The sequence below is a fragment of the Phocoena sinus genome, chromosome 3 (genome assembly GCF_008692025.1).
Source record: "Phocoena sinus isolate mPhoSin1 chromosome 3, mPhoSin1.pri, whole genome shotgun sequence".
In the NCBI taxonomy this organism is placed as follows: Eukaryota; Metazoa; Chordata; class Mammalia; order Artiodactyla; family Phocoenidae; genus Phocoena; species Phocoena sinus.
Window position 1 is genome coordinate 92876040 of NC_045765.1, and position 144179 is coordinate 93020218.

Sequence of the window (144179 nt, forward strand, 5' to 3'; positions counted from 1 at the left end):
GAACTAAGATCCTGCATGCCATGCAGTGGGGAAAAATAATAAAATGAAATGAAATAAAATAAAATAGAATAAAGGCTTCAAAATTATTCCAAGTGGGTGCTAGAGGAGTACATAACAGAAAACAAGTAATACTACAAGGAAAAAGGAAAGCAAAGAAAAATAATATGTGATGAACTCTTACCATATCATCTTATGTATTCCCCCAACAGCCTGTGAGTTCGATATCATTATTCTCATTTCACAGATGAGAAACTAAGGCTAAAAAGTTAAGTGATGACCAAGCATACATAGCTCGAAAGTGGCAAGTCAAGAGTTAATGACAAGTCTGACCTTTTTGCCTCTTTCTCTGGCCTCAGGTGGGTGCCATCTATGTTTTGAATCATGAGTACTGGTTTCACAGCTGGGAGAGAAGGGGGAATTCTATCATAGGCAGAGGAAACAGTATGAACAAATAGATACTCATATACATGGGACATTCAGGAAAATTAGAGTTGTCAACAATTGTTGTAGCACAGTTTCACCACCACTTCCATTGCCAGGTTGGGTAGGCAGAATGGAGAACCTGCCAGTGGTCTGGAGCAAGACTTGGGGTAGAAGTTAGAATCACTCACTAAACAGTTAGCCATGAGAGTATGTGTGTTACTAGAGGTATTCTAGATCAAGATGGAGCTATCTGCTGTCCCATTCTCAAAACTAACCACTATTCTAACTTCTAAAATTTAGTTTCTGAAGTTTATACTAATAGAATCATGCAGTTTTATTATTTGATGTCTGGTTTCATTCAGTCAGCATATTTGTGAGATACATCCACACTGTGTATATAGCTATAGAATCTGTTCACTTTCACTGCCGAATGGCGTTCTATTTTATGACTATGCCACACACTATTTATTCATTTTTATTATTATTTTATTGGTAAGAACATTTAACAAGAGATCCACTCTCTTAACCAATTTTAAGTGGACAGTGTAGTATTGTTGACTATAAGTACAACGTTGTACAGCAGATCTCTAGAGCTTATTCATCTTACTTAACTGAAACTTTATGCCTGTCGATTAATAACTCCCGTTTCCCCACTGGTAACTACCATTCCAACCTTTGACTTTATGAATTCTACTACTTAAGAAGCTTCATATAGGTGGAATCACTTCTATACCTGATTTATGTCATTTAGCATAATGTCCTCAAAATCCATCCATGTTGTCACATACTGCAGAATCTCCTTCTCTTTTTAAGGTTGAATAGTATTCATATATATATATATATACCCACACACCATATTTTCTTTCTTTGGAATGACCTAAGGAAAAGCTGGCATGCATTCAGGGGCAGCCTTGGTATGGGAGGCTGGGTTTGCAGCACACAAGGTCACCAGGGCACTGCTTCCACTGTGTACTCTGATTCCCTACCTGAAGCTGCAGGCCCTAGATGTGGAGCAGTGTATATGTCAGACAGGCTTGGCATGAAGGAATTAAATATAGCATAGATGAGCAGGGATAAATATAGGAGGAAATACTAAAGGGTTGGTTAATTCAACGAATTATCTTAAAGAACCTTATCAGTTGTCCTTCAACAGGTGTAAGTGTAAATGTCTATAAGGTAGGGAGAACCGTCCAGTGTTTCCCATATGGCCTGACTGCCATGATGTTTAGTATAGGTTTCTATGTACTTTATATTGCTCCTTGCATATTGGGAGAGTATATTACTCAGTTTTCCCATTTTTAAGAGTCAAACTGGCTTCTGAAAAAAGATAGGAAGTGGAGAGAAATTTCTTTGTTTAATTGAAAAAATATCCTGAGGTTCATGATTTCAGGCATGACTACATCCAGGGACTCAAAAACAAAGTGGATCTCAGTCCTTCTCTCTCAATCTCTCTCTCTCTCTTAAGTTTGTGTATTTATTCCCAACAGCATATATTGAGGTAGTGTAACATACTGGTAGTAAACACAGGTTCTACACCCAGACTGCGTAGGTTGAAATTCAGCTTTACCATTGGCTGTAAAACTTAGGGCAAGACAGTTAGCTTCATTTACCTCATCTCTAGAGTGGGGATGAAAAATGTCAACCCTGTCTCTAAGAGCTATTGTAGGACTAAATGATTAAATGCATGGTTAATTAATACACAGTAATTGCTCAACAATTCTTGATTCTAACCATACCTTGATTCTCTTTTTCTTTGCATTAACTTCAATCTCAGATAAGCTCTCCTCAGACAGGCTCTCCACAAATGGTAACAAAATTGCTATCATCAGCTCAAGATTTTTATTATTAGGTTTAAATCTGTTGTAAAGGAAGTTTTGTACCCCGATTGCAACATATAGCTCAGAAATTATCTTCCTGTCTTCTATTGTGTAGTTATCCATGACCCAAGCACTGTGGCTAGGCTAATGTGATTCTCTGACTGGATCACATAATCACTCCTGGATCAAATTGGTGGCACCAGTCCCAACCTAACAATGTGGATTGACAATAGAAGACAGGCAATGCCCTAAAAAAAAAAAAAAAAAGCTGATGCTTTTATTATAAGACAGGAGAATGTGCTGTTCTGGCTAAGCTAAAACAACAAATGTCCAAGAGCAGAGGGAATGCTGTAGGCTTCCTTGAGCAGCTCATCCAGGTATTAATCAGAGGCTTGTTAATGGAGGGGCAAAAAATGGGGAAGTAGGGATGGAAGCTGTGATGAAAATGAATGTTGTGATTAGCTGAATGGGTACAGCAATATACTCTTTGAAATTTCCACTGTAGTGGATTATTCCTTGGGCCTGTATGGTATGTATGTGGAAGTGATCTTCTATAAATTGTCTTTTAGAACATGTTTGGTGAGTTAATTGTTCTAAGATGGTAAGTGTTGGACAAGTGGATATGAGGATTTAAAACTGTGAGCAGTGACAGCTGGAAGCATGAGGAGAAAAGGGCTCAATGGTAAGATATCAGTGCTAGGCAATTTTTCTTAAGTCATATGACAATGACAGGGGATTAGAGTTCAGTAAAGAGAATGAAGTCTGGAATTTTGGTGAGTGCATCTACCAAGACTGTGATGTGATCTTTGGAAAGATGCAAGTATTTTATGAAATCCATGGTGATGGTTTTTCAGAGGGGCTAGGGACTTGGAGTGAATGAAGAACGTCTTCCAGGATTTCCTGATCCCAAAGAAGTACATGACTGGGTGGTGCAATAGTGTAGGGCATTGTGTTGGAAGAGGGAGCATGTGAAATTTCTACGAGCAACATTGCAGGAGGACACAATTAAGATTCATGTTTATGTTTCCTCATTTGAAACATGGGGCAAGGTGTTTTTGTCTAGTTTAGGACCTGATCGGGGCTGTGTCTGGCTCACTACCAGACACTTAAAGGTATCATCTCCACTTGTTGTTTCTGCCTAATTATCTCAGTTATTGCCAATTGTGGCCAACTAGTGGACTCATGGTTTGGGCCAGCTTCTCAGTCAGTGCTCTCTTGTGGTCCTCCTGATCTAAGCCATAAGCATGGGTCAGTTTCAGATCACCTGCTGCTAGAAGAACCTTAATTCTATATCCATACTGTCCAAAAGAGATGTGCTAACTTGTTCTATTAGGGTAGGTTGGATACTTCAAACACAGACTAGGAGATGGCCAGAAACCCCCCCATAATTCCCCAAAGGAGAACTGCCAGGTTATCTAAATAAAATTAACCATTCATCTATGCCTCATTAGCAAGAGAATAAAAATGTTGCTTTTGTAGATTCCATATTTATTTATTAAAAAATATTTATTGAGCACTTACTATGTGTCAGGAAACTCTTTAATAGCTGGGAATGTTTCTGTAAATGTAGCAGATAAAAATCACCGCCCTCATCTAGTGTACATGCTAGTAAGATAAGACAGACAGTAAACAAAATAAGCAAAACACAGGAAGAAAATGCCAAAATATCTGAGATTTGCTTTAAAATACAGTAGAAAAAAAGTAGTTGGAGTATAGGTTAAATAAAATTGGTAAAATATTGATAATTATTGAAGCTTGGTATTGGGAACATGGCATTCATTATACCATTCACACATGTGTGCATGCACACACACAATTGTTCATTTGTGATAAATGCTATATAAAAAAGTAAAGCAGAATAGGAGAATGAGTATTCGGGGTACAATTATAAACAGAGTGGTCAGGGAAGGCCTGCTGAAAGGTGAATTTGAACAAAGATCATAAGGATAGGGTTACACATTTACTCACTACACTCAGATGTATGACAATGAGGCCTTTGCATTTTCTATAGCTTATCTGATCCTTCTTGTGAGACCCTACCATTTTGGGAAGCAAGGAAGAAAAAAATTTAAATTTAATGCAACCCAGGAAAATCTCACCCTAATCTACTTGTTGCCTCAAATGTGTAGGATGAGGCACACTGATAAGGCAATGTAGAGACACAAACTTCTACCATCTATAGTGAATGCAACCTTGTCACTTAATTATAACAGGTCTAAGGCACCCAAGTATATTCTAAGTATGCAAGTCTGTACATTTTTATGTCTAACCCAAGTTTATAATTTTTACTTTCTCATCTTTCTTGGACAACTTCCCTCCCCCTTACCCCCTCAAATGCTCCCTAGTTTTTCCTTAAGGAGACACTAACTAGACCACAGGTTTAACAATTCATTCATTTTCTTATTTTATTTTCTTATTAAAATGTTAGTATCAAGAAGAGGGGTTTGATTGCCCAGGCCATCAGGAGTAGGGTCTATACAGTGTAACATCAGTTACAGTCTGTCCTACTTTTGGTCAAACTCCTGTGCTTATCATCATAAGAATGGAAACATTCTGCAGCTGCATCATCCTTATCTGTTTTTCTCAGTGTCTTGATGACCTCACAATTCTCTCTGAATTCAGGGACTTCACACATTCTGCTTTTTATAACCTACATTACTACAATTCCATTCTCCAATATAAGGTGTTTTCCCTCTGATCAATTCTACTCAACGCCAGGAATTTGAACAATCCAGATCGTCAGATTCTCTCCCTCAGCGCTGGCCCCCAACCCCATCATCCCCTCCAGAAGCCGACTTAACCTCTCTCCTTTTTCTGATTCTTTGAATCCTCCCTTTCGAAAAACCCTAGGCAAGTTTTTTTTTTTTTTAATGTATCATGAATAGTGGATTAAAAAGAAATGAAATTGTAATTTGTAACGGACATAGACTGTATCAAAATGCACTGCAAGTAATAAAAGTAAGTTTTTTATGCAAAACTGTTGTTTCTGTAACATATATATATACTAAATATTATACATATATGTGAACTGTGTCATAACACAATGTTTCCTATTATGGTTAGTGGTGCTTTGAAAGTCTGGTAGCTATCAGGCCTAGCTTTTGATATGTTAAATGTGAGTAAAAAAAAAGATTGGGAAAACCTTTTCACCCTCCAGGTTTGCAAGACAATTATCTTCCTAAAGAGGTCAGGAAAGTCAGCTTTTGAGTCTAAAGCTCATCTGTGTCTTTTTTGGTATAGCATCCTTTGTGTAATAGCCTTGGGCTCCTTTTGTGTAATAAGCCTCAAACCCAGGGGGAGGAAGGCTGCAAAGAAGCACTAAGTTGTATCAGTATAATATTATAAAATAAAATATCACCCTATTAAACATGCCAATTATAAGTCTTGGGTTTCCATATGGATTTGCAATTGCTTAAGTAAGAAAGGCAGTTTTGGGAATTCCAAGGCGGTCCATTGGTTAGGACTCCATGCTGGTCGGGGAACTAAGATCCCACAAGCTGCTCAGCATGGCCAAAAAAGAAAAAAGGCAGTTTTTCTTAGTGACCCCAAGACATATTTGAGGAGATGAAGCAGTGACGGCTTGCAGATCCCTTAGACAGCTGTGGGAGGAGCTGCTGATACCTGCAGGACAAGTAGTTTCTCTTTTTTTTTGTTTTGTTTTGTTTTGTTTTTTGCGGTATGTGGGCCTCTCACTGTTGTGGCCTCTCCTGTTGCAGAGCACAGGCTCCGCAGGCTCAGCGGCCATGGCTCACAGGCCCAGCCGCTCCGCGGCATGTGGGATCCTCCCAGACTGGGGCACAAACCCGTGTCCCCGGCACCAGCAGGCGGACTCTCAACCACTGCGCTACCAGGGAAGCCCCAGTTTCTCTTTTTAAGCCAAGTGGGTATGTATAACTACTGTGGTCAGCATTCCCCTCCCTCATATCTGAGCTTCAACAGATGCACTTATCCCATTAGAATGTAAGGATTTTTGTTGACTGCTCTATCATTAGTAATCAGAATAGCATTTAGCATACAGTGTGGGCTCAAAAAATATTTGTTGAAAAAATTGCTGATTTAAAGTGTATTTTTTGCATATATCTTTTAAAAGACTATGTTCCTAGAATCAACGGTTAGCAGCAAAATATCCATTGTCTCCACACAGGGACTGGGAATTAGGCTTGCCTGGGCTGCAGACCACTGGGCATGAGCATGACTATGGTGACTAAATTACCTGCAAAGGTCCAGAATAGAGAAAGCCAACTCACAGTCCCAAATTCAAGATTTAAGGGCCAGAACTTACACATAAATGCCAAGGTTAGGAAGTAGAAGAGATGGAGTGAGGGATCACAATATGTATAAGAAATGGACCAGAACCAAGGAAGTAGAGGCCAGAATGGTTTCTGCAAACACCAATGGGTAGTTTCTTTTATAGCCTACAGGTAAGTGGCATGGTGAGTAACACTGCTTAAGAGATGCAAGGTTGAAAGAGAAAATGGAGGATGATGAAATAAGATTAAAGAAATAAGATATGTAGGTATGGTTTGGGGCAATAAAAGAAAAAATAGTGAGGGCCTGAATAAAGCAGAGGGAAAAATAGATTTTAGATACTCTTCTGATTAGAATTTTCAAGACTCGGTGACCTGCACAATACAGGGAATATAGCCAAAATTTTATAATAACTACAAATGGAGTAAAACCTTTAAAAATTGTGAATCGGGCTTCCCTGGTGGCGCAGTGGTTAAGAATCTGCCTACCAATGCAGGGGACATGGGTTCAAGCCCTGGGCCAGGAAGATCCCACATGCCATGGAACAACTAAGCCCGTTCACCACAGCTACTGAGCCTGTGCTCTAGAACCCGTGAGCCACAACTGTTGAAGCCCGCGTGCCACAACTACTGGAGCCCGCGCGCCTAGAGCCTGTGCTCCGCAACAAGAGAAGCCACCACAAGGAGAAGCCTGCGCACCATAACAAAGAGTAGCCCCTGCTCACCACAACTAGAGAAAGCCTGCGTGCCGCAATGAAGACCCAATGCAGCCAAAAATAAATAAATAAATTTTAAAAAAAAAATTGTGAATCACTATATTTGTACATCTGTAACTTACATAATATCGTACAACTGTACTTCAATTAAAAAAAAACTTGGTGACCAATTGTTAGTATGATATAAAGGAAGAATAACAATGATTAAGGTAATTTACTTGGGAAACTGGGAAGGTAATGACTGTATAAAAAGAGATGGAGACTCTGTGAGGGAGCAGTTTTGTTCCTCCATAAACTCAGTACCTTTATGAGTTTAATTTTGAACATGATGAATTTGAAGTGCCTGTAGAAAATTCAAGTTGAGAGGTCAAAAAGACCTTTGGAAATTTTCATCTAGATCTCAAAAAAACGGTTAGAGTTGGCCAAAATAATCTTGAGAAGGAAGAACAGAGCTGAAGGTATCAGGCTCCCTGACTTTAGACTATACTACAAAGCTATAGTAATCAAGACAATATGGTACTGGCACAAAAACAGAAATATAGATCAATGGAACAGGATAGAAAGCCCAGAGATAAAGCCACTCACATATGGTCAACTAATCTATGACAAAGGAGGCAAGGATATTCAATGCAGAAAAGACAGTCTCTTCAATAAGTGGTGCTGGGAAAACTGGACAGCTACGTGTAAAAGAATGAAATTAGAACACACCCTAACACCATATACAAAAATAAGCTCAAAATGGATTAAAGACCTAAATGTAAGACTGGAAACCATAAAAATCCTAGAAGAGAACACAGGCAGACACACTTTGATATATATCATAGCAATATTTTTTTTGACCTGTCTCCTAAGGCAAAGGAAACAAAAGCAAAAATAAATAAATGGGACCTAATTAAACTTAAAAGCTCCTGCTCAGCAAAGGAAACCACTGACAAAATGAAAAGTCAACCTACTGAATGGGAGAAAATACTTGCAAATGAACTGAGTGATAAGGGGTTAACATCCAAAATATATAAACAGCTCATACAACTCAATAACAAAAAAAAAACCCAATTAAAAAATGGGCAGAAGATTTGATAGACATTTTTCTGAAGAAGATACATAGATGGCCAACAGGTACATGAAAAGGCCAACAGGTACATCAACATCACTAATGATCAGACAAATGCAAATCAAAACCACAATGAGGTATCACCTCACACAAGTCAGAATTGCCATCATCAAAAAGTCTACAAATAGGGGCTTCCCTGGTGGCGCAGTGGTTGAGAGTCTGCCTGCCAATGCAGGGGGCACGGGTTTGATCCCTGGTTGGGGAACTAAGATCCTGCATGCTACGTGGCACAGTCAAAAAAAGTCTACAAATAATAAATGCTGGAGAGGGTGTGGAGAAAAGGGAACCCTCCTACACTGTTGGTGGGAATGTAAATTGGTGCAGCCACTATGGAGAACAGTATGGAGGTTCCTTAAAAAGATAAAAATAGAACTATCATATGATCCAGCAATCCCACTACTAGACATATATACAGAAAAGACAAAATCTCTCATTTGAAAAGATACATGCACCTCAGTGTTCATAGCAGCACTATTTACAATAGCCAAGACATGGAAGCAACCTAAGTGTCCATCAACAGACGAATGGACAAAGAAGACGTGGTATGTATTTATACATATATAATGGAATATTACTCAGCCATAAAAAACGAAATTTTGCCATTTGCAGCAACATGGACAGACCTAGAGACTATCACACTGAGTGAAGTAAGTCAGATGGAGAAAGATAAATCTTATATGATACCGCTTACATGTAGAATTTAAGAAAGAATACAAATGAATTTATTTACAGCACAGAAGCAGACTCACAGACATGGAAAACAAATTTGTGTTTACCAAATGGGATAGTGGTGGGGGGTGGGATAGGCGGGGGGGAGGGATAACTTAGAAGTATGGGATTAATACATGCATACCACTATATATAAAATAGATAACCAACAAGAATTTACTGTAGAGCACAGGTAACTACATTCAATTTCTTGTAATAGACTATAATGAAAAAGAATCTGAAAAATATATATATATGTGTGTGTGTGTGTGTGTGTGTATAACTGAATTGTTTTGCTGTATACCTGAAACTGATACAATATTGTAAATCACCTATACTTCAATTTTAAAAAATGAGAGAGTTAGTTAGACAATTACTAAGGACCCCTCATGTCTAAGAAAGGCAACCAATGTATAAACAATTCATCAGCAATGAGTTTAGATAGCGTGAAGCACCTGTTACTGAAGCAAGTGTTTTTAAAGCAGAATTACAGGATTTTGCCTCTGAAATATATATAAGCTATAGAATTCTTGAAAGCAGTCTATGACTGCCCTCTTCTGTTAATTATATGGTGAAGATAACAAACCAAATACACAGTGCTTTATTTTTAACTAATTTATAAGATTCCTACCATCCCTCCTGACAAATACTCAGAAATGAGGAAATATGTTAAAATACTACATTCATGTGGGTTTGATTGTAAAATTTTACAGTGAATGAGAAAGCTCATGGCTATCATTGCATTAAGAAATTTACCCAAGAAAATAATATGCAACAAGTTAGGCATCATGAATTCATGTCATTAAATATGTGTAATACTTACAAAGCATAAAAACGTTTTTATGCCAAAAAAGGAGCAGAGTTGATCTAGTCACAAGTTTGCCTCTGAAAAGGCAGCAAAGAAATTTCTATTTTATATATGCTTGCCAAATCTCAAAGTTCAAGGATGTATCCCACGTATCTTTAATGTCTCCTGACAACTAATTGTGCTGTTTAGATATTTGATTTAAATTTCCTTCGTTTTTATCTTGTGTTATTTATTTGTTTTTTTGTTTTGGTTGTTGCTATCATTTTATTCCAAGCATCAGAAATCAGCATTTTAAAACTGCAATGAATTATCTTACTTCTACATTCAAAATACAACTATTTTATTCATTCAACAACTTTTAAAAAAATTGAGGTATAACTCACATATCATAAAATTCACTCTTTCAAAGTGTACAATTCAGTGGTTTTTAGCCACAAGAGACAGCGACTATTTATTGAAGGCCTACTATGTACTAGGTTTCTGTTCAATTTGATATTCATGTACTAGAAGTCAGAATTTTCTAATTACAATATGAACATTTCATAGCTATGCCAGATAAACCAGGCAATGTTGGAATAATCATTGGTTCCTGACCAGAGATGAATTTAGCCAATGTGAAAAATAGAATAAGCTTCCAAAGTTAAAAACAATACAATGTGCAGAGTCAAGAACTGTTTCCCCTTTGCATAGCCTGGTCTGCTCGTGAGCATAGACTAAATCTCTGGTATTAGCTGAACAGATGAGGAATGATTTGTCACCAGGTAGAACAGGAGATCATAGAATTTTAGAACAGGGTGATGCCTTAGAGACAATTTATATCCTATATCTCCACTGTACAGATCAGGAAAGCAAAGACCATAAGAGAGTTAGTGTTCAGCTCAATTCTTACCTAATGCTTTCAGATTCTTACCTAATGCTTGTTCCTCTAGAATAGTTTGCAAACTATATTTCTCAGGGACCCAGGATTCTTGGAGAAACCTACAGGGCTTCTAGGATGATGGAGGGGTGGCTAAGTAGAAGAGCCTCTGCATCTCTCCCTAACTTACTCTAACAGCTTTGACTTCATAAGATTCTAAGCAAGCTTTTGTTTTAAAATAGCTTCACTGCTAAAAAAAAACACATTTAAAATTTTTGGCATTTGCTAAACTACTCCACAGTGTCCAGAGGAGGTACATACCTAGTACTGCACACACAGTTTAAATATCCTGCCTAGAAAATTGCTCAACACCACCTAAACACTAAACTGGTTTCTTAGTACATGGTATATGTTTTAGGAATTGCTCTTTTTTCATGCAAGATTTTTTAAAATATATTGTCCATGTTTGAAAGCCCCCTGAAGAAAGCATTTTTCATTTACTGACCTCAAGTTCAGGTTCTGAAATTACAGAGAAAAAAAAAAAACAACAAAAAACCCACACACGGGTAGATGACTATATTTGTTAACTGAATGCAAATCTATCCACATTCAAAAATGTATTTCTGACTATAGTTTCTGTAATATTAATCTGAATTGAAAATAGAATAGCATCTTCCCTAGAGTACTTCATTTTTAAAAGCAAAGTATTTATAAAGTGTTTGAAGTCAAATTATGCCTAAAGAAGTAATAAAGATGCTTTGCTAAAAAGTCTATTCAAATACATATTCTAGTACTAGCACAGTTCTACTACTAGGATAGCAAGTATTTGTTTATTTCCTAAGGCAACTGGCCTTCAAGGTGTATGAAAGGCTGACTTGGCACCTGGAGTACCCAACATGTGTACTAAGTGTCACCAAAATGTGTTGGAGTAAAAAGAGTGGGGTGTAGACACTCATTAGATCAAAGCTCTTTGAAAGTCATCTCAATAAATTTACTTCTGTAGAAACTTTAATGCTTTCTTGGGTCACTCACTATATTCTAGGGTTGCCATTACTAAGTGCCACAGACTGGGTGGCTTAGACAAAAGAAATTTATTTTCTCAGCGTTCTGTGATGCTAGAAGCCTGAGATCAGGGTGTCAGCAGGGTAGACTTCTGAAGCCTCTCTCCTAGGCTTGCTGATGGCCGTCTTCTCCCCAACTCTTCACGTGGTCTTGCCTCTGTACCTGTTTCCAAATTTCTTCTTATAAGGACACCAGTTATATTGGAGTAGGGCCTACCCTAATGATCTCATTTTAACTGAATTACCTCTTTAAAGACCTTATCTCCAAATGCAGTCACATTCTGAGGTCCTGGCGGTTATGACTTCAATAAATGAATTTTGAGAAGACACAATTCAGTCCACAGTGCTCACCATGCAGCAATAAATGCTGCTGGTAAATGTTTAATAAGTGGCTCTCCAAAAACAAAATGCCCTGAATTTTAGCATTTACTTATTTCTTTGGCAATAAGTCTCCTATTTCAGCCAATGTCAGGCTACCAATGTGATTCCTCTGAGTGCAGAGTTGGGAAGAGATAGGCGGCAGCACAGCATTTTATAGTATATCTACCACAGAAATAATGCAGATGTAAAAAACTTAACAGAGGTCAGGAGTCAGCAAACTTTTCTGTATATGGCCAGGTACTAAGTGTTTTCGATTTGCTCAACTCTGTGTCGTAGCAAGAAAGCAGCCATAAACAATATGTAAATAGAAGGGCATGGCTATGTTCCAATGAAACTTCAGTTTGCAGTTGGCCTTTGCCCAGTGATAAGAAGTTGGGGACATCTAGCATTCTCATTGTTTCTTCAGCAGCTTTCAACCAGCCTTCATGAAGGTCCATTTCCCCCATCAAGTTCTCCTGCTCCAGTTGCTGGCTCCCTCTGAACCTTCTCGGGCTAGATCAATAGGGCAGCCATGAAAGTGCACTTCGTCGATCTCCCTTCAAGATATAACTTTGCCATTCAGCTGCCATGAATGCCAATAAGCTAACTGCCTCCATCTGCAGCAATTTTAAGATATGCTACAGACTTCCAGTTGAGGCCATCTCTTCCCTAGCAGCCCTCAGCCAGTGACTGAGCATGTGATGGTACTAGGGTCGAGCCATTTCTGCTTACTGTAGGATTTCCATGACAGGCAATATTTGCTCCAGAGCTCCACATTGTGTTAACTGAGCTTTTGTCTTATCTGTAGCACAATCTGAAGATGTTTCCCATTCCTGCCTTCTCCCTCTTTTTCTTTTTTACAGTAGACTTCTTGCACTCCTAACTTCATGTAATCTTCTATTTCTTGGAACACCCAGAGTGACACAGTGGGTAAAAGGAGTAGTCCAGGAAGGAAGGCAGTAAGATAGGGGTTGGGCTAGATCAGAACTGTCACACTATCAATGAACCTAGTTCCATATGGTGTTTGGGGCACAGATAGTCCCTGGCAGAATGTGGTGGGCTGATTACTAAAACTCTCACCAGTTATGACTTGGAAGATCATTCTGATATGGAGGAATGCCCTGGCTGGGGAAAAATGCAGGCAGTTCAAAACTTTGTGTGTGTGTATGGAACAATGGATACAGGCTATTATTGGCTAGCCATTATTAACTTGCATTGAGGCCTACAGGAAGTTAATAAAAAACCTGAAAGCAGTTAACAAACAAGTGAAAACTCATTGCCAGATGGCTTCTTTAGTAGCTTCCAAAGAAGGCCTTATCTCTGGAAAAACGGAAAATTGAACACCGAACTTAGAACTTAATCGTCAAGATGCTTTAAAGGTCATTAAAGCCAAGGATAGATAACTTGTTGGAAAACTTGGTACCCTGACACACAGAATGGGGACAGCTGGGTGGATGCCCCCAAAGATTCTGGGTCCTGAGACTCCTCTGAACACTCGGAGCCTGCAGAGGTCACCCACCTTCCTTATTAAAAGCTAGCACTCCCCCTAAGCAGAAAAGCCACTGCAGTGAGTGCTTCTGAGCAAGACAACAGAAGCCCTCTCAAAAAACTACCCCGCCTCCTCTCAGGGCTGCCACACCAACAACTGGTGGCAAATCACAGCATAACCCACATGGGAATGTGCTAGGTCTGATCTATACCCCAAAGAAACGGCAAGAATTAGTCAGCATACACTGGCAGGAAACAGGGGAGTATTTGGGACTGGATTTTGAGGGTGCTTGATCAAGAGAGCTAGAAGGTGAGACTGCATAAGGGTGAACTTATTGAGTTGGAGCCATTTTTGGAATATGGGATTTAATACCTTGACACTAGGGGATGGTGCCAACTTCCTGTTAGGATGGTTCCTAAAAGTCTGCACAAAGTAATAGTCTGTGCTGAGATGCTGAAATGCTCGAATCACAGACAGTGGAGAGTGGGATTAAAAAGATGAGAGAAATGGGCAGGCTGGACTGAATATATTATGGGAGGCCAGAAGCCCACAGGGAAGATTATGTTCCATGGGAGGGGCCAGAGGGTACACACTTCACCAAGGTCATCAGGAGTGCCCTGCTAAGAGAGATAACTACCCTAAGAAGCTCAGTGACAGCTCACCTCTGAGGGTCAAGGCTCACAGTAGGAGATGCTATCACAGGCTTGGTGTATTAAATTGAAATGGAAATGATGGGGCCTAGAAGCATAGTAGATCCAGGAGGCAGAACTTAATGCCAGAAATCAGGACAGTCACAATTATCATAATGACTAGCAAAACTGGGCTGACAGTTAAGGGAGCTTGACCTGGAACTAGCTGAGATGTTTTATAGAACCCAGTGTTACAAGGAGAAAAACTGATGGGCAGGCAACAAGAGTACTGCCTACCATTCATAACCAAAGAAAGCAAGACTGGATGAGGAGACTGAGGGTAGTTACTACAATAAGAGAATGTCATGATCTCTTACCCAGTTGCCAGATCTGAGCCAACCCAGAACGTGCTGACTGTAGAAGTGGCCAGGTCCTGGAGGAAAGTACCCCACAACACTACGGCAAGTGTATATTGTAATAATTCTTCTAGTCCTTCCCTAAAGGCATCTAGGCCATTTTCTCAGATGACTGCATACCATACTGAGAAACAGGGAATATCCAGACAGTTCATGGAAAATCAGACACAGGGTCTGAGTTGACATTGATACTTAGACATCTGGAGTATCATCATCTTGGCCTCCCCATTAAGGGTAGAAACATTCAGAGGCCAGGTAATAAATGTAGTCCTGGCTAAATCCTGGCTCACAGTGGGTACTGGGTCCATCAAAACAGCTAGTGGTCATTTCCTCAGTCCCTGAAGGTTACAATTGTGATTGACACACTTGGCAGTTGGAGTAATCCCCACACTGGGTTTTAGCTCCTGAAGTAAGAGCTATCATAGTGGGGAAGGCCAAGCAGAAGTCTGGGAAACTTATACCCAGCCCACTTCAGACAAAATAAACCAAAAGCAACATATATTTTAGGTGAGGATGGTGGAGATCAGTGCCACTCAAAACTCACAAGGGTCGTCTGTGATGGTTAATTTTATGTGTCAACTTGAGTGGGTCACAGGGTGCCAAATATTTGGTTAAACATTCTGGGTGTGTTTATGAGGGTGTTTCTGAATGAGATTAACATTTGAATTGTTTGACTGAGCAAAATGCCCTCCCCAGTGTGGGTGAGCCTTATGCAATCTGTTGAAGGCCTGAATAGAGCAAAAAGGCTGAGTAAGGGAGAATTTGCTCTCTCTGCCAGACTGTCTTTGAACTGGGACATCAGTCTTCTCCTGCCTTCAGACTCAGACTCTAACTAGAACTTACACCATCAGCGCTCCTGGTTCTCAGGTCTTGGGACTTGGACTGGAACTATACCACGGGCTCTCCTGGGTCTTCAGCTTGCCAACTGCAGATCTTGGGACACCTCAGGCTATACAATTGCGTGACCCAATTCCTTACAATAAATCTCTATTTATAGATATCCTATTGTTTCTGTTTCTCTGGAGATTCCTGACTAATATGGTCCCTATCATATCTCTATTTGTTTTTAATAAATTTATTTATTTTTGGCTACGTTGGGTCTTTGTTGCTGTGTGCGGGCTTTCTCTAGTTGCGGCGAGTGGGGCTACTCTTCGTTGCGGTGCACGGGCTTCTCATTGCGGTGGCTTCTCTTGCTGCAGAGCACGGGCTCTAGGCGCACGGGCTTCAGTAGGTGTGGCTCGCGGGCTCTAGAGCACAGGCTCAGTAGTTGTGGTGCACGGGCTTTGTTGCTCTGCGGCATGTGGAATCTTCCCGGACCAGGGCTCTCAAACCCGTGTACCCTGCATTGGCAGGTGGATTCTTAACCACTGTGCCAGCAGGGAAGTCCCTATCATCTATTTAATTCACCTGTCTGTCTCCCACAAAAACTGGATGAATCTTGGAGAATGACCATAGACAACAGCAAGCCCAACCAAGTAGCAGCCCTAATTGTAGGTGGCTGCCTTGAATTGTCTTTACTCAAGCATATTAACATGGCTTCAGGTATACAGCATGTGAAAAAGCAAACTGAGCACAGAATGTTCTGAATGTTTATGCTATTTTCCTGTTTTTGTTTTTGTTGTTGTTTTTACAGTTGTTTCATCCACACCTCACTTATCTGAATATTTTTAGTCAGTTGCCTTTGGTTTTTAAAAAGCATTCCACAAAAATTTCATGGAAAGAACCGTTTGCCTTCTTAGTTCATCAGTTTACATAATTTTTTCAATTACATAATTGCAATAACAAGTATAAGTAGCAAAAATAGGCTTAAGAACAAAAACATAATCTCTTAAAATGCACAACTCAACTTATAGGAGCAGAAATGTATGTGGTACTAGAGTAGTTTACCACCTGTAAGCATTTAGAAATTCAGCATTCCAGTGACAGCAGTGTGTTTTACAGATAGAAAGGAGAGGATCTGTTATTCATTCCAAGGAGTTAGAGTAGATTTAAAGATTAAGTGGAGCTCAGTTATGAGTGTTTACATTCAGAAAGGACAGGATTCTCATCTCTTTTTCCCTCCCCCCATGTGTGTGGGAGGAGCATGGAGGATAGTGGTAGGGGAATGTACTTTTGCTCTTTTTCAAGGCTAAAAAGATCTAATCTTATCATTTGCCTGCTTCCAAACCACCATCAGTCCCCAATGCCTTCCAGAAAAATAAACTCCTTAAAAGTAGTGTATCAGGCCCATCACCGGCTCAGAGTCCCTATCATTTCAGGCATATTTCTACCTCATGCCATTTCCCCCCACCAACCTCCCTGTCATGCCAAACCAGAGAAGATCATGCTTTTTCACTTACTCATGACTTTGCTGCTCAGTCTAGAATGACTTTTTTCCTTCTTTTTAGGGTGACTTACATAATTTACTGTCCAAACTGGTACACATTTGAGAGTGAAAGGGGACATTAATCAGATGGGACATTGAGAAAACAGGTATGAACTGGGGTAGCCCTATGCAGACAGGTCTATGGTTCCCCTACTCATTATGGGCCCACCAATTGCTTCATTAATGTGATCTCAGTGCCCAACACTCAGCTTGTGCTCCAAAAAGCTTAGGTGAAATTGATTATATATTCTGTAACCTTCTCCTATTGCTGTTTTTATTTCCCTCTCCAACCTTGTTCACCACTAATACATACAGAAACTTGATGTGAATGACAAAATGTGCCCTTTCTTCCTGGAAGCAAAATCCAGACTACACAGTGTGTGGACACAGGCTGGATTTCAGCCACCGCTTTCCCCTCATGTGGACACTTCTGTGTGTACTGAAAAAAATTACTCAATGTGTCTCCAACTATTTAGACTGCATAAAAATTAAGTGGTTGTGGAAGATACTGAAACACTCCACTAAAATATATGTCAGATGACACTTGAAATCGGATGAGAAAAGACACAAAGTGAATTTGTAGTAGGAGTAGGAAAGTATCAAACATCTGAAATTTTATGTAGAGTGAACATGAGAGCACTGTGACCATCTACTGGGGAGTAATAAATTTGCTTTACATAGAAGAAGTTTTTTACAAGAGGAACATGGGCCATAATATTATGTAGGGAAAGTGTATTAAAAATATCACCCTTGGGCTTCCCTGGTGGCGCAGTGGTTGAGAGTCCGCCTGCCGATGCAGGGGACACGGGTTCGTGCCCCGGTCCGGGAAGATCCCACATGCCGCAGAGCGGCTGGGCCCGTGAGCCATGGCCGCTGAGCCTGCGCGTCCGGAGCCTGTGCTCCACAACGGGAGAGGCCGCAACAGTGAGAGGCCCGCGTACCGCAAAAAAAAAAAAAAAAAAAAAAAAAAAATCACCCTAAGAAAAAGAAAAGCTGATATTCTTACCAGTCAGAAACAGGCTATGATAACCATATATATAAAATGTCCATTTCATTTTAAGAAATCCTTCTTAATAAACAAGCATTCAGTACTTTTTCGGTTGTTCAACACTTTCGCAGCATAGTGCATACATTTAAAGATATTAGGCACTTAAACAAAGACATCTTCAAACTTCTTTACCCTTTTTAGATCTAGAACACCAAATATTTTAATCTTTAAACTGCCTTATTAAAGGAAATTCTCTGGTGGTCCAGTGGTTAGGACTCCACACTTTCACTGCTGAGGGCCTGGGTTCAGTCCCTAGTTCCCTGACTAGATCCCACAAGCCACACGGCAGGACCAAAAAAAAAAAAAAGTAATTAAATAATTTTTTAAATGGACTCAATTTAAAATTCTAAACTTCATCAGGTTCTTTTTGAAAAATCTAAATAATTAAGGTACATGTTTAAGAAATCAAATAGTTTTATAAGGCGAACAATGAAAAAGAATAGCCTGGGGCTCATCTCCCTTCCTTCCATCTCTCGGCCCTCTTTCCAAAAAGAAATCACTTCAACTATTTAAAGCTATTTCTTCTGTTAGCAAGCTCCACTTTTCTAAATAATGCATATTAACATATATACATATAATTTACATATTTTAAATATCTCCTGACTTGTTAAGAGAGAGTTGGATTTTGTCAGTTAGGATGCCTCAATTTCTAGTAATCCCAATCCCACCTGGTTTAAGAAATTAAGAAATGCACTGATTTCCACAATTAGAAGCCCAGAGTTTGCAATGAACCTGAGTCAGCTTCATGCAGTGGCTCTAGCTCCAGTTCTCTGTCATTTCCTCAGTTCTATTCTCCTCTGGGTGACATCCCATCTTTAGACTGCTTCTCCTGTGAGGGCAAAGACCTATAACACCTCCTGGTTTCACACTGACACACCCAAAATCCAGAGGAAGAAAGAGGTTCATTCTCTGATCTTTCACATTGGAATAAGGAAATCTCATTTTTTCTGAATTCCTAGACAGCTTTATACTACAAACTGGGTCACAGCTCATTCCTGAATTATCCCCTATGGCCTAAGGAATGTCATGAATTTTTTGGCTTACACCTGCCCGCCTATAAATTTATTAGAGTAGCACGGGGTATTGGATTACATGAGTTAATTAGGATTAATCAGGCCCACTTCTAAAGCTAAAGTACATGGCCACTATGCAGGGGGGAAAGGTGGAAGGGATGCTGAATGGCAATGCTGACTTCCACTGTGGGCATCTAACACTCACACACCCCTCCCACCCCAACCACACTGAGAGAATTACATCATCATATTTATCTAAAACAGTAACAGTGTTAACTTTAACATGATCATGGAAAAGATGGCCATAGGGTACTAAGATTTTATTTCCTTTCTGTAGAACTTTTACACTTTACCTGTAACTTTTTAATTGCTTTTTTAAAAAAATCCTACAAAATTTACTTTCCACATATCCTTTACTTTTCCAAATGTTTCACTGTAGCAGTCTATCAAGGAGCTCACCTTCTTGGTAAGAAGGGGAAGAAGCAATGGGGAAGTAAGACAAGTAAAATGAAGTCATTGTAAATCATGATCATTACTATGAAGAAAACAAAGTAACTAGAGAAGTCACTGAGGAAGCCCCCTTTAGAGTATGTTGTTTAGAAGACCTCTGTAAGGAAGTGACATCTGGCCTGCGACCCAAAGGATAACGAATAGCCTGCATGAGAAGAGCTGAAAGAAGCATTCCACACCTAGAAACAACCAAAGCGAAAGCCAGTGAGTGGAAAACAATTTGTAAGGCATGAGGATAGAAAGAAGGCCAAGTAGCTGGAACATAATGAGTAAGGGGGAGAATGATGGGGGTAAGACTTTGGAGAGCTAGGCTGAATTGAGATCATGCAGGCTCTTGGAAGACCATGGAAAGGAGTTTGGCTTTTTCTGAAAGGGTGTTAAACAGTAGAGTGATATGATTTGCTTTATGTTTTTAAAAGACCCCTCTGGTTTCTATGTTGAGAGTGGATGGAAGGTAGGGGGCAAGGTAAGGCAGAAATGGAAGTATGAAAATCAAGCAGGGTACTACCGCCACTCTCTTCCTCATAGCAATTCTACTGGACTGTACTTTTTGTCCTATAAGTGCAGTTTTTAAAAAAGAGGGTTTTTTTTAATGTCTTTATTGGAGTATAATTGCTTTACAATGGTGTGTTAGTTTCTGCTTTATAACAAAGTGAATCAGCTATAAATATACATATATCCCCATATCTCCTCCTTCTTGCATCTCCCTCCCACCCTCCCTCTCCCACCCTCCCTCTCCCACCCCTCTAGGTGGTCACAAAGCACCGAGCTGATCTCCCTGTGCTATGCGGCTGCTGCCCACTATTTTATGTTTGGTAGTGTATATAAGTCCATGCCACTCTCTCACTTTGTCCCAGCTTACCCTTCCCCCTCCCCGTGTCCTCAAGTCCATTCTCTACATCTGCACCTTTATTCCCGTCCTGCCCCTAGGTTCTTCAGAACTTTTTTTTTTTTAGATTCCATATATATGTGTTAGCATACAGTATTTATTTTTCTCTTTCTGACTTACTTCACTCTGTATGACAGCCTCTAGGTCCATCCACCTCACTACAAATAACTCAATTTCGTTTCTCTTTAAGGCTGTGTAATATTCCATTGCATATATGTGCCACATCTTCTTTATCCATTCATCTGTCGATGGACACTTAGGTTGCTTCCATGTCCTGGCTATTGTAAACAGAGCTGCAATGAACATTGAGGTACATGACTCTTTTTGAATTATGGTTTTGAACAGTTTTGAAAATGTCTAATCAGCTTTATTTAATAATGTATTGTCACTTTAAATTAAATGTTAATTTTAACTATGAAGACCCATAGGACATCAAACTTAAACAAGGTACTCACATTTATTTTTCCTTCCGTTCAAATATGTCTATTTGTCTTGGCTAATTATTTCAGATGAATCACGTAGGCTCACTTCCTCTGAAAGTTTTGCTAGTGATACATATGAATTGATAGTTTCATGTAATTTTTACTTACATTTCTCTAATTAAAGTGATATTAACTGAACAGAGGAAAAATAGGTGATCCATAGTTACAAATAATACTAAGAACCCATAGAATCAAATTGATTTCTATTTTTAAAAAAAATAAAGCATTTATGCTTTATTATAATTGTTATACCAAGTCTCCAAATACTTCAAATTTCAGGTTGAAAAATTAAAATCTATGGAGAAGCTTCTAGCTAAATAAGCATTCTTACTTCCTGAAATTCGTCTTAACACAAAAATTAGTATAAATGCAAACAATTTTTAAAAATTAGTATGTGAGTGCTCATGCTACTGAAATCACATTAGATTCCTTGCTGTTCCATAAACATAATAAGCCCACTCTAGTCTATGGCTTTCTCTCACTATTCTACATGGTGGAATGTCCCTGCCCTTGCCCCTGAAATATATCTGCAAGTCTCTCTTTACTTTATTCAGGTGTTGGCTCACATATCTATTACCTTTTCAGGGAAGCTCTCTGTGATTCTGTTTAAAATACCATCCCTATCTCTCTCTCTACATATATATATATATGTGTGTGTGTGTATATGTATATATATATATATATATATATATATATATATATATTTCATTTCTTTTCTTCATAGCACTTACCACTATTAGGTATAACATATGTTTATTTTCTGGCTCCCCTCACAGGAATATAAGCCCCAAACAATGCAGGGACTACTTTTGGTTGTTGTTGATTGCTGTATCTCAAACACTTAAAACAAAAAGCACAATACACAAATGTTCAACACATACTTGTTGACTAATAGTGTGTCCTTTTCAAATTAAGACCTATATTCTTAACATTAACTGAGTCTAGGCTGTCTTAAACTCATGATTCAACTATATCCTTTTCAAATGAAGACTTTCTTTGCTCCTGTATTATGAATCTCAAGGTTAGGATCTGGGGCCACTATTCTTTCTCCAAGAATATATGCTCTCTTGAAGCTAATGTTATCAGCTCTACCACTGATCAGTCCTCTGTAGCTGTCCATTCTGGTTACTCTCTTATTTATTATCAACTTTAGTTCCTGGTTTACTATCATATTTTCCCTTTTCAAGACTATATACAGAGCTTCCCTGGTGGCGCAGTGGTTGAGAATCTACCTGCTAATGCAGGGGACACGGGTTCGAGCCTTGGTCTGGGTGGATCCCACATGGTGCGGAGCAACTAGGCCTGTGAGCCACAACTACTGAGCCTGCGCGTCTGGAGCCTGTGCTCCGCAACAAGAGAGGCCACCATAGTGAGAGGCCCGTGCAGCACGATGAACAGTGGCCCCTGCTTGCCACAACTAGAGAAAGCCCTCGCACAGAAACAAAGACGCAACACAGCAAAAATAAATTAATAAACTCCTACCCCCAACATCTTCTTAAAAAAAAAAAAAAGACTATATACAGTCATTCCCAGTGACTTTCAAAAATATATGTAGATGGCCCATCCGACAGCACAGTCTCTTAATTCTTTTCTTTTCTAAAAAATTTATTATTTTTGGCTGCACTGGGTCTTCGTTGCTGCGTGTGGGCTTTCTCTAGTTGCGGTGAGCAGGCTTCTCATTGCGGTGGCTTCTCTTGTTGCGGAGCACGGGCTCTAGACGCACGGGCTTCAGTAGTTGTGGCTCACGGGCTTCAGCAGTTGTGGCACACGGGCTTAGTTGCTCTGCGGTATGTGGGATCTTCCCGGACCAGGGCTTGAACCAGTGTCCCCTGCATTGGCAGGCGGATTCTTAACCACTGCACCACCAGGGAAGCCCTTAATTCTTTTCTGTTTCACTGTTTATTTGTTTTTTTGGTTTGGCTGTTTATCCCTAGCACGTCTTTTTGGTTTTCTTGTTTTCCATCTCTCTGCTTACATTATCTTCCATGATGTCTACTTTATCCATTAGAGCCTTTAGGATACTAATAATAATTGTTTTAAATTCCCAGTCTGATAATTCCAATATTCTTGCCATGTCTGGGTCTGATGCTTTCTCTTTCTCTTCAAATTATGTTTTTTGCCTCTTGATATAACTGGTAATTTTTTTTATTGATAGCTAGATAGGCTGTATCGGGTAAAAGAAACTGCTGGAAATGGTCTTCAGCAACGCAGCAGTGATGTGTGGGGACAGAGGAAGCATTCTCTAGTCCTATGATTAGGTCTCAGTCTTTTAGTGAGCCTATGCCTATGGACTGTGTACTTCACAAGTGTTCCTCAGTTTTCTTTCTGCCCTCTTGGGTGGGACAGGATGGCTAGAGTGGGCTGGAGTTGGGTATTTCCCTTCCCCTAGGTCAGTTAGGCTCTGATAATATCCCAGCAGATTGGGCTCTGGTTAACTAGTTCCCCCCCGAGAGCAGGCTTTCTTTAGAACAGAGTGCTCTTAGATATTTCCAAATGGGTCCTTTTCCCTTCCTCCTGCTAGAAGCCCAAGAAGATTTTTTGTCAGATATTTACTGTGGGAACCTAGTCGAACTCCTGGAGGTAAACCTTATGATTTTGTCCTCCCTACCCGCCCATGACTGAGTCCCCTGAAGTTTTTAACTCTTAGAGTTGTCTGCACTGGGCTTCCAGCAATTCATGATTTTCTTACCCTGGACTGGTTCCCACAGTAGTTTATGCTCACCTCTGCTTAGGTAAACTGTGACTCCCAATATTCTCCTGTCTCTCCAATCTCGGGAACAGAGGTTTGTCCTCTGTCCTCCCCCATCTTACGGATCCAAAAAGAGTTGTTGATTTTTCACTCAGTTAGGATGGAGCGTGTAAGCTCCTTACACGCCGAACCAGAAACAACTTAATTCTCTAACTTTATCACCTTCGAAGACTATTACACAACCTAAACTCATATCTTAGACTAACCCCAGACCACGTAAGCCCTAATAACTGCACTACCTGTGAAATGTCAATTCTGGGCATCTTATTCAGTCCACCATCACTTTAGGTTGGCAATAAGTGTTTGGCCTCTTAGAGATGTCCAGTCCATTGACCCCCACCTCCCACCCTCACCCCACTACTTTTTAATTATCTGTATTTACTCCCACATTTACCCAGCTTGCATTTCATGGTTCATCATTATATTCATTCCTTTTTAAGCACAATCACCAACTCTCTCTGTTGAACTCACTTAACAAAATCCCAGACCTGCTTGAACTCAGTTTGGTTCCTTGTGCAGAGAACCAAGCAACTTAATAAAGAAACAATACAATTAGCTGACTGATTTTTTTTGAAATTCATGACCACACACTGCAAATGAATACTCAAGACAACCTGGCAGTCGTACTATGCTTCCCTAGGAAGTTCATGTTCACATTCCCTGAGGTAAAAATGTCTTATTTTTTTCCTGCTTTGTTAAACTCCTTCACTCTACCCATTTTCAGCTGGTGATCCTACTCCATAATTCATTGTGAATACAGAAACCATCAGAGAGGATTTACTTCATTTTCATTCTAACAAATATTCACACCTCTCTGCATCTGTACTCACCTTCTCAGCCTCTTTTCTGTAAAAAATTGAGAGTGTCATTTTTCCTATCATGGGCAATTCTAACTCTTAACACCTATAGTTTCTTTTCTTCTCAGTATTTTGCTTCTTCAGTTACTCCATTTGTCTACTGCACTTCATCAAATTTTCATTCTCTGCTTATTATTCATGCAACATACATTAGTTATTATTCTGCCCACATACATTAGTATTTCCTACTTAAAAATCCTCTGACTTCCTTCATCTATCACTACACCTCTCTGAACTTTTCACAGCAAAGGTTACACATAAACACATTTACACACATATATATATACAATTTTTATAAGAAAATGATATTGAACATTTATAACAAAAAATAGCATTCTCTCCCCCACCCCTCTCCACTCCCAACTATCTTCAGCATTTTTAGCTCTTTGATATGTCTCCACATTTCCAAATAATATGTTTGTATTGCTTTTTATCAATTAACGTATTTAGATACTAATGAACAGCAAATGAGGACCTCAACTCAAATGTTGTTACTTTAACATCCCCAGTTTATCTTGATTCCATCTTGTCTACATCTCTAAAGCTACTCCTCTAATCCTAACAGGCCATTATACACTAAAGTAGGTCCCTAAGTGGAGAGCTAGAGAGTGGAGAGCCACTCTTGCTACTACTATTATCCATTTTCTACACAGCAGCTAGAACAATCTTATGGAAGGCAAATCAGATTATGCAATTCTCTGGTGTAAAAACTTCCAATGGCATCCTGCTGTGTTTGGAATTAAACCCCAAATGCTTTCCATAGCCCTCAAGGCTCTAGATCAAAGGAGGTTCCTTGGCCATCTCTTCAATCTCACGTCAACCCAGCTTCCCCCTCGCTATGCTTCAGCTATATTTGTCGCCTTCAGTTCTTCACATGTCACAAACCCTTTCATACCTTAGGGTCTTTGCACTTGTTCTCCTTACTACTCTTCTTGTGGTTCTTGCCACAGTAGGCTCTACCTCACTCTTCCAGTTACAGCTCAAAGAGGCCTCCTCTGACCACCCCACTGCTCTTCCCATCTAAGTATGTCTCTCTCTACTCTCTCTGACATTACACTATCTCTCCTTTATAGAGCCCATCCCAGCTTGTAAGCTTATTTCATTAACCTCTCTTCTCCTCCTTCCCCAAACTAGAATGTCAATTCCAAGTAAGAAAAACCCTTGTCCATCTTAACACTATTTTGAATGTAACTAGCCCTAGGATAGGTATATAAAGCCCATACAAGAAATACTTGGATTAATTCTGCAATCTGTGGACTAAATATAAATTTAACTAGCTCGCTAAAGTATACATTGTACCCAGCAGGAGTGGGATAGTAAATAATGGCCCTTGAAATCTCATAAGGCATAAGTTAACTGACCACATTCCTAGTCAGTTATTAGAAAATCTGTCTATATCCAGTTTGGATTCTCTTGTACAGGGTCCTCCAGGGCCACTCTTGACAAGGCACACTAAGGTTCTTCATTTCGGGAAAGGATACCCACTTCTACCTGGTGCAGATTCTTTTGTACTGGAAAACAGGAGGTGCTTGAGGGGTTGAGATAGTCTGTGGTCTGAGTCTACTTTGGGATTTTATGGCATGCAACTGCTGTACTGTGGAGGAGAGCCTGCTAATTTTCTTTTAGGCAGACTCCTTTTCCATTTAGCTAATGCTGAAGACTTTAGTGGGTCTGGTTTCTCCTTAAGTTGTCAATCTGGACTTGTTTCTTAGCAAAAGTTGAGACTCTGTCCATCCCCGTTGTTCTCTGCTTTAGCCTCAAAGCAAACAAGAGAAAAAGTAGGCAAGGCAGTTTGCAGTTTGCCATTTAGTAATATTCCCAGACACATAACTGCATTCCAATCCTAGTGGCTATTGATAAACAATGTGAAGGATCATCACACTTTTGTGAAGCATGAGAGGGGATGGGAAGTGGAAAATGTTTTGGAAGGAGCTGAGGAATTAGAGTCCTTAATATCATTTGTTCTTCCTTGAGAGTCCTATTCCTATTACTAAAATTTCACTTTCTGGTATTCAATGTCAAAACTTTAGTGTTAGAAACAGGTGGCAAAAAAAAAATTATGTTGCCATTCAATGAGCCCCTTGAGTAATCTCTTGATCTAGTTGTACATTCTCAGCCCAAAGGCAAATTGGCTTCCAATAATTGCTAAATCAAATTTGCTAAATTTCGCACAACCCGTTCCAATCTACTTTCACCCAGGAACTCTGTTCAGAATTCCTCTCTTTTCCAACATACTTTTCAAAACTCCACACATAGAAACCAATGCACTCAATATTTTTTATATTTGGCTACCAAGATCTCTGGGCCCTACCTCAGTGACTACATTAGTCTGAGTTCTGAGACAATATTGGAGAAAGCCTGGGTAAAAGATTCACTATTGCACAACAGAAGCTAACAGGTTCCCATCTTAAGGTAGGAAGGTCTTTATTACCCACAGCCCCACCTCGATTCAGTCAGTTTTAGTTTCTCTGAGCTTTGTTATTTGCGTTCCCATTCATAGTCAAACTAGAGCAGGACACTTTCAGTTGCAATTGGCTGATCCACTTAGGCAAAGACATGAAATTTTATTATAAGAATAAATTATGATAAATAATTCAAAGATAGGGAGCAGACTACCCTTCTCAAGGGACTGAGCTCAGGAACTGGAAAGCTATCAGGAACCAAGGCAGCTATTATACATGTGTCTGATATGTCAGCACTTCATGAAAACAGACTGGATTCAAACTGCCCAGGTTTTATTTTAGCTTCCAAAAAGAAAGAGAGAAAGAAAAGAAAAATATTTTAGCTTCAGCGCTTCAGCACGTATTTTTAGTCAAGCTTCTCAGTTTCCTTACCTGTAGATAACAGTACCAATCTCATAGTTATAACATTTATAACACCAAGTGATACAGTAAATAATCTGAGATTATTCTTGTTTTTGCAACACAACTCTGACTTTCCATGTGCTGCTTCCAAACAAAGTACCCTGGCCTAACTTTATGTTTCTCAGGAAAAGATCAGCTGTCTGATGAACTTTCCAATTTTAAATTATCAGAACAATCTGATTGGTCCAGATAGGGTTCAGTTGTTCATCCTGGCTAAAGCTAGGACAGTGTTCCTATGAAACCTTTCGCAAACCTAAATGAGGTAAAGCAAAGAAGCAATTACCTTAGGACACATCTTGCTAATGGATGCACAAAATAAATGGAGATAAAGCATTGATGCTCACAGACACAGTTCAAAGCATGATGGCTTGATGCTGAGAGGCTGAGTGTAGTTCCCAGGGAAGGAGCTTGGAAGTGCCACTCTTGCTGCTCAGGGCGCATGCCACCTGGTACAATGGCTCACTGCAAAACAAATGCTGAATGCTATTTTCGCTTTTCATCTTATTTTGTAAAAGCAAAAGTCCTCTTCAGATTTCTTTTGTTTAGTGAAAACAGGTACTAAGGTATGTTTTTCATAAAAGTGAAGTGGCATAAAGTGAACTTTTGAAAAGGGGATACCTATACATATATAGCTGCTGAGGCCCACCCTAAATGTCTCTGGATATTCCTCAGTGGTAGGGGATCATGAATCAAGGCTGAATTTTTTTTTTAAGAATTTTTTTATACTTCTCCCAACTCACTGATCTTCTATTCTTCCATAATCACAAACATAAGGTCCCAATTTAAGAACTTGCCCAAAGTCATACGGTAATAATGGATGAAGGTGTGGTTCAAAACTAGGTCTGACTGCAAATCCAAAATTTACTTTCACTATACAATGCACTAGAGTTGTTTTTATCTGTTGAGAACATGTTATGTAGCCAACGCTTTATTTAACCAAGTCCTTAAGATACAAGATTTCAAGTAGTTCAAAATTAGGTTTCCTGATTTTTTTCATAATTTTTAATTTTTAAAAATTGGGGTACGGCATATGTAAAGTTCACAGAATTTAAATGTCCAGCTTGATGAACTTTTTCATATGTATGCATTCATATAACAACCAATGAGATCAAGATCCAAAACATTTCCATCATTTCATAAGGCTCCCTTTTGCCCCTTCTAAGTCAATACCCATGCCCAGAGAGGTAACTACTATCTTGACTTCTATCATCATGAATTACTTTTTTCTTGATTTCATATAAATGGAATAATATTGGGTTGGCCAAAAAGTTTGTTTGAGTTTTTTCCATCACATCTTATGGAAAAACCCAAACAAACTTTTTGGCCTACCCAATTACAATATGAATTGGGTTTTGTCTATTTCACTCAGCAAATATCTATGAGATCCATCCATATTATGTGTAGCAGTTTGTTCATTTTTATCGCTGGGTAATATTCCACTGTAAGAATATATTTCACTTTGTTCCTATTTGAGGCCATAATGAATCAAACTACTATGGATATTTGTATACAAGACTTTTAGAAGACACCTGCACTCAATTTCTTGGATATACACTCAGGAGAGAAACTGCTGAATTACAGGCCTAAATTCAGCTGTAATGGATACTGTCTATCCATTTCCCAAAGTGACTGCAATCAATGTATACCCCCACCAGCAATAAGAGTTTCAGTTGCACTAAATTTTTTAAACTAGGAAAATAATGTAACCAGTCTATTGTGCTAGTCACACTTCGTAGTTCTACAAATTTATTTTGAGGCTCTTTTGTTGCTGGTTATAGCAAGGGCTGAAGTTGTTAGGTGGAGCTAAGTTGTTAGGTAGATCCTCATTCATTAGCACTCTTACTAAACTGTAAGCCCCACCCGTTAAGACTTTACTAAAAAATACTACTCAGGGCTTCCCTGGTGGCGCAGTGGTTGGGAGTCCACCTGCCGATGATGCAGGGGACGCGGGTTCATGCCCCGGTCTAGGAGGATCCTGCATCCTGCATGCCCATGCCCATGGGCCTTGGCCGCTGAGCCTGCGCGTCTGGAGCCTGTGCTCCGCAACGGGAGAGGCCACAGCAGTGAGAGGCCCGCGTACTGCAAAAAAAAAAAAAAAAACTACTACTTAGCTTGCCATCCTATTTTATAGCAGGGTTTCTCAACAATGACATTATTGTCATTTTGGGCCAGATAATTCTTTGATGTTGGGGGTTGTCCAGTGCATTGTAGTATCTTTAGCAGTATCCCTGGCCTTTAACCCACTGTATGTCAGCAGCTCCAACCCCTTTCCCATTCATTGTGACTACCAAAAATGTTTCCATATTTTGTCAAATGTCCTGAGAGGCAAAATCTCCCGTTAATAACCACCGTTTTCAAAATAAGTGACCTGGCCTCTCTCTACTTCATCTAAACTAAATGTTGAGTCAATGCAGTGTTAACATGATGATGTCCATAGTTTTTAAATGTCAGTGGCACGTTAGAATCATCATTTAAAAAGCGTTTAAAGAATGCATATGCCCAGGCCCCTTCTCAGAACAATGGAATGGAATCCCTTGAAGTAGGGCTTCAGCATTTTTATCGTGAAGTTCCTCAGGTATTTCTAAATTTTGGCACAGTTCAGAACTACTTTCTTAACAGATTACTTTTCCCATGAATATATGCTTTAAAACAGATTTCTACCAAAAACTTTTCAAACATTAGTAGAGCATGAGGCATGTATTTGGGGAGTAGAAGGCTCACAGAAACTCTCAAATCACAGCAATTAAATGGCCACCTATAGCCCATAACTATAAACAGTGGTTATCTAGTATTCAGTTCCTGATTGAAAAAAAAAAATTCTATTTTTTCCCCAAATTACTTTGAAATGTTCATGTATTTTCTTTTTGAATGATTATTATGTGGTAATCTTTCCAGCTAATTCTTGTAGTTAACTCATATTCACTCTCTCTCTCATAATGACATTTTCCATTGTCTTTGAAACACTCTAAATCTTTCACCTAAATAAAAATCCACAAAAGCCAGCAAAAAAAAAAAATTCATATTCCCTCCCAAGTCAAAGTTAAATCACCTAAATGAGAAATTTAGACTCAGATTCCACTTTTTCATTTATCACATTCTACTCCAGTCTGGCTTCTAGCCCTATTATTCCAACCAAATAGTTCTTGCTAAGGTAACTGATGACCATCATGTTACTTAATCCAGTGGCTATTATTCAGGCCTTATTTCACCATAGCACTGGACACTATTCACCACTCCTTCCTTGAAGCACTCAGACCTTTGTCCTCTATTGCACAACACCCTTCTGACATCGCAACTCCTTATCCAGCTAATCTTCCTCTACCTAGCCAAAAATTAATTGAAGTTCTTCACTGTACAGTCCTAGGCTGTCTTCCAAGCCTATTTCACATACACTAAAGATTTTAATTTCCTCCTACACACTTAACAGTTTTTATTTTCAGTCTAGATCTCCCTTCTCAGGTCCAGACTTCTATCCAAAAGCTTCTTGGGTGACTCCATGACATGAGAAACTCTAAACTAAATTCTAAACTAAATCTATCATCTTCACACCTACCCATTTCCAAACATATTACCATTCAGTTCCATTCCATTGTATGTACAGCTTCCCTCCTTCTCCTAACCCTGAATCCAACTGCATCAACAAATCCTATGGACATTTCCTTCCAAATATACTCTCTCTACTTCCATACTACTACCCTGGTTCATTAAAGTTATTTCTAATCTTTTAGCCTCCTAATTCAAGAATTTTGTGTTGACTTTGGCCCACCTTTAATCCATTTTTGGAATTTACAGTTAAAATTTTCAATTTGTAAATCTCATCATTACCACCCAATTTAAGATCTGTCAAAGGTTTCCCTTTATTCTAGGCAAAGAACCTACTTCTTTACCTGGCCTTTGGGCCCTGAATGGTCTGGCCACCATGCAGCTTCATCATCCTCAGTTGTTGCTCCAGCAGTACTGTACTTCTTTTAGTCCCTTATAGAGTGACAATGTAACTTATCATCCAACCAGAACACTTCTGAAAGTAAAAAAAAGCCTATCCTTGGCAAACTGGGATGTAAGTTGATATTATCTCTCTGGCCCCCGAATTTTTGCCATGTTGTTACCGTTTACTTGTTACGAAGCTCTTCACTTCCCTTTTATCTAATCCACATTAAATTCTTAGTTCTCATGGTTTGCAAGGCAGAAATGGAGACACAGATGTAGCGTACAAATGTATGGACACCAAAGGGGGAAAGCGGGGGGTGGGGGGTGCGGTGGGATGAATTGGGAGATTGGGATTGACATGTATACACTGATGTGGATAAAATAGATAATAAGAACCTGCTGTATAAAAAAAATAAAATTCAAAAAAAAATTCTCAGTTCTCAGATGTCACTTCCTTTAGGGAGACTTTTGGGACTAGGGTTCTGAACTATGAATTCTCACGGCACTGTTTCTTCATACCATTTTTCTCAGTTATGATTTCCAAGTGTGACTGTTTCATGCACTAGACTTTAACTCTTGAAAGTGTCTGTGTTTGCTCTATTATAACCCTCCCTGCCCCACCCCTGTAGAATGCCTGGTATGCAATGTATTGAATAAATGTGGATATAATGCAATGGGAAACAGAGTCTGCTCAAGGAGCTCACAATGTAATACGGAAACAAATGCTTTATTACAATATAACGATATGCTGTATTTGCAGAATACAAAATTTCCTAAAAGGGAAATGAGAGAGATACATGACATGTCTCGTAGGGTTTTGGCACAATTTGTCAGTGTACTCAACAGCTATTGATTTACTTACATCTAAAATAAAATGATTCATAAGACAGATGGACTATATCCATTTACAGTGATACTGATAACATTCCCAAAGACCTGGAGAAATGTATGGCTGGAGTGTCAAGTGTCTGCTAGGAATGATGAGATGCAATGCTGGAATCATACTGTGAACGAAGTAATTAAAATATTATGTATGCAAATATATGTGGTACACTTAAACATATGTATTTGAAGCAGGGGAGTGATATCACTAGATTTCAAATCTGAAGGAAGCCTATAGGGTGACCTGGAGGGAAAGATGTAGGGAATAGAACCTAAGTAAACAAAGTAGTGGGGATTAAGGAGAAAGGCTGAAGACAACATACATGAGGTAAAATGGACAGTAAACAAAGGATTTGGGGGAGAGGAAGGAATGATACAGCATCAAGGCACCAATCTGATATTTTGAGGTTAGCTACTTAAACAACACTTTTCCCCATCTGCACACTTAATTTTTAAGTGAAATCTTTGTATCCACTTCAATACCTATTAGATTTTATACACAGTTGCTTCTTAGTATCATCTCTAAGAGCTTTACATCTGAAATTTTACTTACTATGATTTAAGAATTTATCAGTAAAAATCTCCAAATACAGTGGCCATAAACAAGGTGGATGAGCTGTTGGTGGTTATCAGAACAATCTAGTTTTTCCAAACACTGCTTAGAACCTAGAAATTGTGCATTTCAGAAAGGGAGTGTTCAGCATGTGTAATTAGGAAAAACTTTCCAAGGTGACTGACTCCTGTCCCTGCCCAACACTGGGAACCACAGCTACTCTCCTATAATTTTTAAGATCAAGAAAATAGAAAATGTACAGTAAATTTTCACTATAAGGTGACTTGGGATTTCATGGGTTCTGTTTATAGCAGACTTTGTAAATTTAAGTATCATATTTGGAGGACTCCTTCTCTGTTTGGCAAAAACCCGGGAAATGATGTCATAAATTGAGATTCTAGAGTATTTTAATACTGTCCTGATCGTTTTAGCAGTTTTTTGTATACAAATCCTCTAGGCAACAAGAACATAATTATGGAATTAAAATACTATCTTGGCATCCAAAATGTTAACAGAAAAGCAAGAGTTGTTACTGTCTTTATGCTGCACATCTCACAATTCTGGGTAAGCGGTTTTCAATCTATTCCCACCTAAGGATACCCATTGGTAACTAGTCCTAGTAGAGCATGTCAGAATTAAGAACCTATAAAGTGCTGTCCCAGATTTTGTAAAAGTAATATTCTTTCCAAAGAATATGAAATTTCCCAAATGGAAAATCAGATAGTAATAAAGACCTCCTGGTTGATGTTAATTTTCAGGGATTTTTGCTATTCATGTGTTCAGATTATCTACTGTTTGTCTATTGTTTTCAGTAGACGTTTCAAAAAGTAGACATACAGTTTGTTTAAACGAAGTAAAACTGAGAATTTAACTATGCAGATAAAATATGGTCAAAAAATATTTTTGTCTTATTTATCAACTGACTTTTAGAAAACTGAACTGGTAAGATTTTTCAATTTTCCACTTACCTTGTATTTCTCCACAGTCTCAATAGTCATTCTAAAATCCTGTGAAGTCATAAAGTATATTATAATTTTACCAGAAATATAAGTCTCCAAGGTTCAATATATTATTACAAATTTGGCAAGGTTTTTTTTTTGTCTGCAAAACAAGTGTCTCAAAATTATACATAGCATATCACATCCAAACAGCAACTCAGTTTAAAAAGGTGCTTTCAAAAAACATATAAAACAGATTAAGTCAATACAGTAATCATTTTTTGGTGAGGAAACAAAATGCAATATGGTTATAATTGAAGACTTTATTATCTGAATCACACTTCTGATTACAAAATTCTTTACCTGCCATGTTTTCCTCGGGTTTTTATTTTTTACTTACCACTCTAGTAATCCAAGAAATAAATTAGTCCGAGGAACAGGAAGTTCCTATTATCAAGGCACCTTATCATAATTTTATAAAGCACAGTATTAAAAATTAGCACTTAGTTTCTAAGGACTTCAGAGATGAATATTTGAAAGATCTTTTTATTCCTCACAACCCAGAATTATAGCTATTTAATAACTAGGATTAAAAAAGAGGCTGAGCATAGATCATTTTGCAAACTATGGTGGTGTTTCATTTTGTTTCACTATTCATTGACCACAGACATACTCATTTTTTTCGAGAGACTGTGTCTACCTGTTTGCCTTCCCCTACTCCCCAAGGGTGAGTATACCTTTCCATATAATAAATACATATTTGGTGTTATGTTTGGAGATCTTTTTGAGGGCTCGGAACAAACTGTTTAAACAGACAGTAGACTAAAACTTGAATATTTCCCACATGTGAAAATAATTATTTTGGGAATGAAGCTACCGCATTCAAACTCATTTGACTTGGAAGGCAGTCCTTTACATCAGATCAAATAACTGAAGAATGGGATTAGAAAGTTTCAGAAATTATCATTAACCTGGGCTGACTCAAGACTGATCTGTGGACGAGAAAAATAATGAAGTGTAAAATAATTCTTACTTAAAAAAATGGTTTAAAGGAGAGAAGCGGAACACTCCCGTGCTTGAAAAGATAGTGTTTCTTTGGACAGATCTAAAAGGTTGTAACTGAGGCCCGCAGTTACAGTTATGAAAGAAACCGTCAACTAAGTTGCAGTACGCTAACCTGCGACAGTTACTAACGTCTCTCGCGTTGCACTTTTTATAGTGATTTGGCACCGCACCCTCCACCAGCCCTTCAGGAAGCGACCTGGAAACGTTCTACACGTTTTATTCCTGAACCGGGCACGGGCTACCCACAAATGAGTCAAGAAGGGTCACAGGGTGTCAACAACTCGGTCTCTGTTTTCTCTCCGCCTCCTCAGGTGCCCGGCTCGCACCTCCCTTAGGGAGCCTTTGTCTCAGGTCGCCTAAGCGTATGAGGCGGCGGGAGGTGACCACAGTGGCCCAACAGTTGGGTTCCCAGGCTGCCTGGTGTGACGCAGCATTCCCTCCCCGCCTCTCCAGACAGGCGCTCAGACCCGGCGCGGGGCCGAGGCCTGAGCTACCGACCCCACGTTCGACCCCGCCCCCTCGGCTTATCCAACACAGCCCTTCCGCGGCTCCCCAAGCCCCATCAGTCAATATCTCCCCACCCCTCTGTTTCCCTAGTTCCTTCTCGGGCTCTCGGTTGTGACGTCCTTACGCAACCGTCCCGAGTGACACTAGCGTCCATACCCGCAAGGAGCGAGCCCGCAGCTCCCACTTGCCGGAATTCAACTCCGGGCCGCTAAGGGAGGGAACCCGAGCAAGGCTCAACGGCCCACCACGGTAGCCAGAGTCCGGCAGCCTCTGCGCGGCCGGCGTGCGCGTTCCCACCAGTGCGCGTGCGCGCGCTCGCCCTCCGCCCCGACACAGCACCAATCGTCTTCTTCCTACGCCCCACGACTCCAAAACGTAGCCCTTCCCACTGTCCGCGCGCCAGTTGGTGGAGTTCGGCGTGCGCGCGCCCGCTTGCCCGCCTCGCGCCCAGTGGGGAAAGGGGTGAGCCGAGAAGCTTACGTTGCGCGGGAGGCGGAGGCAACGGCTACCTCTGTGGCGGCGGCGGCGGCGGCGGCGGCGGCGGAGGCGCCTACGACGGAGACGGTTGCGCTAGCTCTCTCGGCGTCATGGCGGCTGCCGGGAGCCGATAAGCGGCGGGAGCGGGGGCGCGCGCGCGGCCGCGGTGAAGACGACGACTCGTTACTTCTTGCTTTTGCTGACCTCGCCGTTGGTGCTTTAATAATGAATTGATTGTTGGATCCGCTCCGCAGGGGATAGCGCGTTGGAGCCGCGGGCCGGGGCTTCCCCTTCTCCTCCGCGTTCTTCCCCTTCCCTCTCGCCCTCACGGACTCCTGCTTACCCCGAAACCCCCGGAGCCCGAGGACTCTTGGCGGCGGAGACCGCGGGCCCGGGCACAGGGGAGGCCGCCGATCGAGTGGGCTCTCTCCGCCCCGCGAAGCCTGCACGCCCGCCGGTAAGAAGGGGGTCGGCGGGCGGGTCTGGATGTGGCGGGGAGGACGGGAGCTGGCCAGGCGGAGGGCGGGGGCGGCGCGGTGCCCGGGCGGCGGCCCAGCGGCCGGGCGCCGGGCATAGGCCGGGGCAGTCTGAGAGGGCCGGCGGCGGCGGATGGACTCGCCGCTCAGGGGGCGTGTGAGTGGCGAGAGCAGGCCGGCGCCGAAGACCGCATCCTCTCTCCGGACGGGTGTGCAGCTGGCGGTCGAGACCGGGCTTCCTCGGCCTGGGGCAGGCCGGGCCGCGAGGGGAAAGCTGCGAGAAGCTAGCTGTGCGCTTGGCCGGTGCGTGGGTCCCGCCGCCACCCGGGCTCCCAGCACGTGGGGAGCGGCGGGGAGGGGGAGGGGGCAGCAGCCCGGGCGAGCCCAGGAGGGCGCGGGGTGGGTCTGTAGGAAGTTTGAGGCGGGAAGGGAGACTCCGGGACCGAGATGGAGGCCCTGGGAGGGATGGGAGTGGGGGGGTGCGTCCGGGTGGCAGGCTGATTGGAGCGAAGCTGCGACGGACGGGGGATGAAGGTTTCCAGCCTCCTTTCGAGAACCGCTTGAAAACTTAGCAGGAGGAAAGCAACTGATAAAAGACGGGGCAAAGAAAAGGCGAATTGAAGAGGTTTAACGATTTAGGGAAGAATCATTGTTAAGACGAGTGAAAGGCAGGAGAGAGCTGCGGGTGCTTGGAGCTTCAGAACTTACGGTTGTAAGAAGGGGCTCAGAAAGAGGACTTAACTCTGAGAAGGAAAATGAGGAGAAAGGAAGTTACAAAGTACAGAGAAAGCCATTTTGAGGGGCGAAAGGGAGGTGAAAAGGAAAGAACGAAAAGAGGAGTGAACTTTCTCAATGAAGAGAGACTTTCGGGAGAGGCAGTTTGTTAGAGTACCTAGATTTTAAAGATCTAATTGTTTAATAGTTAATCTCTTTGGCTAGTTGGAATTAATATTTAACATTAGGAATAAATGTTGCGTGAAATAATTTTTAGATAACAATTCTTGCTAAGTCTACTGGACTGTAGTTTCTGGAATATTAAAATCCCGATCTAGATGCAGAGTTTGCTATGATTAAGTTGGCAGCAGCCTATTTCCCCCCTCTTTTTTTGTGGAATGGAAATAATCGTAGGAGTAAATTCTCTTTGCTGAGGTCGGAGGACAGCTCTGCTCTCAGTCGTCTGTCTCGGTACTTTCTGGCTGGGGAAGGATCTGACGTCTCCTTCCCCCGCTTCTTCCTCTCCCTCCCCTGCCAGAGATCTCCTTTGTTTATTAGTGGGTGGCTTGTAGGTGACTCTCCAGTGTTGTGCTGATATGTTGAAAGGTGGAAATGTTGTATCTTGGTCCATGATTTCTGCCCCAAACCCCCTACTTAAAAGATCATAGTGTATATTCTGTTACCTTTTTCCCCCGGAGGAATCTCTGCATGTCCAAACTGGATATATATACTGTATTATTTAAACTTAAAACTGCGCTATCGGTTTACCTGTGAAAGGACACATTTATTTTGACCTGTACATTTTTTTGGGCTAAGATTATATGATACACTTTTACTCTCCTGTTCTCATGTGAGCATTTTCAACACTTCCCCTCGCTCTGGTATACGAAGTCCTTCGTGATAGGAATTAGTGCTTGGTTAAGGTAACCTTTTTCCCCCTTATTTCATTTATTTGGCCAAGTATCTAATAAGACTATTTTCTATTCTTGGAACGTATGTATATGTTATATACTACCATTTTGCTTTAGTTTTTTGTCTATAATGTGTGGTATATACACACGGTTGCAATTAGTCTAAAAGCTCTATCACTCCACAAATATTTTAATTTTTTCTGTCAAAAATAAGCAGCGGTGTGCTAAATTCTAGTAAGTAGTCAAGAATGTAGTTAATAGAAGCCTAGGTATTTTGAGAAAAAGACCCCTACCCCTTCCTTACCACCTCTAATCTAGTTGGCCTAGATAGATTTCTGTAAGTTCCAAATAGACTTATTTATCTTTTTGTCTACAGGAAATTTTCTCACTTTCTTAATTTTTTTTTTTAGGTGAGTGAAAGGGTCCCAGGAAACCTGTGAATGTTGAAGAAAATTCATCTGTGAATTTTTGATATTCAAAGAGGAGTCAGTATTTATATTCATCTTTTAAACTGGGAAGATTTATATTTTATTTTAAAACTTCTTGATATTTACAATGAATGGACACAGTGATGAAGAAAGTGTTAGAAACAGTAGTGGAGAGTCAAGGTAAGTACTTTATTATCAAGTTTTTATTATGAAAACAGTTGAAAATTTATGTGACTCTTTTTAGTTTTTTTAATAGGCAGAGTTTTCAGATTCAGATTCACTGTTAGCTCTCCAAACATTAAAAAGTTTCTAATAAATAAAGCTTTGTTGAAAATACAGAATTTAATTATTTTTTTCCATTGAGATGCACAAAGAGAAATTTAAATATAGAAAGTTTGGGATACTTAAATCTCTTTGGAGGTCTATATTGTTTGGGTTAATAATTGAAACTAGAGCAAGTAAAGGAAGACATTTAAATTGATTTGACTGTTACTGCACTCTCCAAATAAAGGCAATAAGAATTTCTTTACTCATTTTTTTCTGGCATTTTGGCATTCTATACCTGTGCTGTCCAGTGTAGTAGTCAGTAGCCACATGTGGCTATTTAAATTTAAATTAGTTAAAATTACAAAATATTCAAAATTCAGTACTTAGTCACATTAGACACATTTCAGGTGCTGAATAGTCACATGTAGCTAGTGGCTACCGTGATGAATAGAGAAAAATTGAAAACATTTCTATCATGGCAAAAGTTCTTTTGGACACTGCTGATCTGGACATTTGTTAGAGTATTGCTGCAACACTTTTTTCCCCCATTACCTTTTCAAATTTGAGTTTTAATTATATATGACTGAGTTAAGAGTTCTTACGTGGGCCATGTCTTTGCAAAGAAGATATGGTTTATGGGAGTAAGCCATGTTAAGCTATTTTAATGTGTAAGAAACCTCTTCAAATACAAAGACTTTTAAATTCTTCTGTAGCCCCCCAGTTTTAAGTTACCAGCCACGTTAATAATGCAATCCCATGTAGCTACATATGCTTATCATATATGCTTATCATATAGAGAGGTCAGGAATATGGACACTGGGGTCAGACTGCCTGATTACTTACCCAGTTGTACTTATTAGCTGTGTGAATTAGGGCAAGTTTTTTAACCTCTGAGACTTAGATTTTTGTATTTATAAAATGGGGATTATAGTATTATTTATCTTATTTATAAGTTGAGGATTAAATGAAATGCTACCTGTAAAGGTCTTAAAATAGTTCCTGCTATAATGAGCACTCTATATTATTATAATTAGCATCATATTTTATATAACATAGAACATTACATAACTGAAACATTAATTACAGTGATGGAGAAATGTGAAGGACAAGGAACAGGAAAGTTTTGGCAGTTAAGAGGGCTTCAGGAAAATGTTGGATAGAAAATGAAGCAGTGGGATATGTATTTGACCTGAGGCTTGGGATTTTCTGGTTATGCTAGGTATACTTTATCAGTTTCACGGGCAGACTGTTTGGATAACAAGAACATCATAGAAAACAAGGAGTAGTTATGGGAAGCAGAATGATTTAGTAGAACAAGTATTGGTCTAGGAGTTACAAAACCTGAGTTGACCTGTCTCTGCACTAACTCGTTCTCTGAATGACTTCTGAACTGTAAAATAAGGAGAGTTGAATTAAATGATTTTGAAGTTTCATCCTACTACTTAATATACAAAGTATTTAACAACAGAGTTTAACTGGAAACGCCAAAGTTGAAGGGCTAAACTAGAAGACCTTTGAATTTCAGCTTTGATTCCAATCTCTACAGGTATATTGACTGGAGTAAGTTAATAGGAGAGTCACATTGTCCACATTCTCTTGTTCATTGGTGAACAATGAAATGGTTAATAGGTAGAAATATCTAGGGGAAACGCAGGAGCCTAACTACCCACGAAATAGGAAATAAGACTCTTGAGAGTAAATCTTCTGGTTGAGCATGTAGAGAGATCACATGCTGTTATATTCTGACCCCTTACCTTTTCCAGTAATCTTTTACGTATTTTGCTGCCATATGTAAAGCAAAGGGGGAGTCTTAAATCAAATTTGATATAGTAGAGATGAAAAAAAATTAAACCCTGTGAAATCAAATTTACTTGAATCTTTTACAATGCATACTCATTTTAAATAAATGCAATGTATATTCTCTAATTATTCTGAGTCATTATTTCTACCATATAGGTTTTATGTACTTCTTAGAATTGTGGCTGTCAGGTTATCTAGTTCTTGCAACTGCCTTGGTGTTTATCTGAAGAAGGGAGACCTGCTTCTGTTTTCCTTTCATTTTCTTCCTTTCGTCTGTTATGCTGTCCTTTTCCTTTGCTCTACCATAGTTACTAAGCCTCAGTGCCCCCATACCAGAAGCTTTCATAACAAGGCAGTACAGAGAAGGGAGATTGTGCCTAGTTAAAAGAGTGAGGTGAACTTTATAGATACAGGGATTTTCTTGCAAAAACCAAAAGTCACCATAACTATGAATATTAATATAGAGTGATGAGGGGACAGATATGCTTTTTTTTAAAAAATAAAGCACACATCTTTTTTTTAATTAATTTTTTTTTTTTTTTTTTTTTGGCTGTGTTGAGTCTTTGTTGGCTTTCTCTAGTTGCAGCAAGCGGGGGCTACTCTTTCTTGCAGTGCGTAGGCTTCTCACAGCGGTGGCTTCTCTTGTTGCGGAGCACGGGCTCCAGGCGCCCGGGCTTCAGTAGTTGTGCCACGTGGGCTCAGTAGTTGTGGCTAGCTTGCTCTAGAGTGCGGGCTCAGTAGTTGTGGTGCACAGGCTTAGTTGCTCCGTGGCATACGGGATCTTCCTGGGCCAGGGATTGAACCCATGTCCCCTGCATTGGCAGGTGGATTCTTAACCACTGGGCCCCCGGGGAAGCCCTATGCTTGTTTTTAAAATTGATATATGCTGTAGAATTTGATTGTTATTGGCTAGAATTTTTACATGTATTTTTGCTTCAGATTTCCTCTTTTTCCTTCATGGAAATTTATGAAATGAAGTAGAATTAAGCAAGAAGTCATTTGGCATTTTTAGTTGGTATGATTAGCTTTCTACTCAAAAGTGTCTGTTTTGCTTCTTTTGATGTGAAAACCTTTCCATAACCATTGACAGAAAGGAAGAAGAATACACAGGAGAATGTCTCTTTGGCTATGTTATAACTGACAATTTTGAAACTTATTTACTAAGAAATGTGTGTCAGGATGCACCTGTACCTCAGTTTCAAGTTAGCACAAAGTTTATTATATAACTGAAGTTAAGCTTTCTGAAGATACTATTGGAAGATTTCAAAGCATCAGTTCCCAGCTCTCTAGATTTCTGTTGTTAATTGTAATGAAGTTTTTCAAAGCCTGGTTAGACATTTTTTATTTTAAAGTTAACTTGAATGATGATTTGCTCCAGAAATAGATTTGTGGGTAAAGACCATAAATACATGGTTACATTTTACTAATTTTTGTACGATTGATAAATGCTTAATACTCAGAAGTAATTTCTCTGCTTGCCTGTAGATTAAATTTTCAATAATGTAAATTTGAGAATTTATTTTAATTGTTTAGTCTATATAGTATGCTTATGAAAAATTATCACAGAGTGAAGGAAATTTTGGTGATGTGTTATAACAGTCTTACCTACTTAGAATTGATCTAGAGCTGGCAACTGAGCTATATTGACCTGATTCTAAAAGAATTTTTTTTTTTTAATTATTTATTTATTTATTTGGCTGCATTGGGTCTTAGTTGCGGTACGTGGGATCTTCATTGCGGCGCGAGGGCTTCTCTGGTTGTGACATGTGGGCTCTAGAGTGCATGGACTCAGTAGTTCTGGCACAGGCTCTCTAGTTGTGGTGCACGGGCTCAGTAGTTGTGGCACACAGGCTTAGTTGCCCTGCAGCATGTGGGACCCTAATTCCCTGACACGTATCGAACCCATGTCCCCTGCACTGGAAGGTGGACTGTTAACCACTGGACCACCAGGGAAGTCCCTAAAAGAATTCTTTTCCTTGTTATATTATAGCTTTTTATAGCATTAACAGTGCTTGACCTAATATACTTATAAATATGTTTTAAATATATATGTGTGTAAATTTTATATTTACTTAGAGGAGCTCTGTTGCAATTAAATTTCCTTGGCTTACTGAAAATATTTTAATTGTTTTAAGCTTCAAAAATCTTTGGGTCTCAACTTTTGAAGTGTTTTGAGTAGGCAGTGAGTAGGAAATATGATCAATGGAAATGTTCTAAATGAAAATCTCATTTTTAGAAATTCAGAGTCACTTAAACACTTTTTAAAGGCTTTGAGAAAAAAGCCAGATAGTCGAAATGACCTGTTAAATTTAAGGAACACCAAGTCAAAGTTAATTTGAAGACAGGGCTGCATATTTCACCATATATCTGTTAGTATCCTACCAAAGACTTCTTTGATATACCATTTTTGGAAACATTGCTTTTATGTATACACATACCAGCAAGATTTCTTGCCATCAAAATCAGTTTCTTTTAATAAATGAATTTGAACATTTTTTAAAGGCAATAGAATGGTATTTCCTGAGCTTACTTTGATGTTATCTCAGAGTTTTCTAAATTAATTAATTAATTTTTATTTTTGGCTGCATTGGGTCTTCGTTGCTGTGCACGGGCTTTCTCTAGTTGCGGTGAGTGGGCGCTACTCTTCATTGTGGTGCGCGGGCTTCTCATTGCAGTGTCTTCTCTTGTTGTGGAGCACAGGCTATAGGCGTGCGGGCTTCAGTAGTTGTGGCGCATGGGCTCAGTAGTTGTGGCGCGTGGGCTCTAGAGTGCAGGCTCAACAGTTGTGGTGCACGGGCTTAGTTGCTCCGTGGCACGTGGGATCTTCCCAGACCAGGGATCGAACCCATGTCCTGTGCGTTGGCAGGCGGATTCTTAACCACTGCGCCACCAGGGAAGTCCTCAGAGTGTTTTTTAAAAGGTTCAATTCTTAAATTTCAAAAGTTGAATGTGAAGAAGCATTTTAAGGAAGACAGGAAAATGTGAAATCACAAAGCCAGAATGGCTAGAAATCATTGAGTTAAAGAAACTGGTTTTTAAAATTAACTGTGATGTCATTCATTAATTGTAGGAAAGTATGACTGTTTTACATCTCATTTTTTTGTTAATCCCTATTTCTTGATTCAGTATGTACTTCATCTTTTCCTACTAGTTTTTTCTTTCCTCAAATATCTTGTACATGCTACTGAATCTCAGATCATTTATTAAGATCATTTTTTATGCTTTGAAAACTCAATAAACTGTTAATCAGGAGCTTTGGTAATAGGTTACTCTCTCCAAACTGAATTCACAGAATTAAAATTTTCCCGGGACTTCTGAAAATTGTGGTTAATCTAGATTACTGCAATGTATTTAGACTAATTTTTAATTGGTAAAGATAAGAGAATTGTATGTGATTTGACTTTTAAAGACATTATTTTTATCTTCACAGGCGTGAGATAATGGGGCAAATATTAATGTGTAGTTGCCCCTTTATTATACTGGTTAAGTCATTGCTTATTTAAGATATTGATGACTTGCGGGTTATAGCTGGTACAGTTCTGTGTTTAAAAATACAAGTATTTGTGGCGAAGACATAAAGTTTGGTGGAGAAAACTTTTTTTTGTATTTTTTATGAAAAATTTTAAAACATAGAAGTAGAAAAGTTATAGCTCCAGTTGTGGTACTTGGTGTAGCAGCATTGGCATCACCTGGGAGCTTGTTTGTAATGTTCAACCTTGGACCTCACCCCAGACCTCCTGACTCAGAAACTTCTTTCTAACAAGATTCCCAAGTGATATGTATTCATAATAAATTCATATGCATTATATATGAAGCTGTTTGCATGGAGTCATTCACCACCTTGCTACTTGTTGTTATTGATGTTATTATACATGCTTTTTATTTTCTGGGAACCCCCCAGAGAACTGTGTCATAGGCCATGCAAGCAAGAACTTGGGTACGTTTCATTTCTCAGTAATAATGGCAACCAGTAATTATTGAGCTCTTACTCTGACTGAGCCATGGTGTACATGGTGCATTACATTAATTTATTGTAGCTATTCCTTCCAAAATTCCTGTGATGTGTTTAGTACTATGTTTACCATTCTCCAGAAGGGGAAACCAGATTTATAGCCTTTTTAAACGTCTTAAAAAATACCGAACAACTATTAACCAAATTTCAGATTTTACTTGGATTTTATTGTTTTTCCATTAATGCCCTCTTTCTATTCCAGGATTCAGTCCAGGGTACCATGTTGCATTCAGTTGTTAACTCTCCCCAGTGTCCTCTGATCTGTGAGAGTTTCTAAGTCTTTCCTTAATTTCTTTAACAGTCTTGAGAAGTACTGGCGAGGTATCCTATAAAACATCCCCCAATTTGGATTTGTCTGATTTTTTTTGCTAGGATAAACTAGGGTTATCAGTTACCAGTTTTTAGAAAGAGTATCACAGAGATGAAGTGCTCTACTGGTCACATCATATGGGGAGCAGAATATCCACTTGACATTACTGATGATGTTAACCTTTATCATTTGACCAAGGTAGTATTTGCCAGGTTTCTCCACTATAAAGTTACTGTTTTTCTCTTTCCATAGTGTATTCTTTGGAAGTAAGTCACTATGTCTAGCCCACTCTCAAGGGATGTGAGTGGTGGCATGGGTGGGAATTAAGTTCTGTCTCCTGCTGGGAGGGAGTAACTACATAATATTAAATGGAATTCTTCTATAAAGAAATAATTTCTCCCTCATTAATTCTGTCATTCACTTATATAAGCACGGACTTATTATGTATATTTTATTCTTTGGGTTATAATCCAGTAGGTTAATTTTATTGTTCAAATTGTTTTAGCCTTGCCCATTGGGAACGCTTTCAAGTTGGCTTCTGTGTTCTTTTTACACCCTCCCATTCTTTTGCCCTAGAATCAACCATTTCTCCAAAGAGCCCTGGCTGGTTTCTTTTATTGGAGAAAAGGGTAATTAGAAACCAAGATTTGGGTGCTGGGTTGCTACTCAGGTGTCACTGCTTTGAAGTCCTCTCAGTAGACAGAGCAGACAGAGTTATATCAATCTATAGATGTTTATATATACTAAACCATGTGTATCTATAGTTGTTTCTGTGTCTGTCCATCTGTGTGCATTTTTAAAAATTTTATTTATTTGTTTGTTTATTTTTGGCTGCGTTGGGTCCTCGTTGCTGCACGCGGGCTCTCTAGCTGCGGTGAGCAGGGGCTACTCTTCGTTGTGGTGCGCAGGCTTCTCATTGTGGTGCACGGGCTCTAGGCACGCGGGCTTCAGTAGTTGCGGGGCATAGGCTCAGTAGTTGTGGCTCGTGGGCTCTATAGCACAGGCTCAGTAGTTATGGCTCACGGGCTTAGTTGCTCCATGGCATGTGGGATCTTCCCAGACCAGGGCTCGAACCCATGTCCCCTGCATTGGCAGGCAGATTCTTAACCACTGTGCCACCAGGGAAGCCCCCATCTGTGTGCATATTAGGGTAAACATGAATTAGTACTGTTGTCTCCAATTCTAATCCTATACTACAGGATTCATCCTAATCTTCCTTTCTTGTACCTTCATAACTTCCATCTCTAATAGAGAGAAACTTGGCTCCCACCATCTGCCATCCACCATGCATGTACTCCAACCTCAGTATACAAGTAAAGTAGTTTCAGAATTTTTAGACTATACTCCCAGAAGAAACAGATTTACCAACTAAAATACAGTGTCTATGTACAGTGTACAGTTCCTATTATATTTAGCCTTATGGTTTCTAGTCAGAACATTGATTTCCAAAGTTACTTGAGGTAGCTTTCTTCCCCTCATCCCCTTCAGTGTGGTTATGTCATAAGTTTGTAATAGTTAGATTCATATATCAGTTTGCATTCTATCCTGGGATCCTTAGTCTCATGGGTTTATGTTGTAAACTTGCATATATTACATTTACTCTGTGATATAGTTTCATGGGTTTTGACAAATGCATAGAATCATTTATCCTCCACCCCAGTACTGTACAGAATGATTCATTTACCCTAAAAGTTGCCCTCTGTGTCCCAGATCTACTGAATCAGAATTTTCATTTTAACAAAATTCCCACAGAAATGAATAGGCATATTAAATTTATATGAATATATATGAAACTATTTACCTGGAGTCATTCAGTATCTTGCCATGTTTTGAAATTATAAATTAAGTTGCAGAAAGATTATTTTGATCTAGAGGTGATAATGGAATAGCCAAGTTTAAGTACACAATCAAGTGACTGTGCTCAAACTCATGGGGTCGTATAGGCATTCAGGTGAGGTGAAAGAAAATGGAATTGGGCAAATTACTGGAGTGAGGTAATGGGCTATATGGGAAGTCTTCATGGAGTTTTTGAACTTTTGTAATCTTAATGATCAGAAATGATGTGGTTTGGAAAGAAAAGAAGAACAAATGGTGTATATTGAGAAACATGATGGAGAGGAAGGTTTTCACAGGATTCATAGTCCCCCAGTAAAAGAAGTACAAGTTCCCTAGTGCAGAGAATGTGTTGGACATCTTAGTTTCGCAGTTCTTTACCCTGAGGTTTGTTTAGTGTCATACTGAAATTTTGGATGGTTTAGTCCCAGGTGGAGGAAGGAGGAAAAAAGGAAGCATAGCTGAATAAACACTACGTGTATTAAGAGATACCCATGGGAGAGTATATTACCCATGTGAATGGACTGGTCAGACCCACTGGTTTCAGAGAGAGACTCTAGGAATCTCTTGTACCAGAATCAAGTTCTTGTGTATTAATGACTGAGAAAATTGCTGTTTATAATTAGGAGTATATTATCTGTCATTGTGATGAGGTGACTGCTAAGAATTCAACTTTAAATAAATGTTAAACTGAATTTGAAAGTTGCTTTGGTGTGGATAGATTGAGATTTCAGTTATTGAGGTTAAAATACAGAGACACACAAAGTTCTGGCTAAACAGTACTGGCTTATGGGATCCACTGTCTACAGTATCTATCAGAGCTGTGGCATAAGGCACAAAAATAGTGGGGAGCACTTTTCTCAATGAAAACCATTTTCATTAGCTGTTTCACATCTCACTGCTTTTAGAAATACAGTTCTCTGTCCTCAGATAGTTATTTAGATGATTGAGCAACTACTGTGTAATGAATATCATAAGATGCTAAAATTTGAGATTATTCTCTAAAACTTAAAATCAAGAAAGAGACCTAAACCTTTAATGTCTGAGTATCAGGTGGGTATGGTAAATACAGAGAGATACAGTCTGCAGCAGTTCAAAGGTAGGAGACAAGGAAATTTGATCATAAGACAGATGGTTAATCTCTGTATCAAACCCAATATCAGAATGAAATTTTGTGCTTTTTTTTGTTTTTGAGAGATCATTTAAAACCTCTGGTAGCCTTAAATTTTACTCATGTTAAAAGTCCTTGTAATGTGGCTTTTATGGTGGTGAGGTGTTTTGACAGGCTTAGGCAAAAAGCAAAGAATAATTTTTTATACTGAGGAAAAATGATGTTAGAAGGCAATACATTATGAAGAGTTTATATGTAAACTCTTACATATAAGAGTTTATATGTAAAGGATTGGGGCCATTGGAAAAGAGTGGAGTTAGTCTAAATTCCCTCAAAGAAGGCTGTTCTTGTTTTTGTGCTTGAGGTAGATTATAATATGATGATTGCCATCTGATGCAAATACTATAGTATTTCCAGTTCTAAATTACTAAATCCTGAATTACATTAATAAAAGGAAGAACTTTGATCTGAAAGGAAATCTTATAAGAAAAGAATTACAGTTAGGGGTACATGAGAGCTGAAAATGTAAATAATCTCCTTATTCCAGTTTTAGCATGTATTTTATACCAAAGGTTTGACCTAGTGTGCAGTAGTTTATCTCAGTCATACTGTACTACATTGATCATTTCACTTTTTTTTTCACTAAATGACACGGTAGATGCAGGTTCTTATGTGCAGCACACTGTCATGGGTATCTGCAGACTGTGATGAATACCAAATTACAAATAATTTTGTTAGAAAGTAAAATATATAGCGCTGGGAACTTTGTTTTCTTGTGAGAGTATTCATTAAAGTAATTTAAAAGCATATAAGTATTTTAAAAACCTTTTTAAAAACGCAAATTAATCAAATGATTAATCTTTTAAAGATTGAACTTTTAAATGTAGACATTTATTTTATTCTTTGTGCTAATTTTAAAATTATGGATAATTTCAAACATATGCAAAAGTAGTGACAATAATAAAGTGAACCCTCGTGTATATGTCATCTAGTTTCAACATATTTCATCTCATGGTCAATCTAGTTTAATCTGTAAATCCTACCTACTACTCCTCCCCTCAATTACTTTGTGGATTGTTTTGAAACATAATACAATTTCTACATGTGTTAGACTTCCGCATGATAGGTAATACTAATGGGGAAAAAATATAAACGTTAAGTTTTGCCTACTTGTTATAATTATAAATAATAGAATTAGAGGGTTTTATCATGTCATTGATATTATAACAAATTTCATACATGTTTTATGAAACTTGTTAAGTAACTTTGAAGTGTATGTATACATAGTCCTTATTTCTCATCTGATTCCCTGAATGCTTATTAGAGAAACTTTTGAGTTTACTGCCTTTACCTCAGATTCAGCATGACTAAACCCAGTCATCTTTGAAATTAGTCTTGCTAAATGTTACCTTTCTTAGCATCTATTTCTAGCAGTTTTATTCTCATTTATTCAGTTAGAGACTTTAAGAATAATACTGTACTTTAAGAAGAGTTTATGATAGAATTTTGCATTGGATTGGTAATTTAGAATGCTAAAAGGAGCTGTTGTGTGTGTTCTTTAGTTCCTAACAAAGGCAGTAACTGGTTTTCAGACCCATGAGGATGAATACTTTCCAGATTTTCTCAAACCTTTGATAGTTATTTTATAGCCTGTAGTGAAAGATAAGGATAACAAATTTTAATACAGTGTAATTTTATAGAATTTGAAGGTGATCTGATCTTAGTTATCATCTAGCTGAACCCTTCTCATTTTCTAAGTGACTGCTTCTATGCTAATATATTTTAAATAGTGATTTGCAACACCTTAGAGGACCATAACTGAATTTTTTTTAATGAAAGAGAATAATGTAAACTAATAGTGTTCCTTTTGTAGAGTATTACTTCATCAAACTTTTGTTACATGTGTGCATGTGTATACTACATCATGGTATAAAATGTATTTATTATTTAAGTCATCCAAAAAGTTTAAAAGCCATTGCCTTTGACCACTAATTTGTATTTTTTTTTAATCGTAAGTACTCAGTACCTGCTAATTTCCATATTGTTTCTCTAGCCCTGTTGAAGTGGATAATGGTCTATAAAAATAACTAAAGGCCCCAAGTTAATGAATTCCAGGATATAGTTAGAAGAGAGATACATGTATAAGCATAATTTGTAATATTGTGAAGGAATTATTAGTAACATATGAGCAAAATATTGTGAACACATGGGCTGGAACAATGACCTGTCCCTAGAGAAATTGGAGAAAGTTACATGAAGGATAGGATATTTTTGAGTAATCTTAAAGAGTGAGAAGTTTTATCAGTTGCCTCAGAGAAGAAGTGTTTTCTAGAGGGAAAGTGTGGGGAATACACCAATACCCAGCTCTAAAATTACTCCCTCCATGAAGGCTTGTGCCTAATTTCATTTGCCCTACCTCCGGTTCCTCAATCAACAACAGATCCATCCTTATGTCTTTTTTTCCTTTTTTTTAATCATCATCCTTATATCTTTGATTCTCACAAGTTTTACTTTTCCCATGGCATTTTGTCCCTGCTAGAAACTCTTGTTCAATACTTGTTAGTTGAAGAGATGAGCAAACAAATTCAAATTACATATATATAAAACTTGTTATTTCAAAAGTGTTTATTGCAAAAACATTATTATAGCATATCAGTTAGAGAACCAATTAAGGTGCCATATATACTAGAGTCCTCAAAACACAGGGTCTCAAAAATAGTTACTTCTTTTCATTATCAGCTAAGTGAGCTCTACCTCTTGAGGTTATCCAGGTACTCTGGCTAGTAGGACAGCTTTGTTATCTGTAACATGTGGCTTCTATTGCTCCAGTGGTTGCCATCTTCAGTCAACAGGAAGAAAATGGGAATGGGGAGGATTTAAGGCAAGCCAGTTAATGTTTAAGGTGAAGATGTAGAAATTTCACATCACTCCTAGCCATAATCCATTGGCCAAAACCTGTTCACATGGCCACACCTAGCTGAAAGAGATGCTGGGAAATCTAATCTTTAGCTGGGTTGGCATGTGCCATTTAAAACTGGAGTGCCAGTTATGTAATACCAAAGGGCAAGCACAGTGGATACTGGGTGAGTGGGGAGGGGCAAGTAGACAACATTCATATGGCACAACATCAAGGGATATTAAAAATAAATCACTCCTATCATACTAAGAAATTAGTGGCTTTCATTTTTCTGAATTTTCTTTCAATTCTTCATAATATTAGTGTTTGTTTTCTTCACTTAGCCTTCTCTGAACCTCAGTTTGTTTATTTATTGTATGAAAATGAAAGGATTAGATGAGAACCCAGTGTTTGGCACATAGCACCAGTTAGTAATCACCATGTCTTCCTTTTTTTATTAGTTTGTTTGGAAATTGTTAGTATTTCTACAGGTTTTATGCATAGACATTTTATATATTTATACTTATGACAGTCCAAAGAACACCTAACACAAATTTTGAAGTAATGATTCTGATCTTGAACTCAGGAGAAAAAAATCAGTTTTTAAAATTCTAATAGCTATTAATATTGAGCTCCTAGTATATGTCAGATAATATGCTTTACATTTTTTTAAATCTTCACAGTAATCCTTAAGTATGTTTATTATTTCCATGTGGTAGAAACCTGAGGCTTATCTAATGGGTGTAAATATATACATATAATGAGACAAAAGGGCTAGGAGGCGAGGAGAAAATAAGTCAGTTGAATTTCAGAACACCATCAAGTTAGTCCCGAATTTCCCCACAAATGTCTGTCAAAAAATTCTTTCAAAACCTCCCTCAAAGAAGTCCTTTTGAATGGCATTGACAATTAAGCAGTAGTTAAGGAGGAAGGGAGCAAGGCGTAAAGTGAGAATTTAGTGCAATATGCTTGTTCTTTAGAACAGTAAATACAGTTCTTTGATTGCAAATACAGTTCTATTTATTGTAATATAATAAGTTACTACTGTAATTGTCAGGCACACAAGCCTCTATTATAATAAAAATCAGTTTACCTTTTATCAATGTATCCTATAACTTCTCTTCCCCTCCTCCTCTCCAGAGTCTAATTCATCTAAATTCTACCAGTTTAAAAAAAGGAAAGAAAAATTACGGAAATGTGATATATTAGAAAGAAAATCTTTACATATTAGGAAGTAAAGAAGTAAACAAATGGATATGTTTTTAAAATGAAATCGTCGATTTAAGCCTTTGATAAATTAAAGGTAGTCTAACTTACGTATGATGTTTAAATACACAGTGGTTTTTTCTTCTTCGTTAGTGCTACTGTTTTGAGATGTTCCTTTCATTCCTCCTCAGTACTTCTACACCCACTTCAGTATTACTTTCTTTTGACTTTTCAATCTATTCCAAGATTTATCAGGGCCAGTTTCTTCTGTTGGCGATCTAGTGGTAAGGAAAGCAGCTGTCCGTTGCTACCACTTTCTTAGAAGGTCATTATTTTATTCATTCTTTCTATATGTTCCATTGCAGGCTAGTTTCCAATTCCTGTGATAAAAAAGCATGTTTTTCCTGTAACATAGAAGAATCTTTGTTTATTCACTTGAGAGTACATTATTTTCAAGTACTCAGTATAGGTAGTAGTGTTTTCTTTAGTTCAAAGGACTGATAAGAGTGGAAAGTTGAGTATAGAGAAAGGAGGTCTTGCAATTCTGTCATAGGCTGGGCTGAGCTAACATAGACTCTCACTCTGAAGCACTTCCTACCCACAAACACGTGAAAATGCTAAATAATATAGAGCAAAGGAAAAAAAAGTAGATGTGCAGCTGAACTTTAGAGAAAACTTTGATGTGCCAGGAACAGAACGGAACTCAAAGTCAGAGCAGTAAGCTCTGAGCAAACAGGACAACGTAGGATATTTGGAAGGGGCCCTCTGGACAGGGTGCTGGGATTGGGACTGGAACTTAGTATTTGACTACAGAATTAAGTCTCCTTAAAGCTGGGACCTTAGAAGGGTTGTCTTCTCTGAAAACAGTTTATGAAGTCTCCCTATATGTGCCTTCAAGGACATTTTTTGGTGGTGAGGATAAAATGGAATTCGTTTTACCAAAATATTTTGAAAGCTATAAAGAGATATTAAAAATTTTGTCTTAATTGGAGTATAAATGAGAAAAGGAGCCATAAGGGCCAAACAGATAACATAAATGAATGAAGCTGTCCAGGTATAAAACATTTGTTTAGGGGAGGCGACTGGTGAATTGGAGGTCATATCCTTCATCAGAAGGAACCAGTGCTACTTAGATATAGACAATTGTGACCATGTGGGAAGTGGACCTGGTGTTTTCAGATCGTCTGATTCTTCAAAATAAAAAAAAAGGAAGAAAAAATTTCTTCTTAAAATTATTTTCTCCAAAACAGTTTTAAGTTAGATGACTTGGAGGAAGAAAAAACCCAAAAGAGAAAAGTAGAGGCAGAGAAGCCAGGAGTAAGAACAAGAAAATTTCTGTGGAAGATTTAGGCTTATGGTGTTTTTGAATAAAAGTAATGAGGAGGTAGTATTAGCCATTTATTAATTCATAAATATATTTTCAGAATATGTCAGGTAGAGTGCTAGAAAGTAGGGATACAGTTGTTAAGTAAAACACCCCTGTGCTCATACTAGTTTATGTTAAGCATACACTAAGTGCCAGATACCATGCTAGATGTCTAATGTAGTCTGGGGGAAGAGGTCTAGAACTAGGGAAGAAGGTGGGATGAAGATTAACAAGTTTTCCAGGTAGGGAGAATTGCTTTATACCAAGGCTGTGAGGTGAGAAAGCATGGCAAATTCAAGGGCTAAAGGAGGTTAGTGAGACTAGGGTGCAGAATAGAGACATTTAAGATAAATTGGAGAGGTAGGCAGAGATCAGATTTTAGTCATTTTATCCCAAGAACAAAAGTGAGTCATTAAAACTCCTCAAGGTACTAGCTTCACCAGGGGCTAAGAGATGGGGCCAAGGCATATGTAATTGAAAACTTGGAGAGGGTTGGTCATCTTGATGTTTGTTAGAATTTGAAAAGCATTTCTCAGAGCCAATCCATACATACAGAATCATAACATTTTAGTTATGTGGAACTCATGAGGAAGTAAACCATTGATGATAGCTGCACTAAAGCTCCTAAAAACTTAACTTGAATAAAACAATTTAAAAATGGATTTAATGTCTTACTGAACAGAATATTAATTTTTCATGGTCACTCAGGTTATTAAGAACATTCACTTACCATAACCTTGGGAATATTGGAAAAGAATATTGGCTTTTATACTAAAAGAATCTTGCAAATGTGAATTTTGAGTACTTTTCCTACTGTCAGACAGCTGGAAATTTTGAAGGCAAATCAGAAGGGCCAAAAAAGGGAGCATCTCCTAGCTGAGTCAGCCCGGTTGAGTAGCCTTCTGGGAAGTACAACCCAACATTTCTGCTTATGTTTCATTTGTCAGAACTTTTAGCTAATAGCCATACTTTAGCTGCAAGGAGTTTTTGCTGTACACTTTTTTATACTTTGTAGACCATAACATTGGGATTTCTGTTACTAAGGAAAAGAAGACATGCTGAGTTGGGTGACCAGCAGTTTCTGAGGCAGCTTTTGTATACAGCTGGTCTTTAATTTCCCTTCCTTAGTGTTTTTATCTTTCCATATCTCTTAAGGAAAAGTTTTATGCAGTTCTTATATTTTTACCTATTCAGCTTGGCCATTTTATTGGCTGAATATTAGATATTTTATTTTTCATGCCACTGAATGTTTACTTACTTGCCTGTTTCATATGCATTTGACATCTGCAGCTTTAAAATTTCCTCATCTTTGTACCTTTTACTACTTGAATATGAGATACCACAATATTGAATATTAGTGACACAATCTTGTGGTACTGGAAAAAGTTATTTTTGTTTATTAACATTTCAATTTTGAATTAATTTCAAATTACAGAAAAGTTGTAAGAATTTCAAATTACAGAAAAGTTGCAAGAATAGTTCCTGTAATATGCTTCTGCCTGGATGCACTGATTTAGCTTTTTGCCACATTTCCCTTTTATTCTTTCTTTTTATACATATATGTTTATATACATGATATTTATGTATTTATTTTTCCTGAATAATTTGAGAGTAGGTTGCAAAAGTCATATCCATTTATGCTTTTAAAACTTCAGTATATATATTTTTAAGAACCAAGGATTTCCCTTATATAAGCCCTGTATAGTTATTATATTCAGGAAAATTTACGTTAATATAATACTTTAATCTTTATTCTGTATTCCAGTTTGGTCAATCATCCCAGTCATCTTTCAGTACAGGGTTCAGTCTAAAATTGGATTTGGCTGTCATGTCTCTTTAATCTCCTTTAATCTGAAACAATTCCTCTTTCTTTGTCTTTCATGACATTAGCATTTTGAAGGCTATAGGCTAGTTATTTTATAGAATATATTTCTCAGTTTAGGTTTGTCTTATGTTTACTTATGATTTGATGCAATTTATACATCCCCTGCACTCTGCATCCCCTGGCTGGAGGACTGTGTGAGTGATGATATGTCTTTCACAAAGGTATCAAATCTGGAGGCTCATAATGTCTGTCTGTCCCTATTGGTGATATTAGTTTTGATCACCAGGACAGGGTGATATCTGGTTTTTCCACTGTAGTTTCTAATTTATCCATTAATACAGCTAATGAGCAATTTGTGAGAAGATACTTTGAGACTGTGTAAATATCTTACTCATCAAACTCCCCCCTAGATTTAGCATCTTTTGATGATTTTTGCCTGAACCAGTGTTTTCTATGATGATTGCAAAATGGTAATTTTCTAACACTGCCACTCTGTCCACATTTACCAGTTGGCATTCAGAATTCTTTCAGCCTGTCATCTGCCATCTGTCTGTCTGTCTTTCTACCTACCTACCTATCATAAGCATGGACTTGAGGATTCCTGTTTTATTTACTAGGTAATAATCCTTTACTGTCTGTTTTTTTTTTTTTTTTTTTTTTTTTTTTTTTTTTTTTTTACTTTTTTTTTTTTTTTTTTTTTTTTACTGTCTGTTTTGATGCTCAAATCAGATTGAGCTGATGGAAGCCCCTTCAAGTTGGCTCCCATATCTTGTTTTTTCTTCTTTTCTCTTTAGTATTTTGCTTTTTGGCACAGCAAGCTTGTTTAGGTTCATCTGGTGCCTTCCCTGTCCCATCCTTAGAATCTGCCATTTCTCAAAGGACTTCTAGTTTACTTAAGTGTGGATTTGTATTTAGGAATCAAGACCTGGGTGCTAGGTGATTGTAAATTTAAAATTTCACAGGGGATATATTTACATTGGTTGATAAATAGCAAATAAGAAGATACACTGCCATAAATACAAAAAAGATATGCAGAGGGTCATTTTTTTGTATCATTGTTTGTGGTATCAAAAGACTGGTTCATCTTTGAGGGACAGGTTGAAACTATGGTGTATCTACAAAATGGAGTATATGCAGTTGCATAAAGGAAAGGGGACTGTATCCCTACACTGCTATGGAATGACCTCCAGGATACAATGTGTGTATAATATGACATTTATATAAGATTGTAAATATGTTAATGATCATTTGTGAAAAGGGAATATAAATATACTCTTACTCATAATTTGCTTATATTGAAAAAGGGAAAATAAGTGAAAAACTTAAAAAAATAATTTCTGAAGGGGGAGAGAGGTCATGGTGTAGAGGAGACAAGGATGGAAGCTGGATTTTGATAACTTTGGTAGCTCAGGTTGGATCCAAGTAAATAATAAAGCAAGATTAGATCAAAGTGAATAAAAAGCAGTTCCTAAAAATGAAAAAAAAGCAAATGACCCTAATTAAACAAAATTAGTGACCATACAGAAATTTGGTGATCAAAACTAATATCACTAATAAAATATCACTATTTTAGTTGGCTTCAAAGCAGTAATTTGATAGTAGGGGTGAGTATTCCTGAAGGCCAAGAAGAATTGTGAAGAAATCTTAACTTTTAGTTAAGACGTCTCAACTAAAAGTTAAGACATCTTAACTTTTAGTTAACATTGTTAATCAATGTTATTGCTATTTTGAAACTGTTATGTATATTCTAAGATAAAGCAAATAAATAATTTTATTAGTGTCATTTGGAACCAAGAAACTCAACCCAAGTGATGGTATAAATATAAAATCAGAGAAGTAAAAAACCTACAAATTTGACTTGGAATTACAGTGTAAATTCTTAATTCATTGTCTCTAAAAATACACGTATCCCAGCTCATCTTATTAAAAAAAGAATCTTAAAAACAATGACCAATCCAGTAGTAATAGGCTCACCTAGTACTCAGACTGCAATTTAATTTCCAGCTTAAACAGAAGCAGGGCTTTTTGATGAAATGCCTGAGTTACAGTCTGAGGCAAGAAATATATAAGATGAGCGTGGTTCATCTCATCAGACCAGAAAGTGAGGAAGCTATCAAAGACGACTTGAGGTCTTGTGAAAAGGATTCAGGAAGTAGTAAAGGGTTTCCTGTTCGCTAAAGAGGGGTCAATTTGGGCATTAACAATGATAATGGATTGTTAAAACTCATCAAATAACTTCAAATCCATGAGTTCATAATGAGACTTAGAAAATTACTGGTCTACTTACTTTGAAAGGATGCTAGCATTTTGAAAGCTGGAAAAGAAGGAAAAGAAATGTAAGTGCATTTCCTGTATGAACTGTACCTCAAAGTTAACAAATATGGTGAGGGAAATTTTCTCCTTATAGAAGAAGTATTCCACCTACTAGTGAAGAAATGATATACTGGGTAAATAAAGAATGATATAATATCACCATTTTACTGCCTCTAAATAAATAGTGGATGAATTCCCTGTAGGGGTTATGAGGAACTGTATCATGGAAGGATAAGGCTGGAAATAACCTGTACACACAGATCAAACAACCTCATACAAAAAGAGACAACCAAACATTGTTTTTTCTAATAGAAGTCCACAACAACTCTTAAAATACATTCTTGCCAAGAAGTACTGAATTTAAATCTGAGCCTCTAGATCGAACAGTTTACAAGGAATACAAGGGACAGAAAAATCTGTGAAATAATACCACAGAGATGCAGTCAGTAAAATCTGGAAAGCAGGAAATGTCTGCAGGAAAAACTGCCTAACTTATTCTACAAAATAAATTGCAAGGGGGAAAAAAAAAGGAGAGGGAACTGTCAGGTTAATGAAAGAGACTTAAATATGTGATTCAGTTGCAGTATATGAACTGTGTTTGGATTTCCAGTCCATGAAGAAACGAAATCAACTAAAGAGATAAACTAAACTGGATATTTAATACTATTTAATAATAATATCATATTTAACATTAAGGAATAAGTGATTTTGTTTTAAAAATGATACTCATTTTGTGGATGTTTAAAAATAGGAGTTTTTTTGTTGTTTGTTTTTACATATGAGTACTAAAGTATTTATGGATGAAATTTTAACATGTTTGAGATTGTGTGTTTGTGGGAAGCTGGATTATTTGAAACAAGATTGGTATGAGTTGTTAATTGCGAAGCTGGTTGTTAGATAAATGGTAATTCTTTATATTACTCTCATTTATATTTGAAATTGAGCATAGAAACAAGCTTGAAAAGAAACATTAATTGCTATTTTATGTTTAAATGTTGTATTTCTACTTAATTTACCCTAAGAAAACTATAATTTTATCAAAGTACCCATAAATATGATGGTGGGTTTTTTTTTTTTTTGGTAAATTGAGAAAGATGAGGAAAAGAATTCAGTGTTTTTAATAATCTACCACCTTATTACTGTTGGGCTAGTGAGGTTTAATATAAGTAATAACTCTTAAGTGGTATACAGATACTTATGTTGTATTAAAAAATAAGTGCTATTGATTACTACCTAAATAAATAAAATGTTAATTGGAGCTTAGAAATATTTTTTATAGTCAAACTCGATTTGTGAATTTTATGTAAGACGTTGTATCCATATATATCTTTGATTTGTTTGCTTATGACATTTATCCACCCACCAAACATATATTGAGCCCTTCATTTAGTGCTCAGCATACAAAGAACAAGTAAGAATTCCAGGAACATATGGTAGAATACCAAAGGTAGGATACCAAAAAACAAAAGAAAACAGAAAACTACAGTGATTATTATATGATGTGTGTACGGGCAAGATAGTAATAGGTACAGGATGCTGTGGGAATGCTGAGGTAAGCCTGATTTAATGTTCAGATGATTTAATGTTGGAGTCAAGAGAGATTTGAGGGAGAAGTACCCATGAAGTGAGGCTCAAGTAGAAATTATATAGTGGGGGAAAAAAAGGGAAGTAATTATGCAAAAGCAGGAAGTGGGAAGAGAAACTAGCTCTCAGAGAATTACAAGTAGTTTGCTATCACTAAAACTAAGGGTTTATGTGGGAAAGTGGCTGGAGATAGGTTGGCAGAACAAATTCCTGCACCTCATAGGTGTTTGACCTTTGTTACAGAAACACTGAAAACTTCTCAAGTTAGGCCATGTTTAATTTTTATTCTAGAAAGAGCATTATGAGCAGTGGCTGTCTAGAAAGAGCATATGCAGCAGTGGGCTGAAATAGAATTACTTCATTAGGGAGAGGCTTTTCACCTATTTTCGCTCAGAATTTTATGTCTGAATATAGATTCCCCCCCCGCCCCCGAACCTATATATATTTTCTCTCAATTGTTAGGATTTCCTTTTAAAATAAATTATGTAAAGCATTTACATGGTTCAGAAACTGACAACTCATTTCAATCCTTGTTCCCTCTACTTTCTTCTTCCCCTCCCTTTGTAGGTAACCATTTTTAATTTAATTGTTTTATGCTGCCATTATTGCTTTTTTCAGAAGCATAAGCAACTATGTGTAAACATTTCCCCCTTCATATACAAAGGAAGCATACTATAAACACTTTTGTATCTTGCTCTTTTTACCTAACTATATCCTGTAGTTCATTCTATGGAAGTATGTAAAACATTCCTTACTAATTCTTTGTCTATTCTTAATCCTGCTATAAACAACTAAATAAAATAAATACTTTATACTTTTAATACGTAAGGTGAAGACATTCTAATAATAAACATATGCCTTTAGAGTAGTCTAGGCTCAGGCTGTTAGCTTATCTCCAGCCAACTTTTGCCTAGAGTATGAAAGGAAGATTCCTACATTCACTTAAGAATTTTGATTTATTAACAAGGAATTTTGACTAGCTACTTCATGACTAATCAAGATATAATTAACAATATAGGCTCATGATAGTTCCCAAATTCAGTCATCCGTCCATTTACTTTTCAGGTATTTACTGAGCGCCCACCTGTGTAAGGTATGCTGGGAAAAATAAACATTACCCTCAAGAAGCTTGTAAGCAGTTAAAATGATACCCCTCTGCTTAATTCTTCTTTCCTGAGGGATTAGTTCATCTTCACTTTCTTTAAATGTTCCCCGATTACTGTACCTAACTTGTTTGTATCTTCAGTGTTGTGCATACTCCTAGTTCAGTTATCTTAAATATGCCCAGAGTGGTATTTATTGGTTGACATGACTGTCTCCATAACAGGTTAGAAGTTCTTTTAATGGTAAGGACTTTGTCTCATCTCAGTCTTCCCAGTGCCTAACGAATGAAAGTTCTCAGTAAGGTTTATTGAATAAATGAAAAACGTCTCTTGCCTAGTGGGTTAAAGGAAAAATAAAATTGTGTCAGGAAAAATATCTTCTCTGATATTCTTGTTGAAATTTCAAGGGATCCAAGTAAAATACAGTATGGTAAATTTTGTTTTTGTTTTTTAATTAAAAGACACTATGCTGTTCTTGAACCAGGTGTCTAGAGAGTAGAAATTGTGATAGAAATGTAGAAAAACATATTCCACTAGATTCCCAGATTTTAAAAATAGGCATATGTTTGTTCACACCTTAAGCATTTTAATTTATATCTAACTTTTGGAATCAAAAGTCTTCTTGAAAACTTTTATGTCTGTGTTTCCATGTAGAAACTTCTCGCTCTGGAAAAGGAGAAATTACTTTTAGAAAGGGATTACCTTTTGATATTGCAGGATTTTCTTAGAGTAATACCTCCATCTGGTGGTATTTCTGAAAATTACAGCAAGAGAACATGAAGCTTGAGTTTTGCTGTGTGTTGGTATATATTATATTACCGGTTGTTTCTCATGAAGCCAGATGAAATTACATCAAAAGCTGAGTCTACCATGTATTTCAAAAATTTAATGCCCTGGTTTTCAACAATTCAAATGGAAACACCAAGTGAACAAATGGCCTATTGGATAATAGTAATTTATACAATCATTTATTTAGTACAGACCATCTCTAGACTACTTTGGACTGAGAATGAGATATTCTCATTGAACTATTAATTGCTTTCACATGTGTGTGTATAGAGGCTAGGAAAGATTTGAGAATTTTCTATTTCAGATTTATTACTAAGGAACCATAAAAGATTCAATAATTTTCTCAGAGAAGCAATTACTGATCTTATTTTTTAGTAAATTGTATTTTATCATAGTTTAGTGGTAATAATTTACATTCCCTTGAGATGATAGAACATAAAATGTAAACTTGAAAACAAGTTGAAACTGTAAATTAATTTGTTTTCTACCTTTTGCTATAAGAATTTTTAACACATTTAACCTTTTCTTCACAGAATTCATTCTTTATGTTTACTACATCAAATAGCCTTTTAAAGATAGGGACTGCGGCTTAAACTTTTTGTTTTTCCAACTTTCTAGCCCAGGATTCTGTACTTGGTAGGTTTTGTTCATTATCTTGGAGGAAGATTGTGATCTGATTGCTTGTGTTTTATCCCAAACTGTACTAAATCTATCTAGTATGTCAGTTATTACCAGAGATTAACATTAATTCCTTTTCTATTTGTTTGGTTATAGACAGTTGACATATGAACTAAACAAGGTTTAATGATCTGGGGCTTTTTGCTGAGTTAAGAAAAACTAAATTTTTTAATGAATTTTGTTTGAAATCTGTGTATTTTCTAATTGTAGCCAGTCGGATGATGATTCTGGGTCAGCGTCAGGCTCTGGATCTGGTTCAAGTTCTGGAAGCAGTAGTGATGGAAGCAGTAGCCAGTCAGGTAGCAGTGACTCTGATTCTGGATCCGAATCGGGCAGTCAGTCAGAGTCTGAGTCAGACAATTCCCGAGAAAATAAAGTTCAAGCAAAACCACCGAAAGTTGATGGAGCTGAGGTAATAAATAAACTATCCAATGAAATGTAGATTTCTTGTATTACTTTGGGAAAATTTATAGCTTTAGTTTAGAGCATTCTTAATCTAGCTTTTAGAAAATGTTGATTTCAAATATTAAAATACACTTTAAGTGATTCTCAAGCTTGTGGTTCAGTATCTGTGGACTGATTGGCTTGGAAGAGAAGCAGTCTGTAACTATATGAACACATACAAAACTTTGTAACTATACAAAACTTTGTAACATATAAAAATGAACACATACAAAACTTTCTCTTTTTGAGGCAGAAATTGTTGCATAAACATTGATTGTCTCATGGATAAAAATGTAAGGCTTTGTGAGGTCTTTTTGTTAATCTTACAGTGTGATCTCTACTTTCAAGATCTTCAGAGGAGATACTTTATTGCTAATAGGAGACTTTAATAGAACTCTGCTTCCTTGAAGATACATGGTAGAATCGGCTAAGGGCCGTTCTGTTTAAAAAAGGCTATTACAAGATTTACTAAAACTTGTCTATACCTCAGAATAGTATACAGTAGTGTTACTTAGAATACCAGTCATGATAAGATGCTTGGGCCAGAATATACATACAGCTTCCTTCATTCAGGAAGTCTTGCTACCAAAAACAAACAAAAACAAAAAGTCAGTTGAACTAAAACTGTGCTTAGTTGATTTGCATTCTGACTCAAGCTCTTCATCTTCACCTCACACCAATTAAAAAAAATAGCAGCTGCACTTTGAGTAGCACTGGTGTCATATATTATCACATCTTCTTTGAAAATAATAGTCTTAATACCAAAGAACATATTGATTGATTGTCTGTGAAACTCAAAACACCATAAATTATTTATATGCAACTAAAGCTCAGCATTTTATTTTAATTATATTGCAGTAATATTGTATTATGTATAATGTGAGTAAGAAAAATAGTCTTAATTTATTATTTGGAGGCAGTGAAAATGTTGGTACTACTTTTCAATAAATTAAACCTTTTCCAGTTTTCTCAAAACTTTGTTCTTCACTTGTTTATATTTCTATTATAGTTTTGGAAATCTAGCCCTAGTATTCTGGCTGTTCAGAGATCTGCAATGCTCAAGAAGCAGCAGCAGCAGCAGCAACATCAAACTTCATCTAATAGTGGATCAGAAGAGGTGAGTTTTCATTGTGAAAACTCTTATCTGAAAAGTAGACATGATATGTAATCATTTAGGTAGCTATTTATGAAATTACTAGAAACAGGAAGGGTTTTAAAAGGATAGAAAAATAACTAAATTTAAATATGTGTATCAATAGCCTTGAAATGTAGACATATTTTTATCCAAATTTCCTCTTGTTTCTAAAGCAAACAACAGAAATTTGTGTGCATTTGCTCATCACAGCAAAACTAGAATAAAGTAAATATGAATACTAGGAAAATACACACACATGTATGCACTCATATATGAAGAAATACCATACTGTTAGGTCATATTTGTACAGAACATTAATAAGAGAATTCTCAACATGTTTTTAAAAGAATAGGCTGCAACTGTAAACAATGTAGTTCCTGTGTGCACATGAGCACACATGCAGGTATGTTTGCACAAAGACATTCAGGAAGAACTGTAGGTTTCCCCAACTATCCGAAAGTAGAGTGTTCCTTTCCTCATCCAAATGGTGCAAAGCAAAGAAGCTATTTCCTTAGGACACATCTTGCTAACTGTTGTGCAGAATAAACGGAGATAAAGCACAGATGCTCAGACACAGTTCAGAATTATGGCAGCTAGTGCTGAGATGCAGAGTGTAGTTCCCAGGGAAGGAGCTTGGAGGTGCTGTTCTCGCTGCTCCGCGTCCTTGCTGCCTCTATAACAGCTCTCTGCAAAACAAATGCTGAACACTGTTTTTGCTTTTTGCCGGTTTTTGTAAAAGTAAAAATTCTCTTTGGATTTTTTTTCAGTTAGTGAAAACAGGTACCAATGAAGGTTTTTTGTAAAAGTGAAGTGGTAGAAATTGAACTTTCAAAGAGTGGGGGATATTTGTATATCAAAAACTGCCTGATGAGGAAGAAAAATATTAAATGAAAATTTGACATACCAACAATTAGGATTCCTTTTTGAGGCCATACTAGGCAACAGTAATAGTCTCCAGAGCCAGTGGATTATAAGATTTTATACAAAATGCTGGCATTGTGATGTTTACCTAATTGCACTAGCTGTTACATATTTGCAATAAAAATGTTATTAATTACTTTATGTGCTAATTATTGGTATAAACATAACATGGAAAAAAAGCCTTTATTATTAAAGTGAATGTTAATAAAAAGTAATAAAAGTAGTAAAGTAATAAAAAGTTAATAAAAGTAATAAAAATGTATTATGGTTAAATTCTAATCATTAATAACATTAACTTTATATATTTTTCTCTACAGGATTCTTCTAGCAGTGAAGATTCTGATGACTCATCGAGTGAGGTCAAAAGGAAAAAACATAAAGAGTATGCCGTTTTGTTCAACTGATTACTTTTATATCAAGAAAATCCTAATGATTTTGTATTTCTTCCTTTATGAACAATTGTTGCCAAAAGTGAACTTCTTGGTTCATGGCATTTTATTAGGTTAATTTAAACCATTAATTTTTAACTTTTATCTTTCTGTGACAACCTGAGTTTTTTGTACCATTTATCTCCTATAACCCCTCTCCCCTATATATTTTTAAACTTCAAAGATCTTCTTAGTCACAATATCAGAAAATCTTGATAACTTGAGAAACCTATATAGGAGTGTAGGGACCAACAGATGATAGATTTTAGGTGATTCTGATGTTAATAGCTATCCTTACTATTTATCTGCACATGAAATTTATTTCTTCTGTAGAACTCATTTAGAAACTCACTGTAATTTCTTAAAGATCCTGACCCAGGAAGTGTTAAGAGTACCTCAGATCTCAGTTCCGATATTTTAGATGGTCTGAGTTTTTTTTCCTCTCGTTTCTCATTGTTCCATTGTCTTGTCTCTTATTTTTCTCTTTGTCTTGGGTATTCTGCACTTTCACTTTGATGCATCCAGCTTTGGATTTGTTATTTATTTATCCCACTTTATGCACTTTATTTTATGTTTCTTTAATGTGAAGATTCATGAGTTTTACTAGTTTCTGAAAATTCAGTCATTGTATCTCTAGGCATTTTCTCTTTCCCATTCTGTAAATCTTCTCTGTTACTACAGTTAATAGATATATATTGTATCTGTCTTACTGGATCATATCTATTGTATATATTTGTTGGATCATTCATCCTATCCATGAATCTAACTGTATCATGTTTTCTATCCTTTTATTGCTATGCTACATTCTGGCTGATTTCTTCATATCTGTCTTCTGTTTTACTAAGTGTATTTTCAACTACTGTGTCTCATCAACTGTAACTCTTCCACTGAGTTAGTAATTTCTGAACTTAGTATGGGTGCAAGCAAAGAATATTTTAAAACAAAAGTAATTTGGGATGATGGATAGATTTGGTTGGATATAAAAATCATAATATTTATTATAAAAACGGAGACTTTCATATATCCTGGCTATTGCTATTGTCTAATGTGCAAACGCTGAAAAAAAATCTCAAGATAAAAAAATTAGCTTCTCTATTATGTTTTTTATCATAAACCAAAGTTTATCATGTGTGCTTGCTTTTGTAACCCTTAACACAGTCATAATTGATGCAAGCCATGCAGAGCAATGGAGTAGCACAGCAGCTGTGAGACAGGATGTAGTGTATATGTAAGAACTTAATGTGTATCTTTCATTTGAAGTTTATATTATAGCAGAATATTAACAATACATCCAATATTTTTTTTCTTTACATGTTAATTGGAATTAAATAGACTAAAAATAGTAATAAAGTTAAGGTAATAATTGAATGTTGGTTAAGATGGAATTTTTTGTTTGTTTTTGCATTTTCTGATACCTTATTTTAAGCTTCTTAATGAATGTGTTGTATTTTAAAAATCAGTTTTGAAGAGTATGTTTTTAAAAGTCACAATCTCCAGAAAATTAAAGGGATTAGAATCTCTTTTTGAAATGGCAAGTATAACAATTATACAAGGTTTTCAAAATTAAACACTGTGACTTCAAATTAACATACTGTGTTTTCATCTATACTAATAGTCAAAATAGATCCACTTAATTTGCCTTTCATTGAGGTATAACTAAATAATTAACAGAAAACTATGGAGTTGGAGAAATCTATGAAGAATATTTTCTAGCATTTTTCTTATTCTATAGACATTTGAGTATTTTTATAATGGTGAAAGCAATATTTTTGATATCAGCTGGAATGTAATTTAGCCTGATTATTTTTATATCTTATCAGACATAATTTGCAATATGATAAGTATGAATAACATCCTTTATATATTTTACATACAGTGAAGATTGGCAGATGTCTGGGTCAGGATCTCCATCTCAGTCTGGTTCAGATTCAGAATCTGAAGAAGAAAGAGATAAAAGTAGTTGTGATGAAACAGAATCTGATTATGAGCCAAAAAACAAAGTTAAAAGTAGAAAACCTCAGAATAGGTAAGTATAGTATGTTCTTGGTTTGATTCTGAAAATTGTTGGTTATAGAAGGTATTCGTTCTTTTTCTCACAGTTTCTCAAATCTTGTTTTTATGCCAGTATTTCTGTAAAACACCTCTCTCCCCTGGTCTTCACTAGATCTAAGTCAAAAAATGGAAAAAAGATTATTGGACAAAAAAAGAGACAGATTGATTCATCTGAGGAGGAGGAGGAGGATGAAGAAGACTATGATAATGATAAAAGAAGCTCTCGTCGACAAGCAACTGTCAATATTAGCTATAAGGAAGACGAAGAAATGAAAACAGATTCTGATGACCTACTTGAAGTCTGTGGAGAGGATGTTCCTCAACCCGAGGAAGAGGAATTTGAAACAATAGAACGGTTTATGGATTGTCGGATTGGGAGAAAAGGAGGTATTTTTTTTAAAAACATTTATTTTTTGGTTGTTTCAGTAATATTTACTAGAGTAAAGTATTTCTTGAAGATTTTTCAACTTTGAAAGCCAAGAGGGTGGATTTTTTTCTTATTTGCTATAAAATATACTTTGCTTAGCCTGAATATTTTCTTCCCAGGAAGTATCCATTTGATCTCATCATACGTTGCGGATATTAGGGAATTTTTAACCTGTGCGTTTGAGTTTTCCTGTTACCATGCCTAAATAAATGGTTGTTTTTAAAGTATTTTCAATTTGACATATGGTTTGGTTTAAAACTTCTTTCTTCTATCTCAAATATGTAAGTTACTTTTTAATTACCTTGACGTGCATTTTTTTCCTTTCAGTTTTTTTAAGACATAATTGACAATGCAGCACTGTATAAGTCTCAAGGTGGGCAGTATAATTACTTGACTTACACATATTGTGAAATGATCACCATAATAAGTTTTGTTAACATCTGTCATCTCAATATAGATAGAATTTTTAATAAAATTTCCCTTGTAATGAGAACTTTTAGAATCTACTCTCTTAGCAGCTTTCAGGTATACCATACAGGAGTGCTTATTATAGTCATTATGTTGTACATTACTTACCCAGTACTTATTTATCTTATAATTGGAAGTTTGTACTTTTTGACCACCTTCATCATACTTGCCCTACCTCTGGTAACTATGAATCTGATCTCTCATTTTATGAATTCTTCCCTTTTCTCCCTCCCTTTTCCATATATGTGTGATCACACAGCATGTCTTTCTTTGACTTATTTCATTTAGCGTGATGCCTTCAAGGTCCATCCATGTTGTCACAAATAGCAGATTTCCTCCTTTTATATGGCTGAATAGTATTCCATTGTATATGTACATGTATATGTATATGTATGTATCACGTTTTTTTTAATCCAGTTATTTGTCAATGGACACTTACACTCTTTCCAAAGTGTCTTAGCTATTATAAGTAATGCTACAGTGAACATGGGGGTGCAGATGTCTTTTCCACATAGTGATTTTGGAAATGTAGTTTTTAAAGATGATTTTTAGTTATTTTAATTTCCAATTATTAATGTTTCAGTCATCAGTTATCATATATTGCTGTATGATCTCATGTGAGCTGCTGTCTTTTTGACCTTTTATTTCTAATTTTAAAACCGAGGGGATTAAATTAGATAATCTTTCTGTTCTAGAATTCAGAGTTTCTTTTATAAATGTGTAATATAATTTCCCATAAATTCTTACACCCTGTTTTTTATTTAGAAGAGCATATATTTTTCTATTTATATTCTTGAATTTTTGAGTTGAAATGCTTCTATAACAGAATTATATGGAATGTATTGTGCTTTTTTTTTCAGCTACTGGTGCTACTACAACCATCTATGCAGTTGAAGCAGATGGTGACCCAAATGCAGGATTTGAAAAAAACAAGGAACCAGGAGAGATCCAGTATTTAATTAAATGGAAAGGATGGTCACATATCCACAATACTTGGGAGACAGAAGAAACCCTTAAGCAGCAGAATGTTAGAGGAATGAAAAAATTAGATAATTATAAGAAAAAAGATCAGGAAACAAAAAGATGGTATGTTTTATCTTAGAGTTAAAAATTAATGATGCTTAACTTTATTTCTTTTTCAGTTTCTTCATTATTCAAACTGATTCACATGATGAGTGGCAAAATGGGAGATTTTGTGCTACAGATGGTGTTTGGGGGATGGGTTATTGGGGGAGATTTTTAAGTCTGTTCTTGGATTAATAATCTTTCAGGTTGAAAAATGCTTCTCCAGAAGATGTGGAATATTATAATTGCCAGCAAGAACTTACAGATGATCTCCATAAGCAGTATCAAATAGTGGAGCGAATAATTGGTTAGTAATAAATGATTCTAATTAAACATTTATCTTTCCATGCTTGAAGTCATCTGAAAAAAATCTTAAATTTACTGCTTACACATCAAATACAGTAGCTTGCTCTTACTGTAATAGTAGGGGCTTCCCTGGTGGTGCAGTGGTTGAGAGTCCGCCTGCCCATGCAGGGGACACGGGTTCGTGTGCTGGTCCGGGAAGATCCCACATGCCGTGGAGTGGCTGGGCCCGTGAGCCATGGCCACTGAGCCTGCACAACGGGAGGGGCCACAACAGTGAGAGGCCCGCGTACCACAAAAAAAAAAAAAAATAATAATAGAGCATCGTAAATCAGATGGCTTATTTTTACTTGTATAGTTTTTAACCAAGAATTATTCCTTGGATAAGATACAGTGTAAAAAGTAAAATAAATACCTGATTTATCTCACAGCTCATTCAAATCAAAAGTCAGCTGCTGGCTATCCTGATTATTATTGCAAATGGCAGGGCCTTCCATACTCAGAGTGCAGCTGGGAAGATGGAGCTCTCATTTCCAAAAAGTTTCAGGCGTGCATAGATGAGTATTTCAGCAGGAATCAGTCAAAAACTACTCCTTTTAAAGACTGCAAAGTAAGTATTGTTTGCCGTTTTTAATTATTGAAAATATATTTATGCATCATAAATATTACAAGCCTACATAGAGAGTTGGATCCTGATTTCACATAGGCTAAAGGAGAGAACTGCTTGGATGGTAGGTCTTACAGGAAATGATGTTCCTGTAATTGCTATTCCATCTTACATGTGGCACTGTCTTTTAGCCTTGTTGAGTGAATCTGTATCAGAGAGATAATAAATTGGTGGTGGTAGTTGTGGGGAGTGGGTTAGGGAGATCAAAAAGGGAAAATTCCTTGGAAACTAGATGTATATGCTTGATTTAAAAGGTAGTGAAGGACTTCCCTGGTGGCACAGTGGTTAAGAATCCGCCTGCCAATGCAGGGGACACAGGTTCGAGCCCTGGACCAGGAAGATCCCACATGCCACGGAGCAGCTAAGCCCATGCGCCACAACTACTGAGCCTGTGCTCTAGAGCCCGCAAACCACAACTACTGAGCCCACCTGCCACAACTACTGAAGTCTGTGTGCCTAGAGCCCGCGCTCCACAACAAGAGAAGCCACCGCAATGAGAAGCCCATGCACCGCAATGAAGAGTAGCCCCCGCTTGCCACAAGTAGAGAAAGCCCACACACAGCAATGAAGACCCAATGCAGCTATAAATAAATAAATTTATTTATTTATTTATTTATTTATTAAAAAGTAGTGAATATTTTCCGTAATGGTAGGAAAAGAGGGATGTCCCCATAAGAAAGTATCCAGGACTACCTTGCCTAATATAATATCTTTGTACTTAAAATTACTATTAGTAATAGTTTGGGGTCTGTACTACTAGAATTTGTTTTCTTATTACAAGATGGAATTAAATTCATAATGGTAATTTAGAAATCAGAAATCAAATGGGAAGTTAAACCAGTTTTATGGTTTATTTCTAGGTCAGTGCTAGAGCAATGGTTAAATGAATGAGTTTAATATAGCTTTTGCTTGTGAAATATGTGAGACCCAAGTATTTCAGTAAGAACTTATCTATCATTTTATTCACAAAAGAGAGCAAAATATTTTACTGTACATTGTTACAGTAATAGAAAACAGTCTTCTTTGACTGAATCCTCAGATATATTTTGAGTCATGGAATTTCTGGGCTTGATGATTTGAAATGAAATTTTTAAATTTATGGTAAAAGATTAAAAGATCTTCATCTTTTAATATGATTTCTTATGTTTAAGAATTCTTCATACTAACATTTATTTCTACTAAAGGTTTTAAAACAAAGGCCAAGATTTGTAGCCCTGAAGAAGCAGCCATCCTATATTGGAGGACATGAGGGATTAGAATTAAGAGATTATCAACTGAATGGTTTAAATTGGCTTGCTCACTCTTGGTGCAAGTAAGTATATTTTGAATTGTCTATTGTAGAGGGTAAAAATTTTACAAATACAGGGTTTGGAAAAGTTTTCTACCAACGTAAAGAATAAGACCCTTTGGTGTTTATATGCAGGTCTTTGAATTTCCAATTATATAAACAGTACTTATTACATATTAAGAAGGAAGAACCTTTTGATCATTGCAGTATTTAAGTAAGTTTTTATTGAAATTGAAATCAGAATATGTATACGTTCTGTTTCACAGTAGTCCTGGACTATTTCTCCTCCAGTTATTTTTAATATCCATTTAGGCCTCTATTTTTTTTTCCTCTCTCCCATGTCCCCTACTCTGTTCTTGGCAATAGAGGTGACTGAGGTGCAATTTTTTTAAAAAACTACCATAGCTGTAGTTTTATCTGGGCTCTACCACTTGTGATGGGTTGTGTTCTTGTCTACATATCTGATTATAGGTAATGCTGTTAATCTTTTAGCTGCTTCTGGTCTAAAGTGATAAACTCTTCTCTTACACTATTAAAATGGCCTTGACATTTATTATTTATAGTTAATATAAGTGGCATATTATACATAATACTATCAGATTAATCTTATTTAACTTCATATAAACTTGTACATGGATTATGTAAAAAGGTTTCTTGTAAATTTGAATCTTTATTGCATACATGATTTTTGTTTTTAACTTTGTAGAGGAAATAGTTGCATACTCGCTGATGAAATGGGCCTTGGAAAAACAATACAGACGATCTCATTTCTAAACTATTTGTTTCATGAACACCAATTATATGGACCTTTTCTATTAGTAGTACCACTCTCCACTCTCACTTCCTGGCAAAGGGAGATTCAAACATGGGCTTCTCAAATGAATGCTGTGGTTTATTTAGGTGACATCAACAGCAGAAACATGGTAAGTTGTTTTGTCAGAAATTTAGAAATTTAGACAAACTTGTCTTTGAGGACACATCTTGATTTGTCTTTATAAAGTCTTAGTTTCTAGCATTAAGCTTGCCACACAGTAAGATTCAATACGTGTTTGATTGGCTTAATAAAAATTAATTTTTGGTTTAGTGTTACTTTATATATATTTTTTCCTGCCTTATTGAAAGTTTCAAATATACATGAAAGCCTACAGAAGAGTATAATAAATTACCATGTGCATAGGTCCAACTTCACAATTTTAACTCTTGCCAGTTTTGTTTCATCTGTACCTCTACATGGTACTTTCCCCCCAGTTATTGTGAAGCAAACCCAGACATAATATTTCATCCTCAAAAAAAAAAAAATCACTTGTGTTTCGTCAAATGAGAACTTCCTTCAGTAAAAAGTGTATATTAAAAATGTGTCTTTTTTTATAGAAGGTTTTGATATGCTGGAGTATTTATATTTTATTTATGATAAGTAAGATCAATGTAGCTTGTTGGACTATATAAAGAATAGTTAAAATTATTTTATTACCTAAACATATAGACATAGTTTTTTGTGTATTTTGAATGGATTTTATTTTAGATATTCAAGTAACAGTATACTTTTTTTTACTGTTTGTCTTAAAATTGTCTTTGAAATTTCTTGATAGATAAGAACTCATGAATGGATGCATCCCCAGACCAAACGGTTAAAGTTTAATATACTGTTAACAACTTATGAAATCTTATTGAAGGATAAGGTGTGTATTATCTGTGTTTCTCTGTTTGGTATACATCAGTTTTTCCTTTACCATATGTTGTGGATAGGATGAGAAGATAACTTAAATCAAGGGTCAGCAAATTAAAGCCTGTGAGTCAAATCTGGCTTATCTGTTTATTTTTTTTATGATCCTTGAAGTAAGAATGATTTTTACATTTTTAAAGTGTTGTAAAAACAAGCCAAAGAATATGAAACTAGTTTAGTGTAGTGTCTGTTGATTTGTGAAGTCTTTAAAGAGGAGGAAGATACTTAACAGGATTACGCTACCACTGGGTAAATGCTTTATACCTATTATTTAATTCTTCATAATTATTTTATAATATATTGCTGTCCCTATTGTGAAGAAAAGTCAAGTCTCAAGGAAGTTAATGAACTTGCCTAAGGTCATACAACTATTAAGTAGCAGAATCAGGTTTGTCTCTGTTTTAAGTCAGACACCCACGTTTATATTATTGGAGATATACAATTCATAAAAATTATACAGTAAATTATAACTACACTTGGAGTAAGACACTGTTCCAAATTTATTTTCTCCAAATTAACATTAATAGAGGTTTCTACTGGGCTTAGGCTTAAAAATCTTCTGTAAAATTTTTAAATGATACTATAGTTTTATTTTCAATATGTAAGCTGGTAAAAAAAACTTTCATTTTATTATATTATACTTTGTTTTTCTAATGGCTCAATTAGTCATGGAAGGAACTTTATTTTGCATGTTGAGTTACTTGATTTGAAGATTCCAATAAATCTTAGAATAATACATAATTTTTATCTGAATATTAGATATAGGTTTGTTTTAAATTTGCCCCATTTTAATGTTTCTCTCGAAATATTAACTATGTTTTTCTGTTCATTTTAAGGCATTCCTTGGAGGCCTAAATTGGGCATTTATAGGTGTAGATGAAGCACATCGATTAAAGAATGATGATTCTCTTCTGTATAAAACTTTAATAGATTTTAAGTCCAATCACCGTCTCCTTATCACTGGAACTCCTCTGCAAAACTCCCTCAAAGAGCTCTGGTCTTTGCTACATTTCATTATGCCAGAAAAGTAAGATAAATTGAGATACACAATGTTACTGTTAGTTTTGTATGCTAAGTTTAGCAGGAAAATAATTAGTGTAGGTAATAAGGTCAGAAGGAGGTTTTATTGTCCCAAACATTGGACCAGGGATTATTAAGAAGAAAAGAAATGGAAATGGGATGGAATATTTCATGTTTGAAATAATACTTTAATTTTCCAATTTTGTAAATAAGCTTGAGCCACATATAATAAATTATAACAGTTGATTTTGCCTGGGTTCAAAATATACCTTGCTTAAAAAATGGAAATAGTATCATTCTTAGTACTTAACAGTAGCAGTAACAACAGTAACAAGGTGCTCTTAGAAAATTCCATTTTCTAAATGAGGGAAACCAGAATAAGTAAGGGTAAACAACTCGTCCAAGTTCACATACATATTTTCTTTGAATAGATTCAGAACTTTCTTTGAGAAATATTTTACTGATAATTACTCCCGTATTTGAAAATATTTCATCTTTATTTAACTCAAGGAAAGTCTAAAATTATTTATAAAACAACTCCTTATATTTTACCTCTATATAGATATACAATAGATTTCTTGGAAAGATAGTTATTAGAAGTGATTAATTTTAGCTAATTTTTTTTTTTTCTAAAAATCTGTACTTTGTTTACATCTGACTATCCTGAAAAATCTCAAATGCAATTTGACTTCTTTTAGTGATTCTTCCATTTGCTTAAATTTTTAAGGTTTTCTTCCTGGGAAGATTTTGAAGAAGAACATGGCAAAGGCAGAGAATATGGTTATGCAAGCCTCCACAAGGAGCTTGAGCCATTTCTGTTACGCAGGGTTAAGAAAGATGTGGAAAAATCTCTTCCTGCCAAGGTTGAGCAGATTTTAAGAATGGAAATGAGTGCTTTACAGAAACAATACTACAAGTAAGCTGTAAACAGAGCACATGTTCTGAACATTTAATTGTATATAATCCCTGTCCTTGTCTCATCCAGGTGCCCCCCAGCCCCATTTGGGTCTTAGAGCAGTAACAATTCTTGAATTTTAGAATGGGTTTATTCATTGGAATATTGATTGAGGCAGAGAGATTTAATGGCATGTCCAAGATCATGGGTGACATAAGACTAAATTCATCTTATAACACATCATTAATTGTTTTTCTCTATTTCGTACTGTTACATTATGGAGGGTTTCTTTTTAAGTGTTAGGATTGCCATGATACCAAGGCATTATTTTGTAATTATGATGATTATATAATTGACAGATAGAAGTGGAAGCCAGAAAAACAAACTTAGAACAAAATTTTAGGCCTCCGCTGCTTTTCGAAGAATGTTAATAATCATATTTTGTATAAATTATGTATGTTGGATCTATATAGTAACACTTCAAAGAATCAAAAAGAAATATGTGTCCTAATATCTGTTTAAACATTTAATTGCATAAAATGCACTGCTACATGCATCTGAATTCTCAGAAACATATTTTATGATAAATCTGTGTCATCCACTTAAAAAATACATTTATTATATAAATTTCACATTTTTATTATGGAAAATTTCAAACATATGCAGAATAGGGTAATACATTAAACTCCATCGCTCAGCTTGGTTTTCAGCTCATAGCCAGTCTTATTTTATCTCTAGCCACCCCCACTTCCCCTATTTTCTGTCATTTTGAGGCAAATCAGATGTAATTGTTTCAAGTCCCTTCAAAGACTAACTTTGTAAAAAGGAAGAAAATAAAAGATATTAGTCAAGTTAGATCATGATGAGAGGAAATGTTATGTATAATTTGCAGTAATAAAGTAATCACTTACCATTTTTCTAAGTCGCATGTGTATTGTGTAACTGTAATTTAGAGAAGGCAGTGGGGCTAAACCAGATATCCTCATGACGTATTAGGTACCCAGTGTAATTTGTAGGAAGGTTAAGATAGATAATACAGTTGACCATTTTAAAAATACATTTTTGGGGTAAGGGATTAATATACTATATTCACTATGTTATGTTAAGCCTTTACTTTGTGTAGTTAATGGTTCGGATAACAAATTATGTGTTCTCATGAGTCTTATGAATGAGGTTCAGTAGTCTTGTGAACAGAGTTTGGTCCATTGTATATGCAGTTGAACTTCTTAATAGTGCAGTTTTGCTTTGGTACTTAATTGATTTTTTATGGTTTTAGAATTCATCCTGATAATTGTTCTGCTACATCATTTTCATAATCATTTTTCTAAACAGATGGATATTAACTAGGAATTACAAAGCCCTCAGCAAAGGTTCCAAGGGCAGTACCTCAGGCTTTTTGAATATTATGATGGAGCTAAAGAAATGTTGTAACCATTGCTACCTCATTAAACCACCAGATAATAATGAATTCTATAATAAACAGGAGGCCTTACAAGTAAGAATTTAAAAATTTTATAACTTTGTGGTAAAGCAAAATTCTAGAAAGGTTTATTTCAGTTTTAACTGAAAATGGCACAGTGCTTTAATATATTGGCTAGAAGTTCTCTTTGGTTAATGGTATATTTAAATAATGGTGCTGCTTATTTTTTAGTCTTTATAAAAAGATTTTAAAATTATAATTTATCCATTTAATCATTTTGATCATTTTTCTAAAAACAGATCTCTCTAACCATGGGCTGTCGCACTTTATCCAGCAAAAACCCCTTAGTGTATTTTTCATTGTGGAAAAAATTCACTAATAGTGATTGTGCTGAATTCGTGACATGGCAAATGGTAGTCTTAAGAAGGGCATCTGGACCTTAGATCTTACCTTTCCTATCACTTCTGGAAGACAAATGAAGAGTGTGAAGAAGGCACAATTGTCATCCAGCTATAGTAGTGCTTTGAAGTGCTATCAGTGACTTATATATATAAATTAGAATACATTTTCGCACTCTTTCAAGACCTTTGATTACTTAGTTGTTGCTTCTTTCAGTGTATTGTTTTTCAGCTAAGATTTTTGGAGAAATGGTGTAATAACTGGCAAATAGAGTGAAACAGTGCTTTTGTTTTTTTATCTCCAGAAAATACAGCAAAAACCTAGGTGCTAAATGGCAAGGAAAATTTAGCTCAAGTCATAGAGCAAATTGATAAAGCTTCTAGAAAATTTCAAAAACTGAAATAAACTATTTCCAACATTATGAAAATTTAAAATCTCAATTTAAAATAATTAAAGAAACAGGTGTTGTGGGGCATTTATTTAATTTGATATAGTTCTTTTAATGCGTCATAACAGTTGTAATTTATTGTTTCCTTGTAGCACTTAATCCGTAGTAGCGGAAAATTAATTCTTCTTGACAAACTGTTAATTCGCCTAAGAGAGCGAGGCAATAGAGTTCTTATTTTTTCTCAAATGGTGCGGATGTTAGATATACTTGCAGAATATTTGAAGTATCGTCAATTCCCCTTTCAAGTAAGCATTTCATTTTGTCTTTTTGGTTGATTTAAATTTCATCTAATTCCTGGGCGTGTTCTACAAAATTACCTTTGAAATTCTTTTGTAAATGAAGAATAGATTTTATATAAATCATACTCTGTTTAAGAAAATAGATCTGTTAAAAAAATTTTTGTCATTCTTTTTGTTTTTCTTCTTGACCTTATAGCAAAGCAGTCTTTCTTTTAAGTTTGTATTCCTCTCCTGTGTTCAAATCCTAAGGGGCAGCCTTATGTATTAGGCTTTAGTCTTAGGAAGGATAAGAGAGAGCAGTTCTTGTGAATGTTGCCAGGACTGTTGCAGATTCTGAAGATTATGAGCTCATAGTTATTCTAATGCATAGTTTGCTGAGTAAAACTTACATGACTTTAGAAAATATACCAAAGACCAAAATGGGCTTATATTCTGTCTATTCAATATTTATTTTGAAATTCATTCAATATAATTACAGCTAATATGAATGAGTGTTTAATATCAGAGTCAGTCTTAGCACTTTACTTTAGTCCTTAGAGCAATTTTATGAACAGTACCTGGAACATACCGAACACATAGCATATACAGCTAATAAATGATGTATATTTAGTACAGGCAGTAAAATAGAAGTAGAATTATAATGATGAACCTCAATACACATAATCCCTGCTCTGTTGGAGCTTACAATCTGGTGTGGGAGATAGCCATTAAGTAGGTAATTACAAATGTAATGTTATAACTCTGGTAAGTGCTATGAAGAGCAGGTGTTGGGTGATATAAACTTGATTGAGATACATGTAGTCATTTAGGGGAAAAAGTAGAAAGAATGAAAGGTTTTACTAATTGTAATTTTTAGTGAAAAAGAAACATAATACTTTAAAAACTTTTTTGATTTTGGACATTCTTGTTTAGGTAATATTTAGTAAACACTCAATATGTCAGACACTGTGCTAAGTGTTTTACTATGTTCTCTAACTGAATCCTCTGTATGAAGGAAGTACACTACTTCCTATGTCCATTTAGTGAGAAGGAAACTTACAAGGAGAAAAAGGCAAATTACTTGCCCAAGGCACCCATGAATACTCAGTATACTCAAATGTGGGCTATTCATCTAGAGCCATGGTGCCCGAAATTAGTGATTCTCATACTTTAAAAACAGAGGGCTTTTGTTGGATCCCTCTCTCACAGTTTTTGATTCAGTAGGTCTGAAATGGGTCTCAGTAATTTGCGTTTCTAAGTTCTCAGGTGACGTCAGTGTGTTGGTCCATAACCACACTGGACTGTTTTTTAAACTGTGGGCTGTAACCCATTAATGGATCTGGGAATCAGTTTAATGGGTTGTACCAACTTTTTTTTTTTTTAATCATAAAATAGTGAGGGTATATCACAGTACATTGTGTCATGAGACTTGCTTTGGGCATATAGCTGTATACTTCATTCACGTGTAAAATGTATTCTTACGGTGGGTCTCAGGTAAAATGACAGCCAGTGCTATTATTTACTCTTAGCGAAAGTAGTTCCAGTGGTTAAGAGCACAGATTCTGGAGACAGAATTCCTGGGCGTTGCTTTCCTACCTATAAGTACCTTCTAGTGTTAGCAAAAGCGATGCTGCATTTTCATACTTAATTTCATAATTGAATTTAATCCCTTTTTAAAGTTTTGATTCTGTTACAATGCAGTATTTTAATGTTTTATTCCAGAGATTAGATGGATCAATAAAAGGAGAGCTGAGGAAGCAAGCTCTAGATCATTTTAATGCTGAAGGATCAGAGGTATGAATGCTTTCAAAATTGTAAATAAATTTTTTAGTCATTATTTTAGTCATACATAACTTGTAGTTTTTTATTGGTGGTAGCCAGTTTCGATTTGCAAGTGAGCTTTTTAAATCAGTATTCTATGTTAAATCTGAGGAATTTTACCCTTTCGTATCAATACTATTACAATATAGGACAGTTAGATTTGCTTCAAAATAAATTAGCCCACTTTGATTTAGAATTCTTTTTGAATTGTTTATTATTCCCATATATATATATTTGTATTTTGGAGTCTTGTTGATTGGTTTTGCTAGATGTTTATATACTTTATTAGTAATTTTTAAAACTACCTTTCAGTTTTATTGGTAAAATACTTTTTAAATTCAGAAATTCAATTGTAAAATTCTCACATTGATTATTCACAGTCCCAGTTTAGAAAAATTTTTAATTGTGCCTATTTGTAATTCCTTACAGGATTTCTGTTTTTTGCTTTCCACAAGAGCTGGAGGTTTAGGAATTAACTTAGCTTCAGCTGACACTGTTGTTATATTTGATTCTGATTGGAATCCACAAAATGATCTTCAGGCACAGGCTAGAGCTCATCGAATTGGGCAAAAGAAACAGGTATTTTTTAATTCTCCTTATTTTACTCTTTTATTTTTATTTTTTTAAAGTTTTTTAAAAATAAATTTATTTTATTTATTTACTTTTGGCTGTGTTGGGTCTTCGTTGCTGCACACAGGCTTTCTTTAGTTGTGGCAAGTGGGGGCTACACTTCATTGCAGTGTGCGGGCTTCTCATTGCGGTGGCTTCTCTTGCTGCGGAGCACAGGCTCTAGGCACACGGGCTTCAGTAGTTGTGGCTCGCAGGCTCTAGAGCACAGGCTCGGTAGTTGTGATGCACGGTCTTAGTTGCTCCGTGGCATGTGGGATCTTCCCAGACCAGTGATTAAACCCGTTTCCCCTGCGGTGGCAGGTGGATTCTAGCACCATCAGAGAAGCCCTATTTTACTCTTTTAGAATCTTTTTTATGATCAGTGTTTAGAAGTGATTTTGGTTTATCCTTCTGGTAAGATTGTTGGAACAGTCATATTGCTATTGAACAGATAGGGTACTGAGGAACTCAAATTTACCAGAATCACCTGGAAATTCTGACAGAACTGAGAAAACTATGCCTAAATAAGATCATGCACTCTCTTTTGATCATAATTCAGTTTACAGCTATAGAATACAATGTTCTTCATTCAGTATATAAACTTTAAAATGTCTTCATATACTTATTTTAACTATTGAAAGAGTTTTGCTTAGTACATTGCTTCCTTTTTGTTAGGCTGTGTTTTATCCATGTGCTCACAAGATTCTCCATGCAAAAAAGCCATTCTCATAAGTTTTGTACAACTGTCTGGCACAGTTGTAATAGCCCTTGAGAAAAACCATCTGTCATCCTTTTGATGTCTTGGTCCTTGTACTTTTAATTCATTTACCTCCATCTACAGTAGTGTTCTCAGACTTCTTCAAAGTAGGAGATATGAGCAAGTAGCACAAAAAGGCACATTTTATTTACTTTTAAACATTCATATTTTCTACTGAAAAATAAATCCATAATATAAAAGGAAAAAATGATATAAAAGGAAAAAATGTTTTACTCATATAATTCTTATAAGAGAGAGGGAAGCTTGAAGTAGGGATAACAGCATGCCAAGACAAATTGTAGACTGTCAAAGATGAGAAAGTGAGGAAATAGCATATTCTCACAGGTGAGCTGGGCCTAATGTATATGTGAAAAGACAGCATTTTCCTGTATTATGAATGAGATGGAGAAAAGTGATTAATTGCACTGAACAGATACCTCCTATATTGAAATCCTCAACACATGGCTAGACTAAACATTCCACTTATACTACTTAAAGACCTTGGCTACCACATTTTCTAATACAGGATAGAAAATAGAGGATACATATTAGGAAAAGAACCAGTAAGACAAGATACTATAGAAAGCTGTGTGGTAGAACTCTGGATGAATACCTAAATAAGATCACAAAATAATGCAATACAGATTTCTCAACCATTGTGTTAACAAAAATTTTTAAACATAGGTATATATATGAAATATATTTTTATTATTAATGACATAAATTCTTTACTATTTCATTACTGGTGACATATAAGATTCCTGTGCTTCATGTACTTGCTATTTTAGTAGTAATTGGTTCTAAATCTGATCAAAGGAGTCTAAGATCTCCTTTTAAATATTTGCATGCAGCAACTACAAACTGAGTAGTTGTAGGTTACTAATACAGATGAGTTTTATTGGTGACCCAATACTATAAATGTTTAGAAATAACTTTTGATAAAAATGCAAATAATACAATATCCAGTTATCTACTGATTTATACAGTAGTTTCAATCCTGAAAAAATTAGTGTGTATTGTAACTTTGTAAAAACGCTTCATGTTTATATTAAAATAGTTATAATTTAGACTCATGATAATTTAGAACGGTTTTTAAAAATCATTTGGAAGACTCAAAAGGCACAGGATAATTTTTCATTGAGCCAAAATGTCCAGTTTAATGAAGAATGCCTGGTATCCCAGGTCCCTGTGCTCTAAAGGCTGGTAAGCCCACCTAATCACTGAAAACTAAAAATGTTTCCATAAATTTTCAAAATATCCCTATATGGTGGTATTGTTTGATATAGAACCACTGACTTTGAGAAGTAGGGCAGAATTACTATACATCAATTTTTGTCTCTTTTGGAAAACAACTTTTTTTTTAATGGCAGGGCTTAATCATTAACTTGGCAAGTGATTTGTGGAATTTTGGATTATTGGAATGATGAAACATTAATCAGAATTAAGGGAACTGGTATAAGGTTGTCATAAGTTTACTACCATTCCCCCTCCTTCCCAGCTAAAAGATAATTTAAAAATTACTGTCATTCCTTTAAAAAAAGAAAATGAAGCAAATAAAGTCTATTAACCAAAATGTAAGAAGGAAGGACATACTCTCAGTCTTTAAACTGAAGAAACTTAGTTTTATATTTTTTAATTTTCATATTGCTTTTGACCAGTGAAAATTTCATGTCAGATGAACATCAGTCTGTGTACCAATATTTGGGCATTTAACATTAGCAAAACGAGTCCTTTTTACTGCACTTTAAGTTTCATCGTGTGTATCTTTACAGGTGAACATTTATCGTCTAGTTACAAAGGGATCAGTTGAAGAGGATATTCTTGAAAGGGCCAAAAAGAAGATGGTTTTAGATCATCTTGTGATTCAAAGAATGGACACAACTGGGAAGACAGTATTACACACGGGCTCTGCTCCCTCAAGGTAGTTACTTTACTTAAAAAAAAAGTCCTTTTAGAATCATACTATACTCATTTTTCTGAAATGTTACATAGTGTAAACAGGTCATTGAAGTACTATATTTAGTGTTATTTTTTAAAGCACTGAGCTAATTTCTAGTCAATGGCATACATTCAGTACATGGTTTCACAACTCTAGTTTTGTAATCTTGGGGGAAAACCCTAAGCTTTAAGTTCTTTAGTTTTAAAATAAGTATACTAGTAATGCTTCACTTATCTATGTCATATTAACTGTTGTAAAGGTGACTATGTCAATAACTCATAGAAGTGCTATGTAAATGTTAAATTTGTGACTGTTAGTGTTAAGTATTTTTGTTTGTCCTGATTTTAGCTCTACTCCTTTCAATAAAGAAGAGTTATCAGCCATTTTAAAGTTTGGTGCTGAGGAACTTTTTAAGGAGCCCGAGGGAGAAGAACAAGAGCCCCAGGTAAAACAAACAAAAACAAACTTGTCTCAAAATGTGTCGTTTTTTAAGCTATAAATGTAAAGTATATTTATTTTAAAACATAAAGCATATTTAAAATAAAGATTTCTTTCTTATTTTAGGAAATGGATATAGATGAAATCTTGAAGAGGGCTGAAACTCATGAAAATGAACCAGGACCTTTAACTGTAGGAGATGAATTACTTTCTCAATTCAAGGTAGTTTTCTTTTTTAATTTTTCTTTATAATTACATAAATTGATAAGGGATGATTTTTTTGTCATTTAGTGTTTTATTCATCTTTTCTTTCTTTAAGCAGGATCAGCATGATAATCTTAAAAATGTTAAAAACATCTTTGTCTTAAAATTTGCTATGGTGTATAAAAATTTTTCTTTCTTATCCTGACAAACCAGTAGTGACCTGATTTGAAAGGGACCAAATCATTTATGAACAGTTACGTTTTCATGACTGAAGACTTTAGCTAATCTTTATTGGAGCAGTTTTTGACATCAGATTAGTTTAAGCATTATCACAGCTAAGAAAACTCAAGTTTTCAAGTTTAACTCAAATCAGTCAGACAGAGTAAGCAAAGTAAGCAGTAACACTGACAAATACCCCTGGTTAGGTGAGGGCTAAAAGGTTGCAAGGAGTCCTAAAGTCAACCAGCCTCATAAAGTGTGTGCCAGTTGTTTAGCATAAAGAAGCAGCTTCCTCTATATCCTAGCCATTTCCTACAACCTGAGGTTTTTAAGGGTCAATTAATGTCATTCATTCATTTTACACATATTTATTGTGCACCTGCAATGTGCCACACACAGACACAGCAGTGAATAGAAACTTTTGCAATTTTAATGGATCACCCTGCCTGCAATGCAGAGGATCATTCTGGCTGCGGTGCAGAGGATTTACTGTAGTGGGCAAGAATTGAAGCAGGAAGAAAAGTTAGAAGACTATTTCAGTAATCCTGGTGAGAGGTAAAGTTTTCTGGAACCGGCACTCACTCTGGGTATTGTCTAATGAACTTTTGTTTTTTTAAACATTGTTATACTATTTGCTTTTAATTTGACTAATTGGCAATTTGAAAAAGTCACTGATACGTTAACTTGAATAAATACAGATTATGTTTATACCAGTGAGTTGCTACTCATACACAGCTGGCTTTAAGGCTGTCATCAACATTTAGATAGCATACATGAGAGAATAAGCACTATATTTTCAGCCCCATTCCTTGTATAGCATGAGCATAGTTTTCTTGTCTTTTCAGTTATCTGTAAGCTTTAATGTACTAGTATTGGCAGTTAGCTTTAATGAGTGCTTTCTGTGTACCAGACTCTGCACAGTTCTTTAAATGCATTATCTTACTTAATCCTCACAAAAGTTAGTGAGCTCTTACTAGCCCCCTATTTTCAGAGTTGAATAAACTAGGGCTTAGGGAACCTAAATAAATTTATCTATGGTCTCAGAGCTCCTTGTGTCTTGTCGTTAGCTCTTTAGGTACTTCGTTTATGATCATAAAAATAAGAATTTCGGGTTGTTCTATAGCACTTTGTAGTTAATGGACTGGTGTGGTAATTTCTGCAGAAGGTGATTTAGCATATTACTCTATAAATTACTTTGTTGTTACTCTGTTAACTTCCTCTAGTTCTGTTATTAGTAATAGTTTTGTTGATAAGCAAGGCAAAAGAGAATCATTCCTGGAAGAGAAATCTTAGAAGTCATTTGGTTTGATCTACTTTGACCTCATGAAGTAATAAACTTAGCAGTCATATTTGGTTTAACCCATAGTCATATTCATTATCCTGAGGCTATTTAAGTTATATTATCTTATTCTGGTGTACCTCTTCCTTCCCGCTAAAAAAGGAAAATATAATTTAATGATGAGTTCTTCTTTAATCTTATTCTGCTAAAATTCTGGAATTTATCAGGTTGCCAACTTTTCAAATATGGATGAGGATGACATTGAGTTGGAACCTGAAAGAAATTCAAAGAATTGGGAAGAAATCATTCCTGAAGATCAAAGAAGACGATTAGAAGAGGAAGAAAGACAAAAGGAACTTGAAGAAATTTATATGCTCCCCAGAATGAGAAACTGTGCAAAACAGGTGACTTTTTAATTTAAAAGATATTTCTGTATTGTAAGAGTATTTACATCTGGACTGTCTTTTTTGTTTAGAGAAATATTGATTCTTACCTTTTTTTTTTTTTCCTAGTAATGATTTCATCTGATTTAATAATGCCTGTCTCATAAAGTGAGTTGGAAAGTGTCCCCTCCTCTTCTATTTTTGGGAAGAGTTTGTGCAGAATAGGTTATTATTTTCTCGTTAAGTGTTAGGCAGCGTTAGGGAAACCGTCTAGGCCTTTAAGTGTCTAAAGGTGTAAGCTTGGATCATTAAATCAAGACTTTCCTTTTCTAATATTAGCATTTAATGCTGCAAGTTTCCCACTAAGCACTGCCTTTTCTGAATCTCCTAAATTCTGATTTTTGTTGTGTTCTCATTTTCATTTATTTCAAAATATTTTCCGATATCTTCTGTGACTTCCTCTGTGACCCATAGGGTTTTTTTAGAAGTGTGTTGTTTAATTTTCAAATATTTGGGAGATTTGTCAAGTATCTTTGCTATTGATTTCTAGTTTAATTCTTTTATGGTCAGAGAGCATACCTTGTGTGATTTGAATTTTTAGAAATTTGTTGGTATTTATTTTATGGCCTAAATGAACAAAATAGTAGATTTTTAAATAATGGTGGCAGCGCCGTGCCAAGCTATATTGGGTCCTGTGGCAAAAGGAAAAACTTTAATGTTAGAGCTCTTTGCATTAACTTCTGTTTTTAGACTACTGTTGCATTACAAGATTGTTTGTCCTGATTACTGAATTTTTTGGTATCTCCTTAAATTTTGAGTCTGAGGGAAATGAGGAACCCACCCTACCCTAATCCTTGCCCTGCTAGTTTTTTGTTTTCTTTTCCTATAACCATATTAGGTCTTCTTCTGTGTCCTCGGTTCAGTAGGTGAGAAGGGTCTGGCCAGGCTTTCTGCCTGTCCCCTCAAAGGTGACTACTCTCTTTCTCTAGGCCTTCACCGTGAAGGAAAGTTTCTGTAATCTCCAGCCCTGTTTCCAGTCTGTCTCATGAGCAGCTGGTTGAGGTTTGTGGAGAAGCACCTGAGAGTGGGTACAGGTTCTCCCTGTGTCTTTGGTTCCCAGGGATCCTCTGCTCTCACGGTAGCTCACACTCAGTCTTTAGCAAATGTTAGCTGACTTTCCTCTTTCCTGCTTGAATGGTACTTGATGTCTGCCATTCATGCTATTCACAAGTGAGCCAGTGTCCAAGTTCCATCTCTTCTTATAATCTGCTTTATTTCCTTATATTTTAGACTACTAGATTGCCTTGTGATTTTGATGTATGTAATAAAAGTTATGATTTTGTAGATTAGATTTGTTGTTAGGGCAGGAGCAGCCTACCAACTTTTACATCCCAGGCAGAAATGGAGCCCAGTAATTTGTGTTTGGCCTGAGAGTAATTGTTTGTGTAGTTTCTTGTTTGTGTTTATTTCTGCAAACCCCTTAGTGGTTTCTTTTTATAGTGCAAGGGAAGCACAGCATTATATTAGATCTAGTGAAAGGATGGGAGAAGGTTAGAACAAATAAGAACTAAATACCATCATTGACTTTCAATTAGCTTTCAGCATATTAGGGATTCAGAATATGTACTGAGGCTTTGGAAGAACTCCAAAGACTTGCAGGAAGAATGTCTGTCCACTCAGAGATATCATAGTAATAATATTATTATAGTATATAGTATACATAATTCTAGTATTTTTTTTATACATATCATTTGCCAGGTTTAATTGGAGTCATTAATTTGGGACTTCCTTTCTTCCTTTTGACAGTGTATAATGAATGTTAGTCATTCTACAAAATTTTTAATGGCTTCTCAGCTTTCTATTGTATAGATTATTTGTCTGATCTTTTTTTTGATGAACATTTAGATTGTTTGCAATTTTTTTTATATGGTAAAAATGACTTGGCCAGTGTTCCTTTACATTTCTGATATCAAGAAAAATGCCTAGTAGGGATGTTGCTGGGTCAGCAGAATGATAAATTTTAAGACATTTGATATAATATTGCCAAACTGCCCTCTGTCCCAGTTTAAATACACACCAGAGGTGTTTGACTGTTATTCTATACCAGTACCAGTATTGGCTATTATTGCTTTGTTAGTATTGGTCAAGTTGATGGATTAAAGAAAGAATTACATTTCATTGTAACTTTAATTCACATTTTAAGAAATATACCAATGAGGTTGTATAATTCTGTGTTTGTTATTTGATTAATTGCTTTTTAATAACCTTTCATATATTTTTACAAAAGGACAGTGGATATTTTCCTGCTGATTTATGAGAATGTTTTAAGTGTTAAGGCTCTTAATAACTCTTTGTCATTAATGTGCTATATTTTTTCTGTTTTGTTTGCTTTTTAATTTTGTTTATAGAATATTTTTGATACATATTTGTTAATTTTGTCAATCTTTTATAATGTTTTCTTTGCCCTTAACATAGAAGCCTGCTTTACCTAAACTTGGGCAAAATTTTGTTTTCAAATTCCAGATTAGTTTCAATGGAAGTGAAGGGAGGCGCAGTAGAAGTAGGAGATACTCTGGATCTGATAGTGATTCAGTCTCAGAACGGAAAAGGCCAAAGAAACGTGGAAGACCACGAACTATCCCTCGGGAAAATATTAAAGGATTTAGTGATGCAGAAATTCGGCGGTAAGATGACATAAGACCATTTTTACTTCAACTTGCTTTTAGTAGGGGGTGAAATTAAAACAAATCCCATAAATTTTAAAGATTAAGATGAAAGTTTTAGAGGAGGCAAATATATGATAATTGTGTAGGGATTGGGTGGTTCTGCTTTTGGTTGTTCTTTATAACTATGGGTAAAAAATGAGTTTGGCATTAATCTTTTCTGTGTTATTTATTGGTACTCTATTTAGACTGCTAAATTATTTTGGTTTTATTAATGTGGTTCAGAATAATAGCCCTTTTGAATAATGAATGTATATTTCAGTACATTAGATTATTTATTAAAAATTCTGACTGTATTTATGACTCCCAACATTACTCTTTACATGGGAGTAATTTAGTTCCATGTTTTTCTAGTTTTTTACACGGAGGTGATTGGTTTTTTGAAACTCACCATGTTAAAAGTGTTTCTGATATGTTCAAATAGAGGAGTTGAGGTAAGATTGGCCAGGCAGGATAAATTGTAGTTTTCTTTCAAAATGTGTTTGTTCATATATACAGATTTATTTAAGGGGAATGGGATAGCAGCTTACTTTGTTTATGTAATATTTTTGCATATGAAATTTGTGAAAGGTTGTTCGTTGTTGTATTTTGAGAGTTTGTTGTTTCTTTCAAGCCATTGTAACTCTTTTCTTTTAAATCATAGACCTGACTGATAAAGTTCTTCCTCATTTTTTTCTACCAGAAAACTAAATATATTGTTAGATTTTGTTTAGGGTACTTTTATGACCACGTGATTTGTTGGACTTTCTGTCTCTAGTTGAAGAGGCATTTCAACTTCTACTTTTCCTGGATATTTTCCCTCATCCATCAGCCACTTGGGTAGCTTTGTTCTTAAGTAATATTTATTTTTCCATTGTTGGTATAATACCATATATCTGAATTAAAGCTATATTCAGTAAACTTTTATCTACACTTGAAATGTGAGGAGATGTAATGTGATTGATAATTCTGGAGACACTTCCTCTGGTAGCCTTGAACCTTTTTTGTCTTGTGAAAAAAATAATTTCTAAAATAAAATTTAGCTTCTGTTTTATTTATATTGGTTTCTAAACATCATCCTGGGTGTTAAAAAATATATCTTGTCTTACTTGGTTTATCTTAATGTTTTGATTCTAGCATAATTTATTCATTTTTGTTAGTAACAGTGCCTTGAACTTTTACACTAACAAGTATTATTTCTATATATTTATATCTATTTTTTAACGAATAGTGAAGCCCACATTTAAATCAAACAATTATTTTCTGTTAGGTTTATCAAGAGTTACAAGAAATTTGGTGGCCCTCTGGAAAGGTAAATACATCTGTCATTCTCAATAGAATTATAGAATGTATCACATGCTGTCAGCTTTATTTATACTATTGTTAAATTTGCTGTAAAAGGTTTTTATAAAGTTAACCTGTCGAAAGCAAATTTCGGATAGATTTTTGAAAGCTTTTTGTACTATCCTTAATCCTTTCTAGTGTCTAAAGTTTTATCTACAAATGAAGTTTTCTATAAAATACATGGCCTGTAAAACATTTGCATTTTTATAATTGTAAGCTACTTTTCAAATGCTTTTTCTTACCTTTTCATCACAAGCTTATAAAATAGCAGATTCATCTGTAGAGAAGCTAAGTTGCTAACCTAGCCTCTGACTTAAAGACCAATTTTGTTTAATGGTTATTCTCAATAACCGCTATAACCACTATCTTAATTATAGAGTGGCAGAGACTAAAATTGGTTTAATTCTGTTTTTCTCCCCAAAACTCCATCTTAAAATAGAAATATTTTGTTTTATTTTGAGATGACTTGCATGAAGTTACAATGAAATACTTACATAATTATTTTAGATGATGAAAAAGATGTTTTGAACATTTATTATTCATATTTTCTCAGTGTATAGTAATTAAAAAATTATAGAAGTTTACTCTTATAATATCTGTTTTAAATGGCTCCATTTTATTCTGCATATTTACCTGAAAATTGTATTACTTTATTATAGATTAGATGCAATTGCTCGAGATGCTGAATTAGTTGATAAGTCAGAGACAGACCTCAGACGACTAGGAGAATTGGTACATAATGGTTGCATTAAAGCTTTAAAGGACAATTCTTCAGGAACAGAACGAACAGGTAATACTAAAATGAAAGTGATTTAAAGAGAGGTAAATGGAAGTTTCAAAATATGCTTTTATTGAGTTAGTTAGGTATTATATCTTAAGTTACTTATTCATTAGTCTTAAAAGATGCTTTATAAAACAAAGCAAGGCCATTTCTGGTTAAGAGAAAATGGGCAGCAGAATTGTATTATTGAAGGCAGTAGAATCCATCCGCCTGGTATATTTTCTGGCTGGGAGGTAACATCAGGAATTATTGTTAGTTGTACTATATTTTTAGTATAGATGAGCTATTATAAGTATACACATGTGATAATGGTTTTAGCATAGTTACTTTCTACTTATTTTGTAATTCGTCTGTCTAAATAAAAATAGATAAGATTCAGTAATTATATGTACTGAAAAAAATCATACTGGAACTCTTATTTAGAAAGGCTGACATATTAATAGATTGATGTATCTTATGCATTTGCTAAAGTACATGAAATGCTTTTTGTGAATCTTCATGTGCTATATTATAATCAGTAGTATGTACTGAAAAATCTCGAGTGAAATTTAGGGTTTGCCAGCAAGCCTCCCCTTAACACAAATAAGTAATACTTTAAAATATAGGTAGGGGCTTCCCTGGTGGCACAGTGGTTGAGAGTCCGCCTGCCGATGCAGGGCACACGGATTCGTGCCCCGGTCCGGGAAGATCCCACATGCTGTGGAGCGGCTGGGCCCGTGAGCCATGGCCGCTGAGCCTGCGCTCTGCAACGGGAGAGGCCACAACAGTGAGAGGCCCGCGTACCGCAAAAAAAAAATAAATAAATAAATAAAATAAAATATAGGTAAATAGTACTTATTTATATAAGTAATAACATATTTTGCTTTGCGTTTCGTAGTATATATTTTATACTTTTTAATATTCTTTTCCAAATAAATTAAGGTGGTAGACTTGGAAAAGTAAAAGGTCCAACATTCCGAATATCAGGAGTACAAGTGAATGCCAAGCTAGTCATCTCCCATGAAGAAGAATTAATACCGTTGCACAAATCCATTCCTTCAGACCCAGAAGAAAGAAAGCAGTGAGTTGTTTACTTTTACCATTGTAAAATATTTGTTGTTATTCAATAATTTGGATATGAATGTATGTTAAAAATGTTTTTTATGCCATTGGCCAATTTGAATAAAATGTTTTTAAAAATAAAATAAAGCATAGTATTTAGAAGTTGTAATGACTCATATATGGTTTTCAAAATTAATTTTTAATAAGGCAATTATAACTTGACAGTGGCTGTTAACTTTAATGATAGGTATATCATCCCATGCCACACGAAGGCAGCTCATTTTGATATAGACTGGGGCAAAGAAGATGATTCCAATTTGTTAATTGGTATCTACGAATATGGATATGGAAGCTGGGAAATGATTAAAATGGATCCTGACCTCAGTCTGACACACAAGGTACTTAAATATTTCTTGATTCTGTTGACCACTGATGTTAAATTGAATTTTTTGCTTTCAAATTATGTTAGAAATAAGCTCAACTGGGAGTCAAGAAACCATGGCTCTAGTTAGCTGTGTGACCTTGGCTTCTTTGGAATATGGTTTTCATGAAGGGATTGAATTTAAATGATCTCTAGATTCTGCTTTACCTCTGAAATTACATTTTTGTTATTAAGGCATAGGTATATTTTTCTTCATAGTATCAGGTTAAAAGTAAACCTGTCATTCAGTTATTATGTTATTCAAAAGCAAAAAAGGATTGTTTTTTATGTGTGTGTGTTTATATATTTTTTTTAAATAACAAATAGTGTTTAGGAGTTTTGTTGATTTGATGCCACCACACTAGTTATTATAATCATTTCTTTGCCTAGAATGGAAAACATTGGAAGCATTGCCCTATGCTTATCATTTATCTTTTTATATTCTACTTCTTCATGGACAAGTGGGAACGTTCAGATATTTGTCATTTGCTACTGTGAAACAAAATTAGTTTATGTTTTCATTGTAAGAGTTTCCTCACAGTACATGCTTTGGGTCATCTTCTACATGAACGATACTTTTTTTTTTAATTAATTTTTTATTTTTGGCTGTGTTGGGTGTTCGTTGCTGCGCGCGGGTCTTCTCTAGTTGCGGCGAGAGGGGGCTACTCTTCATTGTGGTGCGCGGGTTTCTCATTGTGGTGGTTTCTCTTGTTGCGGAGCACGGGTTCTAGGCACATAGGCTTCAGTAGTTGTGGTACGCAGGCTCAATAGTTGCAGTGCACGAGCTTAGTTGCTCCGCAGCATGTGGGATCTTCCTGGACCAGGGATCAAAACCTATGTCCCCTGCACTGGCAGGCGGATTTTTAACCACTGCGCTACCCTGGAAGTCCTGATAGATGATACTTTATATTCTAGGAATTTTTGTATACGTTATACTTAAAATATACTGTTGAGAAGGAAGGAAATCTAAGAATACTATGATGTTTAATAACACTGAATGCCAATACACCATTATATATTTGAAAGAAATTTCTAACCTCATACTGTGTAGTCTCATTTTGAATAGAGGGATATTTTTCTCATGTATTTAGAATTCATTCCCAGATAAATTGAATCTTTGTGGCATAGCTATAAAAAATGTATTTTGCATTTTAAGCTGTTTATTCCTACAGATTTTGAGTTGTAACTTGTTAGTGAATTATACATAGTTTTTAAATGAGTAACCCTTTTTTAAACAATGATTATTATTTCTCGTTTATTAAAGACAAGATGAAAAAATTAATTGCTTTTCAGATTCTTCCAGATGATCCTGATAAAAAACCACAAGCAAAACAGTTACAGACACGTGCGGACTACCTCATCAAATTACTTAGTAAAGATCTTGCAAGAAAAGAAGCTCAGAGGCTTTCTGGTGCAGTAAGTTAACATATGCTTAAGAGCAGTTTACTTTTGAATAAGATAAATCTAGTTTTCTGATCACCCTAGACACCCGTGGTTAGCATGGGCTCATCAGTATGTTTATCTGTAATTTAGCTATATTGAATATGGTAATATTTTGCCTTAAATGATCTCAGCATTCATGTTAAAACTCTAGTGAGTCCTATCTTTCAGAATGGGATCTGTTTTTTCCTAGTATTTAGAAAGAGAGTGGGAGCAACTTTTGGAGTGGAGTGGAGTGCTTTTTGAGAGGACAGGCTTCCATTATTGTTTCATTTGGAGACATTGGGCAGCTTAAGCAATAGCATTAAAGATCACCAAGCTTATTTATGAGGGCATTTCACAAAAGAAGGAAAAAGACACTAAAACAGAGGTGATTAGAAACTAAAGCAACCCTTGAAAGTTTACCTGTGACCACAGTGTCAATAACTACCTGTGTACTATTAAAAATCATTTCTGGGCTTCCCTGGTGGCGCAGTGGTTGAGAGTCCGCCTGCCGATGCAGGGGACAGAGGTTCGTGCCCCCGTCCGGGAAGATCCCACATGCCGCAGAGTGGCTAGGCCCGTGAGCCATGGCCGCTGAGCCCGTGTGTCCAGAGCCTGTGCTCCGCAACGGGAGAGGCCACAACAGTGAGAGGCCCGCGTACCGCGAAACAAACAAACAAAAAATTTCTAAGGCTATCTCTGGTGACATTGGATTTAGTTGAAGATAATAATAATTTAGGAAGGTGAACAACCCTCCTATTTCTTTCTTTTTTTTTAAGAAATAATTACAATTGGTTAGCATTTATTCACATTAATTTGTACTTGATTCATTAAGTTATATCACTTTTGTTGATAATAACTTTCTAAGATTGGTGTAGCTTAGTGCCAGCAGATTAAGGATTGGGTTGGAGTGTGTGTTCTTTAGCTTTATAGATGTGGTATTTAAGATTTTTTTTTTAATGGAATCTGTGGGGTTGGTTAGAATAAAAATAATTATTTTTAGGGAGGTTCAAAAAGGAGGAAAGTAAGAGCTAAGAAGAATAAAGCAATGAAGTCTATAAAAATGAAAGAGGAAATAAAGAGCGATTCTTCTCCCCTGCCCTCAGAAAAGTCTGATGAAGATGATGATAAGGTAAGAATGTGTTTTAGAAAAGCAACCTGTTATATAGAAAGGGAACATGGCATATTTTTAGTATGCTTTACATTTGAAGTTTGAAGTAAGACTTGAAATTTTACTTTTAGATACTGAAGTTCTTTTTTATAGTTTGCTATGTAGTCTCATTTACAGAACAGAATTTCTACCCATCCAATAGAATATTATATTTCACTACAGGGATAGAGCAAAGGTCCTTCCTTTTCAAACATTTGCCATTTGAAGACATTCTGTCTCCTTTAATTTTGTTATGAATTTTGAATGGGATTGGCTTACCTTAATTTTTATAGGAAGGTAATTATTGCATGTATCATTACTAATGGGATTCTGAGTTACTTCTCTCAGAATCTACATACATGCAATCCGTAGTCATGCAAAGAAAAGAAATTAGTCTTTGTCAAGATTTGGTTAGTAATACATTGGCCATACTTGCACTTTTCAGGATGAGATCACTTCTGTGAAACATCCAAATAAAAAAGTTAAAACAGAAAGAGACAGTGAAGAAAAACCTGAGCCAGATGTTTGTATAAAGAAGGAACCAGAAGAAAAGAGGGAAGCGAAAGAAAAGGAAAATAAAAGAGAACTTAAAAGGGAGATAAAAGAAAAAGAGGATAAGAAAGATATAAAGGAAAAAGATTTTAAAGAGAAAAGAGAAAACAAAGTAAAAGAAGCTATACAGAAAGAAAAAGACATAAAGGAAGAAAAGGTATGCAAATCATAATATAAAATTTAGAAAGTGACACAACAGCGTATTTACAGTTTAGGAGAATAAATTGTCTGTCAGCCCAATTAGTCTCAATAACTGAGTTCTTTAAAAATGCATATGGGTATCTAGTAGAGGAGAAGAACAGGTTTGAATCCTTTTTTAGATGCCTTACCTAATAAATAATGTTACAGAATAGCTTTATTTTTGGTTTCCCCAAATAAAATGGGGGAAAGATCAAATAGATAAGAATGTTAAATGTGAGTAAACTTTATAGAATAAAATGGGACCATAATTCTTCTGGAAGTGTTAATCATTTTTGCCTTTGTTGTTGTGTTTTTTTTTTTCATCAGTTGAGTGAATCCAAGTCTGATAGCAAGGAAAGATCTAAGAAATCTTCAGTGTCGGATGCTCCAGTTCATATCACTGCAAGTGGTGAACCAGTTCCCATATCTGAAGAATCTGAAGAGCTAGATCAGAAGACATTCAGCATAGTAAGTAGTAAAGTTTCTGGTTACTAGGAATAATTCATATAACATTTTATTTAATTTATATTCATCTTTTAAAACTTTAACTTTAGAAATGTGTTTGAATTTGATAGCATTGCAGTTCAAGCTGACAAAAGCAATAGATTTAAATTTTGAAAGGTATCCTAAATTTAGAATCAACCCAGAAAAACTTCTTCATAAATTAAAGATTTTAAGAAGAGGTATTTAGGGAATAAACTTTTTTTCCTCCAACTTTAGAATTTTAAACTTTTCAATTCCTGAGCCTATTATCCATATAACAGTGGATATATCTACAGTGAAGGACCCTTCTTTTCTAATCTTTTACAGACCAGTGTTTTTAGAAAATAAAATAATGAAATTAGGAAGAAAAGAATATAAAATAAAAGCCCTGGTGTTGTATTACTAGATTCAGTAGGTATAAATTTGCACTGTCAAACTGATATAAAGGTTTCTAAAATTTCTGTACCTATCCTGCTTTGGACTAACATAGGTTCATAGACCACACTTTGAGGAACACTGGTCTAAAATATTACTCGTTTTACATGCTACCATGCTTTTATATTCATCAGAGTCAGGGAGAATCTGTCTTGGCCTTTCTCCAAAGGGTTTATTTGCTGTATATATTCAGGAACGCAAATAATCTTATGGGTGTAATCTTAAGTCAGTTTTATCACTGATACTAATCAAATCCTATACTTGAAAGATGGAAATGTTCACCTTCTAAAATTATATTTGTGTTTGACCTACTACGTCCTTTTAGATCCCCAGCTCATCTTCATGTCCCATTTTCTCCTATTGTGTACTCTGACTAGATGATATTAAGACTGAGAACGCATTTATTCATTTCCTACTGATTCCATTACATGCCCTAATATAGTTCCAGATATGCTCTTTAAATAACATAGTTCCTGCCACAATTTTCTTGTCCTCCTCACTTTTGGCTGTTTACATCCCTCTAATCTCTGAGAATATTGGGGACATTCCCAAGTAAGCTGTTGCAGCTCCTGTCTTCCATCTTACTTACTTACTTGAATGAACGTATATCTTATCTCTTGACTTTCATTTTTATCTTTTCTCCAGGTTCACATGTTGTGATTCCTTAGCAACTTTTAAGGCTAACCTTTCTATTTATGGCCTAGATCTTAATCTAGCCTCTCTATCCATTTTCTATTGTTTTTGTTTTTGTTTTTTACCCCCTCTGTATTGGGTGGGAATGGGTGATGGTATGCTTTTGCTTTTCTGAGGTGAAAACACTGAACTTTTCTGAACTGCTTCCCCTACACTATGTGCTCCATTCTGAACTGCTTCCCCTGCACTATGTGCTCCATTAAGTGAAATTGCACCTCTTGCCTCTTCTTTGCCCACATTTCCTCCTTAGCCATCTGACTTGCTCATATAACCGATGAAATGGAAAGTTTTCTTTTGTGCCCAGTGCATGAATTTCTTCTTCATTAACCTTCATAAATGATTTAAAATCTCTTGTATTATGGAAAGGAATAATGGAATAGTTTTAAACATGGACTCCAGATTTTCTGAGCTTGTATGATTAAGATTTTCTTGGGGGCTTCCCTGGTGGCATAGTGGTTGAGATTCCGCCTGCCAATGAAGGGGACGCGGGTTCGTGCCCCGGCCTGGGAGGATCCCACATGCCGCGGAGCGGCTGGGCCCGTGGGCCATGGCCGCTGAGCCTGCATGTCCGGAGCCTGTGCTCCGCAGCTGGAGAGGCCACGGCAGTGAGAGGCCTGCGTACGACAAAAAAAAAAAAAAAATTCTTGGTATATACATTTTATTGTATTCGGGAATAGCTCTGATTATTAAGAAATTCACTGGTCTTTTCTCAGTCTTCATTTTCCTTGACATCTTTGCCTCATTTAGCATCTCTTGATTTTCTTGTGTCTTATTGATCTGTCTTCCTAGATAGCAGTATAATTTAGCAGTCAAGAAAGTGAGGTCAAAACTGGGTTTCACAGACGTCATTTCATTCTAAGCTTCAATTTCTTTTTCTATAAAATAGAGTGAATGGTATTGCAAAGGTCTATTGTCAGAATCAAATTTAAAGCAACGAACACACAGCCTCTGGTACCTAATAAGTGCTTTATAAACATTAGTTATCATTGCTCCAGTTCCCATCTTCAGGCCTTGACCTTAGCATAGATTTTAGTCATCAATTCCTCTCTTTTTCCTCCACTCACATTCAATGAGTAAATCATATTGGCTCTAACACACTGGCTCAAGCCACAGCCATCTCTTTCCTAGATTATTTCAATAGCTTCATAGCTGTTCTCACTGCTTTCACCCTTCCCATCTCACCCTATACCCTTTTCATACCCTGGTTTGTACTCCACACAGCAGCCCAGACTGACAATAACTGTTACAGGGATAATAAAGTCACCCCTTGTTACTTTTCTGTTTAAAACCCTTGAATGGCTTTCCCTCTCGTTCAGGATAAAAGATTCATAACAATAGTCTAAAAGATACAGCATATGGTTTACTCCCATCATCTCCTGCTGTTTGCCTGACTCACTTGGTTCCAGCGACACTGGAATTCATACTGTTCCCTTGAATATGTCAGACAAGTTATAGGACATTTTTACTTGCTCTTCCCTCTGCTTGAAATGGCTTACTCCTTCATTTTCTTTAGATACCTGCTCAAGCATCACCCTTCTCTGAAAGCTTAAGTAAGGTAGAAAGCTCCCTGTTCTTTCTTGCTTATTTATTTTTTTATCATGGTTGTCACCATCTTAAACACTATGTCTTGTTTACTTATTGGCTTTATTCTCCTACTAGACTACAGGTTCCATAAAAGCAGGGTCTCCGTTTTATTTACCACTCTGTTTTCTGGGTCTAGAACAACGCCTAGAATATAGTATGTATTCAGCCTACATATGTTGAATAAATAATTTTCTAGCAGAATATAAACTAGAAAAGTGAACAAGAAACAGAAAATGTAGAGAACAAATATGAGTAACACTAAAAATTAGAAAGGAAATTAAAAATTTCCCTTTTTTAAAGAAGACATTAGGCTTGGCTGAGTTCTAATTTTAACTAAAGAATAAATGATTCCAGTGTTAAATTATTCCTGACAAAAGATGGAAAGTTTCCCAACTGATTTGGAGAAATAGGTCAATAAAACAGAGTAAAGTACTCATAAACAAATTTGCACATATAATATAGACACTTAATTGATAATAAGAAAGGCCCTTCACAGCAGTGATGTAAATAAATGGTGGCATTGGGTCAACTAAATATATTGTCTGTAGTTGATCCATCCTTACATTCCCCAAACTAACACAACTTGCTACTCATGGATATAATTACTATAAAGTTGTTTTTGCATTTGTATACAATAAAATTTATCTGCAGTTTGCTTTTTTAGTAATATTTTAATTCTGGTTTTGGTATAAGGTTAAAAGTTTTTATTACACAAATTGGACTTTACTGAATGGTACAGTTTGGGTGTGTTGTCCTTTTACTAGCATGCTAGTGCTCTGTAGGCCAAGGAAGAGGTTGGTTTCCATCAACTACCCCCACGTCCCTGACTGCCCAAATACGATAGAAGCAAAATTCATCATTAGCTACTTTGGCCCCAAGAATAGACAGTTTATACTTTTAGCTATATTGATGTTAATAGCTTTGCCAATATATTATATAAAGATTATTATTTATGTATTTATATATAAAAACAGCTTTGCCAATATATAAAGATCTTTTTTTACATTTTATTCTATATTATAGTCAATACATAATATTGTTATACTCTGAAATATTTTATCTTTTAACATTAAGTCTGTTGAGAATGGTGTAAAAAGTGTAAAAAGTAACCATTTTTATAAAAAGTAAGTAAAATCCAAGGCTTTTACTTAGGCAAAGACTGATTTTAAATGATAATGGAAAGCCTTGCTTTCTGAATAAAGTCTGAAGGAGAAATGCTTGATGTTTAAGAGCTGTGAGGTGAGATTTAATGCTCGTTTTAGCATTAGACAATGCTATATTTACTCAGGTAAGTAAGTATGATTGAAAGAAGTAGATCTTTGTTGAATTCATGGTTTTAATACATGTATTTGTGTTCTTATTTTCCTGTTTTAAAGTGTAAAGAAAGAATGAGGCCTGTCAAAGCAGCTTTGAAGCAACTTGATAGGCCCGAGAAAGGCCTTTCAGAAAGAGAACAACTGGAACATACTAGACAGTGCTTAATAAAAATTGGAGACCATATCACGGAATGTCTGAAAGAGTATACAAATCCTGAACAAATCAAGCAGTGGAGAAAGTAAGTGATGTATTTTTCAGGAAGTGTTAAATTTGTAATTTTGTAACCATCTATTTGTCTCTTGTATTTCCATTTTTTTTTCTACTACTGAAGTTTAGGTAACAAAAAGTTTAAAAAGGTAACCTGAGGATGATTGCTTTCACTTTTTCCTTTAACGTTAAAGCTTTTTATAAATAAGTGATTACTTGTGCATCATGATAAACCACAGGTAGCATCTCTGCCTTTAAATAAATAGTGAAAGGCATTTCATTAAAATTCAAATTGCATTTTATTTTTAAAAATCTCCACAATTTACCAAATTATTCTCAGTAATATCTTCAGAGGTTGGTGTACCAATTTGTTACATAAATTTAGCAATTCATCTTCTAAGTATGACTAAAGCCTTGTAAAACTCAATGTCCTCAAGCAATGTAAAATGCAGACTTCTGTTTTCCTCTTCATCTTAGAAGTGGCAGCAATTTGATTGATTTTAAAATTACAGTTGGTTTTAAAATTATAAATCTGAACTGCTATAATATGATACTAATCACTTAATGATTACCAAATCCAGGACACTGTTAAGCCAGACTACTAGACAGGATAGGAGAAAAATAAAATGAGCATAAACCAGTCATTGACATCTGTTTATCAGCCTTCTGATTTCTTTGCTACATGTAGTGCAGCTACACATCAAAACAAAAAATTTAATGACACATTTCTGGGGGAAGCATGATGATTACACAAGAGTTAAAAAAAAAATTTCTATCCTTGTCCCTTTTCTTCTTAAATTCAACCAGGACCCCCATTTTAGAAAGAGGAGATAGAAGTTGATCGTGATCACTAGGCTTTTGAAAACAAGTGAAACTGAGCTCATGTCTAAAGAAACTGAAACCATTCACAGACATGAAGAAGAGCCTAAAGTCATGTGCCTATAATGACATGGAATGATCACTGGAGTTGGCATCACAAGACATGCATGCTTAGTTCCATCCTGGCTAATTTTTGGCTTTGTGACCTTAAACAGTTACCAATATCTATGAGTCCCCCAGTATTATCATCTGTAAAATGATAAGGCACTGCATATTTTTCAGTTATTGAAGGATAATAAGATATATTATGCAGAATGAGAGGCAATAATTCTCAAGTACTATTCATAGTGTCTAGTTGAATCTTTTATTTGTGGTTGGAATATATATACACCGGAGCTTAATGCTTTCCTTAAATACCATAAAATAGAATTACTCCATCCTTCTCAAGCTCTTAACTCATACAGGGACCCCTAAACCACAGGACATGGACATGAATACAGTAGAGTTTAATTATATATACTAGGATTAAATGAGAAGATAGCAGAATTCCTCTATCTTTTTATATTCAAGATCCAAAGTTAAATAAATGTTCTCTGTCAGTGGCTCCCAGACATATTCTTGATTGTTGCTTGTCTGTGATAAAATTAGGGAAAAAGGAAATGCAGTGAGTTATTTTTAAAGCTAAATTTAGTTAATTTAAAGGATTATATTAAAGTTATTTTCTACTTTTTAGTGTAAAGGAGCTTATTTTCTCTCTGACAAAACTTGTGTACTACATACCAGTTTTTAAACCTTAATATAATTAGAGTTTAGATTTTTGAGGTTGTGAAGAAGGCAGAATATCTATTTTACCTGCTTTCTAGATTAGAAATAAGCAGCATCTCATTGAAATTACACGTCAACTAATACAACTGGATGTTATTTCAGGTTTAGGTTGTTATTAGGAAATGGGGGAGGGGGGTAAAAAACCTTTAAAAGAAGAGAGACCAAATAGCCAGGAGACATTTTTCTTTGGTTTTTTTTTTTTTTTTTGTGGTACGCGGGCCTCTCCCGTTGTGGAGCACAGGCTCCGGACGCGCAGGCTCAGCAGCCATGGCTCACGGGCCCAGCCACTCCGCGGCATGTGGCATCTTCCCGGACCAGGGCACGAACCCGTGTCCCCTGCATCGGCAGGCAGACTCTCAACCACTGCACCACCAGGGCAGCCCTCTCCCAAGGTTTTATTCCTCTTTTTACCCAGCTGGGCAAATTAGCTTTTGTTTTTCTCCCAGTCTACCTTGATTTCATATTCCTTGGTACTTATTCCTGCTGCCACTGTCTCTGGTTATACCAGATTCCTTTAAATGGGAAAGGAGAACAGAAAGACCCCAATTGAAAAATATTTCAAAAGCAAATTAGTTTTTGCTCTGGTCTGAGTGCTGTCTTTAGAGAAAGATTGGGGAAAAATGTAGAAGCAAGGGAGAGTCCCTTGTGTTAAGGTTGAACTTCTGACCACCCTGCTCTACTCCACTCCAACCCACAGAACACAGCTACAATTACTGATTCTACAAAAGGAAGGAAGATCAAGACCTTACCTGTAATTTTAAAGATAGGGACTTCACCCATAATTATACGGCAGTTGACGTTAAGCAAATTTTTACAGTAACCATAATTATCTGCTTTATTTCTTGCTTATATAGATGTTTATATATAAATATTTTGGCCAAATAGTTGGTGAAGAAATGCAACACTAGTTTTTATTTAAAAATCACTTACAATCAAGTGATAACCATAATAATGTATATTTGTGTTTCGTTTGTATATCAAAGTACTTTCATATGCGTCATTCTAATTGATCCTTTTAAAAATGCTGTATTTAGGAAATCTTAATAGTTAATACTTCCATTTTTACAGAAGAAAAAAATGGACTCAGGTGAACAGCTTTGTAGGGCTGGGACTGGGGTAATGGCCAAGGAGGCACATAGGGCATGAACTTTAACAGCAAGGTGCTCACTCTTACGCTAGTTGCAGGTCTGGAGTTTTGCCCAAGATCACACAATTCAGCAGGTGATATAATTAGGACCAGAATCTAATTTCAACTAGGTTTTTTCTAGGGAAAAAAGTATTCTTAAAAAGAAATTTAATTACTAACAAAAACACAGTTTATTAATTCCTAACCTCTTTACTCTTTTGAGTTAACTGTAGAATGTAGATAGTCTAGAGATAGTCTATAAATTCATTTAAAGGCGATGAATTTTCTCAGCTGCTGTGGATTTCACTTCACTCAGGTATCATTTAATTAATTTTCTCTAAGTTTGCTTATAAATTTTACTTCAAGGTTAATGTCATACCTATAGTGAAAGTTTTAATATCATCTGGGGACCACTGCCCTAACACAGTATTCTTAACAATTTAAAGACATACTGATTTTTTTAGCCTTTTGTTGTAGTAACAAAATGAAAACCAGATTACACTCATTTATCTTTAATAAATAACTCAAGTATTTTATAAATTAATAGAACCCCATGAACATTAGTCATAATTTTAACTTCATTTATTTTTAAACAGGACCAAATTTGCATTTTACTTTATTGTTATTAAAATATAGTTGACTTACACTATTAATTTCAGGTGTATAACCTAGTGATTTGTAAATATACAGAGTTGTATTTATTGACTATATTCCCTGTGCTGTACGTTACATCACTGTGACTTATTTATTTTCTTACTGGTAGTTTGTACCTCTTAATCCCCTTTACCTATTTTGCCCATGCACCTATGTACCTTCCCTCTGGCAAGCACTAGTTTGTTCTCTGTATCCTTGAGTCTGTTTCTGTTTGTTACGTGTTCATTCGTTTTGTTCTTTTAGATTCCACCTATAAGTGAAATATATAGTATTTGTCTTTGTCTGGCACATTTCATTTAGCATAATACCCTCTGGATCCATCCATGTTGTTGCAAATGGCGAGATTTTATTCTTTTTTATGGCAGTGTAATATTTGTGTGTGTGTGTGTGAAAGAAAGAGAGAGAAAGCGAGAGAGAGAGAGAGATCCACTTCTTTATCCATTCATCTATGGTTGGACACTTAGGTTGCTTCCATGTCTTGGCTATTGTAAAAATAATGCTACAGTGAACATGGGGGTGCATATATCTTTCCGAATTAGTGTTTTTATTTCCTTCAGAAAAGTACGGAGGAGTGGAATTGCTGGATCATATGGTAGCTCTATTTTTAATTTTTTGAGGAACCTCCATGCTGTTTTCCATAGTGGCTGCACCAATTTACATTTCCAGCAGCAGTGCATGAGGGCTCCATGTCCTCCACATCCTGGTCAACACTTGTTTTTCCTTTTTTATGATAGCCGTTCTGACAGGTGTGAAGTGATATATCTCATTTTGGTTCTGATTTGCATTTCCCTGATGTTGAGTATCTTTTCATGTGCCTGTCAGCCATTTGTATGTCTTCTTTAGAAAAATACCTACTCAGGTCCTCTGCCCATTTTTAATCAGCGTTTTGATACTTTAATTTTTAAATAAGCTATTCTAATTTAATGTCAAACAATGGATAATAATAGGATTTGGCTAATTAAGTTAGATGTAAATTACAAGGATTTTACTATATTTAGGAATGATTTAATTTTCCCAACTGCTATCTGATAAACTTTTATCAAATTTGTTGAAAGAATTATTTTTCATGACTCAGTATTAGCTATTTCTTCATTCTTTCATTTCACTGATAATTGATTACCGAGAGTAGTATAATCTAAAGAGTGTTTCAAAAGAAAAAAACTAAATATTGACTCCAGTTAATGATATGCATGCTGAAGTATTTAGGGGGGAGATATACTAATACCTATTTTTCTTTGAAATGTATCAAACAAAAACTAGAGGGATTGACAGAGGGATGGACATAATGGAATCATATGTGATAAAGCAAGCACAGTAAAATGCTAATAAGAATCGAGGTATTAGGTATATGGTTGATCATTGTAAAGTTCTTTTGTCTTTGATGTATGAAAATTTTCATGATGTTGAAAATTAAGAAACAAAATAGTCTGTGCATATGTATTGTGAAAATGTCCCATTAGTTTAAAATAGCCTACTAATATTAGTCTTTATAACCTGATAAGCCTGTTAATATGCCATAATTTATTTAAATAACCCAATTTTACAGGCTATATGAAGTATCACTATAGAAGCAAATTTTGAGAGTATTACACACATATATGCACATGAAATATAAGGGTTTGGGTGACTGCTCTTTAAACTGCAGTACAATTTTATAGTCTAGTTTTTGTAAAATTATACAAAATATTGATGAGGAATAGGTATCATCATATACACAGTTAAGCAAAGAACTGTCACAAACTAAATTAATTATAAATGGTAATTTATAATTAATAAAACAAAAAGGAGAGAAAACACTTGAGAAAGCCACAACTGTCTTAACAACACTGGTAAGAATTCTTTTAGAAAATCACCAGATATCCATCTCTGTATGCACATATGCTGGGATAATTTTGCAATTATTGTATGACTCACAGGTTTCTGATTTCCAAAATTTACTAATGCTTAGGAGTTTACTAGCAAGCAGCTCTTCACACATATCAATGTCCAAAATCAAAAGGCTGGGAATTACTCATCTTAGTGGAAAGAGAATTAGGAGCCAGAGCCCTGCCTTCTAGCCTTACCTAGCTATATGAATTTAGGCAAGTCACTTAGCCTCATTACCCCATTTGTTCATTTATTTGAAAAATTGTCTGCTACATTGACTGTGCCTACCTAAAGGCTGGTTATTTGTGGAATTAAGTAATAGAAAAGAGCTTTGAAAATATAAAAACTGTATAAAGTACCTAGCCAGACACAGGTTAGGTACTTTACACAGTTATCTCATTCAAGCCTTTGTAACAATGTATGTTTTGTAGTCATAGGCAATTGATGCTTGGTATTTGAGAGAAATATGTCTCAGCTGTTTAGAAATCCCCAAATTGGGACTTCCTTCGTGGTCCAGTGGTAAAGAATCCGCCTTACAATGCCGGGGTTGCAGGTTCGATCCCTAGTCAGGGAACTAAGATCCCATATGCTGTGGGGCAACTAAGCCCGCACAACTACTGAGCTCGCGCACCTCAACTAGACAGCCTGCATGCCGCAAACTACAGAGCCCACGCGCTCTGGAACCCGCGCACCGCAAATACAGCGCCCATGCATCCTGGAGCCTGCACACCACAACTAGAGAAGAGAAAACCCACACGCCGCAATGAAAGATCCCACATGCCACAACTAAGACCTGACGCAACCATAAATAAACAAATAAATCTTAAAAAAAAAATCCCCCAATTAAGTGCTTCTGTATAACTTTATTTCCCCCATAAAAAAGAATGAGAATAGTTATTTTCTAGCTAAGAATTTTTGCTTCCTTAGGCCTTCTTTCTTCCATTAGTATCCTGAGAGATGGCTTTCTTTTGGGAAGTTATTATTCACACACACAGAGTTTTATTATTTTTAAAAAATCACTTAAAATAGATTGCTTGGGGCTCCTCTGGTGGCGCAGTGGTTGAGAGTCTGCCTGCCGATGCAGGGGACACCAGTTCGTGCCCTGGTCTGGGAAGATCCCACATGCCGCAGAGCAGCTGGGCCCGTGAGCCATGGCTGCTGAGCCTACGCGTCCGGAGCCTGTGCTCCGCAACGGGAGAGGCCACAGCGGTGAGAGGCCCGTGTATCGCAAAAAAAAAAAAAAAAAATCTATTGCTTGACTCAGCAAAGATGTTGATATTGGGTAGTCCACTAAACCTCCATCATTGGCTAATTAGTAATTTCTTTCCTCTGTTTATATAAGCAAGATTCAAAATCTTTAACATACCTACTGTAAAGCTAGTGGTTCAAGAAAAAATTGTAAATATATGAAGCTGTTACTTTTTCAGTGATGGCAGATAGACTTCAACTCAAGTGTCGCTGATTATTAGTGCCTCTGAGGAAGCTGTGTTGAGAAGGATTCAGAGACTGCATCTGAATTTATCATGAAGGAGTACCATGATCAATTACTGACCCCAGCCTTGGGATGGGAAGAGAGACCTAAAGATACAATACTGTCCTTGGTTTATAGTGTCTGATCATGTTACTCTCATGATGATTACATCACAATTATAAAATGACAGTTGCTTTTTAATGCATTATTCAGAACCTTTCATTCACAGGCTTAATCCATATTTTCTGATGGTATCTTTACTCAAACTATTAACATAGTTTATCCCTTTTGTATCTAATCTGAACCACAGTATGAGTCCCTTCCTGATTTGTAAGTAAGTTTACTTCCCTTTGGTTTCAAATTAGGATTGATTACTACTTTTCAAATCCAAAGATTGTAAAATGAAGGAATTTGAAAGAGAAGTAAAAGTTAACAATGTCCAGTTTTATTTGGAATCTTATCCATATATGAAGTTTAAAAAAAAATGCTAGAAATAATCTCCTGAGACCTTGTTCCATAGAGGGCTAAGATGTGTGTATTTCTGTGTAGAGGGAAGGGATTTCATTAAAAAGCGAAATATTTTTCCACCAGACTAACTTGCCTTTTCTTCTTCTAGAAACCTGTGGATTTTTGTATCTAAGTTTACTGAGTTTGATGCAAGAAAATTACATAAATTATATAAGCATGCTATTAAAAAACGGCAGGAATCTCAGGTAAATGAATGCATCATTTTTTCTTTATGTTATTGAAACATTTTTCCTTACAGAAGAATTCAGTTAATAAATGTAGAAGGAATAAAGGAAATAGAAAATCTCACAATAAAATTTGTTGCAGGTAAGATCCTCCAAGGGAAGCTAAAATGAGTGGGCAAGAAAACAAGATATTGGCATAGTCTAAAAGTATCTCCTCCAAGATGTTTATTGATTACAAAGAGAAAAATAATAGCTCTGTAGAGGAGGAACCTGCCTCACACCACCTTAAACAAGCAATCAAAGTTAATGTCACCAGTAATAAGACATACTGACATCATGAACCCCCTGCACTGTGTACTGAAAAAGGTACATCACTTCTGTGGAATTCCTGGCAAAAAAGTATCACTTCAATCCAATCATGAGAAAATATCAGATAAACCCCAATTGAGAAATACTCTATAAAATAGCTATCTAGTATTCTTCAAAAGTGTCAAGGTCATGGAAGACAAGAAAAACCTAAAGAGCCGTCCCAGTTTGGAGGAAACTAAGAAGACATGAAAACTGAGTGTAATGGAGTACCAGATTGGATTCTGGAGGAAAAGGATCTCAGTGGAAAAATACGAAATCTGAATAAAGTCTGTAGTTCAGTTAATAGTATTGTACCAGTATTAATTATTTAGTTTTGATCATTATACCATGGTTATATAAGATATTAACAGTAGGAGAATCTGGTAAAAAGCATATGGGGACCCTCAGTACTATTTTTGCATCTTTTCTGTAAGTCTAAAATTATTTCAAAGTCAAACTTTTTAAAAAAGTCATGGGACAAATAGTTTATACTTTTAAAAAATATCTGCAAATATTACATTTATACATTCTAATATCTTAAGTGAGAACTTCTTTTAGCATAAGGGTTTTCTGTATCCTGTTTTTTATAAGGGTGTTTGAAGCCACTTAAAAGATTCTTACCTATGTGCATTTATTTTAGCAAAATAATGACCAGAACAGCAACTTGAATACTCAAGTGATTAGAAATCCAGGTAAGTAAGTCTTGCTAATTGTTTTGGAAAGTAACTTTTAAAATTGGGGGGTTTTTTTGGCGGGGGGTGTTTTAGATGTTATATACCCATGTTATTATATTGTATCTAGTATCTTAATCCTTTTTAGCTTATTATTAACTTTCCCATAAATCAACCTATTACCAGTTTCTAGAAAATTATAGAATAATTGTTGAAATGAACATATTTTTAAAAAAACATTGTTTGGAATAATATATTCTTTCTGTGTAAGAGTCACAAAAGTATAGTCTGAGAAGGAAAAGGGCCTTATACTTTTAGGTTGTGATTGTTCACATTTCAGATTAAAGTAACCTATTTGTAAGCCTTAGTGTGGCTTTTGTAAAGCCATTTCTAAATGCTGTAACTGCCTGTATTTGAGAACTGGTTTTGTTAGTTGGAGTTGAAAAGTTCTTATAATCTAGCAGTGAAGTTACTTTTGTTTGCCATGTATTTTTTTAAGTCATTAACAAAAGTTGGACACTTCTATCTAACAGATGTGGAAAGATTAAAAGAGAATACAAATCATGATGATAGCAGCAGGGACAGTTACTCATCTGATAGGCACTTATCTCAATATCATGATCATCATAAAGACCGACATCAGGGAGATTCTTATAAAAAGAGTGACTCTAGGAAAAGACCCTATTCTTCTTTTAGTAATGGTAAAGATCATCGTGATTGGGATCACTACAAGCAAGACAGCAGGTAAACTTGACAGTTTTAAAATTTTGCTTATTGATGTCTTCTTTATTTTATTTGTTGTATTTGACTTTATCAGCCAATTCAGTCTTCGGGTAATCTTATAGGTAATCAATAAGTCTTACGTAAGGTAAATGTTTTGTTTGTAAATAAGAAAAACTGAAATATAGTTCTTTTGGTTAAGAGCTGAATTTCTCTATAAAAATGGATTTTTAATTATAAATTTAAGATCAAAGTATACAATAAGAAAAAGTTTAGTGTAGGGAGTTCTGTAAGTCATGGGATTCATTATTGCTGGTTTTGGAGAATATTGGCTCAAATACTCTTCAAAATGTAGTAAGTAAGGTAAAATAAAAGATTGATGGACTGTGGCTGAAGTGAGGTGGTGGTGAATTCTACATTCTATTCCATTAAAAAAAACTAATATTTATGTGAATAATTAATTTATGTGAAAACAATTCATTGAGGTTAAACTTAAAGCAATCTGAGATAGTCCTGAAATCAGGAAGTTTTCTCCATATATTATTATTTTTTTGAAGTCTTTAAGTAGTAAACAACTGGAATATAATAACAATATATTTTACTCCTTTGTTGGTAAGGGAATATTTTCATTATAGTGATCATTACTGTAAGCCAAACAAAAAGACTGAGAAGAGTAAAAGTAAAGATCAGAAATAAGGAAATGAGTAGGTTTTTTTGTATTTTAGTTGTGCTCACTGCAGTAATTTCTGAGAAACACAGCCACATTATAAACATGTCAATTGTATAATGGCTCTTAAAATTGGAAAAAGGCACACAATGAAAAGGAAAAGCCATATTTGTTGTGGTAAATGTTTGTAATTTCACAGACTTACATAACAATTTATATTGTTTATAATAAGGACCTTTTGTGAACCAAAAGCCATTAAATTATGTTTGGTGTATTTTATTTGAAAAGGCAAACATTTTAGAGATTACTTTTCATTAAACTGCCATAATTTTTTTTAGCCAACTGGCGCATTTATGTATGGCGTAAATTTCACAATGACATATATCAAGTCTTACTATATAAGTAATCAAATTAAGGAAGCTTTTAATAGGCATCACCAACCAATAAAAATTCTCTTTTACAAACTTATTTCATAGACTGTTTTAGAGGTTTTTATTTTTTTTCCTGCTTACAGGTTCATAAAAGGCTCTGATTTCAGGGGTATTTTAGATTCATGTAGTTATCTTAATACCAACTTTCGGGTAGTTAAGATGTATTAAGACAAATGATGCATAGAATAAAAAGTAGCAACCAATCTAAAATGAGCATGAGAAATTAGATGCTACCTGAAGTGCTTTGTATGGTTTCACTTTAGTTTAATGAATGGAATATATTTTCCAAAGGCAGGCAGAGATATTTCCAGTGATTTTTAAGCTCACTTACAAAGTTTTGTGATGAAACACTGAATTTGTATAAATTAAAAGTATGCTTTAAAGCAATTTTGTTTTATTTTTAATAAGATTTTATTTGGAAACATTTAATTAGCATTATTAATTTAACTAAAATTCCTAATTTCTCTTTTGTTAGATACTATAGTGATAGAGAGAAACACAGAAAACTGGATGATCACAGGAGTAGAGACCACAGGTCAAATTTGGAAGGAAGTTTAAAAGACAGAACTCATTCTGATCATCGTTCTCATTCAGATCATCGGTTGCATTCAGACCATCGGTCAAGTTCTGAATATACACACCATAAATCTTCCAGGGATTATAGGTATCACTCAGATTGGCAGTTGGACCATAGAGCTTCCAGTAGTGGCTCTAGATCACCACTAGATCAGAGGTCTCCTTATGGCTCCAGATCTCCATTTGAACACTCAATTGAACACAGAAGTACACCTGAGCATACCTGGAGTAGTCGGAAAACATAACAAAAACTGATAGTGTCTTTCTGGACTTTTCTTTTAGCCATATATCATAAACCAACACAGTAATTGCCTTACATGACTTGAAAGATATAAACAGATCTTCTATCAGTAGCAGTATTGTTACTTCTTTCCAGGATGCAAGGTCTATTATCCCAACAGAAGAGAAAATATTTTTATATTTAAGGATTATGCTGCACTGTACTACAAATATTGTAGTACTTTTTCTTTTCTTTTTTAAAGAAATGGAAAATGTTTACTATTACAGGGACCTCAACACTGCCCTTCCATATAGGCTGGATAAAACTGTTTTTAAGTCAGTGGTTTTAGACTGACATCCATTTAAATTATGTTTGTATATGAACTTTACTCTGACCTGTGATCTTGTTTCAGGAAGGAATGAAAGAGAGTTCTTTTCTTAATAAAGAAAACACACTCAAGGACTTTATTCACTTTCCAAAGCTACTTGTTTACATGTACACTGCGACCACCTTGCCGCTTTTCATCACAAGCTTGAATATTTAAATTCTGTACTTATATCTGTAAAATAGCCAGGAATTTCCTGTTTGTGATCTATTATTATGCCTTTTTACACACACAAACAATGGCTGTAAATTACTGTAAATGGATTAAATGAGCTTTCCTTACTTCCTTCCCCTTCTCAGGCTTTTTTTGACTGTTCCTTTCCCTACCAACTCAGGCCTTCTTATCATTTAAAAAAATATATATCAGTGTAATAACACTTTTTAATGATTTGTCTTGATGGAATCATTGTTTAGAATGTAAAAAAATGGGGAAAGGGGCCACTTAATTCCATTAGTCCTTTTTATATTGACTATTTTATTAGATACATGTTATTTCTTTCCTTTCCCTTTTTTAGTCAATATTGTGTAACAAAATGGTGAGATGATAATGTAAAATCTAAACTGCATGCTCTGGAAACAGTTTTTTCAGATGCATTTGGTTTAAAAGGGTAGGTGTATGAACACTTTCAGAATCCAAATGGCCAAAAGTTATTGTAAATCCATTTGTTTTCCTTTTCATGTGGGCAATAATGTCAAATGTGCTATGCAGCCAGGTAACATTTTAGATAAACTTGATTGACTTTTAATAAAAACTGTTACAATGCACACTGATTGTATATAAAAACCTTATATATGACAAATTAAATTTAAGAAAAAGGATATGTGGGCTCCTGTAATTTTCTGCTGCATTCTTATTCCCTCAAGCACTTAACTTTTTTTTTTAAGTAGTAACATTTAGCTTATAGAAAAGGATATTTTGATAAGCAGTTGAATATTGTTAATGTGTAGCACTATAATTAAATCTATTTTGAAGAATATATGAATCTATGAAGTAAAATTTAGATCATAGAAATCTGTTGGACTCGATTTTCTGCAGATATTATTTTAGAATGCCTTATATTTATTTACAGATTTTTTTATTTTGTTATATTCAGTGGGAATTTTTTAATCATGTGGCGTACCTTCTTGGATTTGTGCTGTGATCTAACAAATTTGAACCTTAACTGACAAATATAAGTATATTGATATATTCCTATAATATTCTTAAATGTATCTGTTGATTAGCTGTGGGAGTGATGTACAGAAATTTGTCCATAGATATATTTTTTAATATTTTCCTTTTATCCAATTAGGTCTAAAATTTACACTACGTGTACAAAACAGAGCTTCTTTATCCCCCCCCCGCCCCAGAGTTACCCTGAATGTCTTTTCCTGGTATGTCAGATAACAAGAGAAATAACTCAAATTTTTAAACATCTGATTATAATTAAACATAAAAGTGATAAAACAGTTTAGTGCTGGTACACATTTTTTAAGCCTTTTCACTTTTTTCCACTATTAGTATAAATGATTACTTTATTCTATAAGATCGCATTAATAAAAAATTATAATGCTTAATAAAATCATAATATTAACATAGCAAACAGATCAGGGTTGGCATTTTTAATTCATCACTTTGTAGCTGGGACATTTGCATTATATCCTATTGTGAAAATTTCATAAAACAGTATTACATTTTTGAGACAATGGAATGGGCTCTAACTTTCTTAATAATGCTACGTTTAGTTGAATATTTCAGTCAACTAATAGCTGAGTTGAATGAAAAATCTAAAACTATGTAACAGTTATTAATTGATGGAAAATATGTTCATTATTTTTAAGAATCAGCAATTATGTAGAAAAGGAACAAGGCATAAATTTTTTAAGACACATGAAGAAGAACATTAGTACATAGATATAACAGGAAAAATTCTCTATAAAATATGCTTAATTTTTGTCTTTTTACATGCTCATTCTGATCTGCCATTTTTATCCATTTGTGTTTAATTTTTCGAGAATGAGAGATTATGCATAGTACTGTACCAATTAACCCTCCACCTTAATAATATACAATAAATGATTCTTACTAAAAGCAATGGCCTGTTTGCGTATAAAGAAAATATTCTTTGCTTAGGGTATGTTAGAAGATAATTTTCAGACTGGAAAGCTGTGGAAAATGAGGGTGAATGATTCATTCATTAACTTCACAGTGAGTGGGCTTAATAAAATTAGAACGTTAAAGTTGCATAAAACATAGATTACATATGTAATTTCCCTTTTGTGATCTGTTTTTGAGGTTAAGTAATGAAAGTTTTGTGTAGATTATAGGCTGGTTTACACAGATTTCATTTCCTTGAAATTTATCAAGAGTATGCACAAAGGGTAAATGGTATAATTCTGTCTTTGCACCACATTACTGTTTCTGACTAGAAAATGATCATTGGACTATAGATAACTCTATGAGGGTTATTAAGGTGGGGGAATTTGAAAAAGCAACTAATCATTAAAACATAGGATTTTTTCCCTAGAATTTCCCAGCTTCATCTGAAAGTTAAATGTAAACTGCTTAATATGGCTTAACTGTTAAAATTTTGAGTAGTTCATTACTTAGCAAATAATGCAAAAAAATATTTTTAAATGTTTCTGAATTGATACATTGAAGCATATTAACATAGATACCTCTATCAAACAAGATTACTTACACTGAAGACTCAATTCAAAAATACAAACAAAACCTATTACATATTATTGCAGCACTTTATGCAAGATTGATGGATGGAACATGTTTAAAAGGAAGCAACTAGGCAATAGTGCAACAACAAAAATATCGAGACTGTCAAAACTTCTGTGTTAAATTCTTAAAGCATTTACTTTAGACATTTAAAATAATTCAACTGAAATTACATTTTCTCCTGGAAATGACTATATATTGATAGTGATTTTGCAGAATGCTTTACGGTAATTTTGTTTCTTTTTTCTTTTTTTTAGCACCTACCTAATAGGTAGATTTTATTACAGAAAATCTTTGATTCTTTATAAAGAAAGACCTACATTTAGGAAATAGTACCTATGTTAAATAATGAAAGATGAGATTACTTGGTAAAGTAGAATTTAAAAAATACTTTTCAGATTTTTTTCAAGTATGTATACAAGTTCTCCAGTGGGGCTTCATGTGCCAGATTTTCTATTGTAAAAGGCCATTAGCCATCTTGTCCTTCAGTTAAAAAAAAACCCAGAAAACCCAACCTTTACTTGAAATGGGATTGGTAGTTCAAACTCCCAAATGAAGGAGATGCCTAATTTAATTCCAAATTCTATTCTACATTTGAGTTTTGATCTAAATATTAAATTGAAGAGGTATAAGCAGTTTCAAGAAGCTCCCTAGCTTATAATGATTCTATTAAATGAGCTAAGGATAATCGATTGTATTGATGACATACATACTTCACATGCAGAACTGTGGGTTGCATTGTAATTTCATTATTGTAGGCTGCCATTAGGTTTCCAGTCTGTAGAATGAGCTATGGAATTGAATTGGCACTTATTGCTTTATTCTCTGTTTACTTTCAAAACCTTTGCTTTGTCTCTGGTGTTGTGCAGTTTCACTGTGCTAAATCTAGGTGTGGTTTTATTATTTATTTGCTCACGTCTTGCCTCTTGCCCAGTTCTTTTTACTTTTTGGAATTCCTATGGTATTGCTAGCATACAACTTTTGAATTTCTTTTCTCTGTCTCAACAGCTTTACTGTTTTTCCTTCTCCTTCCATTTCTGTGCTGAGTATCTTCAGCTTCAACCACTCCCCATGAAGTCATCTCCACTTAGATATCTAATAGACACCTAATTTTAAAATAATAAAATTTGGGCTTCCCTGGTGGCACAGTGGTTGAGAGTCCGCCCGCCGATGCAGGGGACACAGGTTCGTGCCCCGGTCCGGGAAGATCCCACATGCCGCTGAGCGGCTGGGCCTGTGAGCCATGGCTGCTGAGCCTGCGCGTCTGGAGCCTGTGCTCCGCAACGGGAGAGGCCACAACAGTGAGAGGCCCTCATACCGCAAAAAAATTTTTTTTAAATAAAACTTGATTCAACTCTTCTCCATCACTGACAGTTAAAAAAAAAAAAAAGAAAAAACCAACTTCCAAATGTTCCATAATTTTTGATAAATGGACTCGGCATTCACAGCTCACTAATCTATGACACTTTCCCCCTAGCTATTTCTGTTTGTTTTGCCTCACTCACGTTACTTCCATTGTTTTTAGAATACACCCGAGAATACTCTTGGGTCTTTGTATTGTTGTTTCCTCTATTAAGAATATTTTTATCCCTGATTTGCAGAAAACTTGTTCCCTCACCTAATTCAGATCTCAGCTCAAATGTCATCTCAGGTCTCCAAATTAGTATTCTGCCCTTATTTTTACATTCCTTATCTTGCTTTCTCTTCTAATGCTTAACCATTACTTGACTTTATTATTATTATTTTCATTTGTCATTGTCTCTTCACTAGAATGTAGTTCCAGTAGGGTAGGGCCTTTATTTTGTTCATTGATGTATCCCCAGCACCTAAAACAGTGCCTCACCTATCTTTTTCATTATTTTGACGTCTCCCAGAAATGCTATGTTCCATAAATGGCTAGTATTACCAAACTTTTCTTTCTTGTCATTGTTACGTGATCTGTTAGTATTATTGGAAACTTTTGTATGCCTTATCATCATCTCTATTACTAGAGTCTGTTTACTATCTTCCAGTTCTTAAACCTGACAAATCACCTGAGACACTTGAGAAATAGAGAAACAACTAAGTGTCATTTCCATAAATTAAACTTGGCAGAGAAGGGCCCAAATAATATTTATAGGGATTTTAATATTTATTGACTTGAATAATAGAGGTTAACTCCACTGTTATAAATAATATGCATGTGCTTACATATAAATGAAAAATTGGTTTCTGTTATTTATTTATGGCTACTTAAGAAATTTAATGATACTTTGTGAAAAGATATTCAGAGATGTGGTATGTAGTAGGAAAATATAAAACATTTTGGTTTGTCTATTTTATCTTTTGAGAGGAAATATGTTTTTAGATGGCATGCCACTGTCTTTTCCTACTCACAAGTAAAGAACATGACTTGTAAAGACACTATAATGCAAGAGAAATAGGTTGCATTTGCAATATTTCTCAAGTGAAATAGCAAAAATCCCCTCCTTTTTATTACTGAGTAGCATTTCTCGTATTGGATGTACTACAGTTTGTTTCTAACCATTCACCATACTGGGTTTCCAGTCTTTGGGTTATGAATAAAGATGCTATAAACATTTCATGTAAGGGTCTCTGGATAGACATATTCTCATTTTTCTCTGGTAAATACCTTGGAGTGGGATTGCTGGGTGGTATGGTAAACCATGTTTTACTTTATAAAAAACTGCCAAACCATTTTCCAAAGTGGATGTACCATTTTATGTTCCCACCAGATATAGATGAGAGTTCTTATTACTCTCTACTCCTGTGAGCATTTAGCATTTTAGCCATTCTGATAAGCGTGCAGTGGTAACTTAATTTGCATTTCCCTAGTGACCAGTGATAACATCTTTTAGTGTATTTATTTGCCATCCTTATCTCTTTGGTAAAGTATCTGTTCACATTTTTTCCAACTTTATAAAACAGGATTGTTGATACAAGTCATCTATCAAATAAGCTGCAAAGATTTTCTCCTACTCTATGGCTTGTGTTTTCATTTTCTTAGCAGTCTTTTGAAACGCAGAATTTAAAAAATTTTGATAAAGTCCAGTTTATCCATTTTTTTTCTCTTACGATTCATTCTTTGTGTGTAGAAATCTTTGCCTGACATGAGGTCACAAAGATTTTTTTCTCCTATGATTTCTTCTAGAAGGATTATACTTTTAGGAACTGCTTTTAAGTCTGTGATTCATTTCAAGTTTATTTTTGTATGTAGTATGAGATATGGATCAAAACTGCATGTTGGGGTGGGGTTTTCGTATTTTGTTTTTCGAATATGTATATCCCATTTTTCCAGCACCATTTATTGAAAAGACTGTCCTCTTCCACTGAATTTTTATTTCCACCTTGTTGAAGATCAGATGTCCATATACCTATGGGTCTGTTTTCTGGGCTCCCCTATTCTGGCCTATTTATATTTCTGCCCTTATGCTAACACCACACTATCTTGATTACTGTACTTTATAATAAATCATGAAATCAAGTGGTATGAATTCTAAATTTTGTTCCTTTTCAAGATTGTTTTGGCATTCTAAATTCCTTTGCTTTTTCACATACATTTTAGGATTAACTTCTCAATTTCTACCAAAAAGCCTGCTGGGATCTTTATTGAGATTATATTAAATCTATAATCAATTTGGAGAATATTGACAATTTAACAATATTGAGACTTCTGACTTACGAACCTAGTATATATGTCCATTGTTAGGTCTTTAATTTCATTACATGCTGTGGTTTTTCAGTGTACAAATCTTACACATATATTGTTAAATTTACCCCTTAGTAGTTCATATTTTTCTACTATTATGTTTTTTTAAATTTCAATTTTTAGGTGTCCATTGTTTTTTGGATTTGACCTTTATTTTGTGACCTTGCTATATTCACTAATTAGTTCTAATTCCAGATTCTTTGAGATTTTCTACGTAGATAAACACATCTTCTGTGAAAAGAAAAAAATTGTATCTTCACAATCTTGATGCCTTTTCTTCTTCCCTTAATGTCCTTTCAATGACCTCTAGTATAATGTTGGTAAAAATGGGCATCTTTAACTTATTCCCATCTGGGTTGGAAGAGGTAAGAATTCAGTCTTTCACTGCTGAGTATGGTATGAGCCATAGGTTTTTTTGTATATGACCTTTGTCATGTTAAGGAAGTTCCCTTCTAATCTTAGTTTTTGGAGTATTAAAAGAAAAATATTTGGTTTTTATTTTTAAAATAACCTTAAGTACTTTTTCATGGGATATGTGCACCTGTTGTACAACTTCTCAGATCATGGAATCAGATTGGAGACAGCCACCCTTATCACCTGTTTCATACTGATTTTCTCCCAGTACTTGTTTATCAAAGAAACCATCAAAAAACAGCTTTGCAGTGTAATGGAATATAATGATGAAACTGAACCATCTCAAGCTGGTAGTTAATGTTGTTTTGGGCCAATAGATATTTGTCACTGTGTTTCCCTTGAAAATTCAAAATTTCCTGAAGCATCCCTGTGTTTTTGCTGCATTTGCAAGCCACAGCAGTAGCCCACACACAGTCTTTAAGAATTCATTCAAACTGATTTCTTCTTACCTGCTTTTACAAAACTCTCTCTTCCTGTCATAATATGTCAAATATAGTATACAGTTAATGTATATTAGCTCCTCTTGGAGAGTCTTGCCATTCTTTATAATTCAGCTCACTTGGTTGCCTGGTGACCTCTGCTTTCTAATGGGTTCAAGAAAAACTATGTATTTTTTTTTTTTTTTTTTTTGGATTAACCATCTTTTTTCTTGTTAGGACAGGAGGAATGTTCTCTTGGAGCTATTTACATCCTGAGAAGAGAAGCTCTCAAATGAGAGGTTTTTTGAGTCAGCTTTACTGGGGTGTAATATATGTACAATAAGTTGCATGCTCTGTAAGTGCACAGTTCGGTGAGGTTTGAGAAATATATAACATACTCATGACATAGAATATTTTCATCACTCCAAAAGTTTTCATTGCCCCTTTCCAGTCAATCTCCATACTTAAACGGTAGCCCAGGAAACTACTTACTGGTCTGCTTTAAAATACTACATATTAGATTTGTCTAACAAGTTTAATATGTAAATTAATAAAAATCATACAGTGTATGCACTTTGTCTTTTCCTCCACATAGTGTTTTTGAGATTAGTTCATGTTGTTGCATATATCCGTGGTTCGTTCCTTTTTATGACTTTGTAAAATTCCATTGTATGGATATACTGCTCACCTCGTTTCCAGTGTTTAGCTAATATGAATAAAACTTCTTTGAACATGCCTTTACAAGTTGTTTTTTGCATATGTTTTTATTTCTTGGGTAAATACCTTGGAAAAGAGTTGGTAAGTCATATGGCAAGTACTTAATGAGCTTTTAGAGAAACTACCAAACTGTTACATAAAACAGCTGTGTCACTTTGCAATGTATGAAAGTTCCAGTTGTTCTGCATCCTTGTCAGCATGAGCTATTGTCAAGTTTTTTTAAGCTATTGTAATAGTTGTGTAATGCAGTCATATTATGGTTTTAATTTGCATTTTATTGATAACTGATGATATTGATCTCTTTTCATGTGCTTTTTGGCCATTTGTATGTCTTATGTAAAGTACCTGCCAAATCTTTTGCCTATTTTGTAGTTTGTTTTCTTGCTAGTGAGTTGTAAGCTTTTTTATCTGTTGTAGTTTTGAAGACATTTTATTTTTTAGAGCAGTGTTAGGTTAACAAAATGGAGCAGAAGCTATAGAGATTTCTCGTATACCTTCTGCTCCCACACATGTATAGTGTCTCCCATTATCAACATCCTCCATAAGCACTTTTAATATGCATTATGAACACCAGTTCTTTATCAGATATGTATATTGTAAATATTTCCTCCAAATCTATGATCTGCCTTTTTTTTCCCTAACTAATTTGCAAAGAAGTTTTAAATCTTTACGAAGTCCATTTTCTAATTTTTTCCTTAATATTTTTACATTTTGTATCCCATGTAAGAAATCTTTGTCTAACCTAAAATCTCAAAGCTTTTTTTTTTCTAGAAGAGTTTTCGCTGTTCTATTAGATCATTGTTTCAGTTCAAGTTAGGTTTTTCTGTGCAATGTGAAGAGTTGAGATTCATTTTTTTCCCTCCATATGGATGTCCAGTTTCTGTAGCATCATTTATTGAAAAGAGTAACCTTTCCTCATTGAATTTTTTGACTCCTTTATAAAAAAAAAAATTGACCACGTGTGTGTCTATTTCTGGACATTCTCTTCTTTTCTATTGACTATATATCTAATATCCCTGGGCCAAAAAAAAATGATCTTGATTACTGTAGCTTTATAAATAATTCTTGAAGTCAGGTACTAAGAGTAGTACTCCAACTTTGTACATTTTCCAAATTGTTTTGGCTACTCTAGGTCCTTTGTATTTCTTTATACATTTAGTCAGCTTGTAAATTTCTACCAAAAAAATCTTCTTAGGATTTTATTGAAATTGTGTTGAATCTACAGATAAATTTGGAGATACTTGACATCTTAATAAAACACTGAATCTTCTAGTTTACAAACATGCTTTCTCTCTCCAATTATTTATGTATTTAATTTCTCTCGGCAGTGTTTTTTCTGTTGTCAGTGAATTGGATTTACATTTATTTTGTTAAAGTTATCTCTACAAATTTAGTATTTTTTTTAGATGACTTTTGATAGGGTTTTTTTTTTTTTTTGGCTGCGTCAGATCTTACTTGCAGCACGCGGGATCTTCGTTGAGGTGTGCAGGCTTCTCTCTAGTTGTGGCGTGTGGGTTTTCTCTAGTTGTGGCGCACAGGCTCCAGGGCATGTGGGCTCTGTAGTTGTGGTGCGGGGGTTCCAGAGCGCGTGGGCTCTGTAGTTTGCGGCATGCGGGCTCTAGTTGAGGTGCGCCTGAGCTCAGTAGTTGCCGTGCGCGGGCTTAGTTGCCCCGCAGCATGTGGGATCTTAGTTCCCTGACCAGGGATGGAACCCACATCCCCTGCATTGTAAGGCGGATTCTTTACCACTGGACCAGCAGGGAAGTCCCAAATTTAGTATTTTGGATGCTATTGTAAGTACTTTATTTCAATTACCAATTTTTGGATTCTAGTGTATAGTTATACTGTTGATTTTTGTGTTGACCTTGCATCCTGCCAATGTGCTAAACTATTAATTCCAGTAGATTGCAGGGGAGGGGGAGGATAATTTCCTTAGGTCTTTCTATGTACATGATCCTGTTTGCAAATAAAAAGAGCTTTAATTCCTTCATTCCTAACTGTATACTTTTTTCCTTTCCTTACCACCAGTACAGTGTTGATATGGGAGAGGGGTTGGGAGTGGACATCCTTGGTTTATCCCTTATCTCAGCATTTGTCTTGCTCTGTTAAGTATGATCATAGCTGTAAGTTTTTCATAGATGCCTTTTATCAGGCTTAGTAAGTTAACCTCTTCTTGGTTTGTGGAGACATTTTATCATGTCTGTTGAGATGTGTTCTTTGTTCTTTCTTATTAATATGAAGTACATTGGTTTTTAAATGTCAGACCAACCTGGCATTCCTCAGATAAGCCCTATTTTATCAAGGTGTATTTCCCTTCTCCATATACTGTTGGAGTCAACTTGCTAATATTTTGTTTAAAATTTTACATCTATATTCATGGTGCTATTTGTCAGTAGTTTTGTTGTATTATTTTATAAATTTTTTTTTCTAGTTTGAGTAGGATAACACTGATCTTGTAGGTTGAGGTGAGAAGTATATTCCTTTTCTCTTTTTTTTTTTGAGCTATTAATGTTTATTTGGGATCAAAGATAAAGGGCAAAAATTGTGAAAATAAGACATAGTGAAAATGACAAAGTTCAGACTCCCAGAAAAAAAGTATCTTTTCCCATGGTAGAAAATCTGGAAAATGTGGAAAATACAAAGAAGAGTAAAAAAAATTCCAGCACTGTCCCCACTGTCTGTAGGTAACCACTGCTAATTTTTTTTTTTTTTTTTTTTTTTGCAGTACGCGGGCCTCTCACTGTTGTGGCCTCTCCCGTTGCGGAGCACAGGCTCCGGACGCGCAGGCCCAGCGGCCATGGCTCACGGGCCCAGCCGCTCCGCGGCATGTAGGATCCTCCCAGACCAGGGCACGAACCCACGTCCCCTGCATCGGCAGGCGGACTCTCAACCACTGCACCACCAGGGAAGCCCACACTGTTAATACTTTTTAAAATATTTTAAATATAATGTTTAAAATATTGTGGTCACACATGTATGTGTATTTATATGTTTGATGTGTGTATGTGTATTAATTTATAGCCTGCTTTTCACTTAATAATGTGATATTACAATGTGATATAACAGCAATATGAAATAAAATGGGTTTTATATATTTTTTAGTAACTGCATAACACAAATTTGTTTAACCAGTCCCCACTGTTGGGCATATAGACTCTATTTTTCCTTATTATAAATAAAACTTTAAGAAATATACCTGGCACATCACTATTTCCTTACTATAACTTTTTAGAAGTGGAATTTGTGGGTCTTAAGATTTGGGGCAAATATTTCCAAATTGCCTTTCTGAGAGATCATTTTCCACTCCCACCAGCAGATCCCTGTTTCCTTTTTTGATGACTGAAAATAGTGAAGGTGAAAATGTTTTAAAATATGTTGGCTAATTTTTTAATTGCTCATTTTGATTTTGAATACTTTGTCATTTTCTTACAGGTTTATAAGGGATCTTACATATTAGGGGTATTAACCATTTGTCATTTTGTTTATGGTGTTGTGTAATTTTTAGTTTTTTAAAAATTGAATTATAGTTGCTGTACAATATTGTATAAGTTACAGGTGTACAATATAGTGATTTAAAATTTTAAAGGTTATACACCGTTTATAGTTAATATGGGTTATATTCCTTGTGTTATACAATGTATCCTTGTAGCTTATTTCACATCTAATAGTTTGTACCTCTTAATCCCCTACCCCTGTATTGCCCCTCCCTCTTCCCACTGGTAACCACTAGTTTGTTCCCTGTATCTGTGAATCTGCTTCTTTTTTGTTTTATTCACTAGTTTGTTGTATTTTTTAGATTCCACATATAAGTGATATCATACAGTATTTGTCTTTCTCTGACTTATTTCACTTAGCATAATGCACCCCAAGTCCAACCATATATATACACCACAACCTCTTTATCCATTCATCTGTTGATGGACACTTAGGTTGCATCTATATCTTGGCAATTACAGTTTACAAATATTGTTGCTATGAGCATTGGGGTATACATATCTTTTCAAATTAATGTCTTTGTTTTCTTTCAGATCTATACCCAGGAGTGGAATTGCTGGGTTATATAGTAGTTCTATCTTTAGTTTTTTGAGAAATCTTCATACTGTTTTCCACAGTGGCTGCACCAATTTACATTCCCATCTGTAGTGTACAGGGGTTCCCTTTTCTCGACGTTCTCACCAACATTTGCTGTTTGTGTTCTTTTTGATGATAGCCATTCTGACAGATGTGAGGTGGTATCTCAGTGTGATTTTGATTTGCATTTCCCTGATGATTAGCAATGTTGAGCAACTTTTCATGTGCCTGTTGGCCATCTGCATTTCCTCTTTAGAAAAATGTCTATTCAATTCTTCTGCCCAATTTTTAATTGGGTTGTTTGTTTTTTTGATGTCGAGTTGTATGAGCTGTTTATATATGCTGGATATTAATCCCTTACCAGTCATATCATTTGCAAATATTTTCTCCCATTCAGTAGGTTGTATTTTCATTTTGTTGATGGTTTCTTTTGCTGTGCCTTTTCTGTTTTCTAAAACAGTTTGTGTAGGCATATTATTTCTTCTTTAAATGTTTGATAGAACTTTACCAGTGAAGCCATATGGACTGGTTTTAGTAGCTATAGGACTATTCAGATTTTCTACTTTTTCAGTTTTGACAATTTGTGTCTTTCAAGGAATTTGTACATTTTCTCTAAGTTGTAAATTTTTTGGCCTATAGTTATTATCTTTTAAATGTCTGTAGGATCTGCAGTAATGTTTTCCTTTTCTTTTGTTCCTGATATTAATCAGGAACATTGTAGCTTCTTTTCTTCTTCAGTCTAGCTAGAGGTTTACCATTTTTGTTGCTCTTTAAAAAATAAAAATCAGCTTTTGGTTTTATTGATTTTTTTATTTTATTGCTTCTGTCTTTAAAAAAATAGATTTTGTTTTATAGAGCCATTTTAGTTTCACAGCAAAACTGATTGGAGGGTATAGAGATTTCCCATATACTCCCTACCCCTACATATACAGTCTCCCCTACTACCAAAATCCCTCACCAGAGTGGTAAATTTGTTATAATCAATGAACTTATATTGACACATCTGTTATCACCCAAGGTCCATAGTTCACATTAGGGTTCACTCTTGGTTGTTTACATTCTATGGGTTTTGACAAATGTATAATAAAATGTATCCACCATTATAATATACAGAATAGTTTCACTGCCCTAAAAATACCCTATGCTCTGCCTACTCATCCCTTCCTCTCCTCAACCCCTGGCAACCACAGATCCTTTTACTCTCTCCTTAATTTCGCCATCTCTAGAGTATTATACAGTTGGAATCTTATGGATGTAGACTTTTCACATTGGCTTCTTTCACTTTGTAATATACATTTAAGTTTCCTCCATCTTTTCATGACTTAATAATTTTTTGTTTGTTTGTTTGTTTTTCGTACTGAAGTATAATCCATTTTCTAGATGTAACAGTTTACTTATCCCTTGATAGATCGAAGGACATCTTGATTGCTTCCAAGTTTGGGCAATTATGAATGAAGCATTCATATAAACATTCATGTGCAGGTTTTGGTGTGGACCTAAGTTTCAACTCATTTGAGTAAATACCAAAGAGATTGTATAGTAAGAGTATGTTTAGCTTTGTAAGAAACTACCGGACGGTCTTCCAAAGTGGCTACCATTTTGTATTCTCAGCAGCAATGAATGAGAGTTCCTGCTGCTTTACATCCTTTCCAGCATTTGGCGGTGTCAGTGTTTTGGATTTTGGTCACGCTAATAAGTGTGTAGTAATATCTCATCATTATTTTTATTTGCAATTCCTTAATGATACATGATGATGAACGTCTTTCCATATGTTATTTTTTTAATTCTCATTTTTGTTTTGCATTTCTCTGGATTAGCAGTGAATTTGAGCATCCTCTTCACATATCTTCATATATCTCATATTCATTTACGTTTCTTCTGTGAATTGCCTGATCATATATTTTAACCATTTTTTTCTATTGCTTTTCTTTTCTCTTGTTGATTCTTAATTCCTTTGGGATGCCAGAAAATTAGTCCCTTATTGGTTTAAAATATTGTAAATATCACCTCCCAATTTATTATCATTAACTTTTTCATGGTATTTTTTATTGAATAAAAATTCTTAATGATAATCCAGTCCATTATCTTTTCCTTGCCTTATGGTTTATACTTTTGGTACAAAAGTCCTTTATCTGCACATTGATCACAAAATGTTTTCCTACATTATCGTCTATTCACTTTTTATAGTTTTAGATTTCACATTTAAGTTTCTAATTCATTTAGAAGCTACTTTGTTCATAGTTTTAGGTGAGAATATAGGTTTACTTTTCTCCATATTGTGAACCAGTTCCTCTAACACTATTAGGTAACAGTCCTTCCTATTCCCATTGATCCGTAGTGTAAACTTTGCGATATACCAAGTTCCTACATATACATGGCATGAGTCTAAGTTTGTGCTTCCTATTTTTTTTGCATCATTCACTTGTCTGACCACTTTATTATATCACAGAAGTGTTATTATGTAGTAGGGCAAATCTACCCTCTTTGCTGTTCTCAAAGCCGATGTGGTCACATATGTATCTTTAAGCAATATATATTTTCTTTGCATATTGTCTATTTATTTGGGACTAAATGTTTCTAATTAATTTGTACAAATAAAAATGTGTAAGGAAAGATGTGTGATACAATTGATGTAAAATTTCTCTGGCTGGATTTATGTTTTTTGGTCTATGCAAATAAAACAAAATAGTTAATACCTCTTTTAATGATATGCTTACATTATATTTATGCCAGTGTCAGAGGAGTTAGTAGAAGTATTTTTATGTTTTAAATTGTTTTATTCTATACTCCCTAAATATTTTGGAATGAAATATATGGATACATCTAAAGGTTTTTATTTATATAGAATCAGAGTCAGAGATTAATCTTAGAATTTGCTTCATGTGTTTCAATTAATAAATAAGAGAGACACAAAGAGGTCAACTGACCTGCCCAAGTGGATACAGGCTAATTAATTGTGAAATCAGTAGTAAATACATACTTCTTGACTTTGCCTTTTATATAGTTCTGAACATATCTATGATTTATTTGCCACTGAGACTTTAGTTTGACTATAACATAGAAAAACATGTTTGGCAAAATAGGTTTTTCAGATATTAAATAATATCTTTTTTACATTTACTTTGTTCCCACATGACCTTCATTATGGGGTTAAATCTTCTGTGTGGGGACAACAGTACTTTTGATAAATTTGGGCAAAATTAAGACTAGAGGATGGAAGTTTGGTAGAAGTTTCTTGCCATCAGAGCAAGGAATATATGTCTGTAAAAGCAAGTGCTTTCAGAATATATATTCTTACTATCTGCATATTCACCAAGTTTAGTGGTGATAAACGCTCTCTTATTTATAACTTCTAATTGAAATAGTAGGGTGCCTGAGCAGGTGCAAGTATTTTTCAAAACAGATGCTACTAAAAGGCTCTGGTAAGGATGCATGTTAATATTTAAATGTTCTTTCCAAAGGCCATCTTATTAGATTACAAAAAGTAACACAATGATATTATTGACTCTTTCTTTCATAAGAGACAGGCAAGTTTTGATGACTTTGTAATGTGTCACCTTGGCTAGGCTACATTACATTCCCCTAAATTCCTTTACCTGTTTGTTGCCAGTTAGGGTGGGCCACAAGGGATATTTCTGTGGGGGATTTGGAGAGCAGAGGTGAAGAAGCAGCCATATGTGTGTTGGACATCTTGTTGCTTATCTGCTGGCTCACCTAGGGTGAGGAAGTGGCCAGGACTGCACCCCTGGAGTCTGCCACCCCTGGAGTTAGTGTCTCTGTCTCCTTGACTTGATGAAGGGCCCTGGTTCCCACAGGACACTCATTCCATTAAGGTGAGAGGCAACAAGAACGGACACATTTGTCAGACTGTTCTCATGGGCTATAGCTCATGCTTGTGAGTTTGAGATTGTTTTTGCTCTTCCTCATTTTATATTCATTTTCCCTTCCCAACTGTCTGCTATGTGGACTTCAAGCTACAGCATCAGATGCAAAGTCAACAACCTTATAGAGACTACTTAACCAGCTCTCACAATCAATAAGGTCAAATCCTTGTACCAAATCCCCCCCCTTTTTTTTTTTTTCCCGCGGTACGCTGGCCTCTCACTGTTGTGGCCTCTCCCGTTGCGGAGCACAGGCTCCGGACGTGCAGGCTCATTGGCCATGGCTCACGGGACTAGCCGCTCCGCGGCATGTGGGATCTTCCAGGACCAGGGCACAAACCCGTGTCCCCTGCATCGGCAGGCGGACTCTCAACCACTGCGCCACCAGGGAAGCCCCAAATCCCCTTATTTTATCTGTCTACCTACCTATTCATCATTCATCCATCCATCCATCATCTACCTCCTAGTCATTCTTCTTTTCTAATTTAACTCTGACTGATATATTTTTCACTTATTCACACAAGTCTGATTAAAATGTACTTCTAACCTGCATTCATTTAGTACAGCATATGTATATTTTACAAAATTAGATTTTCGTTTTGGGTTTGAACCTAGACCAATGACTTTTTTTCCTTATTCTTGAATTATCAGAAACATTTGACACAGTTGATCCTTACTCACCTTGATTCGAAGGCTCTGACTGTAATTCATGTATTAATTTGCACTTTTGGCTGCAAATACAATAACAGAAAATCTTACTCAACTGATTTAAAAACGCTGGGGAGAAGTTACCTCCCATAGTTCTGAAATATTTTGTCTCTAGGGTAAACAACAATTCAGTGACGTGATCAAGAGCCAAGATTCCTTCCACTTTCTACTCTGCCATCCTTGAGCTAGTTTCCTTCATTGCTACAAGGTTGTTGCAGCAGTTCAAAGAGGCACAACAACCACAGGAGAAGGGGGCCTCCTCTTCACATGTGTTTTTTATTGGTAGCAAATATATCTTTCCCGGCAGTCTCCACAGCAGGTTTCCCCTCATAATGCATTGGCCAGGCTTGTGTATGTGTATACATGTATGTGTATGTGTATACATGTATGTGTATACATGTATGTGTATGTGTATACATGTATGTGTGTGTATACATGTATGTGTATGTGCCTACGGCAAGAGGAGTGGAGCATGATGATCAGCATAGATCACTTAGAATTTAGCCCTGGAGCTCGCAGTAGCTCACCATTCCCTGAGTGAAGTATGGCAACGTGGAATAAACTGGGACTTGGACAGCAAAAATGAAAGAGCAAAAATGTTCCTGAGAGGCAAACAACAGTGCCTGCTACATAGTGCATGTTTTATCTCCCTTATCTCAGACCTCTTTCCCTGTTTGAAATCCATAAAAATGTACAAAGCTCTCCTTTTTCTCTTGACGCATTCTCCCTTGGCAATCCCATCGACTTTCCTATCTTTAAGTACTATGTTTCAGAGCATGGTTTCCACGGCATCGTAATGGTGACCTCTCCCAGACTCTAGAGTGCTGTTTTTAGAAGCCCATGGGATATTTTCATCTAGCTATGTCACCAACAAAGCCCATTAACAGTTCCTGGGAAATGAAAATAGAATCTGCACTTAGTCTAGTTTCACTTGCTCATAGGGTGCTGTGTGTAGAAGCTTTGCACTCAGTGCTTCACACTGGAGTTTCTAGTGCAAAATGGTTACATGCATTTCAGCTCAGTGGGCCGTGTGCACAAGCACTGCACAGGACACTTCAAGATGGCAGCAGCTTACTGTGTGAAGAACCTGGCACTTTGATCTGGAGTGCTGGGAGCAGCACACCAGTGCCTGACAAAGATACCACAGAAAAAGAAAATTACAGGCCAATATCACTGATGGAAATAGATGCAAAATCCTCAACAAAACACTAGCAAACTGAATCCAACAACACATTAAAAGGGTCATACACCATGGTCAAGTAAGATTTATCCCGGGGATGCAAGGATTTTTCAATATCCGCAAATCAGTGTGATGCACCACATTAACAAATTGAAGAATAGAAAACATAGGATCATCTCAATAGCTGCAGAAAAAGTTTCTGACAAAATTCAACACCCATTTATGATAAAACCTCTCCAGAAAGTGGGCATAGAGGGAAACTACCTCAATGTAACAAAGGCCATATATGACACACCACAGCTGACATCATACTCAATGGTGAAAAGCTGAAATCATTTCCTCTAAGATCAGGAACAAGACAAGGATGTCCACTCTCCCCACTTCTATTCAACGTAGTTTTGGAAGTCCTAGACATGGCAATCAGAAAAGAAAAAGAAATAAAAGAAATATAAATTGGAAAAGAAGTAAAACTGTTACTGTTCACAGATGACATGATACTATACATAGAAAACCCTAAAGATTCCACCAGAAAACTACTGGAGCTAGTCAATGAATTTGGTAAAGTTGCAGGATAAAAAAATTAATACACAGAAATCTCTTGCATTCAAATACACTAACAACAAAAGATCAGAAAGAGAAATCAAACAATCCCATTTACCATTGCATCAAAAAGAATAAAATACCTAAGAATAAACCTACCTAAGGAAACAAAAGACCTGAAAGCTATATGATGCTGATGAAAGAAACTGAAGATGACACAAACAGATGGAAAGATATACCATATTCTTGGATTGGAAGAATCAATATTGTCAAAATGACTATACTACCCAAGGCAATCTACAGATTCAATTCAATCACTATCAAATTAGTAATGACATTTTTCACAGAACTAGAACAAAACATTTTGTAATTTTCATGGAACACAAAAGACCCCAAATAGCCAAATCAGTCTTGAGAAAGAAAAACAGAGCTGGAGGAATCAGACTCCCTGACTTCAAACTATAGTATAAAGCTACAGTAATCAAAACAGTATGATACTGGCACAAAGACAGACTTGTACATCAATGAAACAGGAAAGAAAGCCCAGAAATAAACCCACACACCTATGGTCAATTAATCTATGACAAAAAAAGGCAAGCGTATACAATGGAGAAAAGACAGTCTCTTCAAAAAGTGATGCTGGGAAAACTGAACAGCTACATGTAATAGAATGATATTAGAATATTCTCTAACACCATACACAAAAATAAACTCAAAATGGATTAAAGACCTAAATGTAAGACTGGATACTATAAAACTCTTAAAGAAAAATATGGGCAGAACGCTGTTTGACATAAATTGCAGCAATATCTTTTTAGATCCACCTAGAGTAATGAAAATAAAAACAAAAATAAACAAATGGGACCTAATTAAACTTAAAATCTTTTGCACAGCCAAGGAAAACATAAACAAAATGAAAAGACAACACAGAGAATAGGAGAAAATATTTGCAAAGGATGCTACTGACAAGGGACTAATCTCCAAAGTATACAAACAGCTCATGTAGCTCAATCTCAAAAAAAACAGAACCCAATCAAACAGGCAGAAGATCTAAATAGATGTTTCTCCAAAGAAGACATACAGATGGCCAAAAAGCACATGAAAATATGCTCAACACCACTAATTATTAGAGAAATGCAACTCAAAACTACAATGATGTATCCCCTCATGCCAGTCAGAATGACCATCATCAAAAAAGTCTACAAACAATAAATACTGGAGAAGGCGTGGAGAAAAGGGAACCGTCCTACACTGTTGGTGGGAATGCAAATTGGTACAACCACTATGGAGAACACTTTGGAGGTTCCTTAAAACACTAAAAATATTGGATTTCCCTGGTGGCGCAGTGGTTAAGAATCTGCCTGCCAATGCAGGGGATACGGGTTCGATCCCTGGTCCAGGAGGATCCCTCATGCTGCAGAGCAACTAAGCCTGGGCGCCACAACTACTGAGCCCGCAAGCCCCAACTACTGAAGCCTGCGTGCCTAGAGCCCGTGCTCCACAAAAAGAGAAGCCACCACAATGAGAAGCCTGTGCACTGCGACAAAGAGTAGCCCCGGTCACCACAACTGGAGAAAGCCCACGTGCAGCAATGAAAACCCAATACAGCCAAAAATAATTAGAAAAAAAAAAACCCTAAAAATAGAGCTACCATATGATCCAGCAATCTCACTCCTGGGCATATATCTGGAGAAAACCATAATTGGAAAAGATAGCTGTACCCCAGTGTTCATTGCAGTACTGTTTACAATAGCCCAGACATGGAAGCAACATAAGTACCCACTGACAGACAAATGGATAAAGCAGATGTGGTATGTATATACAACAGAATATTACTCAGCCATAAAAAATGAAATAATGCCATTGGCAGCAACATGGATGGACCTAGAGATTATCATACTAAGTGAAGTAAGTCAGAGAAAGTCAAATATCATATGACATCACTTATATGTGGAATCTAAAAAAAATGATACAAATGAACTTATTTACCAAACAGAAACAGACTCACAGATATAGAAAACAAACTTATGGTTACCAAAGGGGAAACATAGAGGGGAGGGATAAATTAGGAGTTTAGGATTAACATATACCCACTACTATATATAAAATAGATGATCAACAAGGATTTACTGTATAGCACAGAAAACTCTACTCAATATTCTGTAATAATGTTTATAGGAAAAAAATCTGAAAAAGAATATATATATATGTATAACTGAATATATATATGTATAACTGAATCACTTTGCTGTATATTTGAAACCAACACAACATTGTAAATCAACTATATTCCAATATAAAATTAAAAAACAAATAAAGTGCAAGATGTCAGAGGAAAAAAACAATAAGAAAAAGAAAAAGCAATTACTAGAGACCCCTGCCCTGGCCCTCCCAGATTTAACTAAACCCTTTGACCTTAACTAAACCCTTCATGAGAGATGGGGAATCGCCCTTTGGGCATCAGCTCAAAAACTGGGACCCCTTGCTCAGGTGATTGCTTATTCCTCTAAACAGATCAAACTGCTGAGGGATGGCCTCCTTGCCTAGGGGTAGTAGCAGCTACTACAACCCTGCTAAAGAAGGCTGAAAAGTTAACGTTTGGCCAGCCAGTCACTCTATGGACCCCACACCACATTCAGGCTTTAGTAAATTCTAAGGGAACAGAGGGGCTATGCCCTGGAAGGTCGATTCAAGTTTAGGCTATGCTTTTAGACAACCCAGTGGCTAGCACAGAAACCTGTCACACGCTAAAATCTGCCAGCCTGCTACCCACAGAAACGGCGTCCCTGGAGCATGACTGTATAGAAACCATAGACACAATCTATTGCAGTCACCCCAGCCTAGAATGTTAGGAAGTGAGCCTCTCCTAAACACTGAAGAGGAATGGTTCACAGACAGGAGTGATTTTATAAGAGAGAGAGAACGGTTGGTGGGATACACAGTGACCTCCCAGACTCAAGTCATAGAGGCAAGAAGCCTACCCCCAGGGACTTCTGCCCAAAGGCTGAGCTGATAGCCCTCACCTGGGCCGTAGAGCTCGGGACAGGGAAGATCTTAAATGTTTACACAGATTCCTGCTAGAACTATGCCATCCTACATGCACACAGAGCTATTTTTTTTAAAAAAGGGGGTGTGCTTACTGCATAGAATAAGCAGGTGAAACATGGGTTAAACATATTGAGACTCCTAGATGCAGTACAACTTCCAAAAACGGTGGCAGTGATTCATTGTAGGGGTCACCAAAAGGAGATGCAGAGACAAGAAAGGGAAACAAAAAAGTGGACGCAACTGCCAAAAGAGTGGCCCTAGAACCACTAACCTGGCAACTACCTTTTATACCTCGAAGGCCAGATCCATCCAATTACTCCCCAATCTACACAGAGGAAGAATTAGACAAAGCCCGTTAACGGGGCTTCAACAGAAATCTAGGAAGCCACGTGTGGCTAGTTAATGATCGTGAGCAATACTTCTCCCAAACTGCAGCTTGTCAAGCCATCAGGGAGGCTCATCAAAGAACTGACTATGGGAGGGAAGCCCTACATAATTGATTAGTGGAGCTCATGGTAACTCCTGGCATGAAAAGTATAATCAGTCGAATAGTCGAGACATGTCCCATATGCACAGTAAACAACACAAATACCAGACCACCTTCCCCCTTCCCACCCCACCCCCCCAGGAGGCTCCCAGATAAGGCCCTTTCAGCCAGAGTGGCATACCCTGGGGAAGACTGGCAGACTGATTTCACTGTCAGGTATTTCAGACTACTGGAAAAAGCAACTTGACTAGCAGAAACGAGTCAGCCGAATTTGGCCAAACGAATGTGGAGCAACGTAAAACAGGTCCTCCCTGGCATCATTTGGTTTTTACTTTTCCTGGGCCCCTAATGACCATGATTCTCTTGCTAATACTTGGGCCATGCCTCCTAAATTGTCTGGTGTCCTTCATCTTCAAAAGTTTTATGAAAGGGAGCAGAAGCCTATGGGGCCTTTCTGGGACAGACGCCCCCTCTGCCCCATGTCCTTCACCTGCCTCTTGTTTGTAGAAAATCTTTAGCCTCCTAGGCCTTCCCTGAGTTCCAAAGAATAAATTTAATCAGAGAAGTGAGAAAATACAGAAACAAAGGAAAAGAGTCAAGCAAGACAAAATAATAACACTTTAGCCATTAAACAAAGTCAAGGACCCTTAGTTCCTCCTCAAGGGCCATAGGTAACATTCTGAGCCAATTCCTTGAGCCGTTTCACAGATACTAAAAGCCCGATCAGGTGGAAGATGTTAACTGCATACCGCCCACAAGCACGTAGACCCCAGACCGGTTGGAACCAGCAGGTTGATGATGTTGATTCCCAAAATACCATCCTGTTACCTCACTACCGACCAATCAGAAGAACACCTATGAGCTGTCGTGCACCGTGCAACCTTCTCCCTCACCCTTTAAAAACTAAGGACACCTGAAAGCCATCAGGGAGTTCAGGTCTTTTTACCATTAGCCACCAGTACTTGCTTGGCCTTGCAATAAACGCTGCGCTTTTCTTCACCACAACCCGAGGTGGGTAGTTTAGCTTTACTGCACAAGGGCGAGCAAACCAAGTTTGGTTCAGTAACAGAATCTATAAAACTCCAAATCCTGGTCACTCAGGAATGCAAACAGTCAGGGCTAAGGCCTGGTGACCATCAAACGCATCTAAAGGCACCGGGGAGAAGCTCTTCTCCTCCACCCAGAGTTATGACAACACACAGACTCAGCAAGAAGCAGTTTCAGAAGATGGAGCTGCAGCCCTCAGCGCCCCTCAAGAAAGAGGAGCAGGACAAAAGACAGAGGACGGATTTGTCATCAGCAAAGCCCGTTAACAATTCCCAGGAAATAAACATGGAGTCTGGGTAATAAAATAAAGTCTAACCTTTTTTTCTTCTTTTTCCTTCGTGCGTCATATAATTTCACTTGCTCAAAGGATGGCGCGTGCAGAACCTCCTACCTGCAGCTTCAGACTGGAGCTCCTAGTGCAAAATGGCTGTGCCTGACACCACAGCTCAGCGGAGCGCGGGCACAGGCCTCTGCCACCAGGAGCCAGAGCAGCTCAGCTGCCCCCAGCCCTCGAGAACTCCGCCCCTCCCCGCTGAGGAGATCCCAGTGAAGCAGCTCCTTCACAGCTGTGCCCCTTTTGCTATGGACCAGAACCCTACAGAGCAGCCCCGCCCACGGGCTTTGGAGAGCACGTGTGCTAGAGAGCTTGCTTGTTCTTTGACCAAAGCATAAAGCTTTCCTTTACTTCTGACCTGAACTGGATCTTGTTCTGTTGACGGGAGCAACAATGGGCAGAAAGACCCCTTGTAGGGAGCTGACTTGGGAGGGTCATAACAGGTGTCTTCTAGCACCCCGAACTGTTTAATTTAGCATCACATTTTCCTTCCTCACACCGTGTCTCCACACCTCAGTTCCTGCATAACTTATTTTCTAGTCAGTAGAATTCTAGTTAAATTATGGATCTACTCTAACTATAAATGATGTGAAAATAAGACACACAGACAAAAACAAAACACCACCTCATCTTTATTTCTTCAGTCATTTTAGCATTTGGATAAGTATTTTATATTTAGAATGGAATTCAAGATAGTCTTTTGCTATCCTGCAAAGAAGGGGGCAAGAGAAAGGTTTACTAGTGACTAGTTGCTGTCAGAAAGTGAGGTCAGATTCCTTCCTACTCTTTTCCTTGGGCTTCTCATCTCTTTGCTCTGTTACAATGAACCTTTCTTATATATAGGGTATCTTTTGAAACTGTCACCTCTTCTCTTACTCCAAGAATGCAGAGGGTTCCAAAGTATCTTTCCTACTTTAATTCTAGCTATAAAATGTCAATAATCATAGAAGAGATTGAAATTAAATTATGTAACTAATAATATTAATTGTATTTATTTGAATTGATGACACAATAAATAGTAATGAACACATGCTAATATTTTAATATTATTGTTGGCCAATCTCTACTTGAGCATGCATAACTGCTTATAAGTTTGAGATTCTCTGGTAATCCTAAATATAATACATCTGGGTCACTTCTGCCCATACCTTGTGCTCTAAACCTGCTCGCCAGCCATAGGGGAGACCCCTATGGCCAAGCTTGTTCTTTGTGACTGTGTCAGTCAGGGTTTTCCAGAGAAACACGATAGATTTTTCTCTCTCTCTCAGAGATCGATTTAGTTTAAGGCATTGGCTCATGTGAATGCAGGGCATGGTGAGTCTAAAATTCTTATGGCAAGCCCACAGCCTGGAAAGTGAGTCAGTGTTTCTATGTTGCAGAGTCTGGAGGCAAAAGCCTTTTTTTTTTTTTTTTTTCAAAACCTCAGTCTTTGCTCTTAAGGCCTACAGCAGATTAAATGAGCCCACCCACATAATGGGGGTGGGGAGGGAGGGTCATCGGCTTTACTCAAAGGCTACTGATTTAAATGTTAATCACATCTAAAAAATACCTTCACAGCAACATCTAGACTGATGTTTGAGCAAACAACTGTGTACTGTAGCCTAGCAAAGTTGATGCATAAAATTAACCATCACCATGACCCTGCCACTCCTTGGCCATGGCTAATTGGGAAAAGATGCACACTTTAAGCAGGACTAATCAAGTTTCTCTCATTGGAATTTATTATGAGGGACTTAGGGACTCTTGTGGGTCTTTGTTGATCCCTTGACCTAGAAAGATGTATATATCGGTCATCTTTAAAGGAGCATAAGCACAAAGCAGACATGCAGAGAGAAGCAAAAACAAGAGACCATGCACATTCAGAGCAGCCTAGTGAATTATCTTATGGGGCTTGGCTGTACTTCCTCCTCTTATTGTGTGAGATAATATTAGATTTTTTCCAAACAAATTTTTTTTTTTTTTTTTTTTTTTTTGCGGTACGCGGGCCTCTCACTGTTGTGGCCTCTCCCGTTGCGGAGCCCAGGCTCCGGACGCGCAGCCCCAGTGGCCATGGCTCACGGGCCCAGCCGCTCCACGGCATGTGGGATCTTCCCGGACCGGGGCACGAACCCGCGTCCCCTGCATCAGCAGGCGGACCCCCAACCACTGCGCCACCAGGGAAGCCCAAACAAATTTTTTTCTATTTAAGTTACTTTGACTGAGTTTATATTCTTTACCACAAAGTCATCCCTACGATGCCATTTTCACATACCGTATTTTTTCTCATTCATGTGGTCAACTGTCAAAAGTTGTTGAGTCACTTAAGAACAGAGAGGTGTTTTTTTTTTACTGGATTTGGTAACAGAGAATTAAATTTCTGACCTTGACAAGTCTCAGCCAAGTGGAAGGATATTACTGCAAGTGAAGTAGATTGAAGAAAGCATGTGAGGTGAGGAAATAGAAACTGTGACGCATAGACATTTTCAAGAAGTTCAGTGGTGAAGGGGAACAGAGAAATAGGTCATTGTCTACAGGGTTATGTGGAATCGAGGAAGATTTTTTAGGGGCAGAGGTTGTTTGAGAGAGAAGGAGATACTTGAGGATATTTTTCATTTGTGGAAATGACCCAGTAGAAAGAAAAAAACAGGATGCAGAGGAGAGGGGATAATTGCAAGGATCAAGCCTTTATAAAAGTGGGAGTTTATGAAGAGAGAGTTTCAGAGCACAAGGGAAGGAGTTACTGTCCATAGTAAAAGAACTGTGAGTGGCACGTGGGTGTGATTGCTCACAGGCTGGTAATTTTAGAGGCTGTATCTATTTTCTCAGTATAAACCAAGTTCAATCATCTGAGAAATGGAGAAGGGAGAGGAAGTTTAATAAAGATGAAAAATGGTGAATTATTTCTCTTAAAGGGAAAGAAATATTTAAGCAAGATACATATAATGGCACTGCTGTAACTAACTAACTAAAAATGACCAAGATACCCCAACAAGTGACTCCCTGTGACTATATTTCTTATCCCTCAAATGGTCAAACCTGCTTATCTTTCAAATGTATAAAATAGGAATAAGTTCAGTTGGTTGCTCTTATTGAGCACCTTACCTATGTGTTTTTAGTTTTCCATGGCACCTACGAGGCCGGTAGTTTAACCGTTTTCCTGTTGTGGAAACTGATCAAGAGAAGTTAATTCTCCCAAAATCACAGCTAGTGATGGCTGGGGATAAAATTCAGATATAGTTCTTTCAAATTTCATTATGCCCCACTCTTTCCACTATGCCACACTTTCTCCATTATGTTCATCCCAGTTACTGACATCCTCAAGGCATGGAGCCCCTGGGGGCAGAGAAGGGCAAGGAGGGAGGATGCTACAGGGAGAGCTAAACGAAGGTAAAGCTCCACAATTGCACGGAGAAAAACCCGAATCTAAACGCTGATTTTACATTCAGCTGATGGAGTGTCGGTATCATGTCTAGAGACTCTTTTTTTCCCTTTTTTCTAAATAATAAATTTATCTATTTATTTATTTATTTTTGGCTGCGTTGGGTCTTCGTTGCTGTGCGCGGGCTTTCTCTAGTTGCGGCGAGCGGGGGTTACTCTTCGTTGCGGCGCACAGGCTTCTCTTTCGGTGGCTTCTCTTGTTGCGGAGCACGGGCTCTAGGCGCGCGGGCTTCAGTAGTTGTGGCTCGCAGGCTCTAGAGCTCAGGCTCAGTAGCTGTGGCACACGGGCTTAGCTGTTCCGTGGCATGTGGGAAACTTCCTGGACCAGGGCTCGAACCTGTGTCCCCTGCACTGGCAGGCGGATTCTTAACCACTGTGTCACCAGGGAAGTCCCCATGTCTGGGGACTCTTGAGTACTGTCTGGATATCTCTGGAAAGCAAAAATCTGCTTGCTTGGTCAATGCCAAATTACAGTTATTAAAGGTGGACAAGCTGATTTTTTTTTATCCATTGGAGGTCAAATCCTAAATTTCAAAATCCTGTCACTATATCCACATTTCATAAAAACTGTGATTATGTGTGAAATGTAGTCATCTCTACAACAAATTGCTATTTTTTCAATGCAGCAAAAAGGAAATGGAATTCTGTTTCCAAAATGCCACAGGTCCAAATCTGTACTTCATGTGTTCCAACCTCTGTAACCACCAGAGGGCAGTATGAATCCACCCATTAAAAGGAACCATAGAAAAGACAGGCGTTCTGCAAAATTTTTGCTCTGAGATTCTTAAAAATAATTTTTAAAATTATGAATCCCTCCAGAAAGTTTAAGTCATATCTAAAAAATTTCAAAATAAGGACATAACTTTTGTATGTTATAATAAAGGATATAATTTCTGGTGTATTTTGAAATATTTATATTTTAAAATAAAATTTATATCACCTTTTCCATATATCCAAAGGAAACTAAATACTATGGCCAACTTGATACCCATCACCATCCATTCAAAAATAAAATGGTGGATGTAGTGGAGGGAGGACCCCAGGTGGTTCCCCCCTACCCCTGCCCTACCTGGCCTCATCCTTGTATTTTACTAATTAAGCAATCTCTTGTTTTTTAACCCCTAAAAAATATACATGGAAAAAGCTTTCTTAAGCAATTGGAAAATTTGCATTTTTCTATTTTCTTCTTAACTTGTATACAAATTCCACTTTCATTACATCACATATACTTGTAGGGTTTTTTTGGATCACCCTCTCACACTTTCCTGCAACAAAAATACATACATAAATCGAAATATAGTTTTTAAAAAATTCAAGTGACCATAATTATTACAGATATTACTAATATACAATTAATCACAACAGCATACATGTATTATAAACATTGATATAGAATTATTAAACCTAAAAAGTAAAATTGTATTTTAAATGTAGATATTAATGAGGTGGATGAGGATATATTTATTTTAGAACAGGACAGGATTCAGCATCAATTTTATTTTTATCATGCTGACAGACTCGATCATATCAATAAGTAGATGGAAATGGAAGGAGTTTTGTTCAGGCAATGTCACAAAGTTATCTGAACCCCTCCCAGGTTACACGATGAAAGTCACATAGTGATTGATCATCAGAAATGTTTTAATGATCTAATAGTTGACTGGATTAGATCTTCCCATTTTGTGCTAAGAAATAATTGAAAACGATTTGATTTGCATAATGATTGTTACCCATTCATTAGAGTCATTCACTTGCTTAAGCAATATTTTGAATTGTCCCCTGGCTTGATGCTCCAGACGTTTTTCAAATCAGAGCATTGTTCCATGGGAAGACTAGGGATGGTTGAGGGATATGCATTTCAGGTGTTAATTGGGAGAAGGCTGGTTATGAAGAGGGAGCAGGCAAGGAAAACAGCATGATCTTCAACTTCAGGGATGGCTTCAGGCAGAACAGTTCTAAGAAATATTACCTATGAAACAAGAGGATCTGGAAATCACATGCACGTATGCCTTAGAAAGTCTTCATGTGCTTCAGTTGGAAGATTATTGTCCTAACTAACTTAAAACAAAATAAAAACACGGAATTTCTCTCACTTCCGGACTTTTGAAATCAATTGAGTTGAGAACATGTGATGAAAACTGAGAAGTACGCATGCCCCAAAATCTGATTTTAATCTAAGTAAACATATTATTTTAAGGTCCAATGAAGAAATTTCTTTCTCCAAATCAATGTGCTTATTAGTCTATACCTTCTTCTAATTCTTGTTCTTATCATCATAGATATGCTTTTGTATTCTGCATTTTAACTGTTTGAAATATACTTTTTATTGAAATTAAAAATACTCATGATCTAAAGATAGAGATACCTCCACAAAGCTTTTATGAAAAAGAACAGTCCTGGGTCTTAATCACCTCACCACAGCATTGTTTACCTCCCTTTTTAACGCTCTTGCCCCGTCTTATGATTGTAACCGACATATACCAAAATACAATGTGGGTATTGCTGCTTTTCTGTCTTACAGTTTTAGGCATTAACTATTATAACTTTCCATTATGAAAGATGAGGATTCAGTTCAATTTCACCTCCATCTGCACCCCATAGAGTTCCCATGCTCCAGTCTTTCCTGTGTAGATGCAACTTTAGCAGGAAACACGTTCAGTTTCCACATTACGAGGGTCATGTTAAACACTATCTGCACCTGAGCCACATACCCAGTGCACTGTGATTACTCTGTCTTGCCTGCACAACATTTCATTTTCCTTGGAATTTTTAATAGTTTTCTATGTCCTCAACTCAGTTCCAAACTCCCCCTGAATTGTATGTCTTCAGTTAATATGTTCAGACATGTTAGGTTTCAATTTCATCTTCTTGAAGAAGTCTCTTCCAAAGTCTTCTGACCTTTCCTACTTGGGATGGGGCTGCCTCTAGCCTGCTGCATGACCATGGCCTCATTTAAGAATCCTGTCGGCTTCCTTCCTGCGATGGACCCCCTGGTTCCTGGATCCCCTAGTTCCTCCTGGGTTTATCCCCTTATTCTGGTGGAACATATTCTCCAGTAGCATTCTGAGAAAGGATGAATAGGAATTAGGTTTTTGAAAGTGTATTTCTAGAAATATCTTTTTTTTTTTCAAATCTGCAACTTAATTGATAATAGAGAAGCCTTTAAAAATCTAAGTTGGAAATCATGTTTTCTTTTTTCAAACCAGTGGTTTAGGAGAACATGTTGCTTTCCAATCCTTGTCCATATTGTAACATCTTCTTCTCCTCCTTCTTGAATCATTCATTGTGCCAGACACTCACAATCTGATCTGCAAATTCTTTAAGATCATATATGCTTCCACCTTTGAAAAAGCTTTGGAAAAAAAAAAAAAGAGCTCAAAAGTTTCAAAAATAAAGTAAATGGAAGTTTTATAAGTCATCACTGAGGAAACAAAGAATTGCCCTTTGAATAACCTTTGCAGTTTTTTTCCATCTCCTATATGCTAATTCTTCACCCTCAGGCACTGGTCTACTCACCACCCCCAAACTTACCTCAGTTTTCAGGCTTCTGTACCTTTGCATGTACATTTCTGGGTCCTGAAATATGTCTATTAGCAAAGTCTTACTTGTCCTTCAATTCCCACTTTATTTCCTATTTTCTTTGTGGCATTTTCACCATTTACTTCTTAAAAAAAAAAGATACTTATTACATTTTGAACATTTTATGCAAACTAACAGTGGCTGTGGGCCACTTTATAGCCAAAGTTTAGCCGCTAATTTTTAGGCAGATCAAAAAACAAGAATTCATCACAATTTACGAAAGGGGAACAATACTTAAAATATGAGTGATCTTTGTTTGAAACCATGGAGAAGAATGACGGTGTGTGCAGTCTTCATGAAGGTAGCGTAATGAGGTTCCACATCTGGGGTATTTCTTATTTTGATCTCTATTTTAACTGGATTAGAAAATCACATTTGTGTATCATTAAGAATGGGAGAAATGTTTTGATAATCAGTTTTCCATGTTTGTATTGTACATAACATTGAAGTTAGGTTGCTCACTGAAAATAACTTTCATCACTTTGCTGGACACTGTGTAGATGAGTTATTACACTGAAAACAACACCAGCAACAATAAAAACCTATAAAGTTGATTGCTTCAACATATAAAGTTGAACTTATAGGTTTCATTTAGCTGTGGAACATTTCTTCATGCTCTGTTTTAGCATTTAAGTAGAGACAAGCTTTGTACTGTAATATATCATTGATTTCATTCTCTGAAGGATGAAAAAACATCAAGTGCTTGTAAACACTCAAACTCAGCAATGCAGTGATTTGAACCCAAATTTTGTCTTCTTAGGAGAATTTATCTTCAACATTATTTTCAGTCAAATTCTTATTTTCAAACTTAAGCCTTGTGGAATTTCGGTCTTGAATTATTAGATTCTGGCTAATCACTAGAATAATAACACAATATGAAAGTAAAAACACTGTCTTCACTGGCATTTTCATTGTCATGATGAACTGTCTTATTTCATCTCTCCTTTTACAAACTCATGAGAGCAACTTTCCCTTCAAAAGCCAGTTTACTGTGATATGTAAAAGCAGAATCATTTACTTATTATTTCTTCACATAACATGAGGAAAAGCAGCTATAGTCATCACAACAATTTAATTATATTAATAATTTTCACAACTTCATTTAGTGGCAAATCATGATTGAATGTCATATATTCTACCTAACTGTTCTCTGTAAATAAAGCAGTGTGTCAATTCGCATTAATGTATAAATTATTTGCAATTTACGTCTCTTCCTTCCTGCATATCAGCTGGAGTGTTTTGAGCTACATTTATATTCTATATCAGAGGGTCAGCAAACCCTCTGTAAATGTCCAGAGAGTTAATATTTTAGGTTTTGCAGGCCTAAATGTAGCATCAAAGTAGCATAAACAATATAAAGGTGAAAGCGCTTGTGTTAAAAAAAAACTGTATTTATGAACACTGAAATTTTAATTTCACATAATTTTCACATATCAGGAAATTTACTCTCAAATTTTTTTTTCCCATTTAAAAATATAAAAGCTACTGCTAGCTGGTAGGCTAATAGGTGGTGAGTCAGACTTGGCCTGTGGGCTATAGTTTGCTAACCCCTGGCCCATATCATGGCTCAAAAAGAAACCAGTTAACAAAATGAAAAGTCTGTTCTTACGTAGCCTGGGTTTTCAGTAAAAAGCAAATAAACAGTAAATCATCACATACTTCTACCTTATAAGTTTCGTATAGATGCCAAAACCTGAACCATACTTTGACCACTGGTGATTAACAATGAAGTAAACGATCTGCTAGCACCCAGAAGGAAATGATTGCTCGTCCACATTATGTGCCATTCACGTTATATAACAACTAACAGTGTCATTTGAATAAGGAATTTTACCAGTAGCCGTTCATTGGCAGGCACATGAGAATATTTAATTGTTGGTATTCAAGTTTCATAATACATTTGTTACATCCCATCCCAGACACTTTTATTCTCTTGGTACAAATTGTAGCCGAAAAGATCTCAGCTCAAACTCAATTTCTCTTTAAAAAAAAGTGTGTATTCATAAGAATTCATGAGAGGGTGTGTGTATATTTATATCTTGATTCATGTCTTTCATCAATTTTAGAAAATATTCAGGCATTATCTCTTTGAATATACCACTCTTCCATTCGCTCTAACATTCCCTTCTGGAACCTGTGTTTTACATATGATGGACCTCACATTCTATCAGCATGCCTCTTAAGCATTCTTTAATTTTTTTTTACTATAAACTATTTTAAGCATAAAATAGAGAAGTTATAGAAAACAATACAACCCACACCAGTAAGTCAACTTTGTCAGACCATAGCATTTTGCCATATATGCTTGTTATACATATTGTTGAGAGATAAATTATAGATATAATTGAAATCTCCTGGATACCTTCCCAGAATCTTTCCATTTATGCCTCTCCCAAGTTGACAATGATTCACTTTTTAATATTTTTGTTCACATAACGAAATAATATGTCCTAAAATTTTATGTCAAAGTTAAATATTGCAGATGTATCAATCTTTTTTTCATGTAGTTTGCTTCTTGTGCTTTTAGTATATGGTTTAAGAAATTCTTACTTAATTTAAGGTCATGAATCAATCAATCAATCTATATTTTCTTCTCAAATTTAAAAAGGTTTTTCTTTTAACATTTATGTCTTTAAATCATCTGGAATTTATTTTCATCTAGAGTGAGGTAAGGATACAATGCCAATTTTTGCATGTGAATAAGCAACAGTTCAAGCACACTTTATTAAATACTTCATTCTTTTCTCACTGATTTGAATGATCAATTCCATTATATATCGAGTTCCTATTTATGCTCGGGTCAACTTCTGACCTCTATTCTGTTTTCCTAGCTTATTTTTCTCATTCTGAGGTAGTTTCACACTGTTTTAATTGTTATGGTGTTATATAGTTATAGATAGCTGGTAATCATGCTGTTTGGACATGTTTTTCTTCCGAATTATTCTGCTTTCTCTCTAATAAAGCATACAGTATTGACGTTTTTTGGTTTTAGTCTTCACAGCAATGAAGGGTAGGAGGTATATAAATATGAATAAATATCAGTCTGTGATATTGGTCATTTGCCTGCCTTCAGAAAAAATTTCAGCAGTTATGTAATGAATAGCATTATTTTGCATAGTTTTGTAAAACTGTGATTGACTTTACAAGACTAGTCACTATGCAAGAAATCCCCTACGGCTATATGCCACTACAGACAAGTGTTTTAACAGATAATGCACTGGGACTGGTGGCAGTGGATCAATTTTCCAATAAAGTTCATTTATCTTATATTCACCATCGTACGTAATCACACTTTTCTTATTGGCTGCTTGTGCAAAATCATTACAAGTTTAATTTTCCTTGCTCTAGCTTATGAAGATTCACATTCTATATTCACCCTGGAGTTCTGCTCCCTATCTATATTTCCACTTTTATTCTTTTTTGTTGTTGTTGTTGTTTTGTTTTTTTGCAGTACGTGGGCCTCTCACTGCTGTGGCTTCTCCTGTTGCGGAGCACAGGCTCCGGACATGCAGGCTCAGCGGCCACGGCTCAGGGGCCCAGCAGCTCCGCGGCATGTGGGATCTTCCCGGACTGGGGCACGAACCCGTGTCCCCTGCATCAGCAGGCGGACTCTCAACCACTGCGCCACCAGGGAAGCCCTCCACTTTTATTCTTAGTTGCAGTATTTATACTACCACTTTCATCACTCCTTTTAATCTTTAAAGAACTATTTTTAAGCTATGGATATACTTCCTTTGCATTAGAATGATAGCAATGAAGAATGAAAGTTTAACAGAT

General features: G+C 36.2%; 1 protein-coding gene and 1 long non-coding RNA gene across 5 annotated transcripts; one reads left to right on the forward strand and one right to left on the reverse strand.

Annotated features, from left to right (window-relative positions):
* Positions 1 to 26412: 26412 nt before the first annotated feature.
* LOC116750685 lies at positions 26413 to 35569 on the reverse strand. The gene is made up of 3 exons (XR_004349058.1): positions 35447 to 35569; positions 33749 to 33787; positions 26413 to 27880 (listed from the first exon to the last, which is right to left on the reverse strand). It is a non-coding gene; the product is annotated as an uncharacterized LOC116750685 (long non-coding RNA).
* Positions 35570 to 35693: 124 nt separating this feature from the next.
* Positions 35694 to 117661, forward strand: CHD1 (chromodomain helicase DNA binding protein 1). Of its 4 annotated transcripts, XM_032625628.1 has the most exons (37): positions 35694 to 36224; positions 38279 to 38476; positions 61600 to 61801; positions 62843 to 62950; positions 64207 to 64271; positions 66194 to 66343; positions 66482 to 66756; positions 68125 to 68350; positions 68536 to 68636; positions 69064 to 69242; positions 70484 to 70611; positions 71294 to 71510; positions 72177 to 72266; positions 73147 to 73337; positions 74058 to 74246; positions 75558 to 75720; positions 76585 to 76737; positions 78433 to 78504; positions 78961 to 79110; positions 81670 to 81818; positions 82185 to 82281; positions 82401 to 82496; positions 84204 to 84380; positions 86883 to 87043; positions 88332 to 88373; positions 89065 to 89195; positions 90108 to 90246; positions 90475 to 90625; positions 91942 to 92064; positions 93074 to 93202; positions 93666 to 93929; positions 94280 to 94420; positions 98524 to 98702; positions 106049 to 106145; positions 107113 to 107164; positions 107677 to 107887; positions 109437 to 117661. In XM_032625628.1, the coding sequence occupies exons 2-37, from the start codon at positions 38424 to 38426 to the stop codon at positions 109780 to 109782; spliced, it is 5397 nt and encodes a 1798-aa protein (XP_032481519.1). In that variant the 5' UTR covers positions 35694 to 36224; positions 38279 to 38423; the 3' UTR covers positions 109783 to 117661. The 4 variants fall into 4 exon arrangements, 3 of the variants coding, with proteins under 3 accessions (XP_032481519.1, XP_032481520.1, XP_032481521.1); XR_004349057.1 differs by lacking the exons at positions 93666 to 93929; positions 109437 to 117661 and adding an exon at positions 106267 to 106490 and having other exon boundaries at positions 107677 to 107765; XM_032625629.1 differs by lacking the exon at positions 93666 to 93929.
* The last annotated feature ends 26518 nt before the right edge of the window (positions 117662 to 144179 follow it).

What these genes read in the sequence shown, in the direction of transcription:
- CHD1 (XM_032625628.1), top strand. Translation starts at nt 38,424, where the DNA reads ATGAATGGACACAGTGATGAAGAAAGTGTTAGAAACAGTAGTGGAGAG. An exon ending in AATAGTGGAGCGAATAATTG is followed by an intron (nt 68,637 to 69,063) that starts GTTAGTAATAAA and finishes TTTATCTCACAG; the next exon opens with CTCATTCAAATCAAAAGTCA. An exon ending in ACGGGCTCTGCTCCCTCAAG is followed by an intron (nt 81,819 to 82,184) that starts GTAGTTACTTTA and finishes TCCTGATTTTAG; the next exon opens with CTCTACTCCTTTCAATAAAG.